Below are 144,179 nucleotides of genomic sequence, written 5' to 3' on the forward strand. Positions count from 1 at the left end.
CATATTCAATTAACTAAATTAAATTCTTTGGTAATTTGGATTTTGTTTAGTAAGATCTAATCAATGTTCTATAAATATAACGAACTCACATTTTTTTAGTAAAGGGGTTTTCATAAAAGCTCACAATGTGGGTTCAGTTTACAAAAGAGAAGAACAATAATTACGTAACTTATTGCATAGATAATGATTGATATATTTGCATAAAAATAATACTATTCAGCCAAGGATACTTGATACGACGTCGTTTTCCTAGTAGATGAGGGAGTTCAGAAAGCCAATCAAAACACATACAACTATAGGGTTGCCAACTCGAAATTGACATATTCCGAGGCGTTGTGCCCGTGAACTAAGGAACAATAAATTAAATACTAACATTAACTTCTTTTTTTTTCCTTTTTCGCATTCACATGCATGCCTTGAAGAGAGAATCAATATATATTATAGTAAAATATTCCGTCCACACAACGAACTGTTATATTATTTATATAATGATAAAGATGGATTAATTAATTAGCTTCCAAGTTCAGAAACTGGGAATGTGTGATTGGATATATATATATATATATATATATATATATATATATATATATATATATATATATATATAAGTGTATGCATGCGTCGGAAAACCACTCATTTGGCCGTTAGAAGACTAAAATTAAACCACCTTCTTATTAGGTGCCCAAAACCAGTCATCTATTCGGGAGAAAAGAAAAAACGTATGCATATAAGAGAACGCATGAAACAAAAGAATTTGTTTTTGTACAGAACACAGATATTCTCCGTATGAAACAATGATATTTGAGTCAAATAAAATTATCATAAACTATTAAACTTTTTAATTAAACTGGAACAATCTTAATAGTTGATTCACAGTTTCAATGATTTGAAACAGATTAAGGAACTAATTCATACAAGAATGTGTGTGTGTATATATATATATATATATATATATATATATATAATCTAAGATAAACCTATGAAATAGAAAGAAATCAATATATAAGATGGGTTGAATTGTTAAGAAAAAAAGAAAAAAAAATCGTGAGTTGGATCTCTTCTATAAAAATCTCTTCTATTTACAAACTTAACATTTTAATACTAACCATTACCTATAAAAAAAAAATGAAACAGAGAGAAACATGTGCGTATATAAGAAAACAAAGCAAGAGATTAGAGCACATACCATCTCTATGTTGAAGAAGAAACAGCAGATTGAGAGAGAGAGAGAGAGAGAGAGAGAAATGTTGAAGGATGCGAGAAGTGAGATCAGTTTTTTGAAGAAGATGGAAAGTGCAGATTGAGAGAGAAATGGGATGTTAAAGAGAGGGAGTGTGTCCGGTGCTTTGGTTTTTGTGCTAAAAATAAGGAAATGGAAATGAAAAGGCGTTGAGGCTTATAGAGAGAGCCAATATAAGGCATGCAATGGGTGGGGGAGGTATATATATGTGTGTGTGGTTATCTTTCCCTATTTTTATATTAAATGTTTGCAATATTACCTATTCACACTTTCGCAGATGTTGATGTATATATTATTTGTCTTTACTTTTAATTCTTGAGCTTTTTAATAATTATGTATCTTTCAATGAATTTGTTTAATATATGCTCATAATTATTAATTGATCATTAAATATAATGTAAAGTATTGTTTACATTCATAAACCATTAAATACTTTAATTTGTTTATTTGATATATTTTGTCTTAAGTAATTAATTAATATTTGGAGAATTTGCTAATAGGATTTATCATCGTTTTTCTTAACAAAAACATAACCAAAGATAATTTTGAAAACACAAACGGTATGATGATTTGCGTCACGCTTCTTTTTTCATTGTCTTTTTCGTTTTTATATAGACTGTGAGTTGTGATTATGCATTTTCTATAGTCTATAAACTAAGTACTATCATATAAGATAAAAATTCTTAATTACAAGGCAAATGATTGATCCATCATACACGAAGGATAAAATAACAAAAAGTATAAGATGCATTTTGTGAGAAAAAAATATTCTGAAGTTTTTTTTTTTTCTGGATATTTATAACATCGTAAGTCAAAGGAATTTTACGCGCTATGATATTATCATCGCATGAACCTTCTAAGTTCTAACATATGACTTAATATTAAGGGGAAAGAAACACTTGGACCTAAACTCGTGATTATTGAATAACTGAAGTATCTTATGATTACTTTTTTTAATATAAAAAGTTAATAAAGAAAAGAGCAAAAAGAAAGTGTTGCTTGCGCACTTTTAATTGGCCTTCTCTTTTATAGTAATTATTAGTAAGACTAAATAAAGAGATGTGGATGCTTTGATGTTCCAACAAAGCGTCTAATTAGTGTTCCGTCCATTCATATAGCTCCAAAAAAATATATAATATTTATTTTAATTTACACGTTGAGAATGTCAATATTAAATATTAAAGGTATCACATAAATATTCTAACGCGTCAATGAAGAAGTCAAAACATTTTTGTACATATTAGATGATAAAAATGTTATTTCATTTGAAAAAATGTTGAACATTTTAGTAAAATTTTAGTTTATTATATATTTTTCGATTAAAAAAGTATTGATTTCTTAATATTATTTTATACAGACTTTCTTATTTTTATTATTATCATCTTTTGATATCTCCCTTAAATGAAATAAGAGAGAATATTACAGAAATTAGAGGCAATATACTTTAGTATGTTAATTTTCCAAAATTGATCATATTTAGTAACTTACTCCATACTCGTTAGTTATTATATAAAACTTACATGTTGCTACGAGTGAAGTACAATGGTTTAAATTTTTTAAGTAAGGTCTCAAATTTATATTTTTTAAATAAAAAAATGTAGTTAGAATAAGAAATTTTACTAAAAATAATTAGTCAAATTTTTCAACAAAAATTAATCATTGAGTTGATAATCCACACCAAAGTAATTGGTGACAAAAAAAATGTTTAACCGGCAAAAGCTTTATAGATACTAATGAATATTTCTCTTAGCCTACTTATTAAAAGTTTAAAAATAGAACTATTTAAATGAAAATTATTTTTTCTTAGTATATTAACTATTATAATTGCTTAATTAAACTATTATAATAATGTTTTATTTAAAAAGTGTGTTTAGAATACTTATTAGCATGATTAATTGACAAACATAATTTGTGTGCAAACAACCTGTCATCAACCAATCTTTCCCAGTTTATTGTATTCGTATTTGTCAGTGAGTACAAAAAAAAAACCATTATTCTTTGTTGGTATATATCATTAATCAATTTTATTATTAAAGAATTTTCTATTCAAAAGAAATAGAATGTAAAAAAAAGTTTAGTGATTTATACGCTTTACTAGCTCGTTTTTTAATGGAAAAAACAAAACATATTTTTTATATTTATTTTTTAATGAATGGCCCAGTTTCTGTTCATATACGATACTTTGAAAAATGTCCATCAGAATCGTAGTTTAGGACCACCCACCACCCATTTGTCCAACATCACTATTTCCCTCTGTCTTAGGACCAAGGGCTTTTTAACCACTGAATACGAGAAAATGTGCGTGAGATTGATTGGCTGGGTACTGATTCAAGAGTGCTGGCAACTACTTTACTATACCTGCTCATACGATCATGGATACGGGTGATCAAGACTTCTGTTTTCGTGTTTATTTTATTTTTATATGTTGGATTTGTATTAAAATATATCACAGTATTTTTAACTGGAAAACCATGCACATAATTATATCTAATACAAATAGACTGATAGTTATAGATCTAAATATTAATCTTATCACAAAAATGAGTGCAGATATAACAAAAATAAATACACTTTCTATGATTAGGTGCATGTGCATGCACCATGCACGTTGGCTTATCTTCATTCAACTCACCTTTTTCTTCTGCAAGTTAGACTTGGTTGTTTCATGTTTCCCTGATATGTATGTGAAGCAAAGACAATTTTACAGGGAAAGCAGCAAAGATTAGAAATTTTAAATATCGTCGAAATAAAGATTGTTTTGTATTATCAAGTAACATAAACATATTATACGAAATAATTGCTTAATATAATATGATTAATTCTTTTATAAGCAATCAATATGATTAAATATTAACAAATATACAACGTGTATGAAAATGAACACTTCAATAAAGAAAATGTATTCATAAATCTAGAAACCAAGTTATTGTCACGATAAAAATTATAATTTATATATATGTGTGTGTATGCGTGAATTAAATGATAAACGAGTAAAAGTATAACTATTTTACAAAAAATAAAGTATACTAAGATTTCAAAACCCAGTAGTTGTGAGCTTTATTTAAAAGTTGAGTTGAAGCACACAAACACAACATCAAAATTGACAGAATTCATGAAAAGCCAAAATGAAATGATAAATTAAGTATTGCACAAATTTTAACAAATAATGGTGGAGAAAAATATTGTTATTTAATTTTTTTTCTTCTTTCCTTTAAGTGTGTAAGAACACTGTTTTCTTCTAAGTGCATGGAATGCTTAAGAACTCAAATTCGTAGGAGAAAAAATGTTTGCCCATGAAAAGCTTAAGGACAGCGTATCTAATTTTATATAAGAAGCCTGTAATTGATTGTGTACGAACGATAGCCTGGGGTTAAATAAATTGTCGGCGGTCCAAGTCTTCAATGATTCAATGCATAAAGCAAAACATCACTTGTCTTTTTCTCGATGTTATTGTTAGTTAGTTGTTATTAGTTTACAAAAATAACTAACTTGTACCAAAAACTCTACAATCACTACATGTGCATGCTACTAATTCAACAAAATGTCACGTCATTAATTTTTCTTTTTGATTTATAATTTTTTCAAATATATATGCACTTTGGATATGAAAATATATAATCCTCCTTCGGGGTATTAAGATTGTGCTAATTCTGAACCCCTCCATTAGGGGTGGGAATAGGCCAGGCCGGCCTACAAGACCTACGACCTGACTTACATAAGTCTGACCTGAACTGACCTGTTTAATTAAAAAGTTAGGCTCAGACTTTTTTAAAAGCCTATTAAATTAAATAGATCAAGCTTAAACTTATTAAAAAACCTTATAAGTCTGATAGGCCGGCCTATATATATATATATATATATATTATTTTTTGAGTACCAATATATAATATTATTTTTTGGATACAATTAATTTATTTTTTTGAAACTATCAGACTTTGATGATTACACCATTAGTGTTGCATAACTTTGACTTTCCTTTTTCTTTAACTTTTCTATTACGTTCCTACTCCATAAAATATTGAATATTTATTATGGAGAATGCTTTTAAAAAGGTTATCAGGCCAGGTCAGGCTTTTAAAAAGGTCAGACCGAGCCAAAATAAACGTCTTTGATAGGCTATAGGCCAGGCTCAGGCCTCAAAGATTCATCGTAGGCTAGGCTCAGGCCTTTCAAAGCCTAACCTGACCTATTCCCACCCCTACCCTCCATGAATGGTTTTTGTTTTTCACTAGCATTTTTTGCATTTCTAGTTAATGTGGATTACATATAATTTTGGTCCCTCATTTTTTAAGTAAATAAAATTTCTCTACTTTTAAATTGAGCAAATCAATAGTATGATTTATCAGCAAGAAACACTGTACTTAGATCTATAGTATGACTTAACCAAATCTTAAGCCTATGATCTTCATGAACCTTGAGGGAATTATCTTTTGTTTCCCAAGTGGCTAATTCTGTGGTAGGACTGAGTTGAGGATTACATGCCTCAAAGTGTTGAAATCAATTCAATGCCTTTAAGAACTAAAGTCATTGAATTGAATTCAAATTCATTTTAGAAATTTTTGTCCAGAAATGTTGATTATAAGAGCAACGTATATAGCTCCATACAAGAAGGACATGATTCTACATCAAGGATGGCATGGTTACAAAATTGTGTGGGTGCAAAACATCATTGTCTAGCCTCCACTTGTTACTAGTTAAGTTAACGGCATGCAGATGATACTGATAGCCTATCCCTTAGGATATAGGGTCTGATAAAGATTAAAATTTGTGGGTGGGTTCATGCCCAAAAGCATGAAAGAGTGAGCTAGTGTGAACTTATTAAGTGATTTGTTTGTCTAAAAATACCTGATTTTTTGAATTCATATTCCTCCTTACTTTATACTCTTTTAACTTATTTTTAACCCGCTAATGTGGTGTTTGTTCTCTAACTTGGAATTATAAGATGATGTGGAGAAAAACTTTGAGGTGCACTATGTGATGTGGATAGTTGATGTTTAATGTCTTTTTTTTTATCAAGAAATGTTAATTTGTTAGTTTTGTTAGAAATGTCAGTTGAGAGGATTTAAACCCCTGACCTCTCTCCCCTCTCTTCTCCCTTCACCATTTCCCAACCATTAGGTTAACCTTATATCTCCTAATGTTTAACGCCTTATCTTTTGGACAACAAAGCAGAGGATACTGTTCACAGTGGTGGTGGTGGTCTTTATGGCGTAGAGTTTAGAGTTTATGAATGGGAGTGGCTAAACAATAGCTTTGATGATGATCAACAGAGGCTATGGCAAGTTGAAGTGAGAATGTGAGATGGATCTAAAACAGATTGAAGTTTGTTGGTTCATTAAGAGGTTTGATGAAAACGGGTTGTGCAAATAGATTTAGATGTTTATGGTTTGTGATGTATTAAGAAATCGTGGAATTTTAAATGCTTCGAATAACTTTTAGTTCAATCACTTGTTTTGAAGCTTACTGAATTATAGCTTGCTTAGGGTTGCGGTCTCTAGGTTGAAGAAAATAGGGATCAAGTTTTTGGTTGGTATGTTGATAATGAACCACTCTCAAGTTAAATATTGTCTCTTTACAACTTATATGATGTGTCAAACTCTAAATATTATCTTGTATTGCAACCTGCTATGCTATAAGCAATTGACTGTGGGAGATGGGTCAGATACATGCAAAAACTTATAGAAGAAGAAGCATTTCAATAAATAACAAGATGTTATTAGCAAAACTTTATATGTGGAATAAAATAAACCAGGAGTCTCCTCCTTACACCTGCTTACCTTTACATCTATTCAACACCATATATTATATTTTCATGAATAAATCTAACGCCGTACCTTCCTTATTTCCACAAATTACAAAGAATATTACAGGCATAACTTTTCTTTGCAGACCAAACTAAAGCTATCTTGAGTATCCATTGGCCAGAACAGGGATCCTCACCTTGTGCCCTCTGCTTCCCTTCATTAGCACCTCTCCAAAACTATAGGTTCCTGTCACTGAGCGAACAGTGAGTGTCACAGTAAACCTACGCGATGCACTGGCTTTGATGGTCATTGCTGGAGGGTTCACGTCAATGGCAACTGCTGGTTGCATCCTGGCTGTGATCACGTAGGTTTCTTCCTCATCAGCAACATTTGTCACAGTGCGTGTGACAATTTGACTTCTTACTAGATGGGAAATTGTAATGGAGGGAGTGTTTAGATTTGATGGGTGGCCCATGGTGTTGTTACATGGGGAGTTTGTGTAGTTCTTTATCTCATGAACATCAATGCCAGGTGTTGTGCACAAGAACCCTAGATAATCCTCGTATCCTGCAAAATGATTAGCAAATTAACTAAGCAGATTCTTTTTTGTTGGTTTTTCTTGTTTTGATGCTAGAATTGATTACAGGAAGACATTGCTTTTAGTACACTAAAAACACATGCATAATACAGGAAAGAGAACTTCCACACCTTTTGAAAGGCATATTTAAGAACTTATTTTAACAAGGGATGATTTCAAGAGAACTCTTGATACAAATAAAGGAACAACAATAACTTAGAGTAACTGTTTTAACCCTACGTAAGTGACTTTTCTTTTATGGTACCGTTTAATTACATCTCCTAATGCAGTCACAGCGATAATGGAAACCTCAAAAAGCTTGACTTTGTGGCCACAATGGTGGTTATGGGTCTTTTTTAAAACTTTGATCATGAATAATTTGGTCACATTCCAATTTTCTATTTTGTTTTAAAAAATTTTGTTGCGACTTGGACCCAATGCCAATTTCTTGTCACAGAAATTCCTGAATTTTACTTACCTTGATTCTCAGATACAACAAAATTCAAAATTTAATGGTCAACTCAGAACACAAACGTGCCAAGACAAACAAAATAGTTACATTAGAGAGAGGAGGTAAACAAACCTGCATCAAAGATGAGGCCAGGGTCCAAGGCAGCTCTGGGATTAACGTGTCCACTCCCATAATCAAAAGGAGTGGCTTTGACCAGCTTCATAGCTTCTGTTTCAGAATATAGCTGTGCTAGAATAGGATTTCCTGCTCTGTCTAGAGTGGTCGATGTTGTCATCAAGGCTGATTTAATGGCAGCAGGGCTCCAATGTGGATGTTTCTGCTTTATCAGAGCAGCAATTCCAGCTATATGTGGTGCAGCCATACTAGTCCCAGATATCATTGCAAACCCCTCTCCTGCTCAAGCAAAAACTGCTTAAATAAATCAAATTCTATAGTATTTTGATGATGATATCTTTTATCAAGTGTTTTTCTTCTATAAGTTCCGTGCTTATTCATGCAATAATTCTTCCAATAATACTAAGGAGCCCTGCCATGTGTAGGGTCCAACAGTCCTTCAAAGAAGTAGCTTCTATTAACAAAATTGAAGGGTTTTTTTTTTTTTTCTTTTTTTGGATATTGTTAACTGAACCTAATACCTCTACTCTACCCAGAAACCTTCATTCCTTATTTACCTAAGCTAAGCACAGTAGTGAGGTAATTGTTTAGTACTTTAGTAGTAGGCAGAAATTTTCAAACATCAACAATTAAGAGGCAAATTAGTCAAACCATTACTTACCAACATAATTTGGCTCATCGGTTCCATTTAGAGACCAAGCAGCCCAAATCAATGAACCAGGAGCTAATATATCTGGTTTGAGAAGATCTGCCTCTTGGAAGCTAAAGTCCTTTATATTTGGTCCTCTAGCCGAAAACATTGCTACTTGTGGTGCAGATTTATGGAGAATAGGCATCAAACCGTCCTCAATTTTACCTGTACCTTCAAAAGTCTTCACCCTTCCAGTCCAGTCTCTTGGTGTGGAGATATTATAATAATCTATCAGTTCCTGCAAAAAAAGAATTTGCATGTTCCAAATAGTTATAAATAGAACATACTTTGTGATCATAAAAAAGTATTGATGAAACCATACAAAAAGGAGATTAAAACAGCAGCTGAATTAGGCTGTGTAGTAAATCATCGGCTACAAGAAAACAGATGGAAACAGTTAGCATTCATCATCGTTATCTACCTAGATGTGATTCAAGTACCTTTGATTTGCTGGCATCTGTGATAAGAATCCCAGGAATGCCAACAGGGACTGGATCAAATTTTGTTCCAGGAGAAACATTTTCAACACAAAGAACAAACCCAACTGCTCCAAGGGCCTTTGCTGTTTCTGAGACTTGCTTTATTGATGCAGAACCAATAACAAAATTGTAAGAATAGCCACAGAGAAGAATATTTCCCTTTATTAAGTTCTTATTTAAAAGTTCTGGTCTCTGGCAATCAGTGGGGCTGTACTTCGTAACTGAAGAATCTAGAAGCACATCAGTTGCAGCAACCAATGTGTATGTTTGGTTTAAACGTGTAGAAGCTGCAAAAACCCATTAGCAACAGACAAAGTATATAAGAAAACTAGAACATATCAAATGAATTGGGGACAACCATAAATATGCTTTGGCACATAAGCATAAAATTTGCAGAACACTAAAGAGACTTTATTTGTCTAGAAACAACTCATGAATTTGCTTTCCCACCTTCACGGCATTTATAGCTGAACCCATAAGAACAATGCTGAATTAATCATTTAATTAAAGCAGTAAAATGAAGACTAATTCTACCTGAACAACGTGTTTTTTTTTTTAAACTTTTTTTCTTTACCTTCACCAGCTACAAATAAGATAGATTTCCACCATAATCATCAGCATTTTATCTCCATGTCCCAGTGCATGATTAAGAACAACATATCCTAATAAACATAGTTGGAAGTTGGAAAACTCACGTGACAATCCAAGTCCGGCTAAGATTTTTCCATTTCCGAGGATCAGATGGTTTTTATATCTACGATCATCAATTGCTGCTGCTACAGTTGCTATCCATGGACTATATGAAACTAATGACTTAGGAAAAGGACCACCATTTCCCGCAGCCTGTGCAACAAACACACCAGCTTTCACTGCTCCAAGAAGTGTAGCATCAAAAGGATTCAAAAATGTAGTTTTGGTGTTTGATGGAGGACTATTTGGTCCAACTGAAAGGCTGAGTATATCCACCCCATCATGCACAGCCTGTTCGTTTTCAAATATAAATAATTAAGGCATCTTGAGATAAAATACTAACACTTAGAAAAATATAAGACTGTATAACTGATTGTTTATGTTGAACTAGAATGTTTAGTTATTAAGTTAGAGTTTTATTGCTCAAAAATAAAAAGACTGCTGAGTGCTGAAGAAGCATATCTTATATGCAATTCAGTGTATTGTCTCAAGATCAGTGACTTGGTATCAGAGAGATTTTCATCCAGAGTCAATGAGCCAAAAATAAATTTCGGACATCAATGTGTTGAAGGACAATGAAACATTGTGAGAAAAACACCAACATAAAGTCATAAACATACAGTAAAGTTGCATACCTGATCAATTGCAGCAACTACATCTGCAATAAATCCTCCAAAGAGTCTATAGAGTGCTTTGTACACTGCAATCCTGAAGACAAAAAACATCAAGTAGTTCCCGGTTTTAATCAAAAAGTTGAACAATTAGGGGGGCATCATTCCTCACCTGGCACGGGGAGCCATTCCACTTGCTTTCCCAAATTCATGTCCATGCATCCTCACAGGAATTCCATTTCTTCCAGCTGCAATAGAGGCTGTATGACTGCCAGATGAAGATGCAAGAACAACGGGGAATTGTTAAAAGAACAATCGTTATCAAATTGGTACTACCCATTTCCTATGTTTATAAGACATAGAAATAGTTTTGTTTTATTTTTTGAGCACAGGCCCCCTTATAAAGAGAGCATCTGAAGAACTCCTACTTCCAAGTGAAGAAGTTAATAAAGAAGGAAAGAGGGCCTAACCTCCCATGCCCATCTCCATCAAGAGGTGAATCAAAATCAATTGAAGGGTTGAATGCCCCAGCAGCTATTGCAGCTTGAGCAAAATGTTGTGCTCCAATAATTTTCCCATTACAGAAACTTCTTTTAGTGTCAGGATCAACTTCACATTTTCCTCTATACCTCGAAACTGGACCATACGGTTCAGTATTATGAGTAGTAAAACTTGGATGGTGAGGGTAGATCCCAGAGTCCACAAATCCAATCACAATGTCTTCTCCAGCCCTCTCATAGCCACCTCCTGTTGGCCACACCCCAGTTGGAAGCCCCAAAAATTGTGGGGTGTGTGTTGTGAGCCTCTTCACTTTCCAGTCCCTCTCAACAGATTTCACCCCAGGAGCATGTCTAAGAGTTTCTGCCTACTAATATAAGAGGACAAAACATGCTTACATGAAGTTCAAAAACAACAAAACATACTATTATTAAACGAAATCACAGTAAAAACTAAAAAGATAACAATACGAGACATCACCTGTTCTGGGGAAAGATGAACTGCAAACCCATTTATAAGGTGTCTATAGCTATAGAGCTTGTTGTATGTCCCACGCTCAAACAGCATCCCCAGAAGCATGTCATGTCTCTTTTCAAGGTGCCGAGCATAAGAAACCACCACCTCACTGAAACATGATTAAAATAGCACAAAAATTGAACCAAAAAAATCACCATACAGTCCTCGATTCACAACGCACTTGCCATTAATTTATGTAAAGCGAAAAACTTTGTAAAAAACAGAGTCATGCGGTGAATAAAACAGGCACACACAAAAAAAAAAAGCCGAATTCACAATTCACCACCCTATAGGAATATCACCACTTTATTATATTTAGAAAGAGTTATATCATCCTTTAATTAAACAAAATTTTACAACACTTTGTTTTTTAATTTCTCAGCATTACATCATCATTTTATTTTACACCTCCCTCTCTTCTCTTCCCATATCTCTTTATTGTATAAAATTTTGTACATAAAAATTGTATAAATACAGTTTATTTATTTGACCAATAGTTGACAAATTTCTCACCTCAACATACTTCATTAAAAATTCAATTTAAAAACGCAGGCAAATAACAAATTCAACAACTTGATTCCCATATCCAGTAAGAATAACACAACACAGAACAATTTAAAAAAGTTTAGAAGAATATTATCAAACAAAACACTATATATACCTTGTGGAATCAAGCTTCTCATCATCATCATCATCAGATTCCACCGCGGTGGCTTCAAAGCCATCGATTCCTCCCTTGTAGCTTATGATAGGCTCTCCCTCAACGGTGACTATGTAAACCTCGGCCTTCCCAAATTTTACAAGGCCAAACAGAAGAACTACTATAAATACACACCCAAACTCCAAAAACCACCACAACCTCATTTCTCACCAATAAATTATTATTATTATTATTATTATTATACTGTTACACGCTCGAGATCTGCTTCATCAACACACCAAATCCAATGCCAGTGAATTAGACAAGTAAAATCAACATAACATTAATTAACAAAAACAAGATCAGAGAATAAGGACAAAAACTTAGATGCAGCAGTTCCTTTTATACTTTTTTGGCACTATCATCCGATCAGAATTGGAGTTTCATCTCGGTAATCAGCGTAATAATAAACGTCACAGCACTATAGCAAATTCACGTATTATTATTGAAATGAAACTTCAATTCTGATGGGAGAATAGTACGGAAAGTACTAAGTACTTAAGGAACTGCATCTAAGTTTTGTATTGAAAATAAACAGAATAATAATGTAATAGAGTGTTATTAGAGTACCTCGGGAGAGAAGCGGAAATTGGTGAGGAGAATGAAAACAGAGGAAAGTGGCATTGAGGATGAGAGTGTGTGAGTCACTCTCCGATCCGAAGAAGAATAAAGGAGTGAAGGGAAAAAGGTGGAAGCGAAGAAAGAAAGAAAGAATCGTGTGAGTGAAGCAAAGGAGAGTGTCTAAGGAGGAGGAGGAGTAAATGTTGGGGAATTGGAGGGGAGATGTACATAAAGGAACTCCCCGCTCCATCTAAGGGACACGCTGCTCTTCTCTCCGAGTGATGAGCAATCACATAAAAAATTTATATTATATTTTAACCCAAAACATTAAGGAATAAGAAGAGTGTTTAAGAAGGAAGAGGAATAAATGTTGGGAAATCGGAGGGGAGATATACATAAGGAAACTCGGCTCCATTTGTGAGACACATTTCATCTGTGAGTCATGAGCAATAGAATTTGACATCATACTTTAACCAAAAACATCAAGAGTCAAGTGGTACGGGTCTTCTCTTCACTTTTAACCAAAAACATCAAGAGTCAAGTGGTATGGGTCTTCTCTTCACTTATAAATGATGTTTTTAATTTTACCTTACATTTATTCTAACACTAAGGAGTCATGGGAGAATGAGATCCAACGGTCACCGTTGGTTGATATGCATAGTGAGTGGAATGAATGAGGTTGTTGTCTGATGAAGGAGCAGTAAGTAACTCCTCCATATATGGTGGTGTTGTTATTTTTGTTATTAAATAGAGAGGAGGATGATTAGGTGGTATATTTATGTTTTTAATCAAGTTTTTTCTTTATCGTAGAATTCATACAAAGTATATTAATTGTGGGAAGACGTGACTAATCCATAAAGAACAATAAATATACATTCAATATTTTTATCCGACATATTTCATACCCGAGTCTAAATTTAAACTTTTAATCATTTCATTTCACTGAGGAATACAGGCCTTGTCACCTGTGTGTCAACTAGTATTTATTTTTATTTTTTTAACAGTAATCTAATTTATGTTATTGGATAAATAAAATTTTAATTTTTATGTTGGTTGGTTTTACGGTCAAATGAAATCCTTCTCCATTTTCTGAAGTAGTCCCGGCGCAAATCTAATGGAATTGTTGTTGATTATTTTTTTACCTGGGGTTTGTCAGAGAAATTCACAGACTTGTTGTAGACTCATAATTAATTAATCGATTATATTTGTATTTCTTTTATAAATTTATATTCTTCTTTCTTTATTTTTTATTACACCGTCGGTTTTACTTTTTTAAAATTTTATCCTCTTGTTTGTTTGTAAAAAAGGTTATATAGGGTGTATGATGGGTAAAATTAATTAATGAGTTAGCTGAAAACTTGTGAATTAGTTAAAAAAATTAAATTAAAAATTAGAAGTTGAGAAACTAAAAATTTATAAACTAGTTTATTGAATTGAAAATGTTTAACAAATTAAATAATAAATATAAAAAATTCTAAAATTAAAAAAATAAAATAAATTAATAAGGATAAAAATAGAAGAAAAAAGTAGCTTATAAGTTAAATATAGTTAAAATAGTTTCTAAACATAAGTTAAAATTATTAAAATAAAGTTGTATAGACTTAAATTTTGTCCAATATCAACACTAACGATTAGTAATTTAAATTTATTTAAATTTTAGAAATTAAAAACAAATTAATAAAATATAACTTATAATTTTTAGAAAAATAACTTCAGTTTAGTTTTTTTATATCTTTATCATTAAATTCTTAAATGAAATAAAGACATGTGATTTTTTTCGAACATCAAATTGACTTTATTCAGGAATAAGTTCTAGAAATTTTAACATATAAATTTTATGTTAATCCTATTAAATAAAGAGTAAATGTATTTTTTTAATAAAAATTAAGTTGAAAAGAATGTGTCGTAAAATGTCTTAACCTATTAATTGTTGAGAACGATAACAAAGGTAAGGAGGCAACTTTTGATTATTCTATTGCAACTTGACCTAATTGAGAAATTATCCGTGATTAATTACTAGTATAATAATATAAAGCACCCTGGCATATGGAAACCTATTGGGTATTGCCACTATATATAAAGTAGTACATAAGCAATTTCCCATCTTGGGATTTTGTTGCCCTTTTAAGCTTTGACACTACTTTTTATCTTTTGAGGTATCATTTTGATTAGATAGTTAATATGGTGATATTTATAGATTAAGCAAACATTTATTTGTGCTTTCAAGACATCGAATTCCGTATTTAATATAGTGATATCTATAGATTAAGCTAAAATTTATTTGTTTTCTATAGATTTTGGCCTTGTTAGCGTAAGTTTTTGTGAATATTCATTTATTACTCTATTTAAAAATAATTATGATCATTTTAAACGTCTTTAGTTTATTTAAATTATTTATCATTTTCTCTTTCATAAATTTATCCATTATTTTAAAAAACTGGGAAATTATTAATCATTTTTATATTTATTCTTATTAATATTAATAAAATAAAAATGATATATTTAAATAATTTTATTTTTATTAGCATATATATTTTTTAATATTTTTTATTCATTATACATATTTCAAATGACAACTGCTTTGAATGGGGACTAGTTTTCATAGTCAAAGACAATGTTGGCTAGGACAGTTTTTTTATTTTTCCAAGTGAACAAATAAGTTTCTTTTCGTAATGTTAGATGGCCAAAATTGATGATTGCTTGTTTGAAAGAAAAAGATAAATACACATATATCCACGAAGTGATAATATTAAAAGTAAAAAAGTAACTATTACTTGTTTTTGTTTTGTAAATTAAAACTAATCGTTATTGATTGATGAGATATATTTACTGTACCAAGTTATAAAAAAGATGTGTTTATAAGATAACTTATAAAGTGTATATCTCACATATTATTTCAACCAGCTTTTAATTTTGTACCAAAAAAAATTCAGTGTACAAAAAAAAAATCTTTTCATACGAGGATTTTGTGCCTTCCAAAAAAAAAATACGAGGATTTTGTAAACACAGACTACTCCATTTGAGTCCTCGAGTTTGAAGATCTTTTTCCCACAAAAACGAAGATATGGGTACAAATTATCTACAAGTAGACTTTGAGACAAGGATGAGCATCATATTTCCTGATGATATGTAGGATTCTCATATATTAAAAACAATATACCTATCCATAATTTTGTGTGTATATAGGATCTATCATATATCATATGAGAATATATATATGTGAGAGAGAATGAATTAATCTTAATATTTAAATTAAAACAAAAGATATACATTAGAAATGTAAGAATTTATTAAAACCTCCCATGAGCATCAAATTTTTTAAAAAAATATCTATTAAAAATTAAATCTCTAAAAGAATACAATTATCACTTCTTAAAATATCTTAATTATTACATTATTTATTTGAAATTATCATTAAATCATAATCATTATTGTCATCATGATCACTATCACCACCACTCCATGATCATTGTTATTATTGTTGTCATGGACACTACAATCATCATCACCATGACTCATTACCAATATCGTCATAAATACAACCTTCTAGTATCAAATATAAGCAAGATATTAAAATATAATTTTATCCTCATATTTTCCTAAATTTGTAATTTTAGTCCCTCCATGTTTTAATTGAAACATTTCATCTATCACTTTTTTAAAATTTGTGATTTTAGTCTTTCATTTTTTAATTAAGACATTTCGTCTCACACTTTTAAAAAATTCAAAATTTTAAACTTGTATCAAATTTTGATTAGATGCAAATAAATACTTCGTTTCAAAAGTAGTGTCTTATTTGCCAATAGACAATAGCATTGAACCAGCGTCTAATGAACAAGACGATAACAGATAGACGCTAAGATCTAATAAACATTTAAGATCAAGTTAAGCTTTGTGTTTTTTATTCTATTTGCAAAGAATGTTTGAACATCTTTCCTAGGATCTGCCGAAGTAAAGAAAGCAACAAAAAAATTAAGATTAAACTCTCTCTTAACCTAAAATGACATGTCAATTGTTGCCAACTGTTGTGCAGACATGCTCTAAACGTAAAGTTGATTTGACCATTCTAGCCACCTATAGAACCGTGGCTCAAGAAAGATAAGAAGAATGGTGTATCAACATGGAATGGATGTTCATTTAATGCTCCAAAGGACACCTTCTTCAAATGCACTTGAAGACCATTTAGAGATAACGATTACTTACTAAAGAAGTCTATACATACTAGAATATTTGAAGAGCTCAAGATACAAACCTGCGAATGTATGAATACATGATTTTGATGATGTCAAAGAATAATCAAACAAGGTTGCTTTCAAGATTACTTCAACAAACATTCAAAGGTTAAGCATTGCTTCAAGAATAATACAAGGTTGCTTCAACAAACAAGCATTGCTTCAAGATTAATTCAAGATCAAGCTTTTGTCTCAAAACAAAGTGTTTCCAAGATATCAAGGCTCTGGTAATCGATTACTAGAAGACAATTTTGAAAAATCAGCTTTTAGAATGGTTTTGAAATTTGAATTTAAAAGTTGTAATTGATTACCATTGATGTGTAATCGATTACCAGCAACAGAACTCTTTGAAATTCAATTTGAAAAGTCATGACCCTTCAAAATATAATTGTGTAATCGATTATCAGAAACCTGTAATTGATTATCAGTGAAGAATTTCATAAAAAGCTTTTTTAAAAGACACATCTCTTCAAACCATTTTGAAAAGGCACGAAGGGCCTATACATATGTGTGTCTGACTTCAAAAAGCAAGAGAGAGATATTCTAAGAGAACTTCATTGCCAAATGTTCTCTTAACAACTCTTGGGCAAACACTTGCAAATCTATTAAGAGTTCATCCAGGAACTTCAAATTGTATTATCATCTCTAAAAGAGAGAAATTCCTCTAAGAACTTCAAAATTGTATTATCACTCTAAAGGAGAGAAATCTTTCTGTTTATCTCAGAAAGTCAGTTGTAATCAAGAGACTGGTTGTCTCTTGAATTCTAAGTTTCCTTAACACAAGGGAAAGGGATCCCTCAGGTGTTCAGAAGTTGTAAAAAGGATTTTTACAAAGTTAGTGAAAATCTCAAGTGAGTTGCTTGAGGACTGGACGTAGGCATGGGAAGTGGTCGAACCAGTATAAATCGAGTTTGCATTTCTCTCGTCCCTTATCTCATTTATGTTATTGCAATCAATTTTGTGTTGCATGTTTAAAGAACATTATTAAATTGATTGTTGCTTCTTCTTCTGCATTTTGAGCCTGCTATTTAGAAAGGGATTAAAAGTTTGTTAGTGGAAAATTTTGAAACTTAATTCACCCCCCTCTTAAGTTATTGAGACCACTTGTTCAACAAAACCTGGACTGCATATTCTTTCCTCTCTTCAAGCTCTCATTCCTGTATATTTCTATAAGTTGTATAACTCTCAAAATACCTTGTATATTCTGATAGTAGAAAGATCTGTGCTTGAGTTGTATATTTGTGTATAAGACATTATCAAATCAGTGTGCACCTAACATGATTTGTTTAGAGCCAAAAGCGGCTTGATAAAAAAACAATACTTAGGTTGGATAAAGCTTAGGGATAAGCTTTGTGTAAAAGCCAAAAGTGACAATAAAAAATACTTGTGTCTTTGTTAAAAGATAGTGAAAACTTGATCGGTTGCCAAGAACTGTGTTTTTATCTCCAATTCTCTCTTGTATATAACTGATTAAGGATTAGAATTTGATTTTGTTTTAAAACTTGTTTTAGAATATGTTAATGATCGTTTATCCTTCTTCGTTTGTGAAAACCTATTCTTTTTGCTCAAAACTTACAAACGATAGCTTTTTGTTTCAAAAGGTTTGTGAAAAAATTTTAAATCACAATTTTTGAAAAAAATTTCATTAGACTTACAAATTAGTTTTGCTAACATTTTTCAAAAGTAATCATTCACCTTTCCTTTCTTGAAAACACATTAACTCATTTTATTTCTACAAATATCTTGCCTTGTTTTCAACATAATTTCATCCATTCAAGATTTTGAAACATTCTCTTTTGTTACTAAACTTTTCTTGAACATTTTTGTCTCATCACCGAGATTACTTCTATCTTGGTCCAAAACCTTTTGATTCACCTACGATTACTTAATGACTTTTATATCTTCTTAGACATCCTGTACCAAATGGAGGTTAGGATTACCTTGTGATTTCCAAGTATCTCCTCTATTATTTTTTTGTTTATTCCCTTTGAAATGAACATCAAGAATCAATATTCTATGTTGTATAGTTAGACTCTTTCTTGAAATCACATTACAATCCTTATAAACTCTTTTGTCAATACTTCTTACAAAAAAGAAAGAAAAAAAAACTAATTTGTGACCTTAGACTTCCACTATTATAAGTGATTGGATGTTTTTTATTCTTTGTAAGACTAGTGTTCATAATCTTAAAATCATAAGCCATGGAGAAATCAAGAATAATCCATCCTTCCTCGTTTAGTTTTCTAAACCAAAATCAACATGACTACTTGTAAATTGTCTTGCCATACTATCAAAATGTTCATTTACATCCTTGCCTATGGATTTTTCCCCCTCTTTTAGAATGTCTAAAACCAACCTTTTCAAATTTTGAACCAAAATCATCATAACCACATGTAAATTGTTCTTTTTTTCTTTTAAAAGATTAATTTAGGAATAACTTTTTTCTAAAAAAATATGACAATGTTTTAAATTTCTTAAGATTATTTCAATGTCTAAAATTAAGGAAAAACAAACTAATGTAACACATCCAAAAAAAAACTAATGTAAGGAGACATGTTATGTTAGGGCATCTAGCATCGAGAAGGAGGTCAACTGATTTATAATGGACCATTTTTTTTCCATTATAGATTAATATAATCTCCACAATAACAAGATCGACCCTCTACACCAAATTATTTTTTTCTTCTTTTTGTCTCAACCATGTGGTGCTCCTCAATGTCTTCTTCGATAACTAATTCGACGACCTCCCTCCCATCATCATCGTTCAATTGGTTCCACCAAACAAGATCTCTAACCATTGGCATTCACGGATGACTAGAACACGAAGAAACCTTTCTCAAAGTCGTAGGAAGCTTCATCGATCTTCTTCATACCCTCGCCTTTGTCATCATCCATTATTATGGACATTGCTCCTCTGATCCGATGGCGAAAAGGTGAGTTGATCGATACCAACCACTCCTAAACCTTGGCCTTCACACACACCCCTTCCTCGTTGCACTCACCTCTGTCGAAAGCAATGTGCTTGCTTACTGCAATGTGAAATCTTTGTCTGTTCAACTTCAGGCTCTATCAGAAGAGGAATACACCAAGGTACACAGCTTCAAAAGTGCCAAACAAATGTAGGACACACTAGTTGTAACGTATGAAGGAACGTAATAGGTAAAGAGGAACAAACATAGTTTCCTCACTCGTAAGTATGAACTATTCTCTATGGAAGAAGGCGAAGACATACAAAGTATGTTCGGACATTTTCAAACCATTCTTAATGAACTAAGATCTCTAGGAAGAACTTAAGATAACTATGATCATATTGACAAAAATTTGAGAAGTAACAACACTAAGGGCTTTAAAGAATCTTGAATCCATGTCCCTTGAAGAACTTGTTGGTACCCTCAAGGTTCATGAACAAGAACTTCAGCAAAACGAAGGACCCAAGAGAGAGAAGTCTTTGGCTCTCAACAGCCAAAAGAATAAAAAGGTCTTATCGTCTAAAGAACACATCTCGAGAAACTCGTTCAAAGCCCTTAAATTTGATAATTCCTCTAATGAAGAATCTGAGGAAAACTCTGACAAAGATGAACTCCCCTTCATCTCATGGAAGATTCGCAAGATGTGGAAAAACAAAGGTGGCTCCAAATGGAAAAATTCCTGAAAAAGGGTGCTCAAGGAAAAGATAGAAAAAGACAAAAAGCTCTATAATATGCTATGACTGCAAGAATCCCCGACACTTCAAATTTGAGTGTACAGAACTAAAAAAGGCTCAAGACAAGAAGAAACACTACAAGACCAAAGAGAAGAAAGGTCGTATAAGCATCAGGGAAGATCTGGATGACACCTCATCGGATGAAGAAGAAGAAAAAACCAATCTATGCCTAATGGTAGATACAACCTCTGAAGAATTTGAATCAGATAAAGAAGATGAGGTAACTCTCGATGATCCTGAATCTCTCAAATAGGCTTACCATGAACTACTTTCAAACTCATCCAATCTTTCAAAAGCTTGCGCAAATATTTCAAAAAAAACTATCCAAAGATCATTTGAAACTTGAGAAAATCCTTCAAGATTAAGTAAATGTTTCACTAGATGAGTCCACTCAAACATGTGGAGCTTGTGCAACTCTTAAGAAAAAAGAGTCCAAGCTATATCATGAGAATGAGACAATTGCCAAAGAAAAATCTATCTTCTTATGAACTTTCAGGAGTTGGAAAACAAATTGAAAGATCTTCAAAAGGATCTAAAGGAATTGAATGAACTTCATGATTAAAAAAAATATATATGATCTATGGAGAGAATGTGGACAAGCACACAAAGATTATGAAGACCTCAAAACGAGTACACATAATCTTTGGGTGGAATATGAAGAACACAAAAGATATGTGAAATTCTTGAATGATAAGCTTTTAAGGAATCAAGAAATTAAGGGTCAACCTCAAGATGTTGTCAAACATCATGAGGAAATTAGAACCTTAAAAACTACATAAGCCAATTTTGTTTGTGGGACAAATAATGTTAACAAACTATTAGGATACTACAAAAATCCCTCAAATAAGTTTGGAAATGGATATGACAGTGAGAATTATGTTCATGATGAAGACACCATTATTTGTTATTTTTATGGTAAGATTGGACACACGACATTCAAGTGTAGAGATCAACCTAAAATGCATGAAACCAATACATTTATGGCTAAGTCAAAAGGACCCAAAAAGATTTAGGTAGCTAAGAAAAAGATTATTTGTGTTGCAGATGTCCTTGATAGCAGAAAGCAAACGTCTATCATGGTACCTGGACAATGATTGCTCACGACACATGATAGGAAATCATGGTGTATGTTCTAATGTCCAACTCCCTATCATGGTGAAACAATCACTTTCAGAGGAAATAAAAAAGAAATAATAACAAGAGTGGGTAAGATAGATATTCATCCTTACCCATCTATTGATAATATTTTGTTTGTTGAAGGACTCAATCATAATTTGTTGAGCATAAGTCAATTATGTGACAGTGGATATAGTGCACCCTTTAACAAGGATGAGTGTGTTGTAAAATGTAAAGATGAGTCCTCATTATTCTCTACTAAGAGAAAAGAAAACCTCTACAAGATCAATTTGGAAGAACTTTTATCTTAAAAGGTATTATGCTTATTGTCAGTTAAAGAAAATCATTGGTTATGGAATAAAAAACTTGGTCGTGCAAGTTGGAAGTTAATCTCTAAATTGCAGGAAAAAAACAAACTTGTAAAAGGTCTACCAAGTATGTCATATAAATACGATTTACTTTGTGAGGGGGAAACATATTAAAAACTCCTTTTCTAGTAAAAACATTGTTCCCACTTCAAGACCCTTGTAGTTATTACAACTTCATTTGTTTGGTCTAACTAGAACTATGTCCACTAGTGGAAAAAGGTATGGACTTTTCATAATAGATGACTACTCTAAATGGACATGGGTCATGTTCCTAGACCACAAGGATCCGTCTTTTTGTATCTTCTTTAAATTTTGAAAACATGTTCAAAATGAAAAGGAGTATGCCTTACTTCAATCAAAAGTGATCATATAGGAGAATTTGAAAACAATAAGTTTCAACTGTTCTGTGAAGAAAATGGTATTCTGTACAATTTTTCCACACCTAGAACACTTCAACAAAATAGGTTAGTTGAAAGAAAGAACAAATCTATACAATAGATAACCAGGACCATGCTTAGTCATAATTCAACCCCTAAGCACTTCTGGGCTGAAGCAGTGAATACTGCATGTTATCTTCAAAACAAAATTTATATAAAACCTACTCTTAAAAAGACTCATTATGAATTATGGAAGGGACAAAAACCCAACATATCATACTTTCATCCATTTGGATGTAGATGTTTCATTCTCAACACAAAGGATAACCTGAGAAATTTTGACTCGAGAAGGGATAATGGAGCATTTCTTGGATACTCTTAAACATCTAAAACATTTAGAGTTTATAACTCAAGAACCTTAGTAGTTGAAAAAGCTATTTATGTCAAGTTTAACAAAAATAAGCTTGATAAAGATTTATCAGAGCTAGATGAGTCTTTTGTAGACCTTAGACTGAACGACAACATAAAAGAAAAAGGTACATCTAGTCAAGGTTTAGACACTAAAGTGTCCAAAACATGAACCTCCAAAAGAGGCAAAGGAACCCATTGGATGAATCATGAGATGAAATCATCCAGAAATTCAAATCATTGGTGATCCAAAAGATCGTGTTCATACAAGATCATTACTTAGCTCACAAGGACATACCACATTGATTTCAAAAGTAGAACATAAACATATTGATGATTCAATGCAAGATGATAACTGGGTAAAACCTACGCAAGAGGAACTTGATCAATTCCAAAAGAATGATGTTTGGAAGTTAGTAGAACTACCAAAAGGAAATAAAGTTGTTGTAGCAAAATGGATCTTTCGTAACAAACAGGACAAAAATTGTAAAGTTGTCAGAAACAAGGCAAGGTTAGTTGCCAAAAGGTACTCACAACAAAAAGGCATAGATTACAAAGAAACCTATGAACATGTGGCTCATTTAGAGGCAATACAAATTTTACTTTCATTTGGAGCACGTAGTAATATAAAGTTATGTCAAATGGATGTGAAAAGTGCATTCCTCAACGGATTAATCCAAGAGGAAGTTTATGTTGAACAATATCTAGGATTTGAGAGTGACACTCTTCCTTATCATGTTTTAAAACTTAACAAAGCACTATATGGACTCAAGCAAGCTCCTATAGCTTGGTATGAAAAACTAAGTTAATTTCTTCTAAAAAATGACTTTGAACAATGAAAAGTGGACATAACTCTCTTCTGTAAAAATTATGAATCGCAGTTTATATTAGTACAAGTATATGTGGATGACATCATTTTCAGTGCTACTAATGAAATATTTTGTAAAGATTTTTTTAAGCTAATGGAAACAGAATTTGAAATGAGCGTGATGGGAGAGTTGAAATTCTTTCTCAGACTACAAATAATGCAAACACCTAATGGTATCTACATCCGCCAAACCAAGTATGTGAAAGATCTGTTAAAGAAATTCAACATGAATGATGCAAAAGAAATGAAGACAACCATGCATCCTACAACATACCTTGGACTAGACGAAGAATCAATAAAAGTGAACGAGACTCAATGCAGAGAAATGATTGAGTCACTGTTTTATCTCCCAGCTTCCAAACCTGATATCATGTTCAGTGTTTGTCTATGTTCAAGATTTCAACAAGAACAAAGGGAAGTCCATTTAATTTTAGTTAAACACATTTTTAGATATCTAATTGAAACCCCTAATCTTGGTATACTATTAAAAAGAAGAGAAAATTTCAAACTCAGAAGTTTGTGTGATGCTGACTATGCTAGTGACAAAGTTGAAAAGAAAAACACAAGATAAAGTTGTCACTTTATTGGTGGTAACTTAGTTGCATGGATATGCAAGAAGCAAGGATTAACTACATTTTTCACTGCTAAAGCTAAATATATGTCAGTATCAAGTTATTGTGCTCAATTTCTTTGGATAAAGAACCAGCTTGAAGACTACAACATCTATGAGAGTAAAATTCCCATCTATTGCGATAATAAAGTTGTTATTAGTCTTTCTAAAAATCCAATAATATGTTACAACATTCTTATATAGAAACATTTTCACAAAATCCTTAAATGAGGAAAGGTTGATTTTGCTAAGAAATCACCTTGGAGTGGTGTTCATTAATGAATTAATTCATTTCTATATGTCGTCCATTGTTACATCAGAGGACCAATCGTCCAATGAGTATAAGCACACACCCACAACATTCAACATATGGATGTTCACTCATGCATTTATATTTATTATGTAAAACACAATGTTTCTATATAAGAATGTTGTACTGTTTTATGCTGAGTCAGCTCTTGGATGGTGGGCTTAATGATTGTTTTTCAAAGCCCATAATAAATCCTTAAAACAATGACACTTTTGGTATCACTCTCACTCTAGCTGTAAAAACACTTCATCTTCCTCACTGAGACAAAAACCCTATCTCTAAACATACTTCAGCTATTTGCAATGGCTACTTCTAACTCATTTGGTGTCGAGATCATTCAAATCATAGTGATAACCATCATACATACTGACAATGAGCCCTCAATTTATATTGAGCATTTTTTCGATATTCAAAAACTTGAGAGGATTGGTCTCAAAATCAACGAGACACTTCTCTTTTGTGGAGCGAGACACTTCTTCAACGAGCCTCAAACCATCTATCCAAAACTTATCAAAACATATTGGAGGAATGTTGAGTTTTCAAATCGCAAGGTTATTGTGTCCAAGGTTTTGGGAACCAAGGTGGTGCTTTCAAGTGACTCGATTGTCAAGGCCACTGGGTGCCTTCATGAAGGAAGGACCCATTAAGAAGGATAGGAGAAAAACTATAACTCATGTTGCAAGGGCTCTGTACAAGGAGAATATTGACAAAGTCGGTGACCAATAAACTATAGTCTATATTCTGATGCGTGAGAGGGCCAAGATTTAGGCCAACATGCTTAATAAAAGTGTTCTCCACAAAACAAGATCAAAGACATCTCTATCAGATCTTCACAAGTTTGTGCTCTTTCACTTGATGGAGAATATTCCATTTCACATGCTTAACACTATCTACATCAACATTATGAGGAATTTGAAAGGCTTAGGTAGTCGAGACAACATCTGCTACGCTGCCTTAATCAACAAGATGCTCTGGGATCAAGGCGTTTCACATCTTTGACAAGATGGACAATGACTCTAAGCACATCATTATTGCCAATGGTTGAGTTGTTTCTAAACAACAAAAATTCAGCAAAACTAACTTGAAAGCTACGAAAGTTGCTTTAGAACAGAACCTCAAGCAAGCTCCTCAGGTGGACCTGGACGCAATAAACAAGAGGAAGCAGAAGAGGCTTGTTAAGGCTATCACTAATGAAGATAAAGGTTTCAGCAACTTTGGCATTGCCAAGAAGATTCAAAAAATTATAACTGAATAATAAAAAAAGAAAAAAGGCAAGGAAACAATCACAAATGGAAGAAGAGGAGGAGGAACTAATTGTAAGGGAGCACAAGACAAAGAAAAGACATGAATAGTCCAGTGCGTCCTTACTTGAGTGTCCAACCGAAGAAAAGATAATACCACAAAGGTTGAAAAGACCTAAGTGAAACTGATGAAGAGGATGAGGGATTTGTGCAGATAGCTCTTCAAAAGCAAAAGATTGCCACCCAAGTTGTCCCTACCCAAAAAGAGCAAAAAATAGTCCAACCAACTCCTGGAGTTAAAGAATTTTTCATTCCATCCACCATCCTAAGATGAATCAAGGCACGGGCTACAAAAGCTAATCCCAAGTTTGGTGAGAAGGAATGGACAATCTCCTTCACTGGAAACAAGGAGAATCCAACTTCATCTTCTTCAGATAATGAGTCAACTGATGAAACTCTTGTCTCCCCTCTCTGAAAGCGTCCAACTCCCACACCAAAACAACATCCACCTTCATCCCTCATTCACCTCCCTAATGAACAGTAGGAATCATTGACAAATGCTAAGAGGTTTCCTCTAGTATGTATTGAAAGTAATCAATTATCTGCATCTTCCTTCTCTAAGATCATCATGTTGAACCCACTCCTAGGAAAATCATCACAATACAAGCACCAACATAGACGAGACATGACTATGTGAACACACTATTTGAGGCTTCACGACTCTTCCATCATATGTCATAGTTCATCTACAACCTCCCCAATGGACATGTCTAGTGTAATCACAAGTTATAAAGATGCAACCACACTGACTTGCTCCTGGAACTCAACAAAGAGTCTATCCATCAACTGAGGTTACACCTGTAGTCACTTAGAGAAACCTTCAGAAATGCAAAAATAAGAAGAACACCCAGAATAATATCCCTAGGGATTAGTTTGAAAAACATATGAGGGACCCTTCACAAGAAGTGAAACCACCTAAGAGCGAGTTTCAGAAGAAGGTTAATTTGTGGATGCCTTTTACAAAGCTCTTAACTATACATCTAGCAGATCTTGACCTGTCTCCATAAGATTACTACTTTCTTGGCAACCTTTATGCACAAATGTATATGAGAGATCAAGCCACTGCCTACCCTCCAGGTTTGCACATCTCAAAGGCCACCAATATCAAGATAATTATTGATAAGGTGTGTCCTCGTTAAGAAGTGCTTTAAGCTATATTACATTGAAGAAATTCCCTTAAGGTAGATGAAGGTTGAAGTTGTCAACTATCCAAGGAACTGGAGTTCCTTGTTTAGTGGAAAGAAGTTCATTTGTGCTCCAAATGAATATGATGTAAGAACCTTCTGGAATCAGATCATGTGGGCTGATACTTTGAAGGTCTCCACCTCTAGTTATGATGGAAGCGATAAAGTTGTTCACCATGACATTATTCAAGTGTTACATTCAGTCAGGAAGTATCACTTTGATGATGCCTGTGTCTGTTTCACCAAGGATGCTAACAGTTACTCATTCATTTAGCGCCTTTTATGTTTTCCTACTATTCAATGTGAAGGAACTTATAATCTCTTTAAAATGAGTGAAAAAATATGGTAGATCATGTGATTCAAATCCATGATGCTCTAAAAGAGAAGAAGGCTCGAGAAGAAGAAACCTTGGTTGTTGCTGCCATGAAGGAAAATGTTGCCTCCACCTAAGTTGAAACTTCTACTAAAGTTGTGGATGATACCATTGTATGTGGGATCATTACTGATCTTACTAACACCGGTATCATGGATGAAACTCCAAAGGCGTACAATGCAGCTATAGCTGATAAGGTTGTCCATCAAGACAAGGAACCTACGTCCAAGCAGTCCACAACCTTAAATGAAGCTACATCAAGAGAGAAGGGTGAACTTGATATTGTCATTATCTACTTCACCACCTCAGGACTTGCTCCTTTCAACTATGCACACCACATTATTGTAACTAGAGATCAAGTGCAAGACATGATTAGTCAAGCCATGGAATCATTTGCAGAACGACAAAGGCAAGAAAACAAGTAATTCAAGCTCTCCATGCAAAATGTGATCACTACCCCATTTTCCAACCTTGGCATTGTTCTTCTTTAGAACCTTCAATAGGCTAAAATATTTATGCTAAGAGTTGTTGTTGCACTTGCACCCATGCCTATACCTATATCCCCAACACTTAAACCAACACCACCATCCATTGAACCAATACCATTGTCCATTGAACCAACACCTTCACCTCCAGCATCTTTACCTCCACCGCCACCACTAGTTCAAGACTGACTATGATGTCCATCATTATTTCTCTCTACAAACTCATTGTCTTTTTATTTATGACAAAAGGGGGAGAAGAAGGAATTTTGATTGTAAGCATTGATAAATAAATACAAAAAGTGGTTTTGGAGTATTTTGTTTTGTTTTCCGTTGCCATACAAATATATGCTAGCATGTTTTAGCACTATGTTTTAAATGCATTACACATCTCATAATCATATTACACTTTTATCTCTATGTTTTTATGTTAGTCAAAATGTATATTGTTTGTCATCATTAAAAAGGAAGAAATTGTTAGGTCTAGACAACCATTCACACCCACCTTAGATTTTGATTATTAACAAAGAGTATAAATTGTTGATATATTAATGAGTTTATGACAAATAAACATGACCAACTTTACTAAAGTTAATGTGATCTACATATCTCGTACATACTTAAAGAGGAATATGTTTTGTTAATTATTAATCAGCGTCTAATGCGCTACAAGACCAAGAGAGTCCACTCCTTTATATTAACCATTGTTACACACTAAGTATGTTTAACACTCACGTCCAATTGGTATAAGTCTCATACATACTTTGCATCCAACAAAGTTAAAAAAAGTTATATCAATCAAAAAGGGAAGTACACATATTCTCTCTTATGAAATACCAGTTTGTCTCTCTTCATTTGAATGGTTAACATTTGAATTTAAGAAAGTGACAGAAGAGAAGAGAATAGAATATCTACACAGAATATTCCTCAAGGGTCGCTTTCGTTGAGTACAAGGAACACATGTGGCTTCTATACTTTTGTTCTTTTCATCTCGAATCAGAGTATGTTACGTAACCTTATCTCCTAGTGTGAGACAATGGTTATTTCAAGGACTTAACACTAATCCCGTAACAAATCATTCACTAAAGTCTATAAAAGGAAGAATCTACAGGAAAAAAACAACGACGAAATTATAACAAGAAAATGAGAATAACTCTGAAGCAAAACTCTGTAGAAATCAGTGAATGATTCATTTAAGCTTTCATTGTTTATCCTTTCTAAGCAAAGTTATCTTGAACTTGATATTTATTGTTTATCCACTCATTGAGTGTTATTAAATACTTGTATTTATTCAAAATACTATTAAACAATACTTAGGTTTTCTTAAATTTAGGGAGAGTCTAAAATAGTGCCAAAAGTGACTAGAAGAATACTTGTATAACCAGAAGTAACGGGACATAATATTTGTTTTGTAATCAAGTTTTCATTAGTGTAACCCTTTATTGTTGTAAAAGAAAGCTGGACGAAGTTTTATTTGAGTGAACCAGTATAAATGTTTGTACGTCTTTTCTTAACTATTTTACTAAACATTCTCTTAGTGTTTTTTGTCATTATTTTTATACCAAGTGTTTGCTTGAAAAACTGTTTTAAAACTTTTTATTTACATAGCTACTATACGATTAAACTTGACTTTATCAAAACTCCTTTTTTTTTAGTAGATGACTCTATATATATATATATAATATTTGTTTGAATTAATGATAAACGTTTTAAAAGTTATTATCTTTTATTAATATATTATTCAACTTTTCTTCTAATGTGATTATTGTTATTTCAGTTTTGATAGAAGGAGGTTGCATGTCTGATTTATTTGTTGACGATGGTGATAGTGTTGCGAAGGATGTAAATCTTAGTAAACAATAATTCCGTTGTTTAGTATAGTGATTATGAAATTTGCATAAGAAAATGACAATAAATAATTGAATGCATTCTAAAAAAATAATTTACAATTTTAAAATTTAAAGTCAACCATGTATTAACGTTTTACTAACGGAAAGAAGTGGTATTTAACCTATATAAAATTGCTAGACTGCAATTTTACTGATACTAAGTGTCTTCATGACCGAGAATTATCCAAAATCCTAACCCGACGATGGCGAGTCAAAAGTTGGTGCTGGCATTGATCAGGGCCGCGAGGCCAACCTTCCGAAACCAAAACGACAAAATCGCCTTTGCCGTTCACTCCTCCTTCCTCGCCTCTGGTTATGTCCTTACAGCTACGGGTCCCCAGGCCCTCTCCGACGATGCGTTTTCTGACCCATCCAATGGTAATAAGAAAACCCTTCCTCCCCTCTCTACTTTTTTTTTTTCTTTCAATTAATCAATTTTTTAATTGCTGATTTTTTCGATGTTTGTTGGTGCACTGCGTTTTGTGTGCAGACGAGGTGTCCGTTGATCACTGGAACGAGCTGAACGACGAGTACGCGTTCGTTTACGCGAATCCAGAAAAGGGTTCGGAGAAAGTGCTTGTCAAGTGCCTCGTGATGAACGACAAATTGCTCGTTCATGCTTTGACTCAAGGGTCGTCGGAGCCTTTGAGCCTTGAGATTGAGTAATTGATTCTTTTCCCTTTTTTTTGTTTTGGTTGAAAATTTAATTGTTTCCATCTGGTTGAGAAGTTAGGGTTTTTGAGTGGGTTTTCTTTATCGTGCTTGAATTGTACTTATTTGGACATTGGGAATATTGGTTTTTTTTTTAAGTTGAAATTTTTACTCTTTTTTTTTTTTATTTCAAGTTTTGGATTTTGGAAACTAGTTTTCTTTGTTGGGTTGAATTGTGTTTTATTTATTTATTTGGGGTTTGGATGCTTTTTTTAGTAAGTGATATGCACAAAATTTTAGAGTCTTGCAGATTGGGTTTTTCGTTGTGTTGAATTGTGTGCTCACTTTGAAATGGGGTTTGAATGTGGTGTTTGATATGCAGTGTTGGGGATTATGCTGAAGAGGATGGAGGCAGCAATTATTCTCAGCAGTTCAAGAATTTGGATAAGCTTGTGAAGAGAATAGATGGGGATATTTTGTCCAAATTAGATGGTTCTGCTAAAGCCAGCTCATCAAGTAGAAGGTGAATTTGGGTTTTGGGAACTTTGTGTTTGTGCCCTTTTTTTAATGTTAATCGGGAATGCAAATCTTATATAACTCTTTGACAGTGAATGCTTCAAGTTTTATGAATTGGGCCAGGAGTTTAAGCTTTTACATTGATAATGGATAAAAATGATCAGCTTAAAGTTTTTGACACCACCATGCTATTATATCAAAATGCATGATTAATGATGGTAGTGTATAACTCATAGTGGATGAAAATTAAATCTCACGCGATTCTGTTTTGTAGACAACTAGTCCTTATATGAGTATTGATAGATGAACTAGTTTTAGTGTGATTAAAGATTTTGGAGGATTTGTGTGCAGCTTCCTGTTTTTCATATTGTAAGAATTTCATGTGAGAAAATGTTTCCCTTCCATTTGTTTTAATTTTGGGTTGTTATATCGGACAACTGTGGCATTGCCCTTATATGAAGGTTTTATGAACTGGGGATCCTCTTTGAAAACTTGTCTTCTATACAGCTCGGAAACAAGTGACAGAACTAGACAAGAGCTACCTGACCCTGTTGCTGGATTTGGTGAACCTGCTGATCCTCCAACTCAGTAAGGGTTTCATATTGCTATGTTGCTTTCACCATTTCATTAATTTTTGACACTGTTCAATGGATTGATTATCTATTCTGTGATTTTAGACACTCTTACTGTTGGCTACTTTAAGCATTAATGTTTACAAGTCTAAATATCACACTGTCATGTAGTTGATGGTCCATGCTTAAAAATTATGAAAGCAGTCTGTGTTATGTGCTTATTGCAAGGTTGTAGGAGGGTTGGTGTTGGTGGAAGAGACAGTTTACGTATGTGACTTTATGTGTGTCTTCAATTATGATGTTCTATCAAGTTGAAGGATACCCTGATATGTTCCTGATGGTCTTGTGGTTCGTATCTGACTCTGAGAAAGGAGATTGTATTACAGAACAAAATTAGATCAATAGGCTTAAATGAAATAGCCATGTTCCCACCCAAAGAAGAATTCCCTTTAGCTCCAACATAAGCTAAAATAGGAACTACACATGATTCCCGCCGCCACCAAAAAGCAACAACTAAGGATGTTTGGATTCTCTATTTAGACAAATTCATTGATTTGTTTTTTTCTCTCCTCTAATTAACTACCCCCTTATTTCTTCATACAAGCCATTCCCGCCCAAGTCATTAAAGACCTACAAGAATAAACTTGTAGTTGAATCCAGGTTCCTATCAATAGCAACATACTGAGAACTTGTGAGTTTACATGATTTTGTCCAAACCTAGCCGAGTTCACCCGAGTCTAATCAGGATTGAGTTTTCTTACGCATTGGTATGTTTTGGGTACCTGACTCAAACTCTGACAATTATGAGTTATTTCATGAATGTGATAACTGTGGTTAGGTTGGGAAACCAAGATCATGTGCATGCAAGCAGTGGGTGGCAACTGTAGTTTATTGGCCACTGCACATGGGCTGAGATTTGAAATGGACCTTTTTAATGGTCTGAGATCTTGGGATTGATTCATCTTGGTCTGTAAAAACAGATTCTACAGCAATCATACTAGCATCTATGGTGTCTAATTGTTGAGATGTTATTGTAGTTTGCATAAACTATGAACATTGTCCCCAAAACATTCCATAAATGCCCCAATTTAATAGGATTCTTCTAGTCCTATATAGAAGAGTAGATTGCATTACTGAACTAAAAATTAGATCAATAGACTGAATTGAAAGAGCAATGCTCCCAGGCCTGTAGAAAAAATTTCCTTTAGCCCCAAGCTATGACCCAAAATAGGAAATTACACATGACCCTCTCTCCTCCACACGCAGTTGAATTTCTATGTCTAGACATGCTTAGATGCTTATTGTGCTAAATATTCTCTTAAAAAACTTATTGACTATGATATCATAATCTTGTGTTCAATGATGAATTTCTTCATTGTGAATTGAGTAATGAACATACATTTTGTGGCATAATCTTTTGTGTTCAATGATGAATTTCTTCATTGTGAATTGAGTAATGAACATACATTTTGTGGCTAATGTGATCTATGGAAAATGGTGAATTCCATTATTTTTTCCCACCTCATAGAAGGGAATAATTTACTGTTGCTTAATCTCTGAGCTTACTTTTTTGCTGTTTTTCCTTCTAACTGCTATACTTATTAGCTTTAATGGAACCATCAGTTGCCTGTATGTCATGATGTCTTTATGATCATTCTTTTTAATTTTCCCTGCATATAAGTTCTACTTCTTTTGTACTAATTGTTTTCTTAATATTTTGTTTTGCTTTTGTACAGAATTATTTTCCCTTCAGTTCCCATTGGCTCTGGTAGTGATCTTGTTCCAGGGCCTGCTGCTGGAGTGTTTCCTTCAAGGTATTCTTACCTGCATTACTTTTTTAATCTCTTAACAGAATTGTTAACCCCCCCCCCCCCTTTTTCTCTAATTCTTATATGTTTTATTCTTTGAAACTTTCCCTTGATTTCAGGGGTGGTCATGGCATTGGTGGAAGCATGCTCGTAGGTAAGTTTAAAATATTCCAATCTAGTTATATGAAATTGTGTATTATTTTTGCATAACCAGAATTGTTGATGCTTAAGTTCAACACTTGGAAGCAGGGCCTAATGACCCCCGTTGGTTTGGTGGTATTGGTGGAGATCCTGCTTTTCCTGGAGGATTGCCGTAAGTTGTTTACATCTCCTTTTTATTATTTCCGAGTGATCAGTGTAGTTAAAGGCAGTGCAACCTACAAAGCATGCCTTAGGTGCTAAGGCGGGGGAAGGGAAGGTTCCAAGTTCTTGCTCTGAGGCAATGTATCTTCAATGAGGTGTACATCACATCACTTGTACCTTGACTATTAGTTTTCTGTGAGAGAGCCTGACTAAAATGTGCTTAATAGACCCCAGCCCATGAAAAGCGTCAGCTTTCATGTATAATACAACTAATGAAGTTATGCAATAAATGTGAGAAACGTCACCAACTGCCTAACCAAATTCAACCACCATCGAAGCAAACAGTTACCTCTTTTTTTCCCATTCAACTATTTACATTTGGCACTTTCTATGACCATTTAAAACTTTTATTTATTGATTTTATTAGTATATTTTTGCCACCAACAAGCTTCTGCTGTTTAAGTTTCTCCCCTGATATCCAAGCACCTTTTCTTGCTTTGCTCTTCAATTTGTTTTCTATTTTCAGTTTCATGCACCATGTAGGTGAATTGGTCTGTTTTATTTTCTGTGGAGTTGTTTTCTGTTTACTTGGTGGATGTTTTTTCATTTATGTCACAACCTGCATTGATTTAAAAATGCCATGTCACCCAAAACATTTTAAAGAGCCTTATTTTTTATTCTATCTTTTATATTATTTGGTTTCATGTCACAACTGGCATGTGCTTCAAACATCTTTTTTATTTAAAAGTTAATTTGACTAAATTTTATAATTTAGACCAAAAAAAATTAAGTTTATAAAAATTCCATAGTACTTTTACTTTCACTGTACTAGTGGAAAAAATGAGTAGTGTTGAAAAGAATGGAGACAAAAATGTGGATGGGGTAGGATGAATTTTTTCTTCTGTTTCTTTATTATTAGAGTGTATTTCAGTGGGGTTTGGTGCCTCTCGCCTCGGGTTTAAGTGCCCCTAGTGCCTAAAGAAGTTAAGAGTGCCATTTGCCTTTTACTACCCTGTATCTTATACCTGTGGCTAATTTTTAAGCTTATCTGTGTGTTTAAATCTATGTAAATAGGGGTGTTCCTCCCGGTGCACGATTTGATCCCTATGGACCTCCTGGTGTTCCTGGTTTTGAACCCAACAAATTTGCAAGGTATGGTTCAAGGGCATCATGTGTTCCATACAAGTATATTGCACTAATGACGTCATTTACATGTTTAACCCTTGTACATCTTTTATGTATTGTTCTCTCGGAAACACTACTTTAAACTGTTGGCTGTGGCTTTAGGGCAAATGTTTAGCTGGTAAAAAATTTATGGTTTAAAGCCTGATTTGAGGTTTTCTTCTGAATGCTTGAAACGGATTCCATTTTTCATGTCTAAGTATCAAGATATTTCTAAGTAGGTAACAAGAAATATATATACTCCTTTTCTAACTCTAGTTTTGCAGGAATCCTAGGAGGCCAGGATACGACGCTCATCCAGATTTGCAACATTTCCGAAGAGATGCTGATTCAGACTACATATAGGATCTGTTTGGATACAAGCACTTTGAGAGCTTTCTTACTGAAAATATAGTTTTTTCCCGTAACTTAATAGCTTGTATCCAAACAGCCTCATAGTATAGTTGTCGTAATATGTGGACAAGTTGTGTCAAGTCAATTTACTAAAAACAACTTGAGCAAATACTAGTTCTATTGACAAGTTCTGCATGCGTATTTTCTTTCAGGGCTATTAGTTTTATGCGAGGACAGGGAAATATGTCAAAATTTAATTACATATTTATAGTTTAAATAAGATCTAAGTCCTTATAGTATATATTCATAAGATTTAATTACATGCTGATCCCTATCACGAAGTGTTTAGTATCAATATTTTTTCATATTTAAATATCTGTCTTGAATATGAATTTCAGTCTCTTATGATGCCTATAGTTATTGATTGCAAATCTTAGGTAAATTATACTTCCTTAAATAATGCATTATTTTTTAATTGATGTCTAATTAGTAATAGAAAAGAGTAGCAACCTTCAAAATAAAATTGTTTCGTATAAAAAAAAAAGAATCAGATATTTCTCGCAGGTATTAGTGTGGACCATGTCACAAAAAAATTGTTGATATCTAATCTAACGTGCTTTAATTTATATAGCATCAACCTCAACGTTCAACCATATTTAACCGAAAGTACTAATCAGTTAATCCATTTGTAACCAAAAATCATATTTTTCTTTTTCTATGGGAACAAATTTAATGGATGATCATCAGATTGATCTTCAATACTGTGTCGGTGACAATTATTCCTGTAATGTCCAAAAATAATCTTTCTCATTTCAACATTAGTCTTTACAAAACCTGTCTAGTAAAGAAAACCATTTTGGATAATTAAAATTCTAAATACTATTGTTAATAAATATAAATGCAAAACTGCAATGCGCAATCACTTTTGTTGATTGATACGTTTGTTGACATTTCCCTCACTTTCTAGTCTCTGCCCATGTGTGATAGGGCAACTTATCCTTGATGAAGTTGTTGAATGTGACATGCACTAATTCATTTGTTATGAATGAGGACAATGGTATTGTCATATGTGAAAAAGGCACTAGAGCTTTTTCGTGTCAGTACATGGTAGATAATACCACTATCTAATCCTGCCCTATATACTCTTTTGCTACCATTTTCTTGAATATTTGAGACATGGTTTCGGTCACCATTAAATGAGCTATAGAATTAGCTGAATTCTTCTGAGCTGACGGTGTTATTTATCAATCAAATAATGTACTCCCTAATACAAATATGACCTTTCTTCATTTTGAATTTCATTATTCTATCGAAAGAATTAGAGAAAAGTAAAAACAAAACATTAACGAATTTATTGCTTATTAGGTTCCATCATTTGGCGTCATTCTCCACTACTAAATGTGTCGAGTACCGAACAAAATCACAATCAAATGTGTCGCACCAAAAATATCCATATCAAAATTAACAACCCCGATTATAACATGGAGCCTAACAACTTCTATACTATTACTATATGAAGCGTGAAATTTGAGTTGCAAAAAGTTGTAAAATATTTTGTTCTACACAAACGATAATTATGTGAAGCCAATTACTTTCCTGTTAAGCAAATGAGAAAGATAGTACACGCCTAAAATTTAAAAAAGGGAAAATGTTATGTCAAATAAGTTTTTAATCTCCGTAAATATTTTGAAATTTGATTTTCATATCTATAAGATTTTTGTATTAGGTTGGAGTCATACCTATTTTTTAAAAAAAATTAATGATTTTAATTCTCATCATTGAGTGTTAAATTGACTAATGATTTTATTCTAACAGGGATATCTTAATCATTAGGGAAAAAGAAGCTGAATGTTGGGGCAAAAGAAAAGGAAAGACTGAAAGAGGAAGAAGATGAAGGAGAAGAGGAAATGCCACAAGTCCATGTAGAAGAGGAAGATGAAGCAGAAGGATCACCTTTATAATCAACCTAACTACCCAAATTGAAAGTGGAATAATCACACTTGGTCTATGATTCATGGTCTTACAGGTTTAGAAGGTTTCGGTTTCAAACCCAAATTAAAAGCCAATATAGGCGTGAGAATAGGTGTATACACTCACTCTTGTTGCGTCAATAAACTGAAATTCCAAATTTATCCTACCATAAAATTCATTGTGAGCACAGTACAGAAGAGTGCTAAGAACATATTAGAGTGTCTTAGCATTTCTCTTCTGTAAGATCAAAGAAATGATAGTAGCCAGCTAGATGGAATATCGTGGCGGTGCTTTCTCAGTAAAAGACACTTGTGTGACCAGGAACGGTGTTTCTCCCATGCCCAGTATTAAGAGGTGTAGAGGAAACTAAGATATCCATTATTGGCTAGTACTTTGATAATACTAATATTAGTTAAAATTAAATTCATATGCTGCCACACAAGATTTCATCGAGTGCTTCCTAAGTGCTGAAAACTAAAAACTAAGACTGAAAATGAATCTGCATTTTATACCAAGTGCTGCCACACAAGAAGATTATGGTTTTCAATGTTTAGGAAACAGAATTGAGCATCTAAACTCAAATTTGTAAACTCTGGGAATCTAAGGTAAGAGGAGTTGGTTATTGGCATACAGTTTTACAATTTATACAAAAGGAAAAAGGAAGATACACAATTTTCTAACCATGCTCTTTGAGATTGTATTGTGGGAAGCACGAATTCAGGTTTAGCTTGTTGGATGGTTACCGTCTAATTGTTGAGGCTATAACATCTTTGAGACTTCATTTTTGCTAGTTAAAAAAGCATGTTTCTGATATTCGTAGCTGCATTAAGGATCCAAACAGCTTTTTGTGTGTTATATAAATCTACACTCTTTTTTCACCAAAGAGTCTTCTAAACAGTTCGTTCAACAGCAATAAGGAAATCTTCTATCAAAATAAATTGAGTGTGCTAATTTCAAAATCGCTTCTTAAAATACTAAAACAGCAAACAATGTTCAAATGTATGCAGATAGAAAATAATAACAAACAACCTATAGGAAGTGTTGGATAGTAATTTTTTATATCACTGCACCAACGAGACTGGAAGACAAGATTTAGAACAGTCAATGACCCCCAAAAAGGACTCAAATAGTGATCTATCTACCTTTTCCGCTTCCTCTGCCTCAACTCAGGAAATTTAAGAGGGACAGGAAGTGTGGCATAAAATATGTTTTTCTGGCGGGAAATTTTGCAACCCAAATGCTCATAGAGTTGTCTCACGGGCAGTATGTTCATGCTCAGATCCTTTGCAATATCTGTGTAGTCAGTTCGGAACTCATCAGAGAAAAGCGTAAGCACCAACACATAACAAATGAGAAGACTAATCTTTTCAGGGGGCAGCCTTTTTGATTCAGAAACAGCAAACATATTTGAAAACTTATGACGCAGAATGTTGGGGATTTTATGGCCCTTTGCCGACAAAACATCAAAGGAATGCTGATCTTTGAACTTTATAAGATGATTGATGTATGAGAATATGCAGGAAAGCTGCTTCTTTTCTGACTCATCCTGTAAACATAAACAATAGATCATGGATATATTAGTTGGATAAAACAAAAATAAGAACTTGTAAAGTATTTAAAAAAATAAAAAAGGATTTAGTCCTGAAATAACAAACTTCTCAACAAGCATTTATAAAAGAAGAAAATAAAGAGGTAAATTAAATCAAACTCCCCTCATAAGTTAAAATCAACTTATGTACCTTTACTATTTTAGAAGCTTTCTTATCTTTACTTCTCCAAAAGTTGAAGTGCATAACTTGATTTTAATTTATGGAAGAAGTTTGATTCATTTTACCTCCCTATTTCTTCGCCTTAAGTCCAAACTAGTCTTAGTATAAATACATTCAGGTCCCCTATCTACCACATTAAAATTGGGGTAATCATATTAGAGAAAAAGATTGCAACAGCTAACTAACTCTAAAGAAGCTATTACAAGTTTACAACTAACTAACTTTGAACAACAGCTACAAAGGGTTTCAACAGAAGCAAGGAGCTTCTTTAACTGAACCACGACTAGCTTACTCCGCTACACTTAACTAATTGCTTACAAAATCCCCTAGAGAGAATTCTAGAATGTTGATGAAAATAAATTCTTCAATTATTGATAGAGCAAAAGTTTAAGCATTTCTTATTCTTCCATGATATAGGCAACCGTAGAGTATAACTAGTACAGCAGGAAAAAAAAATCCAACTCAGACAATTCCAAATGACCAATAACTAAGGACTCCGAAGTTCTTGCTTTTAAGGAAAAAGGCTATATTTGTATCAATACCTTAATTTTCCTCAATCTTTCTATCCTGTTGCGAACAAAAGTTGGATAAGCACTGAAGTCTGCTTCTTCTCCCCGTTGCAAATTATTATAAATGTCTTCAAGATAATCCCATTCTCCCTTAAGGATGATTTTGTCCAATATATATGCCTCCTGAGGTGTAGTTGCAGAAGCATCATATGGTGGTATATTGCGAGAAACATGAGATTCTGTACTTTCAAGAGCCTTTTTGTTTACTGTAACACTTTTCATTTTCACATCCAGATTCCTTTGAGAATCAGGATCTTCATCTTGTCTGAGAGCTAGCTTCTTTTTAGCCTGCAAAATGATACAGATTCCAAGATTAGTTTAAAACCATTGTAATAAAGTGAGCTGAACTTATTGAGTGATACCTAATGGAAGACACATGCTTTTTGCGGATGATATAGTTATGATTGAGGAATCAAGAGAATAGGTTAACTCTAAACTTGAGCTTTGGAGATATAACCATAACTAAATAAATTTTATTATAAGGCGAGGCATAACTCAAAGGATTAATTAAAATTAAGTTATGTACAATAATGAAAAAAATATAAAATAGGTATATTAGCACCTCTATTCAAGCATTCTTGTGAGGCTAAATATAGGAACTAGCAAGTATAGAAATGCATCTTAAATTATTTAACAAAAAAGTGGCCTGGGTAGGAACTATAAAATAACAAAAGAATGGAGGTGCACACTGCATGCTCCACAAACAGCTGCAGAATACCATCACAGGTAGGAGGGCATCAAGACTATTATTTACCCAACTAAAGAAAGGAACTCAGGATAAAGGCTTTAATCTTAAATCCCTCGCTAAAGCACAACTCATACATTCACCAGCTAAATTACAAGGAAGAGGATAGGGTAAAATTGTGAACAACTTGGAGGCTCATCAATGCTCAATACCATTCTTGGGGTAGGAACTACGAAAGATAATCCATGATTTTAAATTTCTGTTCAGTTCCTTCGACCTGAAAAACTTGGCTCTCATGTTCTACAAAATTCTTGTTTTTCTCAGTTTCATATCAACATGATTCCTGTATTTTTCAACCCTAATATTTCCTTTAGCATAAACTAGCACGTGTTCAGTTTTGGTGTTTTTTCCTACCACAATCAGCACCTATGTCAGTATAGTGATAATTATCATCTAAATACACTGCATGTCTTAGTCTTGTTAAAAAGCTAAGAGATTGTATAATTTTGAGTTGAAATTTAATAATTTATGCTTATCTAGTCTGATACCAGTTTATTTTAAAATAGGTTGGATTCTGCTAAGTAAAGTGGAATAAACTGCTAAAATGTTTATACGAAGAGTAACAAAGAATGGACTAGAATTCTAGAAATTGTTCCACGAGATGAACTGTACTAATGGTTCTTCTAACTTCACTCCTAAAAAAATGGAAGTTTTATACCAGTCATTACATTTACTAATCTGTAATTTCTGTACACATCCACACATTAATATCAGTAGTTGTTGTTAGCACAACTAGCAAAAGGGTTAAATATGAGTCAGAAAATACCTTCTCTATATCCTTCTTTGTTCCCCATATAGAAGTAGTCTCCGCAAACTTCTGCTGCTGAGTCATCTCTTCCAACGTTGAATTTGCAGGCTCATTTTCAAAAGCTCCCACGCCTTTAACCTTCGGCTCCAATCTGAATATCTGATCAGCACCCACTAATTAGCACAATACACGCTTACTTATTCAAACAGCAAGGCAAATGAAATATTTCTTCCTCTTTACAGTTTTTACCTTATTACCAGCAATGGGCACAACCTTCAGGGTCCCGGCTTCCTTGTCAAGAACCCCAAGTGCGTACTTGGCACGGTGTCTGGCCGCAGCCTCGCCAGCATAACTGGTTCCAACAAATTCCACTGAAGACCGGGGAGGGCGAACCACAAGCTCCAGCCTCTTGGGCATGCTCCTGTGCCGGTAAACTTGAAAATTGGAGGGACCGCCGCCATGATTCTTGACCGGATCAAATCCGGAAGGGAAATAACCAACAACAGGAGGTGTTTTATTGGGGTGCTCACGGACAACCTCGACCTCAACCTCAATCTGTTCAGATTGAGGTTGGACAACCTCAACCTCTTTCTTCTTGTTCTTCTTTTTCTTCTCCTTCTTGGGATGCTTGGGTTTTGTTTCTTCAGTGTCCGAATCCATTATTATACTGTATCACATTGAAGAGTTTGAGAAAATTAATAGGCACAGTGTAATCATTTACGAGTTCTGAGATGAAAAATCGTATCAATTGTTATGCAAAAACATGAATTAAAAAACACAAAATAATTGAAGGAAAAAAGGCACAAGTATACAAAACAGAGAGAAAATAACGCAACCTCAACGATGAGATGAGCTCACGCCGTGACAGTGATAACACCGATGTGATGAGAGAACCCTAAACCCCAACTGAACCCTAGGGGCTGAACTGTGTTTTTTAAGTCGCAGTGTATGCAGACGGTACGAAAGTTAAATTTAAATAGGTCCTGCACGTGGGAAGCAAAAGTGTTTGTCAACCGTTAAATCAGATGTATTTAAAATCAATGGTTTATATTCTTTGAATAAATATCTATTTTGGTCATCAAAGTATGAGATAATGATAAATTAGATTTTAAGAACTGAAAAATTTAAATTTAGTCATTGAAATATTTTTTACATATTCGAAGATTAACTTTGAATTTTCATATTTAAGAAATTAATTTGTCACGTCTCACATTTTTTGAGATAAAAATGAATATTTATTATATTCTTTTTCTTATATTTTATCTCCGATTTTTTGAATATGTCTCTAGTCATTTATTTGAAGTTTAAAATGAAATTTTTTTATTAATACCCTTGATAAAATTCTCTAATTTATTATGAATCAAAAACATATTTAAGTCTTAAATATTACATATTTAATTTAATTTAGAGTAAATTGCAGTGACACCCCATGTGATTTGATCTAATTACATATACACCACGTCCATGGCACCCTTTTGTGACAATGTTAAGTGAATGTTAACTTTCAATGTTCAATTACCAAAATCTCCTTAACAAGAATATGACATATGCACCACCTGTGCTTTTATACCTATTACATGTATACCCCATGTCTTTTATACATATTACACACACTCATATGTTTCATAAACATTAACCATGACACCCTTGGGACATTTCATTTATGCATTATGATTTTTTTTCAAATTTAAATCTTTAAACCAAATGCCTCACAAATTTTCAAAATCATGGCATCAAATACTAAACAAAAGATCATCAAAACAATTTTCTTTTAAGAAAACATGAACAAAATTGTTGAACATCATCATAACGAAAAAAATTTACAATAACACCATAGCACAACAAATGTAACCAAAAAGATTCATCACACCTAAAATAGTGTGTAGTTGTAGAATAAGCTCCTAGAAAAGGAATTTTGTTGTACCTTGTCCACCAACAAACACCTCTAACTTTCATTGACTTCACCAATAGGGGTTTCAGTTAAATGAGGACATAGTTAACATAGAAGAAGGGGGCATTTTTCAAGATATATTTTTTAAAAAAATCACGTGTCAATCTCATGTCATACATTTCAACTAGAGGTAATACCGTTTGACAAAGAAGGTGTGCAACTATAATGAGAACGAAAAAGTTAGGGGTGGTTTTTCGTAGGGTGAAAAAAAGAAAAGGGTGCATGTATAATTTGAGTAAAACTTAGAGGATGTCAACTGTAATTGCTCTTTAATTTAATATACTTTAGTGGCAATTATATTATATTATATGTGTGTGTGTGTGTGCATGCATGTATGTGTGCAACTATAACAAGAATGAAATTACAGATAGTTTTATGTAGGGTGAAAAAAAAAGATGATGCATATGTAATTTGAGTAAAACTTAGGGGGTATCAACTGTAATTGCTCTTTAATTTAATATACCTTAATGACAACTATATTTTGTTGTGTGTGTACATATATTAAATAATATATTAAATACACATTTATTTTATAACAATTATATTTATTTAGATTTTGTTATAATAAATTCATAACATTTCAGACTTTGTTCTTTTTTCCTCATATTCTCCTCTTTTCTTGTCTTTTTTTGCTGCCATGGAATATAAGCAAAAGACCATCACCACTAGGCTTGTGAAATCTGAGCCCTTTCCTAAAGTTATTCACATTTCATATGTGGATCCAAATGCCACAGACTCATCTAATGAGTCAAAGACACGCTTCTTCAACACCCCAGAGTCAAGAAAATGGTTCATGAGATAAGATTTGTGTATGTTGAAAACAAAAAAAGGACAAGATAATGACACTAGTGGTTGCTCTATAGTCGAAGACAATGAGAAGACAATGAAAGTTCAAAATAAGAAGATAAAAAGACACAAGTCTCATTGGACGACAATGACCTTAGGGTAGATGGGCCACAATGATTACAATTGATCACTCTATGACTTACCCTATTGGTGACCGAGTCTCAAGAATACAATCAAGTAGAGGAAGACATGGCCTTATCGTCTACATTTTTAAGTGATTTGTCTTTCAACACGGTTAATAGTCACCAAATAAGTAGAAATTTATTATATCATAATTTCATATGATATCATAATTATTTTTATTCACTTTTTTTTTTACATTTGGTATTAAAGTCAACATTATATGACTTAGGATCTAATTTTTATGATCATTTTCTTCTCCTTTTGATTTTTTTTGTTCTAATTTTTTATCTAGTTATTATATACGGTTTTTAAAGTAAATATTTTTTTTAAAAAAAGTAGGACACCAAACCATAGGACTTTTGTAGAGGAAGATTGTATAAATTTTTAGAAACCAACTTTGTATATTTTCATGAAGTACAAAAGGAGAATTCTAGAAAATATACTATATGTGAAGTATGTATGAATTGCAAATTTTTTTTAGATCAAAATCCAACATTTTTATTAAATAAAAATTAAGGCTTTTGTGTGGATGAATTAGAAATCTTGTCTAGATTAAAACTCATTCCTTCATCACAACAAAATTACACAAAATCAACACTAAAATGCATGGCCTACATATGATCTAATTCTAATTGTGGGTTGACTTGGGTATTTCAAATTGTGGGTTGACTTGGGTGGAGATAGGATATGAAGTATCCAACTATGCACAAAACCCTTTGTTGGTCCTAAGAGAGTGACGGGTCTTGAGGAGTCTATAGAAGAATGTTTTTTATACCCTTTATTACATTGTGTTTCCTTTCTTTGTGTTTATTTTTAGTATACTTTGTGTAATTTTTGTACTATATTTTTTTATTGAAAATATATTATATTGCTTGTTTAATCATTTTTTGAGTGAAATAAAATTGAAAATCATTTTAAAGAAATTATTTATGATTTTTTTTGTGTATTTCACTCTCCCTAGGTAATGTCATGTGATTGTGTTTTTAATGTGATTTTAACATGCCATTTTATTGTCGAAGCACTAACGTTTTTATTGGAAATAAAAGAAATGAACAAAATGAAAATTTTAAAATTTAATGTACCAAGTGAAAAAAAACATTAAAACATAATGGACCAAAAGTGATATTTAACCAAAAATAAAATACAGAAGGTTAAACTTACCTTAGCTATTAAGCCACAGGTTGAAGAAGTAAATGTTAAAGAAAAACTTTGTATTTTCATAAGGGTAAGAAGTAGATATCAACTTTTATGAAAAAGTAAAAATAATTTTATTGCAAAATATACAATAGTAAGGAAAGATATCATAAATATAAGAAACAATAAGTATTTTTTTTGTTACATTAGATAAAAGGGGGAAAAAAGAAAAATAGAAATTACATCCTTAGACAAACAACACCCCTTGCATCAACTTGCAAATGAGAGATCAAACATGGAGGATGGGCATACGCAATCTCCATCTGATTGGCTGGAGGAAGAAGATTTTATCTTTGCCAAGACATTCGCGCATTGGTTCCCCTCCTAGAGAGTATGATGCAAGGAACAAGACCAATCTCTACCCATCATTTGTTTAATAATCAAAAGTTCATTGTTGTATTTGTGATGACACAAAAACTACTTTGAAACTAATTAAATTAGTGGGAGCGAGTTTGAGTAACAAACAATTGTATAACTGATATCCCAACAAAAAACAAGTCTACATAATAGTGTTATAGTCCCAACATAAAGAATATCATTACCCCCAAACATGATCATAAAAAACCATGATAAAGGTGCCGTTGTGAATTTTACAAAGGTCACTAAAGCCTACGTGATGCTAAAAATAATGGTCACAAGGACAAGTATACCTTATGTAATTTCAATGTGAGTTGTTCACCAGCTATTATTTTCAAGCTTGAACTTAACTCATTTAAATAATTGAGTTTAATGTTAAGATTGAGTTTGTTTATTTAATTAAACAAATAATCTTGTTCAAGCATTTAACAAGTCATGTTCAAGTAATTAAAATAAATTATAGATAGGCAACTTTGCAATCACCTCCACCTTGGCGGGATTTACCTCAATTCTAGCTTTAGACAACTTGTGTCTCAGCACAATGCAACTGAGAAATGTTTTTTAAGTCCTTCTTCCTAGAAGTACCAAACAAGAAATATTAAATTCACAATTTGTGATATCTTTCAATAGCCAAATTTTGATTATGGTGGTCAAAAGCTGCCACAAATTGTGGATTCAATATTTCCTATTTGACACACACTAATAACATATATGAAGGGAGAAAACAAAAATATTTTATGAACTTGAAAGACTGAAAAAAAAACTTTTAATTTGAAAGATTACAATAAGAAGATTCTTATATTGGACTAAAAATATATTTAAGTCTTTTTAATTTTAAGCTTGTGTTTTCTTGAGGATAATCTGTTAATTCTACAATTTTTTTTAAAAAATAAAAAATAAAAATAACGGTGACATCTCACATCAATTGTGGAACTATATTTGTAATTTTGTATATGTCATATACGAATTTTCATTATTGTGAGATTCTTTTTGGGTACACTTGTTTTTTCTTGAAAATAAATAGTTATTTCTACAAATATTTTTTTAAAAATAAATTATAGATAAAAAAAGAAATTATTTTTTATACTAAAACTCACAATGATATCTCCCATCAATTGTGAGATTATATTTGTAATTTCATATATGCTACAGCTAATTTTTTTATTTTGATTTAAATATATTTTTGTCTTTAATAGATTTTGTTTTTACTCTCTTATGTTTTTTTAAATTTTTATCCCTAATTAATAAATGTTTTATTTTGTTATTGGTTCAAAAATCATTATATAAATCACTTTATTTCATTTTTCAAAATACTATTTAAATAAATTATAGACCAAAAATAGAATAAAAAAATTATTAGGAACCAAATTTTTTTTAATAAGTTATTAGAAATCAAAGATAAAATTTAAAATGTTATCTAGGATAAAAAATATATTTAATCTTTTATTTTTGTGAAATTTTGTTGGATGATTTAAGATATTTTTCAACTAAATATACTAAAATCTATTTAAGCATTGATTTCTCTAAATAAATATTTTCCATATGCCAATTATATTATATCATGGAGATATTATTATTTTTTACATGAATGTAATTTTACTATAAAAATATCCACCAAATTAATGGAAAAATAAAATAAACTGGAGAAAAAGTAATTAATAAAAGTTTACGAGAGTTTCAAGAAAAAAAAGTTAACTTCTCTTTTATAATATATATGACAAAAGAGAAGTTCACTTTCTTTCTACAACTCTCGCAAACTTCTTAGTTATTTTCTTCGTCTACAAGCTATTCACCGCAATTACTTTACTCATTAAATTGATTTCAAAGATAATGCACTTTTGGCATGGCTTCGTGCTTTAGATAATATTTTGTGAAAATCTTCGTTATATAGGATGGTGATTGATTGATTTGAACCATTGATATCATTAACTGCTTCACTTTTAGTTTTTACAATAGACAAGTTGAAGCTCTGGCTTGCAACCAAACCAACATCCCTCAGAAAATATTAATACCACTGTCTCCAAAACTAGGATACTTCTCCATTCAGAGATGTGCACTAGTGACCCACCACTCACTTTGGTGATGGATTTAGCTTGTGAAAATGACATAATTATTAGTGGTGCTGCATTTTACTAATAGATACGTACAAAAAAAAATAGTAATTTCTTCCTCTTTTTTTTAATTTGTACGTTTATATAATAATTTATAGTCAATATTTATATGCCATAAATTACGAAGTTTAAGTATTCTCATTTTCATTTCTCTTCATGCAAATATTATTTTTTTTGCAAAATAAAATGATAATTTGATCACATAATCAACTCCCTATCTTTCTCTTCGCCCATGTTCATGTTAAATGGAAGGTTAAGAGTTAAAATTGGTAAGAACATTTGCTTTCCAGGTTTTTGCAAGAGTAAAATGGTTTAATTTTGTAGATTCTTTTGAGAGAAAAAAAGCACAGAGTCTACATCAATATTTTTTGGAAATTGGATAGTAATCGAACCAATAAAAATATTGATTCACAGCTTATTGATTTAATTATGGTTAAATTAAATTTTAATTAAAAAATTTATTTTTTAGTATTATATAATATTTTCAGTAATAAAATTATATAAAATTCTAAATGAAAATAAATAAATAAATTATATATTTTATAAGATATAAAAATAATAATTGATAAATAATTTATATCCATATTCACTACTAAATAAAAAGTTTTTTATGACGCGTGAATAAGGATTCTACCAAAGCCGTCGTTAACAAATAATCGTTTACATTTTTATAAGTAAGTGTACGCCCTAACGACGGTTTTGGGTAAAACCGTCTTAAAATCATTCATCTTCATTTTCATCAAAATCGTCGTAGTAGACTGGACAAGTTTAAAGTGAGATGGAGGTGGAGCCCGTGAGCCATTGTCACTGAAGAAGCTAAGCTTCAAGTCTGTGAAGCGCTCTCTCGATCTCTTCTCTCCCATTCACGGACACCTCACTCCTCCTGATGCTGAAAGGTTTCACTTCTTTTCCCTTTTCCTCACTCTCTTTGTAATCTCTCTCACACACCAACCAACACTGATTGATGCTTCTGATTTTCTCTCACTAGCCACAAGGTTAGTTATTGAATCTCAAATTCCTAATCTATATAATGCTTGTGAGTTTTGTTTAGTTTTGAATTAGTAGCACACTTGTTGCCGTTGGATTTTTCTCCTATTTGGCATCCTCGACGATTTCCGCGATGGGGTTTCCAAATACCCTAATTTTTTCAATAGTGGTTGAAAACAACGAGAGGAGGGTGCTGGAGATGGTTAACTGGGATCCACTTTTGACAGTGAGTGCCTTAGAGAAAGAGTTCGTTGTTGATGAGGATTCCGCGAAGAGGAAATTTAGGTTTTCGGTGAAGTATGAGAAGGATTTGGATTTGGAATTGGATGATAGTAGGAAGCTTAATTTGCTCAACACGCTTCCTTTGGTGTTTTCGTATTCAAATGTTGCGGAAGTAGCTACGAGCATCTTACTTGGGCAGAACCGAGATGTGTTAGGGTTTGTTCTTGAAGGATGTGTATGATGGAAATGAGGTTTTGATTGAGAAGGACCCACAATTATTATTTGATGAGAAGCTTTATAAGTATGCTTAGGTGGACCAAATGGAACCCAGGTTCTGAGGAGGTTTATTTGAGAATTTCAAGGTTTCATCACACATTACTTTCTCACTTTCATTGAATTTCTGTATATATTTTGTTGTAAACTGCAATGCATGTGTAAGTTAATAATTCATAGTAACTTAGCCTGCTTACTTCGTTTCATTGTTTGATTTATGTCGCCTTCACAATATCATTGCATATCAATGATGGTTCTTTGATTCACTTTTGTTCACCAAATCGCATGTTACACTTTCTCATAGCCAAGGGGAGCCAATGTGATATAGTCATTGCTACTAAGAATGGTGAATATGAGAACAAATATTTTTGTGAATAACTAATCTCTATAAAGAAATATAACTAATCATTTTTTAATAAAGTTTTTTTCTTTCAACCACATTTTTCATCACAATATTTGAACTCAAGACTTTAATTACTTAAAGAAGTCAAGTCTAATATCATTTCTATCCGATGATTAATAATTCACACCCAATAATTTTATTTTTAAGAAGTAGCTTAATAATTCACACCCAATATCATATTAAATATTTGATTCAATCATAGTACAAAAATTAACTTCCGTTTCGTATATTTATCTTGTTTGCTTGTGAATAAATAATCGTAGGTGGTATAAATGTCATTATCATATGGTGGGTGATGACAATATTAAAACAATCTTAGGATTAAAAATACTTGTGCATTATGGAAGAACGCATATACAGATGGAGAACTGAATCATTTACACATAATATATGCATGTAGCACCTATCATTTGGTAAACAGCAAATGAAACCATAACATATTGCTTTTGGATGTACAAGGAAGCACCGACTTTTTAAATGCAGCAGGCAAATTTAACATTATCTAAGCACAACCCAACAACTCCAATCCTTTACTTCCCTTTAAATTTCAATAATTAACTTGTCCTTTAGCATGCTTATATATATAGTGATCTTTGGCACTGGACTTACTAAACACTTTGCTTTGTTTTTTGGTGGAAAAACACTAGAATTATGTCAAAATGATAACGAAGCTTTCCGACAAAAAATATGATCAGTGACGATGAAAGAGTGGTTTGGCAACAAATGAACTCATCTCAATTATGTTTCTTAATACGATTTTAATAATTTAAATTATAAAGATTAATTCTTTATTCTTTACGAGCTTAGAGAACCACATATTTATTTGCGCTGACTGCTGATTGTTGTAACTAGGATAAGAACAGAGTCTGAGATCTTGTCTCTCACCAATCAAGACTCAAAATCAAACGAATGTTGCTTATAATAAAAAAAAAAAAGTAAACGAATGTTGCAAATACTAAAGTAAAAAAAAATCCATAAATTGAAAACTTCATTAAATTTTTATTATATATATGCATACATTTAATTACAATCTTATCTATTAATTTTTAGTTTAAATATATTTTTATCCCTTAAATTTGGCTCACTCTTAGTTTTGATTTCACAAATTTAAATTTATTTATTTTCATTTATTTCAATAATTACTATGTTTATTTCCTCCCTATGGACATAGTTAATTGTCTGGCTTGTGTGATAGACAATCTAATTTTTAACCGTTGCCGTGGCTTTTGACCGCTAGAACTTAGTTTTGTAATTTAAATTATACCTTAATTTCTAAGGCCATTTTGTTTAACTTTATTTTAAAAAAAAAGTGTTTTTATAATACATTAATTAAGCATATTTCTATTGTTCTGATGTGTTTGTTTAAATTATTTTTAATAAGCATTTGTCTGTTTTCTTTTATAAGCAAAATCTATCTACTAAAAAAATGTTTTTTTTAAAAAGAACTTATTTATAAAGTTTAAATAAACTCACTATTAGTCAAAAAGCAAAGCACCAAAAAAATTAAATAAATAATCAAATACTAAATATATGCGGACATCAAAATGCTCCAAATCAATGCCTCGCATATCACTCCTTTCAAGAATTTCTTCCACAATTTAACCACAGGTACACTCCTTTATGAATTTCATCGATTTGATAACTCCCACTCTCGGCTTTGCTTCCGACATCACTATCTTCTTCTCATGCTAAAAATTCACAAGTGAAGATTCTTCTTCTCCGACATCAACAAGTGGATCATCTTCGTAAGTTCGACTTCATTTAATCACTTTGTGCTATTGGGTGCCCTTCGATATCGTTCAGGTGGAGTGACATGAGTGAGAGGCTAGTGAGGGAGGAGAGACGCTACTACATGATTTTGTGGTGGAGTGGTGAGAAAATAAGACTAGAGGGAACAAAACACAACATTTTGTCACTCTTGAAGGTGTCACAATTGTGTTTGCATCCTTATTGTTGTTCATGTTTAGGTTATTATTACACGAGATTGATGTGAGTACTAAGAGCATCCCAAGCATCGTCATCATCTTTGTTGGGAAAAAGGATTCCTGGTGGTAAGCAACTTAAAGAGTATTGGTGACCATGGTGGGGCCATAGTAGGAGATGAGGTTGGTGATGCATAAAATATATAATGCTGGCACAAAGACAAGTGTATCTTAACGCAATAATAACAGTAGACTCCAAAGTTTGGATATTAAATTCAAAGTATCAGTTGTATTTTTAATTAGTCATATTTATTAAATTAACCGTTGGGGTGATTAAAAAAAGAATTTAAATATTTTTATGGTTTTGATTTGTAGAAGAAAACAAACAAATAAATGCAAAGAGTGATTTTGAGTGATGATAAGAATGACTAGGAGTTATGACTCACTAATACCAATTTTTTTCCAATCTCAATCCTAATGAAATTTTTTTCTCAATTAATTACTAATTCCCAAAATCAACAAGTCTATGATCAAGATTAGAAGATGTTCTTTAATTGCCTTAAATCAATACCTCAATGATCATGGATCATCAATTTAAGTCAAAGGATAAAATCAAGTCTAGGGATGATTAATTAAAGATTAACTAATCTATCGGAGATAACCTAAACACTTTGATCATGCAATTTGGTACAAAACATTCTCTACCTAGATCTACTATTTATATGCAGATGATCACTATTATGCAATCGATTGAGTATTTAAAATGACCAGTTCCAAATAAACATTAAAATAAAGAAGATAATTAATTATCATAAAACAACGAGGAATTCCATTAAGAACAAGAGATGAGTATATTTGGGCAGTTACATCATAACCCCCGTACTAGGTGGACTGACCACTCATGATTAGAGAAAAAATAACAATCCTATAAAAGTAAACATAAACATACCAATAGGTAGGAACAATGATCACGATTCGTCCTAGCGGTGTTGTCCACGTTCTTCAGCTCTCAAGAGCCCTCAAGATTCTATCAAATTCGTAAAAGATGAGAACAAGACTCAAGAATAAAATCCTTTCTAAAAAGAGAGGTTTTATTCCTTATTTATAATATTTTGTAAAGGTTTTCCTTCTATCTTTCTTTAATTAAATAATACTATCAATTAGGATTCAAATGTGGTAGGTGATCCTTGCAATCTTTAAGTGACAGGTGACGCAGGTAAACCACGGACATACAAAATTCTATAGTTGTATAAAATTATTGCACATGTACAAAATTATCGTGATCATACAAAATTACCATGATCGTGATCTTCTGATTAGCTCCAAAAGTTTATGATATTTAGTTCTTTTTCACATAAAACCTCTTAAGCAACTGTCTTTCACAAACTTACACTCAACAATGAGTTTTGTCAAATAAAATATATCAAAATACATGAATATAACATGAAAACTCATATCCAAATATAGTCAAAATCAGGTTTATTTGTTGGCCTGAGTGTTCTTTCATGGAGGACTCAAGGTCAAGGTAGAGGTCCTAGCAATTGCAAGGGTGGAAGAAGGGCAATGGGGTTGGGAACGAGGGTGGCAACATCTTCTACGTTGCTAAAGATGAGGTAGGTTAAACGTGATGAGAATGTGGAGGAGTGAGGGACCATTGACATAACATTAGTTTTAATTTTCTTTGCTTATATGTTGGTAAAAACTTGTTTGCTTAGCCTATATATATAGTAATTGTTGGATAAATTGATTCATTACCTCAATTTTGAGAACAACAATAACCTATTAATCGACTTTACTACTTGTTTGATCAATGCACTTGCTAAAAAGAAGTAAATTATTTCAATATTTTAAAGCACCACTAAGGTTCAACATCATCCCATCCTTCTCCATTGTAGCTTTGGGTTCAGAGTGAAACTTGCATATTGAACAATCTAAGGCTCTAGAATCTTTTTGGTTCATTCCAATTTTGAAGGTGAATTAACCTAAGATATTCTATGTTCCTTTCCAATAAACAAAGATGTATCTAATTAAATTAAACCTTATTTATGTGATAATTATGTTCAATAAAATTCATAGACTTTTTGTTGATTCATTTGATCCTTGAAGAATTAAACATAGTTTAATTCATGATTTAAAGGACAAGTTATTTTCTTATGTGTGCAACATTTAGGTTCACCTTTTAGTCTTTTCCTAAAATGCAGGTTAAGCAAAGAGGTAATCAAGCCTTTCACATAAATAAGCTCAATAAGAAAAGAATCAAAAGACAAGGAAACAAACTTTACATATAGAAATAAAAATCACATATCCATTAAAAACAACAAAGGCTACACCCAATCCAAGAAACAATGCTTAATCCCAGTCATGGAGAAAACCCAAGAAAACACAAGAACAAACCCATAATCAACATAGGGAGAAAAAAGTTGAAAAGAATATCCTTCCAATCTCAGCCTTTCTGTCGTTGCACCTCATGAGATTTTCACCTTGTATAAAAATCCCTAAAAGATGTGTTCAAAACCTAGGGGATAAAAGTGCTTAAGCCCATTATAATTTGGAAAGTAAAAATGCATAAAATTGAGCCTATAGCACCCTCAATGTCATGATGCTCCAACGGCCAAGCCATGAATAAACATGTTGTATATATATATATATATAAACTATATTTATATCATATCCAATATATATATATATATATATATATATATATATATATATATATATATATATAATTAAACATGTTGTAGTAAAAGTATTATTACAGTTATTACTAAAATATATAATAAATATATTGTTTTACATTTTTTACGATGTAATAATTATTATGAGTATATTTAAATTATTAATAAGTATAATTATACCATTCTATATATTTAATAATAAGTATAATATTTAATATTATAAATTTATATGTAATTTTAATTCTGCTTTAAGTTATATATAAGTTTCATATATATTATAAATAGTGAAGTTGACCTAGTGGTTTCATGAAGAGTGGTAGAGTGTAGGGGGATTTGAATCCCTCCTCTACCGATTTGAAAATTTCTCTATTATTTTTAGAAAATTCAATTGTCTCAATTAAAATTTAAAAGGCTAAATTTATATATATCATTCAATATATACCTAGAAAATCAAAAGGTGTGTTTTTGTAATTTTTAAGATTTTTTTATAAAGAACAATTAATTGTTTCCTAGCTAAAAACTCAATGTAAAACACTGCATGAACTTAATTGATGGAGGAGCTGAAGGAGGTGGGGTGTTTTTTTTTTTTTTTTTCATTCCTGGCTTCGTATGAACTACCCTAGTGGGGTAGTAGCATTATAATTGCAAGCTTTTCAAATCCAACCACATTTGAAGAGACATATGGCTCGTGTACTTTCATAATTATGGTCCACCTTTTTAACTTCTTTTTTTTGTGTTATATCTTATAGCTGATTGTTAAAATGTTAACCGGAATGAATACATACAAAAAGAGAAATAAATGAAGCATGGTTTTGCATTAGATGATGAGAAGCACATAGAGGACCACCGTGTCCTTATCTACATGGTGGGGGAACTCTGATGGGGCACCACCATTTCCAGATCTCCCTTCTGCAAAAGAGTCCTTAATTTTTCTCTTCTTTTTCATGTATAATATTTTTTTCCAATTTTATTAGATTTTCTTTTTGAATTTATGAAAAAGTAGAATTTGCTCTCCACATGCATACTAATATATATAGCCAATGCGTGACGTATAAAATTACAAAAATTATAGCAAGTCACCCATCCTGTAGTGTTTGATCATGACATGCATATAATTATCATTATTTTCGATCATATTTAGTCTAACTTATTTGGAAAATAGTTTTTTTATATTATTTTTTAGAAAAAAGTATTTTCAAGTTTTAATTATTTTCAATCAAAAACTTAATGGAAACATCTTTCTACTGTAGATAAAATTTAAATTTAGTACTCAATTAGTATAAAATCTTTACAATATTAATCAATTAAAATTATCTTTAAAAATGCCTTTTAAATCAATTATTAAAAATCAATAATTTATAATATACTATCATATATGATAATTTCTTATCAAATGATAACATAAAGAAATTATTATTAATTTATTTTCATTAAATTTAAAAAAATATGCAAGGAAATGTTTTTTTTTTTTATAACCTAATAGAATGTGGAAATATTCTCTTACTATAGGGCATGGTGTTAATAACATATTAGAGTTACCAATAGAGATTCAAAATTATTGCACATGTCCAAACTACAAGTAATTCTATCTGGATACAACTATTTAACTTTAACTAGTTTTTAAGCATGAGAAAATCTTCTTAAAAAGAAAAGTGACATAAGTGGATTTAAATTAATTGACATCATAAAAAAGGATAAAAGTTCATACTAGATTGTTAATTATTTATATCATTTTGGTATAAAAAAAATCTATTAAGGGATAATATACATAACTTAAGTATTAATTAAACTTTATATCTTATATCAATTTGAGGGTTATCTTGTTGGATTTCCCCGATAAATATACAACTAAGCAAGTTAAAGTTAAGTAAGTCACTATAATAACCCTTCCATGGCATCGTTGGTAGATTAAGATCAGCTTTGGGAATGAACGGCTGAGATTGTACTTTGGTGACATGTAACTCTCTTGTACGAAATCATTATCAAAACGTAACTGAGTCATATGCATATGCCAATTGCTTATTTGCTTCGTGAGAGGTGCTGTTTGTTTTTACCAAATCAAAATTTGCAAAACAAAATGATCGTGAAGAGAAGGACACGTACGCACCACGTCAACCAAACTAATCATTGTGCCAAGGATATATCATCATGTAATCCAAACTTGCATATATATATATATATATATATATATATGACTTTCTACTAATGTCTTTTACTTTATTGCCATTCAAATTGTATTCACTTACGTCTTCTCCAAAATAACGTATGAAAAACGTTTTACTGATAAATTTAAAACTAACTAACTTGTTAAAACTTTCAAATCACGATTTAATTGAGTAGTAGGTTAAGATTGTTTTAAAGAAATTAGTTATATATTATTTTATTTTATTTTTAAAAATGTATAAAATAAACAATCATTTTCAATATTAAAAATTATATATATATATCCGACATAAATTGTTAATATTATCAAATAAAACTATCAATCACTTGAATAATATTTATATCAATAATTTATGATAATTTAAGGATATGATCCATACTAATTAGTAACGGTTTTTTTTATAACTAATTAGTAACGGATTTGAGTCTAGTATTGAAAATCATCAATCATTCTACATGTGAACACCTTGAACTTAATTTATTTTCTGTTTCATTTTTCTACTAAAAGAAGTTCCCGTGAAACTTACCTTCAGAAATCCCATGTGGAAAGTGCATAATGACCAAAAAGCATAATAATCAAGGGGAAAGCACCAAAAAGAATATGCTCCCACCACACTCATTCAGTTTCTTCTATGTTACGAGAAATTCATACATCCTCGTGTTTTAAGAATTTTTTTAAGTAACGAAAATCTTCCATTTTTAATTTTATATGTCTTCTAAAATTTTATATTCAACCATCTAAAATCAGTTATTAAATTTTGGAATTAATAAATTTCTAAAAGAGGATTCTAGAATTTCTCATTCTCTACTTGTGCATTCATTATATTGAATAGAACGTCATTTTTATATAATATATAGACATTTTATCATTATTTCTTACAGCACGTGACTCACTCAAAGGTTGTTTGACAGTTTATTTTTTTTTCAGGTCACTGCTCTGAGTGCTCTTGATCAGTATTAATTAGTTTTTTTTACTCCTTTTTGTTTTCTCATAAAAGTTGATTTTTAATATAATACTCATTCTCTCTAAATAGTGGATTACTGGATTTTATTAATTTTTTTCTATGAATTTATATTTAACATCTTGCAAATTGTATTTAACTATATAATATTTTTTAATATAATAGTTCATTTTTTTATGTAGTGATTAAGAATCGCATTAAAAATGAAAGAGAAGATTGATTTTTATTTCTATTGTAGAGAATATTGAATTATGACCAAAGGAAAGAGAAACTAGAGAATTGCCTTTTGATGCGAATAAATAATATTTGAATTTATTTTTTCAGTCGCTCAATCATATGTACAAATGTTCCTTATATACATGAAAAATATAACAAACTCATTAATTAATATAAGAAAACTAAACCACCTATTTGTGTAAAAAAAAAAAAACTAAACTAAACCTCCTATATTATAATTTACACATATAAACTAATTAACCAATTATTTCAACTGCATTAATAGATTAATAATTTAGGATTGAATATTTGTGATATTCCTTCCCAAATGTGAATGTCGAGCTTTCCTAACTTAGGAGTGAAGGTCATTAAAGGGACTAAGAGCTAAATGTTGATTTAGCTAGGGCATATTCAATACTAGATGTTGCTAGATTTTTAGATTTGCTTAAAATTATATTTATTGTCACCGTAATTTTATTTTACCTGAAATAAGGTTTCTGTTCTCAAATGAAACACTGAAAACATGAATTTATTATTTTCATTTTTTGGTTGTTTTCTATTTTTATTTTCACTGAAAATATTTTCAGAAATTCAACTAAGCATATTTTCATCACCATTTTCTATTTTTAGTGAAAATGAAAACAGAAAACAATCAAACCAAACACCCCCTTAGAAAATTATCTTTTGGTATAAATATAATTAAATAATTCTCTCACTTACTTCATTGTATGCACACATATTCTTTATATACACAACAAATTAATTACAGCTAACATAACTATTGAAATAAAACAGAATTATCTATATTGATTTTTTTTCCTAAAAGCAGAGTGTCCTCACAATCGAAAACCATGACACTAACTTACAATCCGAAGTTATGTTGAGATTACCAGCATCCTTAAAGAATTCAATCATCTATTAATTGTGTTAAATTTTATTAATTATTTATTTATATTAAAATTTAAATATATGATATAACAAATTAACTAATTATTCAACTGCATTAAATGATTGTAGTAATTTGGAACTATATATTTGTAACAAATTGACACAGATTATATTCCACATGGTAACATTTTGTTATTAAATATAAGGATTTAGTTAATTTTTTTATGGGAGTTGTTTAAGCTTAATTAGAAATTTCGAATTCGAGTCTAAAATATATGTTGTGATAAATATTAAAAAAAAATAATTATCCATAGTAGTACTACTTGAACAAAAATATCTTTAACAAATAATATATTTGGTCTACTAATAGAAGTTATCCAAGAATATTTGCATATATAAAGTTTATATTTATCTAACTTGATGCGTCTACTTCTTATAGAATTTATAGAGATAATATTTTAATTCATACAAGGTTTTCACAAAATAATATTTTTATGCAATTTCCAAATTATTACTTCTAAGTCGTTTTAATCAATGAATTTAAGAGTACATGTTTTATTAGGGGAGGTGTAGCCTCCTTCCTCATAGTGTTTACAAAATACTCATATCAAAATTAACATCAGTAGCGGCTGTGTAAAACTAATATAAGCAAAGATGATGTATGTTTCTTATAACAAATAAAAATAATCAATTTGCATGTAAAAGAAAAAAGAGCTCTCTTGAGTCTCGAACCCAAACATATTGCACGGGTCCATGAATAATTATTACACAGGAAGTAAAATTAATATGCAAAACATCATAAAATAGGGATTATCTGATATCAATATAATCCGTGTATCCAACTTGATGTAAACCAAATAATTTGGATTGACTTTTTAAGAATTTGGACCAAATGGGTTAGATAATTGATTGTGGATTTTCTACTTATGATCCAACCCAATTCGATCCTATAATAATAATATACAACAAAATCAAAATGAGTTTAATTTTTTAACACATTATATGTAATTATATTATAAATTTAAAAACTTTGTTCTAAAAATATGTTTTTGAATTTTAAATATACTAAATAAAAATAATATTTAAATGTTATGACCCAACCTATTTATAATTGAATTGGTTTGGAATTGAAATTATCAATAAAATTATTCAAAATCAATCCAATTTAAGTTTTTTTATTAAGTTGGGTGACGAGTTGAGTTAAATTCTACGCATGTAAAACATTATCACTAATCCCAACTATCAAGCATGTATCCATTCTAAAAATATTATATATATATATATATATATATATATATATATATATATATATATATATATATATATATATATATAACATTAAATTTGTGTTTTTTTAAAATTACTGCATTAAATTTGCCTTTTAAAAATATCAACGGTTGAGTAAAACACATTTAATTATATTTCTCTTTTAAAATAGTTATTGTTTTAAATATCACACAAAAATAATAAAAAAAATTACTTAAAATAATTTTACAATACTATTCAATCACAAATCATCACCAAATAAATTTGTTATTTTAATAAGAATTTAATTTTACACAATTAATCAATAAAGAAACCAATAATACAACTTTTCAAGTAATTAAGGTAAATGTGAACAAATTTACCAATAAAATCACATCAAATATAATTTTTAATTACATGATTTTTACCCTAACAATACATATGATTAAACTCGAATAAATTTTAGTTGAATAATATAAAGAAATTAATTTCTATTAAAATATAATATTTAAAGTAATAAAAATCTTTATACCTACACTACATTCAATGAAACTGAAACTCTTAAAATAAAGAAAAAGATGGCGGTGAGTTTATAATATAATAATAATAATAATAGTAGTATATTTTTTGTTGAGAGAGAGAGAGAGAAGTTGCGGATAATAGGCATGGAGGCCAGCCAGCCATGCATCCTTGATCATAAGGTGTGACTAGATATTGGCAATTTTCACCAGCCACAACACGATAAGCCATATGATATAGTTTATATTATATTCTCTCAATTTTATTTATCAGACAAGAAAAAAAGAGAGAAAGACCACAAAAATGATGTAGAAATTTTGCTGAATAAGACAACTCACCATACCTTCCGTTCCGTCCCAGCAAGCAGGTCAAGCACAATCACACCCAACTCTGCCTTTTCTCTCTTCTCTCACAACCCCTTTTTCTCTACACAGACAAACTTATTATTCTCTCTCTTTCTTAACCAACCAATACATAAACACACAGAAACATGCTACTGTGCAAATCATTGGGTTTCTCTGCACAGAACCACCCCGCCCCAATTCATTTCACTTCTTAAATTCTCCTCTTTTTTCACTCTCCACACTCAATTTGGTGAGCTTCTGTCCATAACTTAACTAGGGTTTTCTTTCTTTTTTTTTTTTTCATTTCTTTGACTTTGTGATTTTCTTTTGACTTCAGAATTTGAGGTAAGTTTTTTTTCTAGGAAGTTCTAGTCTTTCTGGATTTTTGCTGCGTTTTACCATCGGGGGTTGCCGGGAATTGCCGCACGATCATGCCGCCGGCGCTGTCCGATCCGCTGTCGGTGACTCCGGCGAGCTCCGACGCTGTTTTGCAGCGATCGGCGCCGGACAATCGGCGATTCGGTGATCTTAGAGGGCTGCAGTGGCGGATAAATCTTGGGGTGTTGCCGTCTTCCTCTTCGACTTCAATTGATGATCTTCGTCGAGTCACCGCTAATTGTAGAAGAAGGTAAAATCATCACCTCCATAATCTTGTTTTTAATAATGATGTGAGTTTTCCTTAAATCTTATTCCTTTTGGTAAATTATATGTTTATATAATATTTACCTTGGATTTATTTACCCTATGCATGTTGATGTGACCATAACCACGTAGTATTCTATGCTGATTTTGTTTTAGTCTTGGTTATCAGCAGCAAGCAAACTGCTGCTGAAATTTGAATGTGTGTTTATGATGGAGATAAAGTTGTGCAGAAATAAAGAGAATTTTTATTATTTTCATTCAAGAAAAAGCTGACATTTGAAATTGGGATGTATTCATTAGTTTAAAGGCAATACTATTTTATGTTCTTCTGTGTCAATATCTGCCTATGAGTGTAGATTACATCTACAATTTCATTGGTAGAAAATAAAAATGATTAAGCTTTTTCTTCGCCTGGTACCGAGGATTGCTTGTGTAGTTTATGGATTCAGTGTTTGCCTGTCATTGTGACAATGTGTTTTTTTTTTTTTTGTATCAGTCCTTAATTAATGGACATTAAAAATGACTGCTTTTATATTGTCAGGTATGCTAGCTTGAGAAGGCGCCTACTGGTTGAACCACATGTTCCAAAGGATGGAACTAATTCACCCAATCTTGTCATTGACAATCCACTTTCACAGAATCCAGGTAATTCTAAATTTTTCTCACTCTATTTCAGCATAGGTGGAGTTAAATCATTAACCTAATTATGGATCCCTGATTCAGCCAATGTAGTTTCTAGCATGTTTGATATCTGTGCTGCTAATTTACACTATATTCAACCTTCTCTTAGTTGGCTTATCTAGAGCTTCATCGTGTGGCAGTGGTATCCGTTTAGTTGTTGCCACCGGATTATATACCTATTGCTTTTTTCTAAGGATACGTAAATGAAAGTTTATTTTGTTATGGAGGAATATAACGGCATGCCCTGCTTATTTTATAGAAATTCAATTTGTGTGAAGGTTAAGATAAGAATAATTGCCTAGTGGCACTCACCCATTGGTTATGGTAATGGTAATAATGAATTTAAAAGAAGAAAATTGTCATATATTATGTTGCCATTTTGTTGGAATTCTGTCATGTGAATTTCTAACGGTTAGCAATCTTTGTCACTTTACGGTACGGACAACTTAACTTTATCCGTGTTAAATATAATTTGGCCTTTATATGCAGATAGTACGTGGGGTCGTTTCTTCCGCAATGCCGAGCTGGAGAGAATGGTTGATCAGGATTTATCACGTTTATACCCAGAACATGGCAGTTATTTTCAGACTCCAGGATGCCAAAGCATGTTGAGACGAATTTTATTACTGTGGTGTCTTAGGCACCCAGAATGTGGTTATAGACAAGGTAAATTTCTCAGCCAAGCAATGGTGTCAAACAATACATCAACTTTAATTAAATTTACCGTCATTTTAAATATGCTTTCTCATTTTGTGATGTATGTCAAATTTTTCCTTCCAATTACCAATCTTGCATAATTAATTGTAGAGCATCCAACTGAGTTAGACAACACTAATCAGAAGAATGTCATGATATGTTTTAACGGTTATCTATATCATGTTTAAATACTAAAATAATAGATAAGTACCACTTGGCTATTAGCAGTGGGGTTTACTTTATAACATTTGTATCATAAATTCATTACTGTCAACTGCTCCAAAATCTGTTAGGTCATGTCTGAATTTTACACCAATAACCACCTGTTTTATTGTTATGATATGCCTTTTAATACATTACCTGCCTAGTCAAGTAACAGAGAGAAGTAATCTAGCATCAACTTGCTAGACGACAGTGATGGTTTCTTCATTTTTATTGCAGTGTTTTTTAATATTATATTATATTCTTTTTGGTAATTTTATCTTCAAAAGTGATTTTATGTTACTCTATCCAAACAAAAACACTTCTCTTAAGCTCACTTTTAAAACAGGACAAAATTTAGATCAAGTTCCTTGTATTCTCGCCAATCTTGACAAATGGATGTTCTTTACATAATGTGTTGCAAAATTTTAAATGAATATCCGTGTGCCATTATTTAATTGGAGAACTTTATAGCAATATAAAGAGTTTTGTCTAAGTTTTTTCCCTTAACGTATTGCATAATTCAATTCTATCAAAACCTATTCTTTAAAAATCATTTTTTTTCTCTTCAAATCAAGTCTATTCTTATCTGAATCAAGCAAGCTCTTAATTGTTGAGAAACCTAATACTTGATAAGATGCAAATTCCATCAATTTGGTTTCCTGGCTTTCTGATAGCTACTTTTACTTTAATATTATATGCTATGAAAATATTGACTGTACATTAATGGATTTCTTTCATTCACTTATTTTATAGGAATGCATGAATTACTTGCTCCTCTGCTTTATGTTCTCCAAGTTGATTTGGAGCATCTTTTGGAAGTTCGGAAGCTTTACGAAGATCACTTTACTGACAGATTCGATGGCCTTTTATGTCAAGAGAATGATCTTTCTTACAGCTTTGATTTTAAAAAATCTCCAGAATTGATGGAGGATGAATTTGGTTCTCATGGAAATTCTGTGAAAGGCAATAGTCTTGAGGAACTTGATCCTGAGATACAGACCATTGTATTACTAAGTGACGCTTATGGAGCTGAAGGTGAACTGGGCATTGTTTTATCTGAGAAATTCGTGGAGCATGATGCTTACTGTATGTTTGATGCTTTGATGAGTGGGGCCCATGGTTCAGTTGCAATGGCTGATTTCTTCTCTTCATCCCCTGTATCTGGGTCCCATAGTGGCCTGCCTCCTGTTATTGAGGCTTCTACTGCATTGTATTATTTGTTGTCTCTTGTAGATTCATCTCTCCATACCCATCTTTTTGAACTTGGGGTTGAGCCCCAGTACTTTTCTCTTCGATGGTTGCGAGTTTTATTTGGACGAGAATTTTCACTTGCCAACCTCTTGATCATATGGGATGAGATCTTTGCATCGGAGAATAGCAGCATGGGAAAAGGTGCTGATGACTGTGAGTTCAGGATCTTAAACTCACCTCGTGGAGCATTTATCTCAGCTATGGCAGTAGCTATGTTACTTCATTTAAGATCTTCACTACTTGCAACTGAAAACCCTACAAGGTGTCTTCAGAGATTATTAAACTTCCCTGAAGACATTAATATTGAAAAACTACTAGAGAAGGCTAAATCCTTGCAGGCTTTTGCACTGAGTGTGGATATTTCATCCTCATCACTTTTGTTTCTTGGGTCTCATTACCAAAGTAAATCTATGTATACTACATCTGTGACCCTTCCATCTGAATCTGTGTCTCCGAAAACTCCTCTGAATTTGTTACCTGATAGCTATTGGGAAGAAAAGTGGAGGGTTGCCCACAAGGCTGAAGAACTCAGGCAAGATAGTCTAGAAAAACAGGTTCCCACTCGGAAAAAGGGATGGACAGAAAAGGTAAAATTCAGTTTGAGAAGAGCAAAATCTGACCCTCCTTTGTCAAGGATTCAGAGTGGCAGAAATTTTAGGCGCAGTTTGTTGGAAGATCTTCGCAAGGCACTTGGCTCAGAGGAAGATGCTGAGAAAATGCAGCCCGATGAAACACTACGCCAGCATGATAATCCTTCTGAAGCAGTTGAAGTAAAAGAAGATAATGGCTGTAGTGGTGACAACAATTACTTGTCTGATGATAGATCTCCAAGTGGAAATTCTGGCAGTGAGGAAGACTTGTCTATATATTCTGAGCCAACTAGTCCCCCTAATGAGGCCAATGATCATGAAATTACCTCAGTGAAAAGTAGTGTTGCATCTAATTCACCCCTAGACGAATGCAATGAAACTTCAGGTACCAGTTCCTCATTTCCAATCTCCAATCTTCCAGAGAACATTTCTCAGACATCACAGTGCAATACAGAAAATTCTGAATGCAACGAAACTTTGCATACCAGTCCCAATGATCCACCCCTTCCAATCTCCGATCCTCCTGAGAACATTTCTCAGACATCACGGTGCAATACAGAAAATTCTGAATGCAATGAAACATCAGATACCCGTCCCAGTGATCTGCCCCTTCCAATCTCCGATCCTCCGAAGAACATACCTCCAACATCAGGGTGCAAGAACGATGAAGCAGGAAATACAGCCACTCTTCCTAAAGACAAAAAACAGAATAAGTTGCAGTGGTTTTGGCCGTTTGGACGGAATAATGCTGAGGCAATCTCTGAGAAAGCAGGAGGTGCTGCAGAAGCTGCCAACCGCGATAGCACTCAAAACAATACTCCACAACCAGCCTCATCTGTAGCTAATGAGCCTTGTAGTTCTGTTAGTTGCAGTGGGGAATCTGTTGACAAGAATGTGATGGGCACTTTGAAGAATATTGGGCAGTCTATGCTAGACCATATTCAGGTAAGGTTCTTTCACTCTTCAATGACAACTTTTGCACAATTTCAGTCCTTTATTTTTCCCTTCATTTTCTCAATTATGAAACTGGTTAAAGAAAATTGTTCTCAATCTGATGTTCCTTCCCTGGTTGTGCATATACTTGTTTTCCCTGTGGTGCAGGTAATTGAATCTGTTTTCCAACAAGACCGCAAAGGGCAAGTTACTGCCATGACAGCTCTCAAAGAGCTTAGGAAAATTAGCAATATTCTGTCTGAGATGTGAGGTGAATCATGTGTATATATATAAATATTGTAATTACAATTCATAGTGCCAACAAAATTAGGTTCTTCTGCTGCTCTTTCTGAACCCCACCAAAATTTTGCAGAGAGATGAATGTGTAAATATATTTATCCGGGTTACATAATAAACAAACTTGTACTTATGCCTATGTTTTTCTCTGCATTCTAGAACGGTGTAAGATGGTTGCAAACCAAATACCGGATTGAGTTAAAGTTTAGGTGCATATTTGGTTTGCAGTTGATGACAGGCATTTCAATGTAGCTCCAGCGAATAAATACAAAATGAGAACAAAAGTCATTTTGCACTGGATTTTTAAACATGCACTAGATGGGTTGGTTAAGTGCATGTTTGGGTAGCTGTTCAAATTACTATAATGTGCGTTTCAAAGCACTTCCAACACAACTGTTGAGTTTATGCAAACATAATTCTAAGGCAGCCGATAGTTACCCAAACATAGCTTAATTTTGGGGGTTGGTTTGGTTCAGTTTTATTTTTCCATTACTTTTTTAAAAGTGATTATTTTTTGGTGTAGCCGTGATCAGTGAATTATTGACAACTGAACTATGTTCGATGGGTGGGTTGGTTAAAGATTCCTTACATTAAAATATTTTTTATTTTTATCATAAATTGTTTGATAAATATTATTTTGCTAAAATAAATAATCCATCTCAGTTGTTGCACCTGAAATCACCATCCGAAGCTGTGGCTGGAGGCTGTCATCAGATAGCTTCATGAAATTGTTAGGTGATGAGTTGAAGATCAGGAATGAAAGCTTAATGAATTAAAAATGTCCGTGATCCTAAGCCAAGTTTTTATTTTATTGTGGTCTGTATTTTGATCACCGACACATGTTCATAGTTTTTTTAATTTGTCATGTGTTACATAAGGTTTTATTTTGCGTATAACAAATATTTAGTTGCCCGTGACAAAGAATTCACATAATTTTTCAGAAGTAATTTAATTTTGGTGGACCATGAGAAGGCGACATCGTTTTGGTTCGAAAATGTGGACAATCCATGATTATTTGTGTCAAGTTCATTAGTTTTGGTTGGCATAATCTTTCAAGATTTTGTTTAGCTGGGTGTACTTAATATAGATGGAAACAGGAGAAGGAAATGAAAAGGATGGAAATGGAATAATCTTTCATGTTTTGGATGACTAAACATTAAAAACAGAAATATAATTGTGGGACTCATTATAGAAATAATTTTTCCGTCATGAGCAAAGTGAAATTGGAGGGTGGAGAAATCAGTAATGTCTCTTTTTATTTTAAATATTTCAAACATATATATTTTTATAACAACAATTTCTTATCCAACAGGTGAAGTGGACTACAATAATATAATAAAAAATAATATTTAAGTTAAATTTAATTTTTCAATTAATGTAAAAAGTTTTTATATTGTTTATTTTTCCCGCTCTTTCCACCTGTCCAAAGATGAAAAAAAAAAAACCCTACTTTTCTTAATTCTTTTGTCTGAACATTTTATTCTATTTCTCATGTCTTTTCCTCCCTATTTAATCATCATCCATAAAGGAGCTTGCAATATTATAGTTCTTTCGAAACATTAAGGAACTATACGAGTATATCAAGTTGAGTTGTAATGTAGTTTTTTTTTTCTCTTTTCACTTGAGTCATGTTCAAGGCCAACCCAATGTTGGGTTTCCTATCGGTCCAACCAAATTGCTATTGGTCCCTACCAATATTTTCAAGAGTGTTGCTAGGTGCACCCAGCATTATTGCTGGTGCATCCAGCATTCTATGAAAATGGCGAAATTACCCTTACTTAGTTTTCCTCTTACGGATCAAGTTGATCCGTAACTTGATCCGAAAGTTACGGATCAACTTGATCTGAAAGTCTCTTACGGATCAACTTGATCCGTAAGAAGAAAAATAATAATTTATTAACTACATATTTAAAGATATTGTTTAAGGTTATTTTATACATATTAATAAAAATCAATAAATTCATAAAAGATAATAATAATTTTATAAAATTAATATTATCATCATTAATTTATTTTTTATTTTTATAATTAATCATATCATTATTAATATTATAAAGAATATAAAAAAATAATTAGTATTATATTAAAAATTAAAATACTAACTACTTTATAATACATTTTTTTACATGATCATTAGTATAAGTGGGAAAATAGTAATTATAAGAGAATTTAAAAATATTAGTACGTTATATAAAATAAGGATCTTAGATAATGAATGATGTCCATTTTTTGTTTAATTTTTTTTACACCCTTTTCAACTTCTTTATTCCAATTATATTTAAAGTTATATTTTAAATTATTTTTTATTAGTTGGTAAACTAAGTTAACTAGACCATTTTAATAACACGCGTGTATATAGACACAAATGGAATACACAATCAATGAAAATAAATAAAACTAACATTAGTAATGAAAATAAATAAAACCAACAATACTCATGAAATGAGTTCATGTGCAATATCTGTATATACAAGGAATATCAATATAAAATATGTACATAAACTACGCCTGATCAGTGCGCCGCTTGCGTCTACACCTAATGTATATTAGATGGTCCTGTGTCACACTCCTGGCCAATCTGAGGCATTCTTCGATCACCTCATGTGTTGATGAGTCAGGCGTGACCACCCCTAGACTCAGATGGCGCTCCAACCTTTCAGCAATGTCATCACAAACTTCCTGTTACATACAAAACAAACTGATTACACAAATTATTATGCAAATATTGAGGTAAATGACGTAAATTATTAGTATTACTTACCACTGCATGTCTAGGCTCCTCCGCAGATGTGGACGATGCTCCTGGCTCCGGCACGTGAGGGATATCCGTCTGCGGGGCCTGAGGAACGACTCGGGGCTGCGGGGCGTGACCATGAGGCAGAGGATCTAATGCGTGGCTTGGTGTCATGAAAGGATGGGAGATGCGGAAGAACCAATCCATGTAGTCACTGAAACACGCCCCTAGCACAACGCACACCTCACCTGCTGGTACGATATAATCCTCATAGTGCATCCACCTGTCGTGTATATCATCATATGAGACCCATGAATCGACAGGAGGAGTAGGAATGGTCTGTGTGTAGCCAAACTGCCGCACGACCCTCTCCGATCGGTAATAAACAGCAACAGGCCCCCAGCGCAAGAGAACGGAATAGCATGATCTGACATGGAAGTCTCGGACCTCCCGATGCTCCCCATAAGGGATCCAACAGACATCCGGAATCCGGAGTCGGTCTAGGCGCTCCTTGTACGACGGCGTGCGAATGCTCTTCACAGTCTTCTTCGTCGCAATCCACCTGCACGCACGCGGAGAAGCCTCGTCGTAGTCCTGATCAGCAGTGGACTCCGCGACCGAGGGAAAGTGCTCATAAATCTAGCACTACAGATGTAACATTAAAATTATAAACATTAATAATGAAAGTGTAATAAAATTTAAAGTTGAACATTGTTTAACCTGAATGAATGAAAAACATATTTGTTACCTGCAGCAGTGTGATGTAACCGCCAAGCTATCGACTATGGCTCATAGATGCATCGTTCGGCTGGTCGTACATATGAACCAGAGTAGCCACTCCCCAGGCGTACCTCTCTGTCATACTGAGGTCACGAAGGGCCTCCAAGTAGACAACATGCACATTGGTTGCACTCTTATTAGCAAACAGAGTGCAACCCAGAAAATAGAGAAGATATGCGCGAGCCGCAGTTTTCCAATGACATGTCTGACATCGGCGCTCATATATATCACGTACCCCTTGCAGGCGTACGTACGGTCCACGACATTGGGCTGTCTCTGCCCTAGCAGACTCTGTAGAGACCATCAATAAGTCGACCAGCATCTGAACCGCATCGTCCACGTGCAAGGGCTGAAAGGCGTGTAAATCTCCAATCACGGGCAGATGGAGAAGCGAGGAGACGTCATCCAGCGTGATGGTGAGCTCTCCCATGGAGAGATGGAAACTAGACGTCTCCCGGTGTCATCGCTCCACAAACGCGGACAAAAGTCCCCGATCGCCGGTGTCTACCGAACACGCAATCAGAAGACTTAGTCCTGTACCAGCAATAAGTCCCTCAATGGCAGGGACAGGCCTGCCTAAACTGTGGACCTTCCTCCCATGAGAGGATAGCTTCAATTCAGGACGCTCCTGAATTGAAGTATAAAGGAATGCAAAATTTGTTAAAATCATTATTTAAAGGAAAACTAATTTCAATCATAAAGTATAATTTACAAGTAACTAAAAATAAATCGTATAAATACCTCTCCCGTCCATACGCTGCAAGCAATGTGATCCGCATACAGGGTCAACACGGATGGGTCGCTCGGACCACCCGGAAATCCCTGATGCTCATCCTCAGCAACCTCTGCGCCTGTGTTCGCAGGAATGTCCGCAGGAATGTCCTCTACAGCAGCTGGTGCCTCCATCGGGTCATCCTGAACATCTGGCGCAGGGATGATTGGCTCATTGACGTGATCCGCAGTCACAGCGACTCGCTGCCTCCGTGCGGATGCAGTAGGCCGTCGACGCTGCAGAGCATCATCAGAATCATCACGATCTCCTCTGCCCAGACCCCTGCCAGTGACCTAACCTAAGACACGACCTAATCCTCTAGTCCTAACCATGATCTGCAAATGAGTACCGCAAAATCCATCACTGATTTCATTTTCTCAAATTTCAAGCATTTGGTTAACTCAATCCAATTACTCTAATGGCCACTTGTTGTTTTATCATATGTTTTACTTATTAGAGAGAAACTTGCTGAGCTTTATGAATCTGACAAACAATGGTCAACAACATCTCAAATGCTTAGTGGTATTGACCTTGATTCAGGAAGGTGTTGTTTTATGGTCAACAGCATCTTAAATTTGTGTGGATAAACAAACTAAGCATAAACAATTGTCAACAACATCTCAAATGCTTAGTGGTATTGACCTTGATTCAGGAAGGTGTTGTTTTATGGTCAACAACATCTCAAATTTGTATGGATAAACAAACTAAGCATAAACAATGGTCAACAACATCTCAAATGCTTAGTGGTATTGACCTTGATTCAGGAAGGTGTTGTTTTGTGGTCAACAACATCTCAAATGTGTGTGGATAAACAAACTAAGCATAAATAATGGTCAACAGCATCTCAAATGCTTAGAGAGAAACTTGCTGAGCTTTATGAATCTGAGAAACAATGATTCATGAAGGAATGATGTGTGTGGATAAATGAAATAGAATCAAACTAGGATTGATGTGTTTGATGAGTGTGGATATACGAAAATTAGGAATTAATGCTAAGATAGTGTTTGATGTGTGTGGATAAACGAAATAGAATCAAAATATACCATTTCTCAACACTATTGTGTTTTGTTCTATTTTTATAATTGACCAAAGCTAGAATAGAACCCAGTAGAGGATTGAGTGAAGGAATAAAATAGCTAACTTGAACAAGTGCAGAAGAAGACTTAAATTCTTACTAAAATGTACAAATTTGGATGGCTCTAATAGAAGTAACCCACTACTTTAAACTAATTCAATTGCCATAACATGTTCACTTCATTATGATATCAATGTCAATTCCCTCCCTTGTTGGCTACCACAACTAGGACCATTCCTTGTTATACTGCTTGTGACAATTCCATCTAAGAACAATATATATTAATATATAGAACAATATTGATGTTCAGTCTGAAATAGAAATAAGAACAGCTAGTAAAAGTTGCAATCATTATAGGATTTGGATTAATTGTTCTCCTAACCCTCATAAAACTTTCTCTCTAAATTTTTTCTATATACACTAATTGATTGTCCTTATAGCCTTCTATCTAGAAATAATCCACATTGACCAATATGTTTTTGTTGACCAGTTCTATAAAAAGCTAATAATGCTAGTCCTAAATATGTTGTGAACGTTGAAATTGAAGTTAGTAGTGTGACCACCGGATAATGAATGTTTTCTCCTTTTAAGACATGAATAAAATTCATTGTCTTTGTTCAAAGCAAAAGAGGTTGGGCTGCTTTTTGAAGAATGAAATGATTGCAGGCCTTTGAGCTTTAGAGGGAGCAAAAGAAATTCATAGACATTAGGCAGGTGAGTTAGGTGAAGCAATGATTTCCCATTTTCCTTTTTCTCTCAAGGATCAACATTTAATCAAGTTTTAGGGATTTGTCCTAATCATGTTACTTTTGAACTTAATTTGCTGAGGTTGTCTAGGCGTTTGAATAAGTTTTCTGATACCACATTCAGTTCTAAGTGGCAATTACATCAAAGGCAATTACATATTCGCATTAAATCAAATTGAAACAGTAGATATTCTCCAAAATGACAATATTTATCAAATATTTAGCATACATTCAGAGGTGATCCTAATAACCAAAATTCCTAATTTCAAAAAAGCTCACAATGTATCAAATAATTGGCAATTTTTCAAATAAAATGAAGTTGTGAGTAGTTTATGGATCACTTGATTCGTAAACTACTTAATATGCTTTACGGATCACTTGATCCGTAAGCATTTTTCGGATCAAGTTGAAGCAGAAACGTGAAGAAGAAGCACAAACGTGAAGACCCACACCTTCCTCCTAAACACGACAACAATGGCGACGATGGCGGCGAAGAAGACTGGTGGCGAAGAAGAAGAAGAATGAAGAAGCTGCGCGGGAGGAAGAAGAGCATGCGCGGGAGAGAGAGAGGCGAGAGAGTTATTTTTTAAAAAAAACACTTAGGGGCTTAAAGGACTTTTCACAATAATTGTTGGGTGCACCAGCAAAACTGTTGGGTGCACCTAGCAACACTCTATTTTCAAATTCCAAATATACAGTTTCCCGCAAATTATAATGAAATCATGATTCCAGTGTATTGGAAGGATGCGAAGAATTCTAGGAGTGCAATTTTTTCGCACTCCATAGTATAGCGGAATCATGATTCTGTCAAGTATTTTTTCATGAAAAATTAATTGTAAAAATAAATTACTTTTTTTACTTGGATTAATTGATACAAATTATATTAATGATGACACACATTATCTTTTTTAACAGTAATCAAATTAATTTTTATATAAATTACATTTTTTATTTCAATTTAAATCAATGATAACATAAATTATTCTTTTTATCTGTAATCAAAATAATATCATAAATTGATTTGATTACTATTAATGAAGTAATTCTTATGGTAATTAATTTGATTACCTTTTAAGTCTTAAAAAATACATTTTAAAGTAATCAAATTAATTGTGACATAATTTATCATTTTTAATAGTACTTAACATTTTTTTAATTAAAATGGAATTATATTTTCAATTGTATATTTATTTTTTGGAGGGGCCAATATTGGAGGAAAGAAGAAAAAAGATATTTTGGTATTTACACATTAATAGTAGGAGCCAGAAACAATTTCGAAGAGACCAATATCAATTCCCTCAGATGTAAGGTGGCTTGGATTGAATTAAACTACGTTAGAAAGTGAAAAAATGAAAGGTGGATTGGATTGAATTAAAGGTACGTTAGAAAGTGAAAAAATGTAAGGTGGATTGGATTGAATTAAACGTATTTACCAAGTGAGAAATGGGAGGGTTAATTGGGAAAAACAAACATGCACTTAGGGGTTGAGCTAAAGCTAAGGCTCGTGCTGGATACAAATCTAGTTAGTTAGACTAGTCAATTGCTCTCCACAACGTTGAACCAACGACTGAGATTGGAAAAAGACCATTAGGCGCTTTGAAAGATCATACAAAGTTTGAAAAGAAACAAAGTCATCAGGCGCTTGCAATGCAATAATAATTAAAAAATAACAGTAATGGGGAAAAAATAAATAATCTAAAGCCCCTGGCTATGTAGAAACCTGGGCTCTGGAATCCAAAAAAAAAGTGTTTTATCAACAATCCAATTAATGATACAAAAACGGCACCCTATAGTTGCACCATATCTTCCGCTGGATTATAGTTGGCACCTAACTATGTATGTATTAGTTATGACGCTTGGAACTTCTGATGCTATACATTTTTATTTCAGAACACCCCGTCCCATGTCTCAGGCATGGTCCCATATAGACCATATATCAGATCCACAAACCTTGTAAGCTACAAAATATAGTTCAATCCATATGGTTGTGGAACCCGGGGAGAAGGGAAGTGATAAATCCAAAGACAATCATCTGGATCTCCTTCACAATGCCCCACCACTGATTACCACCATTGACATTGCCATGTTCTGCAACATTTTCATTCTCGACTGCCTGGTCTGCATCATTAGCGGGCTGGTTCCCATTCTCGGCTTCAGGTTGACCCTCTTCCAAAAGATAAGAAGCAAAGGTAAGCATTTGTCATTGTGTCAATACACGATCAAAAAACTCCAATTGATACTTTTTTCATACAAAATTAGGAACATAAAATTTAACCGAAAGAAAATTAATGAATAAAGTATAATAATATAAAATGAACCTCGTAAGCTTCCAAGTGAAGACTTCCCAAATTACATCATAAATCACATCAGCTCTATCACTAGTGTTTCCCAAAAGAGACGTGTATAATCACATGCATAAAATGTCCAAATCATACCTGCTGGAGCAGCATTGTCACCCTCCGGCCTGGGAGCAGGAACATTTTCAGCCCTGGCTGCAGGTCTTGGTGGATGAGGAGGTGCTGCTGCTCTCTGCATACCTCGTGAAAGCCATCTTATAATCGGTGTCAAAGCTCCAGTTTGGTACCTGTCACACATCTCAATTAGTAAATACTACATCTCCCATTCACAAACTATACAGTAAGGAGTTAGGTAATATTAACATTATTGCATGGCCTTGATATTGACACACGTGCACACAGCACACCAATACAAAATCCAAATAAAAAGACCCTGGGTATATAAAGAATTGGACAAAGAAAAAATAAGATGAGAGATGGGAGATTTATATCAAGCATTTCCTGGGATTGAGTCCAAGAACCAACAGAATTGGCGAGCAATAAACATATTTTTAAAAAAAACAAAAAAAAAGGATAAATACTTACAAATATACAAGAGCAGCAAAGAACACAAGGACAATAAGCCTCTGCCTTGATCCATCTTGGTTAAACAAAAAGATCACAGCTGCCAGCTTCAACATAAGCAACAAATCAATTTGAAATGCAATTTGAAATCTCCTAACAACAACTTGTCTTTGAGGTGCAGGCTGCTGCTGTTGAGGTTGCTGTCCTGCTTGTCCCTGATTTTCACTGGCAACAGTAGCTTCAGAACTTGGCCTGCTGCTGAAGGTGATCATGCAGTTACAGAAACAACTAGTTAACATTAATGAACATATTTGTTCACAAAAAAAAAATAAAACTAAAATAGAATTTTCACCAATAAAACAATTACTAATATCTTTGTTTAAACTTAAACAAGCACTAAATGAAACTGGTGTGAAAGAAAAATATAACATCAACCACTTAACCTACTGATAACTTTGAAAGCATACAGAACATCCAAATTGACGCAGGAACAGAAAAGAAAGTCCAACAAGTGTTGTTCATGCGGCCAGTAAATCAGAATCAGGTCCAATTTTCCTTGAATGTTTGGATGCCAAATTCAAGTGCAAATGTGACCTATAGGTTCTTTAAAAGCTGTCTAATTTCAGATGAATACAACAACAACAATAACAACGCCTTATCCCACTAGGTGGGGTCGGCTACATGGATCAACTTCCGCCATAATGTTCTATCAAGTACCATACTTCTATCCAAACCATTAATTTCGAGATCCTTTTTGATAACCTCTCTTATAGTCTTTTTGGGTCTTCCTCTGCCTCGAATTGTTTGTCTTCTCTCCATCTGGTCTACTCTCCTCACTACAGAGTCTACCGGTCTTCTCTCTACATGCCCAAACCACCTAAGTCTATTTTCCACCATCTTCTCTACAATAGGCGCTACTCCAACCCTCTCTCTAATAGCTTCGTTTCTAATTTTATCCTGTCGAGTCTTACCACACATCCACCGCAACATCCTCATCTCCGCTACACCTACTTTATTCTCATGTTGGCTCTTGACCGCCCAACATTCTGTTCCGTACAAAATCGCCGGTCTTACCGCAGTCCGATAAAACTTTCCCTTTAGCTTGATCGGTACCTTTGCATCACATAACACCCCCGATGCTTTTCTCCATTTCATCCATCCTGCTTGAATGCGATGATTCACATCCCCTTCAATTTCCCCATCATCCTGTATTACAGACCCAAGATATTTAAACCGTGTGACTAGAGGGATAATATGGTCTCCTATTTTCACCTCTGAGTTAGAAACCCTCCTTCTTTTGTTGAACTTACATTCCATATACTCCGATTTGCTTCTGCTTAGGCGAAAGCCATGTGTTTCTAGAGCTCGTCTCCAAGTTTCCAACCTCTCATTCAACTCCTCCCTCGACTCTCCAAGGAGGACTATGTCATCTGCAAAGAGCATGCATCTCGGCGCTATCTCTTGGATTTCAGATGAATCATGTATAAAAATAATTTCATTTCAGTCTTTCTATAGGTAGTTATGATATTATGAATTATCATTACAGTCTGTAAAGATAGTTTTTTTTATTAATAGTCATTATTTAGTAACCTAATAATTTATGGCAAAACTTGGCTACAAGTTTTTCTAAGCTGGAAGGATGCTCCAACTTCCAAGATTATATATGTATTTATCTCTTGGGAGTAGAAGGCAGATAAATCAAAGAAGTTGAAGAACCTTTAGTGCCTTCTTCCTTAGTTCTGCACTTTGGTAGATTACACTGAAGGATGGACTTGACTTTGCATTTCTGCATCTCAGCAAGAAGCCCCAGATTTATAGCGCAAACAAGTGTTGTGCATGTTGTCAAATGTAAAGAATGCAAAATCAGGAGCAATTTTCCTTGAACATTTGGAGGCCCAATCCATGTCCAAAGATGACCTATGAGTGCTTGCTAGAACTTTGAAGCTGTGTATTGGAGTATAATATTATAAAATGTGAGAATTCACATTCTGTTAAAGGTAGTTAGATAATAGCTAACTGTTTACAATTAGTGACAGCTGTTAACTTCTGTTAACAGCTTCTATAAATACCTAAATTGTACTCATTCTTCATTTGAGTTAATGAAAATGCAAAACTCCATTCTCTCTGAAATTCTGTCCCTATCTCAGTTTCTCTAAGATGGTATCAGAGCAACAGATTCTTGTGGAGAACCCTATAAGTCTTCTTCACAAAACTAAAATGGCTGAAGCTCAACCCATCTCCTCACCTATGACCTCTACATGCAAACTTTCAAAGAGATGTAATGATCTGTTTCAGGATCCTACTTTATATAGGTCTGTGGTTGGAGCTTTGCAATATGCCACATTAACTAGGCCTAAAATAAGTTTTGCTGTGAACAAGGTTTGCCAATTCATGGCTAAGCCTTTGGACTCTCACTGGGTGGTAAAAAGGATCCTAAGGTACCTTAAAGGTACTCTATTTCATGGTCTTCATATGAGACCTGCTGCTGCTGGAAAATCATTGACACTAACAGCTATGTGTGATGCTGATTGGGCCTCTGATATTGATGGTAGAAGGGTCCAAATCAGGCTCTGCCATTTATTTAGAGCCAAATCTGATCTCTTGGTGGTCAAGGAAACAGCTAGATCTAGTACTGAAGCTGAGTATCGCAGCTTAGCTCAGACTTCAGCAGAGTTGACTTGGGTTCAGGCTTTGTTACAGGAACTTCAGGTTTCCTTCTCTACACTTGCACTGCTCTGTGATAATCAGAGTGCCGAAGCCATTGCTCACAATCCAGTCTTCCATAGTCACACCAAACACATGGAGATTGAGGTCTTTTTTTGTGTGGGAGAAACTACTTCCTAAGCAGCTTCTGATATACCACATTCCAGCTCTGGATCAATGGGCGGATGTGCTGACCAAGCTTCTCTCTCCAGCCAGATTAGAGTTTCTTAGAGGCAAACTCAATGTGAAGGGTTTTTCTTCTGAAAAACCTTCCCCTTAAGTTTGAGGGGGGTATTAGAGTATAATATTGTAAAATATGAGAATTCACATTCTGTTATGGGTAGTTAGATAATAGCTAACTGTTTACAGCTAGTGACAGTTGTTAACTTCTGTTAACAGCTTCTATAAATACCTAAATTGTACTCATTCTTCATCTGAGTTAATGAAAAAGCAAAACTCCATTCTCTCTGAAATTCTCTCCCTATCTCAGTTTCTCTAAGACTGTGCATGTCAAGTGTCTAGTTTTCAGACGAACCCAGCAGCACATAATTGTTTAGATGAACTTCTCAACAAGAACTTATGCAAAAAGAAAATAGGAAGATAAGACTTAAGAGGAATAAAATTCCTCCCAAAATTTAAAATGAACTTATGCACATCAGTTTTTTAGATGTTCTCTCATCTAACTCCTCTAAAAGTTGAGGAGAATAAATTGATTTTAACTTATGGGAGAAATTTTATACCTTTTACCTCCTATTTTCTTTTCTTATGAGTGCTTATTGAGAAGTTTTTAAGCTTTTGGGATAGTTGGTTTAGGTTCAGGACATGGTATCAAAGCCTACATATCAAGTTTGAAATCCTATAGGATGTCTACTTATAAAGTCAATGCTTCCTTTCAGCTCATTGATCAGATTTTGAGATTTCAGAAAATTGTTAATTACTAGGAAGGCTGACACAAACACTAGGTGTGAAGAGGCTTTCTTCTTGTTATCGGCTACAATTCTGTTTTCCTTAATTTTCTTCATTCCCTATGCCTAATTTTCTTGGCAGAGTAGCAGACTGTCTTCAAAATCCACCCCAAGAAAATTCCTAATTGTTTCTTGCTTGAGTTTTCCGTAAACCCATCAACCCCAAATCCTTATTTCCTTAGTTACTGATAACATACATAAGTGGCCACCTATCCTTAACCTAATTTTACTTCCAACTTCCAAAATCCCCATGCCTTTACACACTAACAATAACCCTTCAATCAAGTAAAAAATACTTATAAAAAAGTTACAACTTTCTCCTTGCTTGAAATAATGTCATTTCAACATTTTGTTGCTTTGTATTTTAGCAATTCAAGAAATTATTGTTCTTCTATGCATCAATCGTGACCAAGTTCAGATTGCAAATCAATAGAAACATTATAACTCACCTAAAGGACCTATGGGAAACAAAGTATGAAAAGGTGTAAAACATAATCTATTCATTTCCAATATATCAATGTTGAGAAATATGCTTCAATATCAGAATAAGTTAAAAATTCCTATAAACTGTGCAATAACTAAGCTTCACATACAACACAACATCATCATAACAAAATAACCAGCCACTTACGTGGGTGTGCGGTAAGTCAGCGGAATCAGTGTGTTGTATGGAAGTCCAGTAACTTGTCTGTCATACGGGTTAACGGGAACAGCATATATGCCAGCTCCGCGGTTCCCATGCTCCTCATGTTGCGGCAAAGTCAACCCTGGAACTAGCGCAGGGTACATACCAGGAATCATTTGATAATAATATCCACTCGGAAAGGGCATAAAATTCGACAATGCAGGGACCTGAGACAACAACATTCACACAAAACCATGACCCCGATTCAGATACATGCGTTTAAAAATAACAATTCAGGGCACAATTTCATTCACACGTCAGCAAACTCAAAACACATGTACAAATTAAAGCATAGAATTGAGCTAAATTAGGTTGTTAACACATAAAATGCCGATCGAATCCCATCTTATGAATATCGATTTCACTCAAAATTCTGTCTCGTGAGCAACTAATTTGTTAAAAAAAAAGAACAGGAACAAAAAAGTAACAAGGATTTGATGCCCGGAGACCACCATGTATCGATTAGATTGTACCGAGAATGATCCTGGACTATCAGCTACCAAATCAGACAATTACGGACTTGAAATGAAAAATAAAATGAACAATAATGATAATAACCCTAGTTGGAGTTCCAATTATAAGGAAAAAAAAGGGTTTTTTTTGCAAGATGGAGGAATGAGAGACACAAAATACAAAAAGGGAAGTGGAATTGAAGCGGATTATGGAACCTGCGGCGAATCTTGGGGCGATTTCTGAGAAGAAGAAGAAGAAGAAGGAGGAGGAGGAGGAGGAGGTTGGGAACTGGACGACACCGTTTCGGAAGGGTTTTCCGCCATTGTTGATCTTGATCACGCTAAGTGTGTTAGGGTCTCTCTAAACCTGAAAATGAATGAAAATAAAAACTCACGCTAGTTGTGCCAATTTTAGTGTTTTTTTAAGGACATATTGCGTAGTAGAAACCAATCACCGTATGACACGTACCATTCATTACGGTGTTCTTCCATATGTTTCTTTATGCTTCATTAAGAGGGGGAGAAGCGGAGAAGATAATAGAAGGAAAAAAAAAACTAAAATTCTATTTAGATGATGAAGAGAAAGAAAACAAATCACTTTTATGATCAAATGTTAGGGTTTAAATTAGTTTTTATATTTAAAAACTAAATTAGTTTTTATATTTAAAAACTATTTTTTCAGTTCTTAGATTTTCTTAATATTTTTATGTTTATCATAAGAGTGGGTGCTCATGGTTTGGATATTTAAATAATCATAACCAATAAATAATTATGTTATAAGTGGTAGTATTATTATAACCACAAGTAATTTTGGATAACAAATTATAATTTGATAGAATCGGTTATTACTTTAAAAATTCGACTATATAATTGTTTATGAATATAACTAGTAAGTTACATATAAAATTAGTTATATAATCAATTCTGAATAAATAAAAATAAATTATTTCAAATAACTGTCAATAAAAGTGGTTATAGTTTTATAACTACCACCATTTCTACAAGATTGGTTATAGTTTAACTACTTTTATATAACTGATTATTATATATCTAGTTATTATTAGTTATGGTTATTTAAAAAAAAAAACTAAATTTTTTAGCATCCCCAAGCAAGGGCAGACCTACATGATGACTTTTAACACAATTGTCACAGCTAAGTTTAAAATTTTGCTTAACCTAATATACATGTGTAACTATAAGTTCTTCCCATAATTTAAAATGCATTTTAAAAAGTTAGGATTTATTTTGGTCAAGATAGGATAAGATAACTATCATATTATATTCTAATTCATTGTTTATTGTGTCAAAGATAGATAATGTTTTTTTTAAGAAAGAGGATAGATAATGCTATCTATCTCTTATCTAAGATTGAAACTAATGAGAATAATAATAATGATAGAGTAAGTAAGAGGCCTAGGATAACTACTTCTAAAGTTTGGGTTAATTTTATTAGAATTGGTGTAAAAGACGCTAAAGAAAATGTTACATGTAATCACCATGGACAAGAGTATGTTGGTGGTGGTGGTACAAAAGTATGGACTTTAACAATGTCGTGTCATTTGCCAAAGTGTGATGTGCTAAAAAGATTAAAAAATGGAGATGTGGCAAAGATGATAATTGATTATGCAGGGAAATTGAGATCTAAGAAAATAGACCAAAAACATGTAGAGGATTTGCTTTTAAGAGCAATCATTCATCATGGGTTGTCATTTAATTTTCTTAAGTATAAGTGAATAGGGACTTGCTTTTATATCTATATCCTGATTTAAAAATTCCAAGAAGGAATATAAATGTGTCTAACCTTGGAAAAATTTATCTTGAACAAAAAGAAAAGGTGAAACTTGCAATGCATGAATCTCATAGTAAAATTTGTTTAACGTCTATTGTTGGACTTCCATAACTCAAAAAGGGTATATTTGTGTGATGGCACATTTGGATGGTATTAATTGGAAAATGAATAGAAGAATTATTGTCTTTTGTCACATAGTGGTCATAAAAAGGCAAAAAGAATTTTTTGTATATTGCTTTATTGGGAATAGATAGGAAGATCTTTTCTATCACTTCAGAAAATTCTAGTGCCATTGAGTCGCCGGTAAAGATTTTCAAAAAGCAATTTAATTTGCAAAATAGTTTCATTTGTAATGGTGTTTTCTTTCATGTGAGATTTAGTGTCCATGTATTGAATCTTATTGTTTGAAAGGGATTAAGGGTGGCTGGTAGTGCTTTGAAAATGATTAGAGAAAGTATAAAATATGAGAGAACATTGAAGACAAGAAAGATTTTATTTGAAGAATGTGTTCTTCAAGTGAGAATGGATGATCACTAGATGAAATTCCAACTAAGTTATGCTTGAAAGTGTAATTAAACATTGGATGCATTTGGTTGTTTGGCTATCCATGATAGAAATTATGTCCATCAAATGATGAACGAAAAACAACTAGAAAAATGTGCAAGTTCTTGAAGCCATTTTATGCCATGACTAGTTTAATTTTGGGCACATCTTATCCAACTTCTAATCGTTACTTCATGCAAGTTTGGAAAATTGAATGTTTGTTGTGTGAATATGCTAAGAGTGATGTTCATATGATTAAAAAGATGACTTTGAAAATGATGGATTAGTTTACCAAGTATTGTCATGAGTATTGTGAGATTGTTGCTATTGGGATTATTCTTGACCCACAGATGAAGTTTAAAGCAATTCAATTTCATTATTCTAAGATTGATCATTCTACTTATGGAGAGAAGATTAATGATTTAAGGAGAAAGATGTACAAGTTATTTGAATAATATGTGAAAGTAAATTCAAATGAGTCAAATGTTTCAACGTCACAAATTTTCCCTTAACACAACAAGTTTCTCATATGGATGCATTTGATGCAAGTTAATTAATGTATTTAAATTATTTTATATTTTCATTTAATTTCAATATTATTCAATAGTTTGCATTGAGTATTTTATTTCATTTCTCTTCTAATGTCTTAAGAATATGTTGATTGTTTTGTTGAATATGTGGCCTCAATAACTTAAGAAGGGGTGAATTAATTTCCCACTAACAAACTTTTAACCCCCCCCCTTTTAAATGATAGGCTCAAAATGCATAAGAAGAAGCAACAGTCAATTTAATAATGTTCTTTAAACATGCAAGACAAAATTGATTGCAATAAAATAAATAAGACAAGGAAAGAGAGAAATGCAAACTCGATTTATACTGGTTCGGCCAGTTCCCGTACTTACGTCCAATCCTCAAGCAATCCACTTGAGATTTTTCACTATCTTTGTAAAACTCATTTTACAAAGTCTGAACCACACAGGGACAACCCTTCCCTTATGTTCAAGAATCCTTACAACTTAAGAGATCATCGGCCCCTTAATCAATCTCTTTGAATAAGAAGAAGAAGAAGAATTCTCTCTTTAAGAGAAGGATATTACAATTGAAGTTCCTGGATGAACTCTTAATAGATTTGCAAGTGTTTGTCTAAGAGTTGTTGAGAGAACATTTGACAATGAAGTTCTCTTGGAATATCTCTCCCTTGCTTTTTGAAGTCAGACACGCACACACACATATATATATATATAGGCCCTTCGTTCCTTTTCAAAATGGTTTGAAGAGATATGTCTTTTCAAAAAGTTTTTTATGAATTTCTTCATTAGTAATCAATTACAGGTTTCTGGTAATCGATTACACAATTATATTTTGAAGGGTCATGACTTTTGAATTTGAATTTCAAGAGTTTCATTGCTGGTAATCGATTATAGGTTCAAATTTCAAATTCAAAACCTTTTTAAACAACTATTTTTCAAACTTGTCTTCTGGTAATCGATTACACTGCCAGGTAATCGATTACCAAAGCCTTGCATGTTCTTGGAAACACTTTGTTTTGAGGCAAAACTTGATCTTTAGTGAATCTTGAAACAAGACTTTGTTTGTTGAAGCAATCTTGTATTAATCTTGAAGCATTGTTTATCCTTTGAAATAACCTTGTTTGATTCTTCTTTGGCATCATCAAAATTATGTATACATACATTTACATGTTTGACCCAACATGTTAATGACAATGGAAAGTCCGAATTGGATCTATATATTGGATGAAAGGAATCTTGATCCAAAGTTTTTCTGATAAGTTAGATGTGTTGGATTATTGGAGGGATCATCGAAACCGTTATCCAAATCTCTCTAAGATGGCTTCTGATGTGTTAAGCATTCCAATCATTATCGTTGTTAGTGACTTCACTTTTAGCCTTGGTTCTTATGTGCTAACCTAGTATTGTGCTTCCATTTTTTTTTCTAACAATGTTGAATTATTCACTTTAACACAAAATTGGTTGCATGATTTTGTTGAACCGGGTATTTTTTATAACTTGTGATTACTATTTTTTACAACTTAAACATTTATTGTAAAATACTTAAATAACAAACACTATTTTATTGTAGATTAACATAAATAAATGATAAATGAGATGAAATTATCACATATTTATCCATTCAAGATCTAAAATTGTTTAAAGACAAGGATAACTATTTAATATCTAGCTAAAGTTAGTCTAAGTATTAAATAGTTTTTTTATATTTCATTTTTTGAACATGCTAAGGACAATGTCAATAGTGTTGTTGTATTTGTTTGTGCAGCCTATAAAAAAAGAAACTAAAACTACACAATAAGTACAAATGTGTAATTTTCTTTGTGAGCCAATATTGTTGCTTTATTTGTATTGTGCACCCTATAGTATGCTAGCAATCAATGTTGGTTTCTTTGGTGCTTGTTTATTGTATGTTGTTTCTTATACCACTTGCATGTGTCTTAAATTCTACATTACAAGAAATTTGGCTGATTTTTTTTAATAAAAATAATTTTATGCTAGAATTTTTTAAAATATATATATATATATATATATATATATATATATATATATATTATTTTATTTTAAGTGAGACAATTTGTTTAACCTACCAATCTGTCGTTGATTGGTGGGTTGGCGCGACTTAGCAGTGTTTGGACTCACCAAGAAGTGATTCAATTTGGATTGATCCACCTATTATGCAAGCCAATATGGGTTTAGCTAAAGGGGTTGAGTTGACCCGTATTGACAACTTTAACTCTTAGGATCAAGAATCAATTAAAACACATTTTATAAATTCTCATGAATTTGTATTTAATTTTGATGCAAAGAGTTCAAATGACTTTTCATACGATTTAGCTTATAATTAGGGAAAACTTTGTAACTTTAAAACAAGTTGAAGTTGAGTGAAAACAAGTATTTTGAAAATTTAAATTAGTGAGAGTTGTCTCTTTGGTTCTTTTTAAAAGTTTTCTGACATATCAAGGCTTGATCACCCTAGTGACATCTCCAACACTTAAGGTTATTGTTTCTTGTTCTTAATGGTTCAAGTAGATCACCAAACCTGATTATTATCTTTAGTGGGTCAGGTATAATTCAAGTGACTTGTGGGTTTAAAGATTGTAAACCTTCTTAAGCTCACATCATGATGAGCTTTCCTATTGTAAAATATTGAGATAATGTTTTAGCTTTTATAAAAAATTTGATATTTTTAAGTCACCAAGTTATTTTCATCATTATGGCATATGATTATACATGTTGCATTTCACCAATTGACCTTGACCCATGATGAAGCGTAGAAGTTTGCAATGAATCTTAACACTCTTTTAAATCACTATGGGTTTGACAATGAAGAGAAAATACAAATATTGGGGTATTTTACTTAACATCAATGCTTTGTTGTATTTTGGGGTTATATTTTACCCTTAGGACAAGTTATGCTATTTGGAGTGTTCATTTATAAAAATGTATGGAAATATGGATCAATTGAGTATTCTAAAAAATAATCTATTTAGAGTGTATAATTGATATAAATCTATAAATGAGAAACAAAACAAATTGACATAATCATTTCATGATTTATTTATTTTAGTTGTAGAAACATCTAATCTTGTTGAAACTTAATTGCATTTAATAAGGACAAATTCTTTTTAGCAACGCTTGAAAGAAAAAAAATACATTGATAGGAAAAATGAACTTGAAAAATATTTGAGTGAATCTAATGTAAATGATGTGATAAATTTGATACCATTGTTTGGTGGAAACAAAATTTTTCTTGATTTCTCATTTTAACAACCATGGTCATAGATGTGTTGGTTACACTAGTTTCAACTATTGCTTTGAAAAATACATTTAATAGTAGGATAAGGTTGTAAGTACTTTTAGAAGTTTTTTACACCAAAAAATGATAGAGGAATCAATTTCTTCTTAAAACTAGTTTAAGTCATCTTTATACCAATTAAAAAATTTGAATGTAGTGAAAATCTGGAGATATCTAAAAAGTTTTAATATGTAGTAATTTATTAATTTTTTTACCTTTGATTTTCTTTAGTTTTTCTACCATTTTTAAGTCTTTTTTTTATTTGAATGTTCCAAAAATTTCAAATACGATCAACAATTTAGGAGGTGTTAATAAAACAACAACCATAGCTAAAACTACAGTTGCATGTGATCCATCACCTGAATCCTAAGCCCCAGTTGTTGGTTGTGATTGAGAATATGATCGATGTTTGTCCATTCTCTTTATTGACTTGCTTGTTGAATTTTTTTTTTGGTTTTAAATTTTTATTCTTTATACTAGTGGACATTTTTAGGCTTGTACCTGAGCTTTCAAAGAATTATTTCAAAAGTTTTTATTGTAGGGCTCTATTTGGTGAAATCTCCTTCTTAGTGAATTTTTTTATTGCACAAACAATCTCTCTCTCTCGCTCTCTCATGGAACTCTAGGAGTCAATGTTGTTACTGTTTCAGTGTTATGTGTTCTTCTCACAAAATATGTGACCAAGTTTTACTATAACAAACCAAAAGTTACTTTCCCAATTGCTCTTCTGAACAACTTTAAAATGAGTTTTGTTGGTTGTTGGTTGTTTTCGATATTCAAGGAAAAAGAATAATATACTTTGTTTTACATTCAAAGTGAGTGGAAACAATTATCTGAGAGTTTATTACTAAATTTCGTGCTTTTTTCAACCTTAATTTAGACTCATTATCAATATTAACGTTGTGGATGTGATCTTTTGTGAATTTTATGGTTCTCACGTTTATTTCCACCTTCATGAACTCAATGATGGGTAGAGTTCTATATAAAGGCATTTTTCTCTTTGGTTTGGATAACTACACTTGTTGCTCATTTAGAAATGAAAACACCATTGCATTGAGTCAATGAGGGTTTAGAAAAATGAAACCAAACATGTGCGTATGTGCATCCCTTAGCAATCATTGGAGGATAGTTTATATTTAATATCGCTTCCGATTATACATGATTTGAATGCGTTTGTTAATTGATAACATATTTTGATCACCTTTAAGTCTTACATTTGGTATCAGAGCTTGGTTTATGCCTCTACTTTGTTTGTTCTTATTATCATTTGTAAAGTTTGAATTTTCAATTTCTGGGTATTGTGAATTTGACCTTTTAATTCAAACTAATATTATAAGTTAAATGGAAATCATGTTTATAATCTTTCTGGACTTTAAAATGATGAATTTGGTGCTAAAATCCTTGAGAAAATATCAAGTTTTGTATTTGGATTTGCGGGTCGCAACCAGGTTAGAATGACCTAGCTTAAGGTTGAAGATGACTTAAATGCAGGCTACTTGATCATTTTGTGTGTTTAAATTAAGAAGCACACATAAAAGTTATATACATTTTGTGTTTAAATTAAGAAACACATAAATGCAGGCTACTTGTGCATTTCCTTAAAGTCCTTGTAATTGAGTTTGAACCTAACTATCTACTTTTTGTCAACCTTTTAACCTTTTTAAGGTGTTTTTCTTTAAAAAAATGTACTCAAATTTTGTCCAAGGGTGATTTGAACCTGGTAATTATATATGCTTAACGAAAGGAATAACCACCAAGTTGTACCAACTCTTCTATAATACTTACATTTTTTAATTATTTATTTGGACATTCTATTTATTTAATTTTCACATGCATAAGAGTGTATATAATCTATTTAGCATAAAATTGTATGTTTAATTTTATCAAATATTTTGTATACATTTGTGTGAATGATTTGCATATAGCTTAATTTGTTAAATAATTTATGCATATGTCATTGTTTATTTAACATTTGTATGTATGAATGTTTGGTTGTTATTGTACATGCAAAATTAAATTTATGCACTATTTTTTTTTTTTTGCATTATTAAGGATATTAATGCAAATATTTTGGTCTATAGAGATTTAATGTTAACTAGTGGATATAATTTTAACAATTAAAGAGTAACCACAACATCTTTAATTGATTAGAATTATGTTTAAATTTCATAACCATATTAGAAACATTAATTGTAATTAATCATATGTAGTGTGATGAAATATACCCAAGGGAATTTTATTATGTTTGTATGATCAATTAGGATAAAATATCATATTATATTTCTTAATCTACCCACAAGAATTAAGAAAAGGAACATAATTTGATAGTTTTGTTACAAGGTTATTAAATGAGTCTAATTGAGTGGGACTTTATCCCACAGACAGGTTTTATGTGGCTAGATTCATGAATTAGGACGTGTTTGCATTGACGAAACATGATATTTATTTAGTCGCAAATAGTGATGATAAATATATGTTTTTGAACTTTTTAGTTTCTCCATTTGTGAATTTTTCTGATATCAAATGTCACATTCCCGACTTAAGGGGTGGCAATTATAAGGTTTGGAAGAAGATAGTTCTTCTTCATTTAGACCAGATGTACATTGATTATACTATCAATAAGAAATAACCATCGACTATTACTCAGATTAGCACTTCGAATGTGATTGATCTTTATGAAAAGTGGGAGAGGTCTAATCGTCCTTTTGTGACTTTCATAAAGACTAACATTTCTATTGGTATCCGAGACTTTATTAACTAGCTTAATAAAGTCAAAGATTAATTAAAAACTATAGATGAACAATTTGTTAGATCTAATAAATCCCTTGCCAATACCCTTATAATGCACTTCTCATCCATGAAGCTCACATGGATAAGAGGAGTGTGTGATCACATCATGTGCATAAAGGATATAGGGGCTCAACTGAAAGACTTGGAGGTTACCATGCCATATTCTTTCTTGGTGCATTACATTTTGTGGACTCTGCCTTATTAGTATGCCCCCTTTAAGATCTCTTACAACATACATAAGGATAAGTGGTCTATTAATGAGTTGTTGAGCATGTGTGTTCAAGAGGAGGAAAAATTACTAATGGAAGAGGACAAAAGGGTGAACTTGACTACTTTTGAAAAGAACAAGAGGAATCAAGTTAATCAAAAGGAAATATTCCTACTCATAAAGACAGGTTGTCCAAAGTTTAAGAATTGGCTCGAAAAGAAAGGTACTTCATTTGCTTTTATCTATTATGAATCTAATATTGTTAATGTTAATCATACCATATGGTGGATTGATTCTAGTTCTATGATCCATGTTTCTAATATCTTGCAGGGTATGGAAAACCTAAGGAGGCCAATGAGAAATAAGTAGTACATTTATTTAGGGAGCAAGATGAGCTCACTTGTAGGGGTAGTTGACAGATGCAATTTAGTTTTAAGTAGTGGTTTTATTCTACGTTTAGAAAAGACTTTTTATGTTCCTAGTTTTTGTAAGAACATGATTTCTATTTCGAGACTTGCACCTTTGGGATTTTATTTTATTTTTTTGGATTTTGTTTTTACTTTGACAAATAAATTTGAAATTATTGGTTTTGGTGAGCTACGTGATGGTATTTACTCTATTAAGTTACAAAACGTCACTTCTTATAATTCTATGCATATTTCTACTAGGTTAAAATGATGTGTTCTAAATAAGGATTCCTCTATGTTGTGGCATCGAAGATTGGGACACATCTCCATTGAGAGAATTAAGCGATTAGTAATTGATGAGGTACTTGGTACTTTAGATTAAGGGTAAGCAAACTAACATGGAAAGTGGACAAACACCTGGCTCATTTGCAAAATTTCTTAAAGAATATAGGAATGTTGTCTATTACACTATGCATGGTTCTCCATATCAGAATGATGTGACAAAAAGAAGAAATCAAACTTTAATAGACATGGTGAAAAGCATGAGGAGTAATGTAAAACTCCTCAGTTCTTGTGGATTGAAGTATTTAAGATAGTTCTTTATATATTAAATAGATTTTCAACAAAGGTATTCTCAAAGACACCTTTTGAGTTATTCAAAAGGTTGAAAACCTAGTTTGTGACATATACAGGTTTGGGAATGCCCCTTTGAAGTGAGAATTTATAACCCATAAGAGAAGAAACTAGACTTCAGGACTATTAGTGGGTATTTCATTGGATATGCTGAAAAATCTAAGGGTTATAGGTTTTATTGTCTATTTCACAATACTAGAATTGTGGAATCAAGAAATGAAAAATTTATTGAAAATGACTTGATCAGTGGAATTCATTGATTTCTAGACATTGCTTTTGAAAAGGATCACTATGAAGCTTAACCCTATAGATCAAGTGATAGATTGATAGTCATTCATGCTCCTCAAGTTCAAGTGGGTGTTAGACAACCAATAGTTGAAGTTCCACAAGTCATTGAAGATAATCATGTAGATCAAGTTGTTAACGAGGAACAAGTCAATGTTGAATAACCTATTAAACAACCAATTGAACAACAAGTTCCTCAACAAGATAATGAAGTAGCATTAAGAAGATCTACTAGAGTCAAAAGGTCAACAATTCCTATTGATTATCAAGTGCATTTGCAAGAATCAGACTATAACATTGGAGTAAAAAATGATCCTAAAAAATTTTCACAAGTCATAAGTTCTAAGAAATTGGATTTATGATATAATGCTATGAAAGATGAGATGGGTTTTATGGCATCTAATCGAGTTTGAGATCTCGTTGAGTATCCTAATGGTGTAAAAGCTAGGCAATATAGATAGATATTTAAAACAAAGAAAGACTCACAAGACAACATTGAGAGACATAAGACAAGACTTGTTGCCAAAGGATTCACTCAAAGAGAAGGAATCGGTTACAAGGAGACCTTCTCTCATGTATCTAAGTAAAATTCTTTTCGAGTAATTATGGCATTAGTAACTCATTTTGACCTTGAGTTACATCAAATGGATGTGAAAACAACATTCCTCAATGATGATCTAGATGAAGAGGTTTACATGAAACAACTTGAAGGATTCTTCTCTAGTGATTATGAGCACTTAGTCTGCAAACTTAATAAATCCATATATAGATTGAAACAAGCTTCTCATCAGTGGTATTTAAAATTTCATGAGGTTATATCTTTATTCGGTTTTGAAGAGAACACCATGAATCAGTGTATATACTCGAAGGTTAGTGAGAGTAAGATTTATTTTCTTATTTTATACGTGGATGATATCTTGCTTGTGACTAATGATAAGTTTATGCTATATGAGGTGAAACAATTTCTCTCGAAGAACTTTGATATGAAGGATATGGGTAAGACATCTTATGTCATAGGCATTAAGATCCATAGAGAAAGATCTCGAGGAATTTTGGTTTTGTCTCAAGAGACCTATACCAACAAAGTTTTAAAGAGGTTTAACATGAAATATTGTTCACTGAGTGTGGCTCCTATTGTGAGGGGTGATCGACTTAAAGTGAGTCAGTGCCTGAAAAGTAACCTTCAGCAGGAACACATGAAAGATATTCTATATGCTTCAGCTGTTGAAAGCGTTATGTATGCTTAGGTTTTCACTAGACCTAACATTGCATTCGTTGTAGGAGGTTTTAGAAGATATCAGTGATCCAGGTGTTAACCATTAGAAATCTGCAAAGAAGGTAATGGGATATCTTTAAGGAACAAAGGACTACTTGCTCATGTATAGACAAATTGATGATTTGAAGGTGATTGACTACTGTGATTCAGACTATGTTGGCTACATTGATACCAGGAAAACTACTTCTGGTTATGTTTTTATGCTAGCTGGTGGAGTTGGATCTTAGAGAAGTGCAAAACAATCCTTGACTATTACTTCCACTATGGAGGCTGAGTTCGTTTTTCTTTTAAGGCAACCTCACATGGCGTATGGTTTAAGAGTATTATATCTAGGCTTAAAGTTGTAGACTTTATTTCTAGGACGTTAAAGTTGTATTGTGACAACTTTGTTGCGGTATTTATTGCTAGGAACAAGAGTGCAAGTCAAAGTAAGCACATCAGCATTAAATATTTAGCCATAAAAGAATGTATTAAAGAAAATAAAGTGGTTATTGAACACGTTAGCATTGAGATGATGACAATTGATCCTTTGACTAAAGGTATGTCACCAAAGAATTTTAAGGACCATGTAGTACGAATGAGACTTGGTTCCATGATGTGATATTTATTATACGTACATTTATTATTTTGATAAAACTCTTATTCAATTTGATGTTTTCTTATTTAATTTATGAATATATTTATTCATCTTGAGAAGTATCATTTAGTTTTCACCTACAATAAAAATGTGGTTTATTCATTAAGTTAAGAGCTAGTGTTGAGAGACTTGATATATTGTAATACATGGGAGATAATACTTACTATTAGAGGACATATCACTATGATTGATAATGGGATAAATGAACCAAGTGGGAGAATGTTGGTTGTTGGTTGTTTTCGATATTTAAAGAACAAAATATATGCTTTGTTTTACATTCAAAGTGAGTGAAAACAACTATCTGAGAGTTTGTTGCTGAATGTGATCCATTTTTTAACCTTAATTTGGACCCGTTATCAATATTAACATTGTGGATGTGATCTTGTCTAGATTTTATATTTCTAACATTTATCTCCATATTCATGAACTGCATGATGGGTAAGTTCTATTTAAAGACATTTTGCTCTCTGTTTTGGGTAACTAAGTATGTTGCTCATTCAGAAATGAAACACCATCGCGTTGGGTCGTTGAGTGTTTAGAAAAATGAAACAAAATATATGTGCACATGCGTCGCTTCGTAATGGTTGGAGGCTAGTTTAAATTTAATATTGTTTTTTTATTATACATGACCTAAATGTGTTTGTTAATTGTTAATATGTTTTAATCACCTTTACGTCTTACAAGTTTCACCTATGGACTCTTCATTGATGTCTGTAAGCTTGCTAGTTGATCTTTAACATCAATGCAATTATGTTCAAGATTGAAACATTCATGCATAGTTGGTTGGTGTCCAAAATTGGTTTGGTTTTGTTTAACTATTAAGCTTATGCATGTTAAAACTAGTCAACATATAAATGCAACTATTCAAGATACATGATACTTGGTCACTCTCCAAAATTGGTGGGGTTTTGTTTAATATTCATGCTTGTAAATGTTAGAATTGCCCCTAGAATTACCCATGTATTCTTTGTATATCAATCATAATTCCTATAATAACAATAATTCTTTTTCCCTTATATTTCTTTTATTTCCTTTGTAATTTGTTTGATTATTCTAGTCTTTTCACTATTTTTGTATTTGTTAGTCTCTAAAAAATTATGTATTTATATTTGTGTCATAACAATAGAAGTTATGAGCCTCTGGACATATTTTGATTACATTTTTCTTAATTTGTGAACCTCGATGATAAATGGCTTAGATAGCAAAGATAGCTAATGATTTCTCATACAATGGATAAAATCTGAATTTATTATGTATTAGATTTTTTGTGATTTTTGTTCTAGGGTATTGTCGATCGAGAGTTACGTGATACTCTTTCAATATAATTTTTAGTTGACACTTTATGTTATCTCCTTACCAATTTATTAAAAAGCTATTTGTTTGACTCTATTATGTTGCACAAACAGTTGCATACTAGTAGTTATTGAAGTATTTTAACCATTTCAAAAAACCAAAATGTTCAATACAATTAAATAAACCTAGATAGTTAAGATGTTTGATCATCAAACCATCAACCTCACAAACTATATGGTAAAAAATAATCTCTATTTGATTTTATGGACATGATATTTTTCGCTTAGTTGATATAATCTTTAAGAATGTTACATGACAATATTAAACCTCTAGATATTTAGTCATGATCAATGTCTTGTGATGAATATTCTTAACATGATTTAGGGTCCCAAAAAATTGAATTTGACTAGTGATGCAATTCTCCCAAAGAGGAGACCCATCACCAGAGTCATGACTATGAGACTCCAAGAAGATTGAGCCAAAGATGTAAGAGAAGGCCCTAGGGTTCTGATGGGCCTTAGGGTAGATTTTGGACCCATGGGTTAAGTATGAGCCCACTTATCTTTGTACATATTAGATTAGGGTTTCATTATTTTTGGGCCTTGTATTTAGGGCTCTATAGTGTAGGGAGGGTACCCCAGTAATGTAGGATTTTTCAACCCTTGTATTTTAGGACACTTAAACTAGTTTTTGTATTAGGGGCAATTTTGTAATTTCACATGCATTAAGTGCACTATTTGATGTGTGTGTGTTGGGAGAGAAATTTAATTGAATTGGGAGAAGTCCAATCCAATTAAATTTTGGACCATCGTAAAGGGGAGGTGAACATTTGCTTGCTACACCTCATTGTCACATCATATAGTCACACATTGTGCATATTCTTCATGTTTTACATGTTTCATGATACCTAAGCACACTTAGTGGAGAATCTTGGACTTGATCTTGGATTAGTGGGCTGAACCATAGCTAAAACTCACTAATCATAATTAGTAAAAATTTTGGCTCCAAATTTGGTTCCACAAATTCAAATTCAAGTGAAATTTGAATAGAAATTCAAATTTCTCTCCAATTTTATGTGACACTTAGGCTACAAATAGAGGCCTTGTGTGTGCATTTTTTCAACTTTGATCATTTGAGAATTACACTTCAAAGTTCAGACCTCATTTGAGACATAAAATTTCGTGCTCCTTCCCTCCTTCTCCCTCAACTCATCTTCTCCTACCTTTAAGCTCTTATCCATGGCTTCCTATGGTGGTGAGCTTGTTCTTGACTCATCTTCTCCTTGAAGTGGCGTCTCTATCATCTTTCTTCCTTCTCTATTTCGCTGCCATTGATCTTCAAGAAGCAAAGGACTTCATTGATGAAGAAGATTCAAGGCCTACAAACTCCACATGGAGCTACATCAACTAGTTTGCTTGCTTTTGGGAAAGGTTGAGTGTGATGACTAAATAATTTAGTAGAATATATATTTGCACATCTTATATAATTGATATCATCTTTGTTTAATAATCATATTTCTCCAACTTCCTTCAATAAAACATAAAACATTAGAGGTGTAAATCTATAAAAATAGATAAAGGAGATACCTCATTTGAAAATTGATTTTGGTCTTCACTTTTACATAAACATCTTTGCCCCTTAATTATTTTGAAATTCCTTATTATTATCTTTGAAGTTCAATTGTAATAAAAGGATATAAATTAAAAAAAAAAGAAAAAGAAAATACAAAAAAATAAACTTCACGTTTTATTTAACCACTCATAACTACCCACAGTCTTTGATTTTGAAGTACCCTCAATTTTACAACCGCATAATACGTGATCTTTAAATTAACTATCTCCATAATTGTTGTTACTCTCTCATGTTCTCATTCCTGTGCTATTTTTAGCTTGTTATTTTCATCTCACTCCATAAACTACTTATGTAATTGTACAATCACCATTTTTGAACCAATCATCCTCATATCATATCCGAATTTGAACATTCAACCCCTGATTTTGCAATTCTCTCTAAAATTTGCTTTGAATTTGCTTTTCGAATTGATAATTATAGTTCCTTAGACATTTCAATTATTAAAAAAAGGTTTTTATCCTTGAACTTTTTTCTTTTTAATTTCACGATGTGTTGATTGGATAATTAATTATATTGATTAATAATGATTGTAAGTATGATTGATTATTCATCATGGTTTATGAATTTTTGAACTTGCCTTTCTTTTATTTGTTTTGCCTTAGAGTTCAATTATTGTTGGGATTTGAGAGCATTTGTCTGATTTGCTAGATACATCGATTAGATGATGTGTAGTAGTTATATAAGGTCTTTAGTTGTACAAGCTAAAACCTTCACCAACAGAGTGAGAATCAACAGATTTGGGAGGAGTTTGCAAGTGATTCAGAATTATTCTTATTGGTCAATTCGTGAATACAAGACAGTCGCATGGATGATGGTTGTGTAAGGTCTTATGCTCTCACAATGGTAAACTTCTTCTCTTCCATCCTCATTTCTTATAGTTCTTTTTCCTTTACTACATTCTTTGCTTTCATAACATTCAATATATTTTTCATTTATTTTATTTTCATTTGAATATAAACGAAAGGTTCTTTACACTAAAGGCATTTTATTTTTAACCCCTACTATATTTGAATTATAGAAGCAGAAGAAGAGAAGTGATTATGAGGACAAAGTGGATTTGTGCTAGACTATATATGAATTTTCTCTTCAAGTATGCTTGATTAGATAGTATTATTTTTCTCTTTGAAATTTGTTCATGTTATATGTAGTGTTTTTTAAGTAGGTTTAGCCCATTTTTAATGTGTGAAATTTTCTTTTTCCTCTTTTGAATTTTTGCCTAAATCATCTTCGTACCATATAGTATTAACTATGCCTGAGAAATGACTTTGTTCTATTTCAATGTGCTTATGTAAAATGTCCATAATGAGTTACATGGGTAGAAACCAATGAACTACTTAAGATCTACCGTGACAAATCCAAATTATGGTATGTTTCTCCCATTTCACAATATTTTCCATTTCTAAAAATGACGACCATTGGTCATTTATTTATATATTGTTATAGATTAGTTTTAATTTTTCCAATGGCTTCAACATTGATCGGGAACTACATGTACCGTACGTCCACTCAAACACGCTACCCAATTTTTGCTTTTGCAGGTTTGAACTACTTCACTTTCCAATTTTTGGAATGCTAAGATGAAGTGTTTTATTTTTGGAATTGTTGATAAAAAGATATTGCAAATTTTTTGTTTGCTAATAGTTCTCATAGGACATGAACTTAACTACCTTTTAATTATTACACAGTCTTATAAACATTTCAAAGTTCTAATCATGTTCACCTGGTGATGTGGTAGTGTCTTATTAGCATGATAACAACACAAGGCTAATGTAGTGAATTGAAGTTTTTGTTTGATGGATCTTAAAATAGGCGATTGCTATAGTTTTTTTTACCAATCAGTTTGTCATCCTTTGTTATTATTAATCTTAAAATGTCTTTTATTACACAACAAGCAATGATAATCTTATACCACTTGTGCATATTTGGTGATCAGGAGTACAGTTACATTATTAAAAATGCTAAATTTTAATTTTATTTATTATTTTCATTCACTGAAATTAAAAAAATAAATGTTCGTACAATTTTAAAAATCTTATTTGTTAGTTAAAATGATATTTAAATTTTATACACCTACCATTTTGCTAATTAAATCTGTTCATTTTTAAAATTATAAAAATAATTCTTTTTTTAAAAGGTAGCGCTTCATTTACTAGAATTAAAAATTAATTGTCCATTACTAATTTTTAAAATCAACTTATTTGTTAGTTAAATAAAACACATATTTAAATTTTAAAAATCTACCATTTTGTAAATTAAATCTATTCATTTTTAAAAATTTATCAATTTGTTAATTAAAACTGGCTTTTTTAAATTATTTAAAATATGCCAAATTTTTATTTAAATTTGATCCTTTTTACATTTTAAAAAATCAACCATTTTTTTAAACTAAAAATACAAACTTTTATTTTTAAAAACCTACAAATTTGTATACTACATTTCCCATTTATTTATTCTTTTTATTTTAAAAAATAGTTGGATTCCCTCACAATTAATACAAATTTATGGTTTCTGAATATGTAATACTTAATTAGTTTAATATTATGAAGTTTAAAAGATAATTTTGAGTTACTATTTGTGGCTTTTTAAAGTTTGAATGGTGGGATGAAAGCACAAAAATAGAAGATAAAAGGGCAAAAAAGTGTTGGAAAATAAACTATGAAAATAAGAATCAAACTTCTTTATACTATTATTGAATAAAAGAAATTTTTTATATAATTAGAATATGATTCTAAGCAATGCATAAAAATATATTAAATTATTGTATTACCATAAATAGTCATAAGTTTAGAAAAAATAGTAAACTAAAACTAATATACACATTAATGCATAATAAAATAAATTAATAATATATTGAATTTATTGTAATAGAAATACGGATATACAAATACTACTAATTATTGAAGTATAGTACATAAATAGTATTTTTACTTTGACTTTAATATTTATAATACTTGTAACACTTTTTTTCTATGTATATAATTAAAGTTATCTATATTAATATTATACACATCAATGCATAATAAGATAAATTAAAAAAATATTAATTTTAACACAAAAAATATGATAGTGAAATAGAAGTGGAGACACACAGACGTGTCACGTTTGTGTTTCCGATAGTTACAATAATGTTAGATTGTCCTTATCCAAGTCAAATTTATTATATAGATATAAAATTGAAAACATTCTCTTGGATAAGAATATATCTCCTTGACTTAAAATTTGTACTTTATTACTCCAAGGTTAATAGCATTCACCTAAAGGAGTCATTTTTCAAGATATATTTTATACCTTATATTATAATTTTTGTTGACCATCCTATTTAATTTAACATGCAATTATAGTATGTTCTACTACATCTTCAACCTAAATCAATTGTTGGAACACCAACATACATTACTTTAAGATTATCAGAGAATTTAATTTTCTTTAATCTAAAATTCATTGTTTGGATGTTTTTCTTATGAAGAATTTAAATTTTTGGAATGTTAAAACAAAATTTCAAACAACTAAAAATGTGGAATTTTAATTTCCTTCTAAAAAGGTGAGAAATTGAAATCCTCTTCTTGACAGAAGAACTTTTCAAAACGTTCTTCTATTTCCTTTATAACCTTCATATTCTCTTCCACCTAAAAGTTCCCCATTCTCGAACTTGCGACTAATTTTCTTTCACCCTCACAATTTAATTTTTTTTATCCAAACACAAAATTTTGAAAATAAAATAATTTCTATTGAAGTAATTGAAATTCTTAGAATTTAAGGGGGTGTTTGGTTTGGTTCTTTTTTGTTTTCATTTTCATTGGAAATAAAAAATGGTGATAGAAATGCGTTTGGTTGAATTTTTGAAAACATTTTCAGTGAAAATATTTTTTCAAACGAACCAAAAACTGGAAACAATAAAATCTCATTTTCACTGTTTTCAGTTAAAACTAGGAACCTCATTTTGGGTAAAATGAAAATGCGGTGACAAGGAATGTAATTTTAAGAAAATCTAAAAATACATTTCCTTTTGAAAATACATTTTCAGTGTTTTTATTTCTTGAAAGCAAAAAACAAGAAGTCAAACCAAACATATTTTCAGAATTTTAATCTTTTGAAAATGAAAACAGTTTTCAGAAAATGAAAATAGAAAATGAAAATGCAAACCAAACACACCCAAAATTCCTCAAAATTTAAAATTTTCTCATCCAAACACACTCTAAAGGTTTTGTCATGTGAGGAGTACGATGGGAATGTAATGAGAGTTTCTATATTATTTTTCCAAGGGCCTTAAAAACTATGTTAAGCCGTAATATATGACAATTGACAACCATGATTTGACAATTCAAATTTATTCCCACTTCCATTTAAGAGTTCATCATATGATCACATATTCTCAATTTCTTACCAAGATTGGATCTTTTGTAGATTTCAAATGGTTGGTCATGTGGTGTGATTCTTTATGTAATATTCCTTTGTGCATAGTCATTTGAAGATCCATAAGATCCTATAAATTTCAGAAAGACTATTAAAGTGTGCTCTTGTTACTTATTTAACTATATACAACTTATCATGTCAGATCATGTTTAAATCATAAGGTAAGAGTTGTTTTTGTCATAACAATTGGGCTAAAATAGTTTAGATTACTCACGATATAATTAGAATTATTTTTCTCATTTGAATAATTTTATTAACTTACTCATAATACAAGCATTTAATATCATGTTATTAAATTATTTGCTTGTATCCGATGAAGCTTGCTTATGTTTTCGGCTCTAAGCATCACACATGAAAGTTCATTAGATTCCACAAAACATTGGAGAGTTAGGAGTTATTATTAAACCACTTTATTTATTCTACATATGTATATGAAATTTGTTTGGCAAACTCATGAATGCATGTTCTTATTAAATAATGATTCTATCAATTTATTTTTATAATGAATGTATTTAGGGTAAATAGCTTATTTAGTCCCTGAACTATGCATTTACTAACAATTTAGTCTCTACAATTTTAAAACGACCAACTTAGTTAATAAATGTACAAGTATGTCAATGAATTAGTCCAACATTTATTATAAGTCCTGTTCATGTATGTAGTGGGTTAATTTGTCAATAAGTAGTATAATTTCATTACTACTATGACATTAAGTGTCATACTTTAAGGACAAAATTGATAATTGTTTAACAGTTGGCCTAATTTGTTGCAACATTTACACATTTGTAGACTAAATTGGCCATTTAAAAAATGTAGGACTAAATTGTTAACAAATGCATAGTTCAAGGACTAAATAGGTTATTTACCCTATGTTAATTAATGAATATGTCAATTGTGTTTTACAATGAATGTATTGATGAATTAAATAAAATAACACCATTGATTGAACAACCAATCTAAGAATTAGAAAAATAGGCCTTTGGACCATAATAATTGAAAATACCAAATTGTCTAATTCTCAAACTAAGATTCATTTGATTTTAAAAATTTAAAATTTCTTACAAGAAAAAAAATATAATGGGTTTTAAAAGATTTATTGGGATTAAGATCAAACACAAACTATGCCTAACCCTAGTGATTACAAGTTACACTACAATGATAGTTGGAGTGGAAATAAATAATGATGGAAAGTGACTATAGTTATGAGACAATTACTATATTCACTCTTATTTTTTTTTTTTCTAATTACAATCCCCTTGCTAGTATAAATACTCACTATACTAAAAAATATCCTTATATCATCATTCAGGAAAGAACATTCCAAAATTGATGTTTAATTTTTTGTATTTCAAAAAGTATTTTCTGTAATACAAAATTTAAATATTATTTCGGAATCTACTTTCCAGAACACATAATTATATGTTTTGGAAAATACTTTTCAGAATACAATTTTAATTTGTATTCCGAAAAAGTACTTTCCATAAGAAAAAAAAATTGGAAAGTACTTTCTAGAATTTAATGAAAAAAGCATGCTGCATTTGTTCCAAAATTCAAAAAGATGATTATTTCAGTAAAGTGGTAGACAATGAAAGCATTCTAATGTGTCTATACTCCACCACTTGAACTTCTAACCAAATTACACAACATGTGCAAACCATGTACGGAGATCCAAAGCTTGTAAGCACTTTTCCTAGTTTATATCAAGATAATACAGCTATCAAAGAAGTAAAACCAATAAAGTGTGGAAGAAAGGAATGTCTTGTTGCTATGGAAGTAAAAATTGGAGTGAAAGAAAGGAAGGATTCTAATGAAAGAGGGGGAATGTTTTGTTGTCCTCGTAGAAATGCATTGTTGGGTAAAAGGGGAGTGAGCGATCATGTGAGAGAAAAAAAAAGGTTTGAGATAAGACTCCACTTTGTTTCTAATGACTTGTGGAATGATGACAATGAGTAGGATTCTATAATATTTGTCCTTATACTCACGTTTTAAAAAAAAACACTCATATCCGACCTCATACGAGTGTGGGTAGTAACTTTAATCTTCATCCTCGTACTTGTCGGATACCTATACTCATACCCACAATCCCCTCAAACCTTCTTCTTTCCTTCACACGATTGCACCCCCCATACAATGCACTCCTTATGGGACAACAAAACATTTCCCCTCTCTTTCATTAGAATCCTTCCTTTGTTTCACTCCATTTTTTACTTCCATGGCAACAAAACATTCCTTTCTACCTCATCTTGTTGGTTTAGTTATCTAATAAATTTATTATTTTGCTACAAACTAGGATAAATGTTTACAAGCTTTGAATCTACATACATGATTTACACATTTGTGTAATTTGATTAGAGGTTCAAGTGATGGAGTATAAACACATTACAATGCTTTCTTTGTTTACCACTTTGTTGAATATTATCATCTTTTTAAATTTTGGAATAGATGCAACATGTTTTTTTATATTAAATTTTGAAAAGTACTTTACAGAATTTTTTAAACTTCTAGAAAATACTTTCTGGGATACAAAATTAAAATTATGTATTTTGGAAAATACATTTTGGAATGATATTTAAATTTTTGTATTTCAGAAAGTACTTTTAAGAATATAAAAAATTAAACAGTAATTTGGAAATGTATTTTTTATAATGATGATATTGGGGTATTTTGAATATACTAGGTATTTATATTAATAAGGGAAGTATAATTAGAAAAAAGGAGACTGAATATAAAAAATGCGTTATATAATGGAATAGTTAATGTGGTGTAAGGTGAGAGTAAGAGGAGAAAAAAATATCTATAATGTCTTATCTTTTTCTAATCAAACTTTTCTTTAGGTGAATTTTTTTAACGAAAAAAAAGGATAAGATAAGTTAACAATGAAAACCTATCACATCTAGCTGGATTATCAAATTATAAATTTAAATAAGATAGAACAAATTATTATTATGTTTTTCACGTGTTATTAGAGTAAAGACTTTATCTTATCATTCAGTTTAAAAAAACAATATAGAATATTTTTAAAAATATTTTTTTACAAAATAAAAGATGTTACATACTTATATCATTGCACTAGTCCTCTTAAAACCTTTTTTACTATCTTATAAATAAAATATTAAATGAAAAGTATATATATTTAATGTCTTAAAAATATAAAATATATTTAATACTTACCATAAAAATAGAAAAATTAATAAGAAAATGTTGTAAAAAGATTTAGAATTCGTCATAAAGAAAATTTATATTATAAACATGTTTAATAAATTAATAGTCTAATTTCTAAATATTGTAATTACTTAAATATCTAGCTTTTAATAAGTAATATTTTTTTTAAAAAATAATTACTAAAATTGAAACTAATATTTGTTTTAAATGATAATAATTTTAACCATTGTTATAAAAACAAAAGGAGAGATTTTATGAACACACAATTAGTTTTACATAATTTTATTATAATTATCACCTTAAGCATTACAATAATAATAATAAACACAACTATTTTTTAATACCAACTAATCTTAATGACTATAATTATTATAATAAAAGACGTATCATATGAGAATAATCATGTGAAGATAAAAAAATGATCGATCTTAATTGTTAGATTAAAATGGAAAGTTAAAATTAAAAATATTTAAATTTAAATTAAAACTTCATTTAATCATAAAATCACGAAAAAAAATCAAATATCTAAAGATTTAATTTATCACATCCTAAAATATCTCAAACTATCATAATAATCATTATCACCATTTTTATAATCATCACAACCACACTCGTCATGGTGATGTTCACGGTAGTGACACAAGGACAATAGTAGTCATGAAGATGATTATGGTGGTGACGAATATATGACATGATAGTGGTGATGGTGATGATGTAGGATTTGATAAGTCATATCTTTTAGATATTTGATTTTCTATTTATTGAATATTTTAGAGATTTTGTGGTTAAATGTAATTTTAATTTGAATTTAAAATATTTTAAATTTAGAATTTTCATTTTAATCTAAGTGTTAATATTAACTATTGTCATTTTTACGTAAAATAATCATTCTCATATGATATGTCTTCTGTTATAATACCTATTGTAATACGAAAATAAATAAATAATTTTACATATTTTATATTAACTAACTTAAATATATATATATATATATATATATATATATATATATATATTTATATACACGAGTAATGTGTGATCCGTCCTATTACTATGACTTATAATGTTAATATAATTATTATAAAAATTAATAAATTTATTATATATATAATAATTTTTTTATTGATTTAATGATGTAAAAACTCTTTCTTAATACATGGTATATTATTTGGGGCATTCTAACCGGTAGTTAAGAGCAACTATTAAGGAACGAATAAGTAAATAAAAATTATTAGAATCACATTAAAAATCATATGAAAAATATACTATTGTATTTTTCAATAAATATTTTTATTTTTATTTTTATTCCGTAATAATAACTTGGTATCATTTTCCATATTATTTTATCTTTGAGACGCGTTTGTAAATCATGTTGCTAATGTTGATTTTTATTTTATTTTATATTTTTTTTGGAAGAAAGAAATGATGTTAAAATTGATTGGATATAGCCTACATCTGTAAGTAAGTACTATATTTGTCCAGCCATCCATCCGTACAGCTCCGAAAGTCACCGTCTTTCATTCCCAACCCAACCTACCTTTCTTCTCTCTCTCATATCTATAGGCAACCTATTCAATCCCATCTCTCTCTCAAATCACGACGACGACGACGATGTTCGGTGTCCTCCGCAGCAAGGCCGGGCCCCTCCGCCGCCTCCCCTCCCTCTCTGTCCCCCTCCGACGGCGATCGAGCAAGGCAGCGGCGGCGATGGGGGAGGTGGACATGGCGGAGTACGACGTGGCGCTGAAGCACTTCGACGATCTAATTCAGCGTATACTCGTCAAGAAGAACACACCGGACTGGCTCCCCTTCGTCCCGGGGTCCTCCTTCTGGGTCCCACCGCGCCCCTCCCATTCCAACGTCGCCGACCTAGTCCACAAGCTCACCTACGAGGACCACCGCCGTCACCCCCACGATTGCTCCCCCCTCCTCTCCACCCTCCGCGGCTGGCCCTCCGTCAATTTCTTCATCGATGGTAACTAAATCATTTCCCACCTCCCCCTTTTTCCTCAAAATCTCATTTTTCGTACCTTTGTTCAATTGGGTCAATGGATAAACAATCAAAATTGGTGCTTTTTCAGACCCTCTTTTGGATTTGTGTTTCGGGGAAATTTTGGGGGAAAAGAGTAACTAATGGTAACTAACTCATTGCCAGCACCCCTTTTCTCAAAATTTCGTTTTTTCGCCCTTTTGTTCAATTTGATCAATGGATAAATAATCAAAATTGGTGCTTTTTCGCCCTCCCTCTTTTTGGTCTTGCGTTTCGGGGTTTTCTGGGAAATTGAGGAAAAAGGAGATATGGGTGTCGGGGGTGGTGATTGTTTCTTCTGGCTGACATTGAGAACCAATGTTTTAAAAAACTGTCGTTGTCCACAATTTCAACTGCAAAGTCAAGGCTTTTGGGTGTTTGTGACCGCAATTGTAGCTGCATTGGTCGCATTTAGACATGGGTGCCTGTGTGTGTTGGTGTCTGGGTGTGTTTTTTATGGATTGATTTGGGGGTGGTGTTTGTTTTTTCCTTCTCACATTTTGAACCAGGGTTTTAAAAAACAGACCGCAACCGCAAAGTTAAGGTTTTTGGGTGTTTGCGACTACAATTGTGGTTGCATCAGCTGCATTATGCATTTGTTCGTAATTTTCTGTAATATCAAATTATCAATTAACATTTGGATCGTGATTTAGAACTTTGTTTAGAATCTGTAGTATTATGCCAATGCTGATGATGGATTTATTCTTATTGATTGATTTGGCCATTTGGGTATTCTCTTTATCATATACTAGAGATGAATGTTTCTGCAACGGTTATCTTAACTTTTAGATGTAATTTTTAGTTAAAAAGGTGCAAACTAATGATTCTAATGCTGATTCTGCATTACTATTTTTCAAGCGGCTTAATTTGAGTGCAACTTATTCCAATTGAATTTTTGTATGCCTTTCATCAGATTCTGCTGCATTTTCCTGGTGTGGATGGTTGTGAAAAGTGATATATGTGTTTGTTAATGGAAAATAGTTATAGCTGCTAGTTTAGGTTTTAGTCTTAACGGGCTGGTAGGATGCAGTTTGTCATGTGCGTGTTAAAAATGTGAGACATGAGCAGGAAAAGCTCCAAAGCAATGTGATGGGTGTTATGCATTATTGGCACTATATATGAACAAATTATGTACTTACGAGGAGTGCACTCTAATGGCCCATTGCTAACAGGTTGATGAATACTTGAGCACCAGAGATTCATTTAATTTGCTCTTCATAAGTCTCTTGTGTAAAAAGTTATTGATTTGAATTGAACATTAAGCTCGCTCTATAAGACAATAATTATTCTACATTTGAGACTGCAAATGGAACAATGTAAACATTTTGCACTTTGGGGTGGGTGAAAATATTGTGATTTATGAACTCAAACAATTCTGTGTGCTTGTCTTTTTGACTTTAGAGAATGAATCTACTGATGGTGAGGATACTGATATAGAGATAAATGGCCCAGATGGGACAAATGGGACTGTGAAAGTGAAGGTTCTGACATTTTCAGAAAATGTAGCTCACTCAGAAGATGAGGAAGGATGATCCGTAATTTAGCCAAGCCAGTTGCTGCGGTGAGCTTGCTTCTTTAGCTTGGAAGTTTCTTCTGTGCTTGTGCCTATATATGTGGACATTATAATCTGTAGTGCAAATCAACCTTTGGTTTTTTGATGGTAACATAGGAAAGGAGGAGTTTTTAAATTTCTTATAACATGTGCTACTTTACAACCTGCCTATCTAATATCAATGCATGATTTTGAAAGGAAAAGTAAAAACAGGAGAGATCGGAGATTTAATTCAAAACATTGAAACTTATGAAGATTATTATTTTAAAATGTTAATAGCTTCTTTCATACACCTTCTATTACTCAGCCTTATGTGCATATCCTTGCAGAAATTATGTGATGTAGGAGGGTAACTAAGAGTATGCCCTTTGGGCAGGGTAGTTGGGTACTTCCCTGACTGATTAACGTAGAGTACTTTGACTTTTTTTTCCTGAAGGAAAGCAAAATATCAATAATACATAAAAGTTTGAAGCATTTAGGGATGGGGTGCTCAACTAACTGATTTGAACTGAACTAAACTGTAATTAAACTGAAATTTAATCATATAAAACTGAAACTGAATTATTTGGTGGGTTCAGTTTTATAAACTGAACTATAAAGAAACAGTTCAGTTCAAAACTGTTTTGAACTTTTGATAATAAAAAACTGGTTTGAGTACTCTAATAATAGTTCAGTTCAATATCAAAAGCTTTCTGTATTATACTAGTCTCGTTCAGTTCCATAAGGAAAGCAAAAACTGAGTCAAACATTTGGAGGCCTTCTATATACTAGTCAAAACTGAGTCAACCAACTTCCACACAAGCATAATTCAGTTCAATATCAAAAGCTTTCTATATACTAGTGTGGTTTGATACGTTCAATATCAAAAGCTTTCTCTAGTCTCGTTCAGTTCAAAACTGTCATGTCTGCAGCCATGCTTGTGTGGAATGATTTCTGAAAGCAAAGGGGGTTAATGTGAAAAGAGCTGCAAAGTAACTCAGTCTGATATGTATACTATTACAATGCCATTTCTCACATTCTTCCTCTTCTGCAAAAGCATTGTACATATCAAACAGTTTAGTTCAGTTTTCTAAATTAAAACTGTTATTAATAACTGAACTGAACTGTTTTTATCCAAATAAAAGTTCAGTTCAGTTCAAAATAAAAACTGAATTGAACTGAACTATGGTCACTCCTACGTTAAGGTATCTAAATGGTAGCCCAAAGATAACAAAAATCCTATTTAGATATATAATCTTAATAAAATACAATTTTCCTTAGAATAGATATTCAATCAAAGATAAAATCTATAAAACTAAGAAAAGATATCAAAATCCTAAATAACATAATTATTGTCAAATCTATAGGTAAAAAGTAAACACAAATTTTTCTAATATATTATGCATCAGTAGGTTGACACTTGTGCCAAGCTACTTCACAATTTAAGTTTTGATGGCATACAATAGGGTGACTATTTTATGAGGAATGTCTTGGAAATATAAGTGAGAGCATAGAAGAAACTGGCGGAAGTATTATAGAAGGAATGCCTATCAGGCTATCACGATGATTCTTACGTTCAATTATGTACATCTTTTGTGCTGATGCTCTCTTTATTTGCCTTGTGTCTGACATTTTGCGGTTGGTGGCTCTATAGCTTATTTCCCATTCTTACTTCCAAATATGTTTCTGTTTGCCCCTCATTGTCCTGCACTGTAAAATGCATTGCCCCCTTCCTTCTTTAGTATCATGTTGTAGGTTCAATCAATAGTGCCAAATCTATTAATTCCTCCAAGGTTTTCAGCGGGTGCAACCTTAATTCCACCCTACTTTCCTCTTTTAACCCATTCATGAAATTTCCCTTAAAGTAATTGGTATTCCCAATCTTGAGAGGGCATGAAATTTCTTCGAACGTATCTCTGTATTCCGACACAGTACCTTCTTGTTTCAAACCCAAAAGCACTTCAAACAGATTCTGTGCTAGAGCAGGTTGAAACCTTCGTGACAAAGCATTCTTGAAATCCCACCAAGATTGATCCTCTGCCCTTGTTTCCCACCATTGAAACCATGTCAACACCTTGCCTTCCAAGGCTACCAATGCGACTTCTACTCCTCCTCCAATACTCCTTTGAGTTGAAAATACCTCTCAATTTTGTCTACCCACCCTGCAACGTCACCTCCATTGAACATCGGCAGTTCAAGATTTCTCCATCTCCACTCCGTTTTCTCTGTTTTGTTACCAGAGAAATGTGAAGCTCCACCTTCTCCCTTTTCCGGAGATCCCATTTGCGGCTCCAAGTTTCCCTTTTGCAGCTCCTTCAATTGCTCCAACACCTCTTGCATCATTATATCCATGCTCTTGCGCCATTCGTCATCTTGCACAGAACGCACTTTCAATTCCTGCTAGCTTCTCTCAACGTTATCCATTAATGAATCCATCTTTGACTTCACCATGAATTTCTTCCTCCTCTGGACGAACCAGCTCTGATACCAGTTGATTCTATCAACTGGTAATTGGGGGGAAAATTAGGGTTTTAGGACAAGATGAACAGAAAGAATGTGAACTTTTATTATGATGAGATTCTCTAGATCAGTATGATCTAAGAGAATGTTACAACTCAGGGCAATTAGAGAGTGCCCAGAACCTCTCCCAATGAAGTCTACAACAACCACTTTCCTCTAACTAAACTCCTATATATTCTACTGACTATAACTGAGTTGGTTATAACAGTTTGGTGAGTTAATTACAACTGGACCCATATCTCTATCTCTATTCTTCTGTATTCGCTCATATACCTTCTTAATGAGAGGTCTGGTATCAATTTGCCTTGTGTCTGACGTTTTGTGGTTGGTGGCGGTATAGCTTATTTCTCATTCTTTAATCCCTAATTTTTGGCTTGGGGAACAGGGGACATCTTGAGATGAAAGAGAGAGAAGTAAAGGTTATGCTGTTTTGGCAATCATATGATTTTGTAGTTCAAAATCTGTGTAATTTATTTTTAAGCATTGTCTTTTGTTGTATTGTTTGCCCGTGTATTAATACCAATCTGAACACTTATTTTGTAGGTTTGTCATGATGCAATGTCAGGTTGTGGAGAAAAGTCCAAAAAAAAAAAGGCATGAGAAAAAAACCAATACTGAAAAGGACTGTGTGTGCAAATGGAAATTCCTTCAGATGCACAACTGGTGGTTCTTTTGGGATTAAACCCATCTCACTCTACTTGACTCAACATTGATCTGTTTATTTGCAATGCTAGGTTGAATCCTTGTAGGCTGAATGTGTGTATATATTTATTTATCCAACTAATAAAACACAGACATTGTCCTCTAAACCAGCAGGGACTTGCTCAATTTAGTGCACATATTATGTTGATGTGTATATAATTGTAATAGACATTTCTTTGGTGGTACAAAAGTGTAATAGACTTCATGGGGCAACAGTTTAAAAGTTTCATTGAAGTCACACTCTAGCTTGAATTTTAGCATTAAGTTCCATTATCTTTTCTTCTCAAACCCCGACCCCATTATTTTGATTTTGAAGAATAGTTTGCCATTGAAAGGCCGCAAGGCAAGCAAACCACAATGCAACATGTTAAGGATCAAGAATTGTTGATGTGATTATTTGCATACCTTTGAAGAAGAATTGTTGATATTAAATAGGACCATGTTGAGAGAGCTTTTCATATTTTGGTAAAAACAGTGTCTTCCGAATGAGCAAAATATCTTTTAAACTTAGTTATATAATATAATAAATGTCTTTTTTATAAATTGTTTAATATAAAAATATGATTAAGCCTTTTTTTTATAGTTTCAAATACTAAGTGCGGAAGACAGTCATGAAATGAGTTGTCTTATTTCATTTTCATCACAAAATACCAATGGTATTAATTAAGGGATTAAAGGCAGAGTTTTTTTAATTAAAAAATATACTATTAATGTACTCTTACCGTAATTTTTAATGCACAGCATAATTTTTAATATTTATTTATTAATTCTTTAACTAGCAGCTCTTAATTTTATAATATCAGTTGTATTCTTAGTATCAATATATAACTTTTTCTTGAATTAACAATTTATTTTTAAATAAATCCAGTTACCAACTAGCAAAACTTAAGTGCATTACAAATATTTTTTTAATTTAAATATTTTATGATAAAAATAAGTTTAGAGTATATTAAATATTTTTTTTGATAATAAATATTTATTATATAAAGAAGAGACGAGTTTTTAAAATTGAGAAGAAAATTAGGGAAATAAATTATTAAAATGAAGACACATAATCTTTATTGACATATCGTGTCAAACTTTAAAAACATATTCAAATTATTAAGCTTATAAAAATCTTAAAATTCAGTTTGTCTTAAAAAAAAAAAAAAAACTTTCAAATTGATATGGTGTATCAAGAATTAAAATTTAAATCAAATTAAAATGAAAATTGAGAAATAAAATTTGAAAGTAAAAAATATAAATAAAAATAAATTGAATATTTACCTATATATGTGTAAATATTTTTGTAAAAGATCAAAATATAATTTTTTAATATATGGGTTAAAATATACATGAATGTATAGTATTGGGACAATTTTTTAAGTTATTTGATATGATAAATATATATTTTTTAATTTCTTAAAATCTTGATAATTAAGGTTCATGTTAAGAATACCCATAACCCAAGGAAAATAATATTTTCATCATAATGCAAGCAGCGCCAAATTTATACATATTTCGTAAAAAAAATGCTCTTGAATATTATTGATGCAATGCAACACTACATCATGATTATATTTGGTATATACACTTGACCATTTTCAAACAGACCTTTACAGAGTACAAATGCCCAGTGTGAAAGTGTATCAATCTATAACCTAATTTATGCATCAGGGATGAAAATCATGCAGTCATCATAAATCTCACTGTTTATAGTGTGATCAAATGAGTGAAGAGGTAAACTTAAGTTATGCTAACCATGTGTCCAACCACATGCATAAAATCTTATCAAAGGTTTGAAATCACTTTGTTTTTTCACAGCTCGTTCTACGACATACTTGTCGAAATGGCAGAATCAGATTTTTCTCAACTCAAATGGACATAAACTACCAAGCTCGCAAACATATACCACATGCCATCACAAAACACTTAAGCACCAACAACTCCTAACAACCAGCAGTTCACAAATGGGAACCAAAAGTAAATCATGCTAACTGTGCTGAAAAGCAAAAATTAAAACCCAGTATTGAAAACTAAGTCATGAAAGCATGGGGATAGACAAAGTATAATCAGCAAAGTGAGGCTCCTTAATCCTCATCACCACCACTCCCACTGGAATTATCCTCATCACTAGACTTCCTCCTCTTCATCACCTTCAGCACCCCCCATAAAAGGAAAAGAAAAACAAAAACATTGCCATGTATGTATACACACAATACACACACAATGAATAATCCAAAGGGTTGACGCATCGGTGGTGTGAGACCCCGCTGCATGTGAGAAAACGTTTTATTTAGTGGAAAAAATTGTGTTCAATTCTTATATGTGCAAAATTTCTGTGGACCAATAACATTCATGTACTGTGAGCAAGATCAGTATCTAACCCAATGGGTTGGAAAAGCTTGTGGTCTAACCCAGGACCAAAAATACACACGATGAATGCAAAGAAGTTAAACACAATCACGAAATTGCATGTAAACCGCTTCAAGGGAAATTGGGTGCTCTTAGCTATCAGAACTTAGAAGAAAAAATGCAAGTGACACCACCATAGTGTGGCCATACTTACATCATAGAGCTCAAAATACAGCAGTACGTGGAGTAGTATCATAGAAATACATTTATTGTTGGTTTGAATAATATGCAGAATGAGTGTGTATACATGCTATTTATAGAGCTTGTTAAACCCCACAATAGGACCCAATGCACCCCAAGTGGTGTAAGCTCCATTGGAGCTTGTAGGCCTAAGATCTTCTTCATCAATGGATTCCTTTGTTTCTTGGAAGATGAATGGTAGCGGAATGGAGAAAGGAAAAGAGTGGAGACGCCACTTCAAGGAGAAGATGAGTCTAGAAGAAGCTCACCACCATAGGAGGCTATGGATAAGAGCTTGGAGGAAGAAGGAGATGAATGAACGGAGAGAAAGAGAAGAACACGAAATTTTGTGCTCTAAATGAGTTTTGAAATCTGAAATTTAATATTCAAATGATCAAAGTTATAAAAAAATGCGCACACATGACCTCTATTTATAACCTAAGTGTCACACAAAATTGGAGGAAAATTTGAATTTCAATTCAAATTTCACTTGAATTTGAAATTGAATTTGTGGAGCCAAACTTTGGAGCCAAAATTTCACTAATTATGATTAGTGAATTTTAGTTATGGTTCAACCCACTAATTCAAAATCAATTCCAAGATTCTCTACTAAGTGTGCTTAGGTATTATGAGGCATGTAAAGCACGAAGGACATACACAAAATGTGACTATATGATGTGGCAATGGGGTGTAGTAAGCAAATGCTCACCTCCCCCTCTAATTATATAATTATATAATAGTATAATATCTAAAGTTACACTCGTATTTGTAAAATTTATGAGTAAACTATTTAGATCCAAATTTGGATCTATTTTATTCTAAACCTTTTTTTAAATAATTCTTATACAAAACTATTTAGTGCATATTTAGACTAATAATCATGAACTTAAGTTTAAGTTTGCAAACTGAACTTGTAAAACTTGAATTTTCACAAAAAAATTATAATATTCAAATGTATTTTTGAAAGTAACTTACCATATCATGAAATTGAGTTTATTCTTGGGTGTGACAACTGCCATTTTAGGGCCCTCTTAAGTTCTTATTTTGTTTAAAAAATAATTTAAATTATTAGATGATAAATTTTATCATAGTATGGTGGAGTTGTTTATGATAGTACTAAAGTATGCTGAGTTGTACACTGTCTTTGCTGCGATAGTAAGATGGCATGATATAAAATGAAATGTTAGCAACTCAATCAAACTAATATAACTTGTAAATGGTCCAGACAGACGGATAAATATATATAGCTAAATTTTTTTTAAAGATCAATATATTTTTTTAATATATGGGTTAAAATATATATTAATCTTATGCATTGGGATAAATTTTTTAAGCTATTTGATGTAACAAATATTTTTAAATTGCTTAAAGTCTTGATAATTAAGGTTAAATTTAAGAATGCCCGTAAGCTAAGGAAAATGGAATTTTTAACGTAATGCAAACTGCGTCACATTTGTACCCATTTCATAAGAAATGCTCTTTAATATTATTGATTTTTCTAAAAGCGAATTGCTATAAGTGTGAAGACCTCTTGCTCGAATTAAGTAAAAATAAGGATTACACAATATTGGTTAAATATCGAATTAAAGATGTTTTCTCTTGCATAAAAAATGAAAAATAATAATAATTAAAGAATACAATAAAGTAAGGATTTGATAATTGACAAAAATCATGTCACAATATTGATGCGAATTTTTTGTCAAAATAAAGTTTTGTATTATTATGCTTAAGTGGTTAATTAATTTATACGAAAAAATAATGCAAATAAATCGCTTTCTTTTGTTGATGTTATCTTTTATCAGTTAAGCGTGTACACTTGACAATTTTTCAGTGAGCCCACGTACACGGAGATTTTTCCTTCACTATTTATTTCAAAAGGAAAATATCTGAATGCTTAAGCAACAATGAAAGTGTAATCCTAGATCTAGGTGAGAGAACAATTTGTCTAAATAAACCATTGATAAGTACTAATGAAAAAAATATTAAATATGTCATTCACTGGTCAACAATTAATTAAAGAATTTCAATATGATAAAAAAATGTTATACTACTATAACCAACAAGAATACATTCTTTTTGTTGTGGAAAGTGAGAGTGTGAGGAAAAGGGGAAGATATCAAATGACAAAGAAGACAAGATTTACATTAAATTGTAATTTCCCTGTTGGGGCATGGAACTATGATTATAGTTTGGTACCGGTAAAGGATCTCCAAATGGATTATGAGAACTTGAATTATACATCTGTTGAGGGTATTGGTTATATGGTTGTTGCTGGTGGTAAGGGACCATCATCATGTTGTTGTGCTGTTGTTGTGCTTGTTGGTACATCATTTGCTGCTGTTGGAACATCATTTGTTGTTGCTGCTGTTGTTGAGACATTAGTGCCATTTGCACACTAGGGGGAGGTGCTATGTTGTTGGACATTGCAAAGGGATCCTGTTGGTTGTAATGATCAAATGGGTTGTTGTTCTGTATATCCATTGTTCCACTATGTCCATAACCTGCATTTTGGAGTTGGAGTTGTCTCCTGGCATTTTCATCTTCATATAGACTATCCAGTAATAGTTTGTCAAAACCACCAGCCTGACTCAATATTAAAGGACGGAAATAGAATTGTTATATTTTTGCAACATGGGCTAAAAGATTGTAACCTATAACCTCATTGAGCTAAGAATAATGTTTCTCTCATATCTTCATGGACTTTTTGGTTTGTGAAAATGTATCCTATTTTCATATTTTTATTTTCACCTTGTTTCCTGTTTTGTAAAGTTTTTAGAAATTTTTTCTTATACATATTTTTAAAAACAAATAAAATTGAAAACGGAAAATATTTTCAAATCAAATGATTCCTTTATTTTTTACACTATTCTACACCTTTCCTTTTATGGTAAAAAGGAATGAAGAGAGAATTTGGAAGTAGTGTAAAAAATTTAAAATTATTTTTGTCTAAATATGTAAAAAGCTCAATTCATCATGACGTTGATGCAACACTAAATCATGATTTTATATGATATATAAATTTAGTCATTGTCAAACAAACCTCTACAAAATACAAATTACTAATGTGAGAGTGTATCTATGTATTTATAACCTAATTATGAAGGGATGAAAATCATGCGATCACCATAGATCTCACTAGTTATAGTGTGAGCAAATAAATGAAGATATAAACTCCATTGATATTAGTATAGTAGAGAAACAAACCAATCTGCGATCTGGGGCTTGACTGGAATGGTTACTTGATGTTGTAACTAGTGAAAGTTCCCATCCAGTAGTCCCATCAAAGTTACTCAAAGCAAGATTGTTTGGATTATTTCCTACACAAACTTGCAAAATTTAGAATTGAGTTAAGTAAAAAAAAAGAAGCTAACATAGTTTAATTAATTATGGGCATGATTGACATATAAAAAGGAAAAAAAATAATTAAAAGTTTCTTAGGTTCAAGTCCTAATTAGTTCATGTAAACAAGGACAGATAAATATATCACAAGCATCCTCATGGATTTTTGATAAAAGCATGTTATGAAATGACAACCGCTAGGGTATTAGTCTTTTTGATCTAGCTATCTACCATCTTCTCTTATGAGCTTCATGTGGCAAAGTTAAAAAAAAAAAAAAAACAATTGTCCACATGCTATGTTTACATTTTTGGATTTGCTTATAGGTAGATCAAAATATACATATAAGTTGTCCTTGTTTACAAAAACTTTAAAATGCTAGTATATACATTAATGAGGCACGTCATAATCTCTTGCAAGACTTGGATTAAAACAATTTATATTTCTCAATCAATTATCAATTACTTTAGGCCTTACCACCAGGTGGTACAATTGCAAGAGCCATGGCATTGCTTTCCTCCAGTTCCATAGCTTTTGGATTTATTTCATTAAGACCCTACAAAGGTGGACAAATGCATATTTTATCAAGCCAACGTCGCAAACATGCATACAAAACATTGTTTATAACCAACACATACCAGCAAATCATTTGTACCATCATCAGTTGATATCAAAGGAGGAGGCTCTACCTCCTCCTCCTTAGGTTGTTCTTCTTCCTCTTCCACTGACTCTTCCTCATTGACTTCTTCAACTTGTTCTTCATTTGCTTGAGGCTCTGCAGATTCATTGGATTCTGATTCTTCTTTAGATGATTCTTCATTTTCCTGATACTCCTGGTGTTGAATAACATTTACTAATGAACCATAAATAATTACATTGCAAACATAGGTTAGAATAATTATAGTTGAAAGCATTAGAGAAAGTTTGTTTATGAACAATTAGCACTTTTGCCCATTACATTGGTTTGTCCACGATGCTAGTTATAGCAAATAATGAAACCTTAACAAGGTAGTGTCATGTGACAAGTGGCAGAACCAGTAGACAATAACATGGATACAAAGTTTGGGTTAGCTATAGTTATAAGAATAAATTGTGAAATGGGTTTTGGAAAATGGTAACAAATGCCTTGGAAGCCAATGAAGAATAAATTAGTAGCTCAATTTTTTATTAATAGCTAAGATGTTTTGGAGAGATTTGCCATTCCTTCATGTTATTAAACATAATACATAATACACTAAAAGCCTTTTCAGCTCTTCCTACCAAAGGAAATGGCTTGAGACGCATATGTTATAATGTATATGGTAAGTCCTGTAATTTGTAATATTAGGGAGTTCAGTTTGGATTTGACTCACTCGTCTTATCACTTTATAATGTTAGAAAGAAATGCATATTGGCTCATTAAAGTTCATATACAAACATAAGAGCATGTATAACACTAAACACCACAAGTTTACCCCAAGGAGTTTGTACATCACTTTTTCTTACCACTTTCTTATTAACATAGCCTGTCTGTGGTGCTTCTTTAATGTATTCTTCCATTGTTGCAAGGAAAGAGGGAGGTGGCTGTTCATCAAAGTAAAAAGCTTTGTGAGATTCTTCCAGTCATGATAGCACATGAGGCTTACTCTAACAAACAAAAGGAACCTGTCTCAGTGTTGGAAATTGGAAATTCCTAGTAAGGTCCAAGCCTTTGCAGTATTCATAGAAGTCAGCAAGATTTTCAGCCTGCATAGTATTCATAAGGAAAACCATCAACACGTTATAGATCACAAGACTCAATCCATATTGGTCATCAGCGAGAATGCTTGAAGAAAATCATTGTTATAAACCTGTTGGCCAGCTCTTTTATAAATGTTTAGAGCTTTCACTGCGTCATGTCTTGTCATATCAAAGAACTGTAATTTTCATTAGTTTGTGTAATTTAAAATTTAATGAAGCAATCAAGTAGTAAATTAAATTGAGATAGGCACTACCACGTCCACAAGATTGATGATTCCGTCATTGAGTGTGCAGTATATTTTGAAACTCTCTTTCAAAACCTAAATGGCATTGCCAAAAAGCCAAAATATAGTGACAAACATAGACACAAGTCCATGTAAATAAATGAACTAAAAAATAATCAAAATTCATCTCTTTTCATGGATTTAAATGATGTTTTGACGATGAATTAGACTGCTATAATTATAAATTATAGGAGGTAAAATTCTCTATAGGTAGCAATTCGACCGTGTAATTCACTTAAGTCACTATGATCTTCATTCCGAGTGGAAGCCATTTATTCATTGGCTTCTAACATTATGTAATAGCACGAATCATACAGATATAATTTGGATCAAATTTAGATGCAATTTCTTAGATGCTTTTAGTGTTATTCTACAATTAAAATTGAAGTTTTGCATTCGTAATTTACGTAATAAAGGTTGATATTAAAGGTCAATACAAGTGAAACTCCAATTCAGGCAAAAATATTCAATTCGTTAGGTCTTTTGGTGTTACTCTTCGATTAGAATTGGAGTTTCACTTAAAAGGAAGATATATATATTGACATTTAATGTCAACCTCTACTGGCATATGCCTCTAAGTTTTGTCCATATAATTCTAATTGTTCCTTGTTGACAGATATCAGTTCTTGTGCATATATGATCACTGGAAAAAGTATTCGAATTATCTAGTCATGTTACTGCCCCTAAACACTTTTTGAGTTTATACTCAAAGTGCTATTATGTGGAAAACACAAATTCTAAACATGCATACCAGGGCCAACGCATATTGTACTAGATGATTGCTGTAAGCACATCCTTCAGGCTGCAAGATGTTAACGCAAATTAAATGCAACTTAGAGCAAGAAAATACAGTGATTTAATGGTAAGGGATATGTCATAACAAAATGCAGACATCAAATTTGAAAATTTCTCATTAATTCATTTATACTTGACAACCAATAAGGCGATATAGAAGTTGTTGTAGTGCAGGTAGCTGCTCCAATAGATCATCACTATCCAACGACCGAGTTTTGCTATGTACCTGTCAAAATTGAAAGTTAGTGATATTCTGAACATAGAAATATGATGCTTGAAAAATAAAGTTGAGTGTGAGTAAAACAAGGCAAAATGCACACATTATTAACCACTGGTGATGCTTTTGTTAAACGCTCGGATTCTATGTCATATTTAAGGACTCTAAAGCATTCAAGTCTTTCTTCTAAAAATAGTGCATAAGTTCGCACCCATGCAGAACAATCCCAAGCTGCAAAAAGAAATTCAGTGTCATGGAATTTGGAAAATAATGAATAAGAAAGAAAAGGGTCAAGCTAGATGTTCAAAATAGTTACAACAAATTCATATGCAGAATCAATTAATTTACCTAAAGGGCTTGAATCATCTTTGAAATTGGATATTTGGAGAATATGTCCCCTACGTGAGTAGTTAAGAATCTCTTCTCTAAAGGTAGGATCACCCTCTCTCAAAGTCCTATGAATGACTATCAATGTCTTTATAGCAACCTGACATTTCATTATTCAATGACACACGAATCTTATACAATGATAAAAGTTATTTTTCTCAGTAAAATTGTGTGCAAATCCTCTCTCTATATGTGAGTTGAATCTTAATTTAGCCCCTTGGATGTCCCTTTCTTTTGGGACGCTATGATAATTAATGAACATGTCATATCCCATTATTTTTGCAATAACATTAAAATCATGATTTATATTATATATAGGTGTGATTGATTACGCATATGATATCATTCAAGTGTTTCTTTTCTTCTTCTATTTCCCCTTTATATTTTTGCTAGTATGTGTACATAAAGAGGAAAGCAAATCTAATAAAACCCTTAATTGAACTGTTCCAACACTTAAAATCTTCTACCATGTCATTAAAAAAAAAGTTCTTAGGATGTTTTCGTTCTTAGTGCTTTCAAAAGACAAGATATCAAACTACTATAAATATCATCAAAAGAATTATACTATCCAACTTCGCGTCTTTGAAAGTCTCTTAGCAAGTTTGTGAATGCAGTATGCCACATCTGCCCGTGGCTGGTGTGCTAATGTTGCACAGAATATTTCTGCAAACCATTCAAGGCAAATTATATTTAGAAAAGAAAAATGCAAGAGAAATTAAAATAAGCTTTGATGGAAAAGCAAATCCGATTCATACCTTAAAAATGGTTATTTTTCTATATATTTAGCGCAATATTAGCAAGGAAAATAAACAAGCATTGATTGATGAACCGAAGCTTTAAAATGCCAAAGATTTCACAAAACAAGTTTCATGATGACACATGATGTTAGTTAAAAATTAAGAGCATTATTTACATTCAACAAAATTTGAGAATTAGGAATGATTAGTGAGGTATATATACATATATATATATCGTATGTTAACATACTTCGAACATGACGTTCCTTGGGAGGATATTCCACATGATTGGTAGCTTTTACAATTGCAATATCCAACTCCTTCATAAACAAAATGAAACACAATCAATCTAAATAATAGAGATTCATTTGTATATGCATGCATGTTTACGCATATAACATAATGGAGAAATCAAATCACCTTGTATTCGCTATTGACTTTGGCAAGGCCAACCTTGGTAGAGTCCTTGAGAGCTCCATAGGCTTTTCTAAAGCTCTGAAACGTTCCCATTATTCATTAAAAAAACGGTTTACTTTTATGATATTGATGAAGGAAAGAAAAACAAGAGAAGGGGAAAAGATCCTTGCTTTCTTCTTGATTGTTTTATCTTTGAGAAGGGTATTTTGGTACTTTGAGGATGTGATGATCTTAACTAATTAATGAATCTTGATGGGACAATTGAGTTACATTGGACGAAAGTTTCTGCAGAATCAGTTCGTTGAATTTTCCAAGAATAGAAAAAGTCGGGTTCTGTTTGGTTGAGACTCAAATTACCTAAATGCCCATTGCTAAATGCACTTTGATGGCATGAACATTGATTGGTTTGGTATTTTGAATTTAGAATGACAGTTGCTTGTAATAATAATAGACTGTCATAATGTTGTTTTAGTGGCTGGAGAAGAAAAGAAATATGTCTATCATACAAAATAAGTTAATGTTCTTGAATTTTTTTGTATAGGAGGAATACTAGCAACAACGTTGTTTCTAACAATTTTTTTTATTCTGACTCTTTTTATAATTTATTAAAATTTATTAAAAATCATAAAATTTGATAGATTTCACTTTTTATTTAATAATTTTTTCTTTTAATTTAATAATAAAACTCAATAAAATTGATCATTTTTAATAAAATTGAGTCAATCATAGAAATAATGTTAAAAAAGAACATATAAGAGAGTGTCACTCGGTATTTTTGTTTCATATATTGTTTATAATAAAAGAAACTATATATAGGTCAGTTAAATTGTAGAAACTCGCTAAAAGTTAAAGAATGTCTCAAGTTTTAAAGAAAGCTTATAAAAACATTTATAAATTCTTGATTAATAAAGTCCTAACCTCAATTATAAAACTTAAATTGACCTTAGCAATGAAACTCAAGTCAACATCTTCCTAGGATATGATTTGACTAATATTTATTGACTCAATATTCACAAAATAAAATATGTTTTAAAGTATAAATTTTATTTGCAAAAAGTAATATAATTTGAATTTTTAAATTGTTATTTTGCAAAGGTATTATAAAACATGTTGGGAATTAACATATCATTTTTCCTCTTTTGGAAACTTAAAATAAGTATTTAATGAAAGTGAGAGAAAGAACATTACAAATTTAACACGGAAAACTTTTTAATTTGAGTAAAGAAAAAACACAAAATCTAATATAGTAAAAACATTTTTACTATTGAAAGTATGATTACAAAATTTTTTCTTTTAGATATAAAATGTTTTTTCAATCTCTTAGTCTCACCCTAGCAATAATGATTTACAATAATATGTTCTAATTCTCACTAATTGTATGAATGAAATACACCTCACTAATCATATGAAAAATATATATATTTCTATTTCTCTTTCTCATTCCCTCTAAGAGAATAACAATGTATTTCTTTATATAAGATAATCTTTCAGTTTTTGAATCTCACCCAATATTATTAAAGTGCAATTCTTATAATCTGAAGAAGGAGAAGGCTACAAAAGCCTTCACTATGACTCTTGTTTACTCACATTGGTGGGGTAAATCATCATACTAATCACAAGTCCCCTCATAGTGATGACTAACTTCTCACATCTCATTACATCTTTTTAACTCCTAAGTTTACTATGATTACTTGAATGTGACAATGTAATTAATTATGGAGGAATTTTCAGTAGGACTCATTCTTCCAACATAATTAATAGGCGTCTTTACACCAACACCTTGACAACAATTAACCATTTTGGTTAATACTATTAATCTTTATGTTAGACTAATCACTGCTTGGATAAGTTGTATGAATTTTTCCTACTCATGTATGAGTATTAAATCATGATGCTACTTGTATTTATATCCTTCTTAGCTACTATTAATTGATACATAACCTAAGCTTTGTATAGCTAAGACGAATTTTAAGGAACACAACATCGATCCATCGTCAACATCATTTAATCAAACTAATTATCATTTGTATAAACTTTTCTAACTTCAATTTCTTCTCATCCAATAAATATTCAATGGTGATACTAATTGTACTTGTATCATCATTACTTAACATCAAGACATGTCACCTAACCTTCACATAGCCAAAAAGACTTTTGACATAAGGATTCCTATATGAATCTACCACCAACTTCTTTATTTTTCTAATAATATCCTCCTCCAGTGAGTCTCTTCCACATGACATGTTCTTCCTTAAGTATAGGTCATTTTTTCTTTCATCATTTGAGGTTTGCTTCATCTTGAACAACACACATCTCTCATTTACACAACTTTCTCTACATGATGTACAAGGAGTCTTCGTGCTTTCCTCATGAGACAATCATGCTTCCTTGTTGAGTTTCCATCTCTTAGCACCAAGTTGGTTTATCATCCCAACTTCATCTAATCTTTTTGCTAAGATAGGGTTCTAAGTGCATATCTGGTTAAGTCCAAGCTTCTTTTGAGAGAAAGGTTTTAATGATAGTTGTAATATCCTAATTTTTGGGCTTGAGTGTGTGACTAGTGATGTATGTGATAGTGATACATGTAGTAAGTCATGTATTACAATGTATTAGTAAATGAAATATTAGTGACACACTACTACAAAAAGTAGTTTTAACATGGACTTATTAACATCGATTTTGGACAAAACCGATGTTAAGTTAAACGCGGTGACATATTTGTAAATAAAGTATCTTTCTTAACATTGATTTTCCAAAAAACCGATGTTAATGCATACACGTTAACATCGGTTTTTGAAAAACCGATGTTAACGTATGATATGTTAACATCGGTTTTTTTGAAAACTGATGTTAATATAAACTTTTTTTTAATTATTTATCTATTTTAAAAAAAATTATATATTGCATTATTAATTATATTTTAATTTAAAAATATAATAATTAATAAACAATAATAAATTCAAAAGGTAAACATTTAAAAATTAAACTAAATTTTTAAAATGAATTTCGTAATTTTAATTTTATTATTTCATTATTATCATTTAAATATAACACACATTTATATAAATTATTTGATATTAGTTAATTTGAAAATAAAAGAAAAAACTGTTTTTAATAATAGAGTTTAACTTTTATAGAATTTTTATAGAATGTTGGTAAAAACAATTATATCATAAAAAAATTAAAATTTATTACTAATATATTTTGATTTAATTATTATAAAAATAATTTTTTTTTATTCATAAAAAGGTAAATGGAGAATATTGATTAAAAATTCTATGAAATCCTACTATATTTATATTATCGTATTATCTTTAAATTAAAAATAAATTAAAATATTTGTATATATTAATTTGATTCATTGAAAATATATGTTACACTGGTTTAATTTAAATAATTATAGTTATCTCATATATTTGTAGGATTTAAAAAAAATGATATTTTCATTATTTTTAAACAAATTTTTTAGACCAAAAATAAAAATATTTTCATGAGACACGAAAATTATGTTTTAAGTCTTTAAATTTAGAGTTAATTATAATCCACATGTAATTTATTTTTATTACATTTGTCATTTTTTTTTATTTATAACCTCATTTGTTAATTATGTGAATTTTTTGTTAATAAATTTAATAAAAAAATTATTTAGAAAAGAAGAAACAAAGAAAAAGAATTATATTTAAATAGTGATGAATTTTTTTTTGTCAAAAGTTATTTTAATACTCAATTAAATATATTTTAATACTCATTTAGGAAAGAAGAAACAAAGAAAAAATATTTTGGATTAATTATTTTCAGTCTATTTTTTTAAAATTCTAATTTTAATATTTGAACAAACATTTGGCTTGTCAAAGTCTTCAAACTTTTCTTTATCTTTAGATTTTACCGTCAACTTTATTTGTTTGACAAAATGATGTTATGATAAACATTGAGACTATCACATGTTATTTTTAATTATTTATGAGGTCTATTTCTCTAATATTTAAAATTATTTTTCAATAAATAATTTCAACTAGACCTATTATTTAAGAAACTCACGATTGTATGTTATTAGAGAACATAATAGTTTGCTTTAAAAAAAAAAGAGAAATAGTAAAAGATTTTAAGTGTAGCTTAATGTGTATGACCCATTAAAAAATTATTTCAACAACTCAATAAGCAAGCAATTCAACACAATAGATGTTCTTAGGTCGTTTTGCATTAGATAAAAAAATATATATTGAATTTTATTATTAACTTGTGTTAAAATTTTGTTTCACTACTGAGTTTCATTCATTTTTTTTTCCACTTTTCATAATTTCTTGGAGTTAGGGTGGATCCGCTGCTTAAAAATAATTATTTAAGTTTCCAAGTTATGGTGAATTGGTGATAACTCAAATTTTTTTTAAGAGTTGCAAGGGTGTGAAGAAAAAAAAGGAAGAAAGAAAATATAAATAATAATGTATTTTTAAATAATGGCAAAATAAAGAAAAAAAAGTTAGTAATAATTAATTTGAAAAAACAAATTATTTTTAATTCAAACTTTTTATTTAAAAATTTTCTTCCGTCTAAAAAACTAGGATGAAGTTGTTAGATCTTACACAAAAATGCACCGTCAATATTTCCTTTTCTTATTTGTGTTTTAAGTGAAATGTGCGGCAAAACTTAGATCCTCAATGAATGAATTCAAATAAATTTTGAAAATTAATTTCTGAAATATATTTAATTCATACCAAATCTACGTGTTTTTCTAAGATATGTTACTTAAATTAATTTTGGAGAAATATGCATTTATAAAAAAATATAAAAACATGGATGGTCAAAATATTTTATAAATTTATTTATTTATTTATGAATGAGTATTTATATATTCTTTTTTATTTATTTAGAATGAATATTTTTGTATAGACGGTATACTGTTTATTTATACCAAATTATTTTTAAGTATTTGTATTAGGTATACCACTTAAAAAGAATAGAACAATGTTTTTTTTATTATAAAGTTTACATAAAAAAACTAGTTTTTAATTTTTAAAATAATTTAAAAATTACAAAATATATCCCTATTATTTTTTTATCTAGCATTTAAATTCATAATACATGGTTTAAAAAAACAATAAATTCAATCGTTTCATTAAATATAATACATGATTGAATTTTTCGTTTCCAAATTTTTAATTGTTTTTATTTCGTCCTTCATATTAATCATGATTGATTTTAAATAAAAAATAAATATGAATTTATTTTGATTAATGATAATTTTAATTTTGTATTGAATTTTATTTAATTATTTTAACGGAAAAAATTAATTATGCATAAACTAAGTGTTTTATATAATAATAATACACAGAGAGATATGTTTCGTTCACTACACAGAGAGATATGGAAAAAATTAATTTGAGGGGCATCCCTTCCATCAAAATTTCTTTCACTACACAGAGAGATTCAGAAAAATTAATTTTGATAACATTTTGTACGTATAAACATTGCAATTAATTTGAGGGGCATCCCTTCCATCACTTCACTCCACACTCAATTTTTGGCTTCCCGCTTCCTTCTCTCTCTCTTTACAACAAGGAGGGAGTGTGTGTGTTTACGCTCAACCCTTTCAAACACAACACCCCTCTGCTTCCTAGTCGCGGTGCAAGTAAGTTCCCTCAACGATTTTTTCGATCTGGCTCTTCCTTAGGGTTTTAGTTGAAACGAAACTCTTTGCTATGCTCATTTTCTCTCTATTTCGATCGCTCTTTTCTAAACTTAGGGTTCAGGTCATGTAAGTAAGTTTCGGTTTTAAAATGTTGAGAGCTTCTTGTTTTTTTGAACTTTAAATGTTGGGGAGAAGTTTCGTTTATTATGTTATGATTTGTGCTTTGTAAGCAATTTTCACGTGTTTCTTCCTTTCAGTGTGCTTAACTCGGGTTTGCTTAGCACATAATGTGGGGGGTTTTGTGATATTTTTGTCCGTTTCTTTTATTTCCTGATTATTAGGCTTTGTTTGTTTACTGTTTTCAAAAACAGTTTTGTGTTTTATAAAATTTGTTTTTGTCTCCTGAGCACATTTGAAAGTTTTTGTCCCTCCTTGAGCACATTTCTGTTTTCTAAGCGTTTTCCCCTGAGCATTTGAAGAAAATAGAAGAGGATGAGAAAACAACTTCCAACTATTTTTGGTTTTTAAAACACTGGTTTTGGAAACAACTTTCGAAACTTATTACATATTGGATGAGAAATAGATTGTTGAGTACTGTGAAATTGTTTTAAAAATCAGTTTTTATAAGAAAAATTGAGAAGAAAATCAAACAAGCCCTTAATATCTATATTCATTTTCAACGCTTGAATGTGACATTCAACCTTCTGTATTTGTTTATCTTTTACAATTTATATGCTAGAAGGTTTTGGAAGCTTTTCCATACTCATGCGCTTTTTCTTCTTGGTAATGTTGTTGCAGATGCTGAAGATTTCTACAACCAATGTGATCCTGGTTAGTTATACTTTCTTTTCATGTAGTCTTTGTGCGCCACAACACTTGTGTTTTTGAATAGCCAATTGGCTTTTAATTTATTCTAAGGATGGATTCAATTGTGGCTGACTTGGTACCTTTTTAAACCAGTTTTTTTTTTAATGCGGTTGTGGTGTTTGGGGGAGGGAAGGAATTTAGAGTCTTGGTACCAGCAAATTATATTAGAAATTAGTTAATACAGAGACCAAATCAAACCACGTCCTTTACAATTGGACCTTCTGAGCATCTTCTTTCAACTATTGAACCATAATTATATCATATGAATGCTTGATATCGATTTTTTCATCTCAATATAATAAAGGGGAAAATATCTTCAATACTATTATATTATAAAGCCAATACTTCTTCTAGATTTAATTGAGATTGATTAACTCTGTCGTGATGATAGTACAGACTAACTAGAGACATTATAAGACTAGGTGTCATTGTCATGGTTAAACCAGCTGTGCAAATAGAGTGATCCAAAATAAAAGAGTGTCACTAGTGGTAGTTTTTTCTATTGGTAAGATGTTGTAAAAAAGATAGTGAGGGGTGAAGTGATTAGATCTTTAAGAGTAAATAGTATACATGTATCGGTGGTGTAATTATTCGATTTTTTATTTTAGTCTTTTTAAAAAAAATAAATAGTTTTTAATTTGTAATATTTAATTTTTATCCTTAGTTTCAATTGTTGCTTAGTTGTCAGTAGCTGTTGTTTCATTCTCCCATCAGATGTCACGTGAAATGGAAGATGGCCTACACGAAGAAAACTGGACAGATGACGTCTGAGGCAGCAAAGGAAATAGCTGACAGGATTGTAAGTCATTTTTAATTAATAATTGTAATTATCTTTATGTATTTTGTGAATTCCTTGGACAAATATGTGTTCGGTACAAGATTCTTTGGACGAGCAGGCGTCACAGGGATCGTTCGTCCCCTATGGACGTCAGGATATCCTGACTGCTGCCATTGGGCGACTAGAGCACTCTGGTCGTGTTCGTGATATTGGAGCCGGTGTCACCATAAAGCAATACTTTGGATCGGCTTTACGAACATCCTGCAGTTCTTCCTCCATGCCTCCTGAAGACCTAGAACAGCTGATCCAACAAATCAGAGACCAACTGGAGGAGTCAATCACAGAAAAAATGACTCGAAAGATGATGACATCCTTCAGCCAGATGCAGTCCCAGTTTTAGTCTCAGATGCAATCACAAGGACTTGCACTACCTCCAGAGCCAGAGGTTGGTCCCTCAGGTCCTCGTGTCAGCACAAAGGAGAGTTGTGTTGCTCCCTTAGGGAACGATTCAGGGATAAGTGACTCAGACAAATGCGGGCTATACATTGAAGAAAATCCTTCCCGCCTGGTTGCCTTAGGAAGACTTTATGAGGGATCCACAACATTTCACAACATCCCTTTGTTGCATGGCCAAGTCAAGGTTGGTGTTGAGGAGGTTAAAGATGCAGAGGCTCTCGTTCTTGTACCCACTGACGAGGTTACCTTAGTGGGGCAAGCACTTAACACCTTCCTTGTTTAGCCAACACATCTTGTGAAGCGTTTATCAGAACAGGTATTTTACTCTGATTATATGTTTATTTTTTTCAATTAATTTGTTCAATGTAATCAAAACTTACTAATTAACTATGTTTGATCAACAGGCAGCTGTGTCTACAACAAAATCTCCAGAAAGCCCGGATGAAGAGGTCGATGATCCCCTGTACCTGATGACATTGATCATCCCACAACTGTTTTTGAAGCCTCTCCAGGTTATGTGGGATGCTACCATATTCGGGGTGTTTAATCAAAACTTCCTGTTGTATATAAAGCACGAAGATCTCTCTGAAATTACATACGGTGGTCAATGTCTCAGCATATCTGTTATACAGTTGTGGATTCTGTAAGTCATTTTAGATTACTGTTAATTACCAAAGTAATTGTTTTAAATTCATACATAATTAACTTTGGCTTAACAACACAACCATCTAACTGAGACAAGTGTGCGAGCGGGGAATTCTGATGTGTATAGATTCCTTGAGCCATGGTCCATTCAGAGATCTGGGCAATCACAATTTGAATCCGAAAGTTACATCAAGAGTTGGATACAGAGTTCAAAACGAAATGTTTACCTTGGAGCCTACCTGAATGGGTAAGTCAAACACAACAATTGAATTTAAATAATCTATACTACAATAACCCATATTCTTCTCTGCTGCAGCGGACACTGACAAATGGTCGTCATTCTGCCTAAGGAAAACCTAGTTGTCTGATTTTGTTCTTTACATAATAGGCTAGACAACTACCTTAAGGGAATAATTGACAGGTCAGTATTGTTTACAATACATTTTCATTGGCATAACTCAACAACATCAATATTTTAATGTTCCTCATATTCAATACTAGTGCTTTGAAAGGACTTGATGGCACTCCACAACCTAAATCCAAGGCTGCTGCTAGGTGGATTGTTGTTAAGGTACGTGATTTAAATAAAAGTTCTACTTATATATATTTTATGTGTGTGTACACTAATTGTAGTTAACGTTTAATTAATATCCAAATTTCATTATGTATTTAGTGTAATAGACAAAACGGAATCACTGAATGTGGCTACTACGTGATGCACTAGATGTCCACGATAATCTTAGGATCTTTCAGGAATAATTTGGAGACAGTAATTGTTTATTTCAAACAAAGTTGGCTTTCTTATAATTTTTATTACATTATTAATTTATTTTTTTATTTGATCATGCAGAATTTTAATGAAGTTAGATCATTGGAAGCAGAGAGATTCAAGGCGCTTCGCATCCAGTGGACACAATATTATCTAAAAGTTAGAAATCAAACATAGGCTATTAGGCAACTATGTAACTTTAGGTTACTTAATTAGTTTACATACTTTGCATTACATTTTTTACAATTATTGTTTCATGTTAACATTGAATAACCTTTGTTGATAGCTAGTTTTTTGCTAAAACCTATTTGAAAGCAGAATGCAAATGATATATGTTGTGTGTTGTGTGGTCTGATTTTAAATTTATATGTTAAATTTTGGTTTTTTTGTAAAAACAGAGACATTATTTTAAAAAAATTCCTGACAATAACATCGGTTTTTTGAAAAAACCGATGTTAACTATCAATAGTAACACATTCGTTAACATCGATTTTTTACAGAAAACCGATGTTAACTGTCAATAATAACACATTCGTTAACATCGGTTTTTTACAGAAAATTGATGTTAACTGTCAATAATAACACATTCGTTAACATCGATTTTTCAAACAACCGATAGTTAAACATCGGTTTTTTGAAAAAAACCGATGTTAACTGTCAATAGTAGCATATTTGTTAACATCGATTTTTTTTACAGAAAATCGATATTAACGTTAGTTAATATCAGTTGTTTGATAAAACCGATGTTAACTGTCAATAGTAACACATTCGTTAACATCGGTTTTTTACAAACAACTGATGTTAACTGTCAACATTAACAAATTCGTTAACATCGGTTTTTTTTTACAAAAAACCGATGTTAACTGTCATTAGTAACACATTCGTTAACATCGGTTAATTTACAAAAAACCGATGTTAAATTTAGTTAACATCTGCTTCCTTAAAAAACCGATGTTAACTGTCAATAGTAACACAGCCGCTAACATCGGTTTTCTGTAAAAAATCGATGTTAACTTTCAACATTAATATACATTTTTTGGGTGTAATTCATATTAACAACATCAGTTATTTATATAACCGATGTTGGTAATATTACGTTAACATCGGTTTTTAAAAAACTGATGTTAACGATAATACTATCAATGTCGGTACTTTCAACATCGGTTCAAAAATCGATGTTAAAAGTCATAAATAACCGATGTAGAAAACATATTTTCTAATAGTGACAACTTAATCATCACTTAATATATATATATATATATATATATGAAATATTTATTATTGACAATCAAGCTATTGCTAACAATTAAAAAAATATTTTAAGAAATTATTAAATCATGTTAATTTAAGGATGTCTTTGTCATCACTAATTGGGTTAATTTTAAAGTCATGTCATTGCTAACCTTTCACTACTATTTTATAAAATTGTTGTAGTATGTTAAATACATGAAAGGAATATGAATGTTACAAGAGACGTTACTAGAAGAAAATGACCTATACCTACATACACTTTTAGCTATGGATACAAAATAATTGTAAGTAAAAAAAAAATACTTAAACCTACATATGTTTAGTGTATTATTTTATATTCATTTTAAAATAATTTTTGCTTTTTTATACTTCTTTCAATGTCACTCAGATGTTTATTTTTGGCATAAAATGAATTTTAGATAGCTTTTTTCTAAATTAATGCAAATAATTATTCAAAAGGGTTAAATATAATTTTGGTCCTTCAAATGTTGATCTCTATTGATTTTAGTCCTTCCAAAATAATTTCATGATATTTGGTCCCTGAAATTATTCAAAATTTTCCTTTTTTTAATCCTTTATTTAATTCCATTAATTTTTTCTATTAAAAGTTTACAATAGTAATTTTTCTAACATTAACTTTTTCATTTTCAACATTAGCATTCAATGTGCCTGGAAGAATAAAGAACAAAAAAAATAGATTACATTATTCACAAACAAGTACATATAATTAAACTCATATATCACCTTTGTTGTTGGTGAAACTGATTATCAGAATAAACATTAGCATTAGGGGTGAGTATACAAGCCGGTTTTGTCTATTTAAGGCCTCACCTGTGAAACTCATGTTTTAAGTGAATTGGGTAAATCTGTTCTATGAAATAAATTAACTTTTTTTTAGGTTCGTTTCGGTCCACCAAGTTTGCGGATAAATGGACCCGTCCACATGTTCAATTAATAATCTTAAAAAAATACGTTTTTGGTTGTTTGACACAGTCACAAGCAAGAGAAAGACACAATGTGATGGGAAGTGTGACGTGCAAGAGAGAGGTGCAACACGTAGAGAGGGGTGATGCGCACGAGTTAAGGAGGAGGAAGTGACCTTCTCATGTGGTATTTGGTCGAGGTAAAGGAAGTGTGGCACAACGTTGGCTAGGGTAGGGAGGTCACGTGTGAGCCAAGGAAGAGAAAATGATGTCGCATCTGGCCTTGCAGCGGAGTGAGAGTCGGGAAAAGAGAGGTGTGGCAGAGTGAGGACCGGCAAAGGAGAGGCATGTGACAGAGTGAAGTGAAGGTTTGAAAGGTTTGAAGTCTCAACTCTCAGCTCAAATACTCAATCTGTATCATTTTTATTTTAAAATTAATTATTTTATACGGACTACTCGCAAACATGCGGATAAAATCCATTAAGTTCGTGAACTTAATAAACTAACTCAAGTATTATTTATAATTATACAAATCGACCTGCAAATCTAAACTCATATACCCACCCCTAATTAACATATGCATGCATGGATAGATTGTAACAACTTAAGTCTCACTTACATTATTTACAATAGATGTAGAGATAGCTTACATTTAACTATGTGTTTATATTTTCATTCCAATAATTGATCATTGTCAACAATAATGAAGTCATTAGGATGTACTATGAGCAGTGAAGGCGTAAAGGAGGTAAGCAAAAACTTGTTCCCCGAGAAAGAAACAAGAATAATTTGAGATTGGAAATAAATTAGAAGAATATCTTTTTAAAAATATTCTTAAAAAAAGGAAAAGGATATATATATATATTTCATTAGCCAAAAAACTCAAAATTATTTCGGGCCTAAAGTTTAATCCCGAAGCCCATATTTAACATCAACGGCACGTGAGGCAGCATCAGATTCGGGTCGGGTCACGTGCAACATACATACATACCCAACATTTCCAATTTCCCCATTTTCATTAGGCAAAGCAAAGCAATCGCATAATCTAGGGTTTGTTCGTTGGTTCGCAACAATGGCGATGAGGAGATTCTACAACGAGATCAAGGGGAAGAGGGTGAGCGAGGTTCCGGAGCACGTGAAGCCGATGCTGTCGCTGAACTACATCAAGAAGGCGATTCAGAGAGGCTTCGATAATTACCATGCCAAGTACATTGAAACCAGCTCCCCCGATCCCATCTTCCATGTCTGCTACGGCGGCATGATCTTCTCCTACCTCGTTGCTCTCCCCCACGAGCGCCGCCACCTCCAGCACGCCCAGCAGCACCACTGATCCATCCCCTTCAGGTACCTACTTTCCCAATACGACGCCGCCGTTTGTTTGGTCCGATCTTCGTGAGATTAGATAGATCCTCTGCTTGAGTTATTTGTTTTTGTTGAAATTCGAATGCTTTTTCGCTGTTTTCGTTTGTAATTATAGTAAGAGCATGTTTGGGAATCCTTACTTTTGAGGCAAAAGTAATGGCGTTCATTTTGTTTTTTATCTATTGGATTTGCATTGGAACCACGCCACAACACTTTCAACATTACGTATGAGGAAAAAGTAATTACCCTTGCTTTTGCCTTCTTTTTTGCCCTTTATCTGTTGGATTTGCATTGAAATGCGCCCGCAACATTTCCAACTGCAAACCAAACATGCACTGAAATGTCACATACCATCGGGGTTTGGGTCAGTCCCCCACAACCTAGAGGAATGGGTTTTGTTATTTGAATTCTCACTTGGGAGATGTGCACATATCCGACAATAGCTTGAACATGATTGTGGGATATATCTAGCAATGTCACGTTCTTTTTATTTTTTATTTTTTTGGTCTTAACCCTTCGACCAGAAGGTAAATAAAGCTTGGTCAAGAATTGTTTTCACCAAGGATTGAACTTGGATACTATCCGAACAATTCAACTTTAACTTCAGCAGATTAACGACTTGTACCCAATCACTTAATTACATTTTTTTAAATTTAGTTTCAAAGTTTTTGATGGAGTATTAGGGAACTTGAAAACAAGAAACATAATTTAAATAAGGTGGAATTATTGATGACATCAAAAATGAAAACACGAAACACACCCTTGTAGTATTTTTTTTTTTTGGGAGGGGGGGGGTGTGGAGGAGTAATTACCCAACAACTATGTTTTTTTAACATCCTGGACATTGGAACATTTCTACTTTTTCAAATTTGGAAACTGCTTCTTTGCATATTACGATGACTTCCCCCATATCTTTGCATAGCAAGCAGCCTTCTGGCACCGGGGTACTTTAGTTAGTTACATTCTACTTGTACAAATTCTTGGTGATGACTGATTAAACAGTATTGCAATTCTATTGCTGTTAACGGACACTACTTGTGCTTGGTGGGTTATATCTAAGTAATTTATTCTAGTTGTTGTATTGCAGATGGTTTGCTTGCTTGATCTCTTTGTTTTAATATATGAAAAAATCAGGGCATGAAGTTACTGTCAGCTTCAATGTGTTTAATTGGTTAGGTTAGATGATAAAATGAGTTCTCTTTGATACAATCATGAATTTTCTTGTACTTGAGTGATAATTGAGTGTGTGCAAGAGAATATAATTTTTTATTTTGTTGCAGTGCTTTAGGCCTCTGGATGGGGGAATTTTATTTGCAACTTAGCTTGTTGGATGAGTAGAGCTGAACAATTGTCTTTTTTAAAGCCCTCCTAATTGAATATGTTTTTTGGTTACTATTTGCATTTGAATCTTGGACATCATTTGGACTGTTCATGTTCGTGGTAAAATAAGTGGTTTGAAGGCCTGCCCAACTAAAAATGTGTGAAATTTTGTTTTTGCAAACACTTAATCATCCAGATCACGTAATCTTGCAGAAGAAAAAAGTGAAAGGGCCATTGCTACAAAAAATATATTCTTTTTTGGAAAAGTTGCTTGCACAAATTTTGTTTGGCATCTCCTCTGTTCTCCTCTCATAAATTGCTTTGTGTATCTCCATTCTCAGATGTTCCAAGAGGACATAAATAACATTTAGGAAACTCAATGATAGTGACCAAGGTGTATGTTAAGTATAATAATAGATGACCAAAATCCACAAATTAGTAGGTAATAAACTTTGTTAGTTTCTGTTAATGAAGTTTGTTAGTTAGAAGTATCTTAACTGAAATTGTTAGGGGAAAGGAGGGAATATTAGGTAATAAAAAGTGGTGAACAAGGGGAGAGAGTTCAGATTGGAAAGTGGTGGGTAGTGGGCCAGAATTCTCAGCTTCCTGGAATTGAGAGGAGACAGAGCATAAAACATTCTATCTCTATGATCTGCAATCTACTTGATTCAGACCTGGGAATAGGGGACTTGCTCAATAAAGTTCCTAATTTCTTTTTAGTTATTTCGTATTTCTAATCCACATTTAAGGGGATATTTTTCCATTTTCATTTTCAGTTGATGTGTTTCCATTTAAAATTATAAGAATGCTATCTTTTTTTTTCTTTTCAATTCTTATTTTCAAAATTTTGTGAAGGAGATGGTGAAAACAAATAAATGTTTATCTTCACCATTTCTTTTACTAAACTTGAAACAAAAAACATAATGAAAACAAGATGACATGTTTGTAGGTATTACTGAAATTCATAATGAAAAACACAACAAACCAAACACCTCCATAAGTTCCAAAATAATTTTGGGATGCTGGCCTTTGAATATAAATTGACCAACATGACCCTAAAATGCAGCGTCAAATCATTTTTGAGGGGTAAGTTTACATTCCAAAGTAGTTTTTATTGGCATCCCAAACATCAAATTATGTTTAGTTATGTTTCAAAATACATTCTACTTAATACAAATTCTAAGTCAGTGATATTCTGCTCTTCTATTGTTAATATGCAATATGCCTTCTTTAACTTGAAGTACCTATTTGTTTTATATTTGTGGCTAACATGTTTTTTTTTTTGGTTAGCTGGATCCTGGTTGAATTGGAGGTGGTTGGCTTGCTTGATCTTTGTTTTAAAATCTGAAAAATCAAGGCAGAAAGATACTGACAGCTTCTTTGTATTTCATCATTTGGGTGATAAAATAAGTTCTATTTGATACGATTCTCAATTTTCTTGCACTTAAATATTAATTGAATCTGTGAAAAGTAAACATACTTTTTGATTTGGTTCTCTGTCTATTTAGGCCCCTCTTAATGTGATGTTATTTTGCAACTGCTCACATTGTGGGATAGGTTTCAAATCCCAAACAAATCATAGACAGTGTGCCAAAGTTAAATTTTTTTGAGGAAAAACTGAATAATGGATTTAATCTCTTAATATTTGCATTTGAATGTTGTACATCATTTAGACTGTTCACCTTTATAAATAATTGGTTCACAGACTCGCCTAAGAAAAACCTAAGAAAATGTGTGGTTTTATTTATTTATCACCTACGAGTTTTCAGCGATCCTATTAGGACTTTAGAGACACTTTGGCTCTTTTAAAATGCGTAAGAGTTGGGGAGAACTGGCGAAGTACTAAATTTCAGTTATTAAGAGCCTCTTTGACACTTTTTAATTCTAGATGACATATTAAAATCATACTAACTTAAATGTTATAGATTCTACCATACTTTTTTATACTAAAATTTTAGGAGGGGATGACATCTCATGCAGGAAAAGTCTTTGAATTAGGGTCGGTCTAAAAATTTTATGCACCATGGGTGAAATATACATAGTTATTATATTAAATGATAAATAATTATTTTTGTTTCGTAGATGAAAAGGCTTAGGTGACATAGATAAATTTATTAGCGTTCTATACATTTATAAACGAAAATAATTATTTATTCAAAATATAATTTAATTTTTATATATTTTTTTTAAATTATTTTAAGTATAGTATTATAATAAATACTTTAAAAAATAGAAAAACAAATGGAATAAATATAATAATAAGTATAATATTGATTAATAAATATAATATGTCTGATTCTTTTAAATTTTTATTATAATAATATTAGGTAATAATAAAATCAAATTAAATATTTTTTTTGAAAGAATTAATTTAATAGTTGTGTATTTTTATTTGAGTCTTATTTTAGATGAGACATCACATTAATATCTAAAATATGAGACTCAAATAAAAATACATGATGATTGAATTAATCATTGCAAATTTTAAATAGACAAATATGTTTTTGTTTGCCATATGCAAAGATACAATTTTGGTACAAATAAACAAACAATTAATTGTTAAAAGATAGTAGTTTATTTTCAAAGGGTAAATTACTAACTACTCCATGAGATTTTGTAATTAATTGTCAATTTTGATCCCAAATCATATTAAAATATTTAATTTATTTCTTAAATTTTTTAAAAAATTAATTTAATCCTTAAATTATTAAAAAATAATCAATTGGATTCTTTCCATTAATTTAGCGATGATGGCGTAAGGTGAAAATTCTGGGAGGTTCCAAAACAACTCCTCAGCACGTCGTGACACTCACTCGCTTTTCCCACTCCTCGTTGCAGTCCTCTCACTCCGGGGATGTTCCAAAACGATCACCTGATTTTGCGGAGGCGCTGATCGATGGAGGATTTGAGGTTGGCGATGTGCGACTCGAGTTTGGAGAACTCAACAGCGAGAGAAAGGTACTTCTGCTCAGCGTTGAAGTCGATGACGTTGGCCTTGGCGCGAACCAGATGTCGAGCTCTTGGAGCACACCGTAGATGAAGGTGTCGACCTATGCAACCACGAAGGCGCCGTTGTCAGAGTACCGCGGGAACTCCTTGTTAGAGAGGAAGAGAGGCATCAAGTTTTGTGTGCTAATCGGAGAGAGTTCGAAAAGAAAAAAAAAAGGAAAGTAAAAGAAAAAAACAGATCTGGGGAGAAAGAAGAAAAAAAAAAGGAAGGAAAAAAAATGACTAAAGTATCAAATTAGTCTCTCACTTTTGGAGGCACTGTCAATTTAGTCCCTGAGATTTAAAAAATGTCAAAATGATCCTTGATTTTATTGTTACATTAGTCCCTGCCGTTAGTAGTCTCTTAACACTGTTAGTAAATGTGTGATGTAGCACGTTAAGTGCCACCTGGATGCATACGTAGAACTTCCACATTAGTTTCTTCTACTTACCACGCAAGGAGGGACTAAATTGACATTAAAGGGACTAAAATGATATAATTTAGGTAATCATCTTTTTTCCCAAAATGTTAAAACCCTGGTGATTACTTTAACATTCATGCTTTCATTCCATTTTTCCTCTTACTCATACTCTCATCCAATTCTTATTTTTCTCTTATTCATCTTTGTAGTTCTTCTTCTATTATTTTGTGATCTACCATGTTTGCTAATTCAAGCACAAGGGAAAATGTCACGTCAAATTGTCTTTGCTATTGTCGTAGAAGAGCTACCATTTGAACAGTAAGGACGACAAGGAATAATGAGAGACTGTTTTATGTTTGTCCATTACCACAGGTAAGTAATGTTAATGCTTGTCCATTACTTCTCGGGCTATCTAACTTTTCAGATTCATAACCAACTGGTTCAACTTCATCCTCTTGGACTTCATCATTGTATTCTGGAATATCACTCCACCATTCACAGCCTACCCTCACTTCAACATCTACATCCTCGTCACCATCAATGTCATCATGCTCCTCACTAGCAATGTCTTCCTGCTCCTCACCATTGGTGTTTACATCCACTTCATTACTGTCACCATTACCCACATCACCATCACCATCATCTTTATCTCCTTCTTCCTCAACTTTTGGAATTGGATTCAGATTACCTAAACTATCTTTAGGTACATCGGCTTCAAATAGGATAGGTTGTTCATCAACCTTGTGGTCATAGTACAACTCTACCTCATCTCCATCGTGCCTTGCAGTGATGACCATATCTCGAATATCAAAATCTGTTTCACATACATGCAAACCCTCCTCCAAATCCACTTCCTTATCCACAACCCAGTGAATGTCACTCACATTGTTATATTTTCTACAATGCTTCACCAGATTGGTTAGAAGAAAGAAATTTAAATAATTAGTTTCTATCTTATCCCACACATCTAACTCCCCACCAACATACTCCAATTTTCCATCAGCTTCATTCCTGGTAAAGGTACCTCTATGGTGTAGTACTAAGGTTATTTCTCACATCCAGTATAATCAAGGCGTTTGAATGATATAGTGTTGGTTCAACTATGCTGGTTCAACACGAGAAGACCAAATGCAGTGAAAAACAAAACCTTTACCTCTATTGGAAAGTATCGATTACGTCAACCAACACTAGAGGGTGACGATGATCGACGTGGAACACACAAAAACACTGATTGTGTCAATGAATAGTAAAGGGTGACGAAGAACGACAACCACCACCACCACCACTGGGAGAGCGATGATCGATGTGGACCTAGCACAGGAACGCTATCCTTCAACCATAAGAGGGAGAAAATAGTGAGAGGAAATTCATCACGTTTTCAATTAGATTGAAAACTATTAGGGATCAGTTTGACACTATATACAAAAATTGACTCTCTATTTTTTAATATAATATCTAAAATTATGTCATATTAGTCCCTATGACGTGACATTACTTATTTTCCAATTACGCTTGCCACGTGTGCATCCAAGTGACATTTAACGTGCCACATCACACATTTACTAACGGTGTTAGGAGACTACTACCGACAAAAACTAACGTGACAAACAGAATGTAAAGTCGATGATTATTTTGATATTTTTTAAATCTTAGGGATCAAATTAACAGCGCCTCCAAAAGTGAGAGACTAATTTGGTACTTTACTAAAAAAAAACATTAATAATCAGATATTAAAATTATGGATGATACACGGAGTGCTTTTTTTATGTTGTCCGACACCGATGTTGAGAAATTGTTAATATTGTCATGTTCTGATCATTGATGTTATCATTTGTATTATGGATTCTTATTATTATTTGGTCTTTATTACTCAATGAAATTTCTATTTGTTTGTCACTTAAATGATGTCTTTTAATCTTTAGATGTATATATTATAGAAAAGAAACAGGATCTGGAATCAAACGTGTATCCTCCGCTTCTCCTTGAACTTGTAGAAAAGAAAGGGAGTTGTTGCTTATGGTATAATTTATTTTGTTATTATACACGTTAATAATGATATATATGTAAACTTTTTAAATAATTTTTTAAGAATTTTTGCATCTTCTAACTTAAGAAGTTATATCAAGTTGTTTTTGTCCTCTTAAATAATATTAATTAATATATTACCGTAGAAAATAGGTATTGTATTTACAAAGTTACATTTGTCATTCACATGAATTTGTTAATTTATTTTATCTTAATATTACTTTTAGCATAATTAGTTTCTTTTAAAGTAAAGCACTATATCTAATATTTATTTTATTATCGAATATAAAAAATATACAAATGAAAAATGTAAAATAATATATAAAAAATACATACAAATTAATACATTTATTTTTTAATGCATATGTGTATCTAAATTTATTAACATAGAGAAATTATGTACACATTTGGATGTTAACACATTTGGATGAATAGTGTTTTTTCTTCTTTCAAAAAGCAAGATTGATTTATATTTAACTCACGGAGAAGAACAACATATCAGAAATCACACTAAAATCTAAATTATTAAGACGGTATTATACTATTTTAATTTGTTGATATAATTATTTTAACATAATATATTTTTCTTTGCTTATTATCTTTTGAATTAACTAATTTATTAAATATTTATCTTATCTAAAATAGAAAGTATAAATATGTAGTAATAAATGAGGATGAATATTTTTCATGAAAGTATGAAGCAAAATAAGAAAATAAACAGAAAAATTTATACTTAACTTACAGAGATAAACAATCTACTCTACTATTTTAAGTCTTTGGGAATCACTTTCTTCTTCGATCACGTTTAGTCCTTGAATATTCAGGAAAAAAAAAACGTTTAGTCCTTGAATTTTTATCCATTTAAAAGATTACAATTGGTTATTTTAAAGGAATAAAGTTACTAAATTGTTGCATGTCCACTTTGATCTACCAGGTGTGTGTTTTTCCATGGGGCATAGTGTTGAGCTTTAAATATTCTATATTTTAACTTATAGGCATAAGATGTATTAATCATGGGTGATTTTTTTATTTATATAGAACCTAAGTTTATATATATATATATATATATATATATATATATATATATATATATTCTTTTTGCTCAATACATTTAATTGTTTTTCTTTCAGGTGATTTTCTTCTATAATTTCTTTTGGAAATTGTCAAAATTATGTTCCAGTTTTTTTTTTGGATCAACGTTGCTATATATGTTTAGAGTCATGATTTTTTTTTAAAATGATATTACATTCAAAGTTTATAAGTTAATTCTCATTTAAATAAATCATTATAAAGATGTATAAATGTGATGATATTTACTTAGTCTTATTTATCTTTTTTTAGCAAAATTGAACACAACAAATTTGTAAATCATAAAATTGTCATCCTATAATTTTTAATTTTAAAAATACAACTTACAAAATTATACTTTTAATTTTTTCCGTGCATCACTTGGATCACTGAACTAGTTTCATATTATTTTATTTAAGTTTATTAATATTTGATACATACACATGTACAAGTTTTTTTTTAAAAAAATATTGATAGTAAAAGAATCTTTAAAATTAATGATCTAGTGACAGTATAAAAATACAAAATAATAACAGTACAATAAATACAAAATAATAGTTGTATGTATTTTTTTAATTAGGAGTAGCGTATTTATAGATATAAAAAATAGATAAAAAATTATAAAAGATAAATAATCATAAAAAATATAAACAATTATAAATAAATTATTTATGATAATTAAATTGATTATTTACTGGATAAACAAATAAATAAAAACTAGAGAAGGACGAACAAAACAAAGATGAGCACTTTTTAGCAACTATGTAATAAGAAAGTCATCATAAGGTACAACACAACACAACAAAGGAAGAGTTTAACAGTGAAGAGAAATAAAAGAAGCAGCAGCACAAGAAGCTTACCGTTGCCGGTGATGCTTCGGGAACAACCACACCGTCACTGGTGATTGTTAGTTCTATCATCAACATTGGGAATCAAAGACCCAATTTTAAATTCAAATCATTCACTCAATAAAAGGCTCACTTCACTTATTTCTTCAAAACTCTCAGTTTTATACATTTCTTTTTCCATTGGCACAGCTTCAGAGCCATTCAAAGTTCAGATCTTTATCCATCTTTTCTCTTCCATTGCAGGTTGGTTTTCTCTTATTGGCCTTGAAACTCACGTGGGTTTCTTTGTTTTGTCTTGGAGCTTTGTGGGGCTCAGTAAAGTCTAGGCCTTGGCGTGGCTTTGTTGACCAATTGGCCACACTAATCATAATTTCTTGTTTTTTAGATTGAATTGTGGTTCTGAGAAAGATTGGTGAAATTCATGATTAGTAAATTTTGCGGTTCTTTGGCCTCTGAAGTGATCAAGGCCTTGTAGTCATCATGCCTAAGAAGTTTTCTTGTCGAGTGATTCTTGAATTAGTGTTCTTCTTCTTCTATGTCTTTTTGTGTTGTGACCATGTAATGCTTGAAATGGTTGCTGGTTCGTTTTGTGCTGTGTATGCTTGGCAATTTTGTATCTGGGTTTTGATGAACTATTTGTGTGTTTTATATGTTTTGCTTTGATCTGAATTGGTTTAGGTTATCAATTACTATGCTATTGATGATTGTGGCTTGATTTCCTGGGGTATTGTGAAGTGGGTCATCATTACCCCTGCTTATCCCTATGCTTTTTTGAAATAGTCTTTCTTATCTTTGTATGCTTATGTATTTGAATTGATTTACTGTGAATAAACAATAAACATCATACTGGTTTGTCAGTTTTGGGATAAGTTGTTCTCTCTTGGTTATACTTTCACTCGAATGGTGCAACCTAACTGAACATACATTTGGTTGTGTGAATTTGGTTACAATGATATCTTTCATTATCTTATAATATGGATTCATAAGTTTGAGTCGTATTCATGAATCAAATTATTAATGATTGTAATCATGGTTTTTTCTATTAAGGATTGTTATTTTCTGTGTGTTAAAAATGACTGTATGATATATCTTTACAGTGGATAAGAAGTAATTCTAATTTTCAATTTGAAGTGCTTTTTTTTTTTATCTGCAAATGTTAGTTTGTTAGAATGTTAGTTTTTGTTAGCAGAGGGGATTGAACTTGTGACCTTCCCCCTCTTCCTTTATTCCTTAACATCCAACCCACCTTATATCTCCATTTCAAAGTGCAATTAATCATCAGTGTGTAATATGTCCTTATTTGTACAAAATATATGTCTGCACAGAAGTATGTTCACTGCCATGTCTCTTGTACTTTTTAATGCCATTATTTATCAATTTTATGCCTGTACTTCAGGGGTGATACAGAATCAATTAATATGCGGGATGTGAATAATTTAAATAACAAAGGATCTGGAAAATCTAGTTACTCACAGGAACAGACTAAGTCCAAGCTAGTTTCCTCGAAATTCAAAACAAGTAGCACAAAACGCCAAGAGAAGAAACACAAAGTGAGGTCAAAATCTCATAAACACAGAGCTGGTACAAGCAAATCAAAGAAGACAGTTACACATTCTTCTGTCGAGGCACCACTTGAGGATTCTTCAAATAAAAAAGTGATTATTAGAAAATATCGGCATAAAACTGATGGGAAATCTTCACAGATGCTGTCTTCAACAAAGCTAGAAGGAGGAAAAAATTCTCATAGTTCTGGAATAGAGGGGAATGATGTTGATGGGGAGGCAAAGATTAAAAAACGTAAGAGAAGAAAGAAGAAAAGACAAAGGAATAACATAGATGTTGATGATGCTTCACGCTTGCGAAGGAGAACAAGGTACCTCTTAATCAAAATGAAGCTAGAGCAGAACCTTATTGATGCTTACTCTGGAGAAGGTTGGAAAGGTCAAAGGTATGGGAAAATATTTTAATTAGCTTATAAATTTTTTCAAATGATTGAATGAGATGTCGTCTTCCCTACTACAATTTCAAAAGAATCTGTGAATGGATTGTTATTATTATAAGTAGGAAAAATATGTTCACTACATCACATCTAGGAATTTCTGAAATTTTTACATGAAATATTGGGGAATATATTGTTAAGGAAATGTGATATATAATTATATAACTTTTACATTGGAAGGATAATCATGGTAGTGTCGTGTATAATGCATAATTTCTCCATCAATAGAAAAGATGTAATACTAGGAAACTATACAACTTGTGAAGAAATGATACGAAGTTAGTTTGATAAAAACAGAAATCTTACAAATTGTTCAATTCCAGATTTCTGGACCCTAGCCATTGTTGAGGAAAGCTAATAATTTGTTTAGTTTAATTAAATTACATGTGAACTTACAATTTGAGGGAAACTTACGTTGTCAGAAAGGTATAGGAAAGACAAACAATCCTAATCAACATTGGTAGGATCTGTTGTTGTCTTGTGCTTACTATGTCATGTCCTAAGAAGGATAATTTTAGAATGCTTATAGATAATTTAAGTTGTCCTGCAATTATCAACCTATGCTGTGTATTATTTGACTTATTATTGCAAACATAAGGGGAAAACACTTACAGAAACCAGAGAGATGTATAAATAATACTTCTTGCAAGAAACATTGTAAATAATACAATAGTGACATCTGAAGGAAAATAAATGATTTAAGATTCATTTTTTTTTGGGTGGAGTTAAACATTCAATTTATTTATTGGACATTCATTTGTATGTCCACTAACAGTTTCCCTTGTTTTTATTTTTAAGGAAAATTGTCTGTTGTATTTTTCTATGTGCTGAAGCCTAGGGAAGATTTTGCTTAGTTATCATCAATTATGTTAGATTTAAAATCATTTATAAGCCTTCACCCTATACCTTTTGGAAAAGTTGATTCATCACATGGTATTAGA

At 31.9% G+C, this 144,179-nt stretch overlaps 11 protein-coding genes and 2 long non-coding RNA genes across 19 annotated transcripts in view; 7 read left to right on the plus strand and 6 right to left on the minus strand.

Moving 5' to 3' along the window:
- LOC114387899 (oxysterol-binding protein-related protein 4C-like) overlaps positions 1-1,419 on the minus strand; it is a 6,878-nt gene extending 5,459 nt beyond the window's left edge. For both annotated transcript variants that reach the window (XM_028348147.1, XM_028348146.1), the window contains exon 1: positions 1,187-1,419. In XM_028348147.1, the coding sequence (XP_028203948.1) occupies positions 1,187-1,189 (3 nt within the window). In that variant the 5' untranslated portion in view covers positions 1,190-1,419. The remainder of the gene's footprint in view (positions 1-1,186) is intronic.
- Positions 1,420-6,916: 5,497 nt separating this feature from the next.
- LOC114387901 (subtilisin-like protease SBT2.6) lies at positions 6,917-13,230 on the minus strand. Of its 2 annotated transcripts, none has more exons than XM_028348148.1 (11): positions 12,903-13,229; positions 12,294-12,554; positions 11,597-11,741; positions 11,089-11,483; positions 10,791-10,886; positions 10,643-10,715; positions 10,013-10,298; positions 9,279-9,604; positions 8,809-9,076; positions 8,145-8,426; positions 6,917-7,551 (listed from the first exon to the last, which is right to left on the minus strand). In XM_028348148.1, exons 2-11 carry the CDS (start codon positions 12,494-12,496, stop codon positions 7,142-7,144), a joined length of 2,484 nt encoding a protein of 827 aa, XP_028203949.1. In that variant the 5' UTR covers positions 12,497-12,554; positions 12,903-13,229; the 3' UTR covers positions 6,917-7,141. The 2 variants fall into 2 exon arrangements, with proteins under 2 accessions (XP_028203949.1, XP_028203950.1); XM_028348149.1 differs by having other exon boundaries at positions 7,142-7,551; positions 12,294-12,418; positions 12,903-13,230.
- Positions 13,231-30,255: 17,025 nt separating this feature from the next.
- On the plus strand, positions 30,256-35,799 carry LOC114388592 (probable proteasome inhibitor). Its single transcript, XM_028349157.1, has 9 exons — positions 30,256-30,492; positions 30,605-30,776; positions 31,148-31,288; positions 31,789-31,869; positions 33,590-33,667; positions 33,781-33,815; positions 33,911-33,974; positions 35,039-35,116; positions 35,413-35,799. The coding sequence occupies exons 1-9, from the start codon at positions 30,318-30,320 to the stop codon at positions 35,489-35,491; spliced, it is 903 nt and encodes a 300-aa protein (XP_028204958.1). The 5' UTR covers positions 30,256-30,317; the 3' UTR covers positions 35,492-35,799.
- Positions 35,800-38,352: 2,553 nt separating this feature from the next.
- On the minus strand, positions 38,353-42,253 carry LOC114388418 (DNA-directed RNA polymerase I subunit rpa49). Its single transcript, XM_028348902.1, has 5 exons — positions 42,118-42,253; positions 41,531-41,948; positions 41,300-41,440; positions 39,762-40,076; positions 38,353-38,996 (listed from the first exon to the last, which is right to left on the minus strand). The coding sequence occupies exons 2-5, from the start codon at positions 41,939-41,941 to the stop codon at positions 38,589-38,591; spliced, it is 1,275 nt and encodes a 424-aa protein (XP_028204703.1). The 5' UTR covers positions 41,942-41,948; positions 42,118-42,253; the 3' UTR covers positions 38,353-38,588.
- Positions 42,254-48,554: 6,301 nt separating this feature from the next.
- On the plus strand, positions 48,555-49,551 carry LOC114387697. The gene is made up of 2 exons (XR_003661385.1): positions 48,555-48,759; positions 48,915-49,551. It is a non-coding gene; the product is annotated as an uncharacterized LOC114387697 (long non-coding RNA).
- Positions 49,552-60,523: 10,972 nt separating this feature from the next.
- Positions 60,524-66,276, plus strand: LOC114387746. 2 transcript variants are annotated; one of them, XM_028347953.1, is made up of 6 exons: positions 60,524-60,932; positions 61,045-61,310; positions 61,866-61,969; positions 62,495-62,671; positions 63,659-65,691; positions 65,848-66,276. In XM_028347953.1, exons 2-6 carry the CDS (start codon positions 61,114-61,116, stop codon positions 65,947-65,949), a joined length of 2,613 nt encoding a protein of 870 aa, XP_028203754.1. In that variant the 5' UTR covers positions 60,524-60,932; positions 61,045-61,113; the 3' UTR covers positions 65,950-66,276. The 2 variants fall into 2 exon arrangements, with proteins under 2 accessions (XP_028203754.1, XP_028203753.1); XM_028347952.1 differs by having other exon boundaries at positions 60,525-60,932; positions 61,020-61,310.
- A 2,202-nt stretch (positions 66,277-68,478) lies between these two features.
- On the minus strand, positions 68,479-69,920 carry LOC114385855 (protein MAIN-LIKE 1-like). Its single transcript, XM_028345914.1, has 3 exons — positions 69,537-69,920; positions 68,738-69,349; positions 68,479-68,655 (listed from the first exon to the last, which is right to left on the minus strand). Exons 1-3 carry the CDS (start codon positions 69,918-69,920, stop codon positions 68,479-68,481), a joined length of 1,173 nt encoding a protein of 390 aa, XP_028201715.1.
- Positions 69,921-73,651: 3,731 nt separating this feature from the next.
- LOC114388719 lies at positions 73,652-80,147 on the minus strand. Of its 2 annotated transcripts, none has more exons than XM_028349366.1 (5): positions 79,966-80,147; positions 79,244-79,464; positions 74,966-75,199; positions 74,519-74,667; positions 73,652-74,249 (listed from the first exon to the last, which is right to left on the minus strand). In XM_028349366.1, exons 1-5 carry the CDS (start codon positions 80,071-80,073, stop codon positions 74,056-74,058), a joined length of 906 nt encoding a protein of 301 aa, XP_028205167.1. In that variant the 5' UTR covers positions 80,074-80,147; the 3' UTR covers positions 73,652-74,055. The 2 variants fall into 2 exon arrangements, with proteins under 2 accessions (XP_028205167.1, XP_028205165.1); XM_028349364.1 differs by having other exon boundaries at positions 73,698-74,249; positions 74,966-75,202.
- Positions 80,148-104,104: 23,957 nt separating this feature from the next.
- LOC114388387 lies at positions 104,105-109,697 on the plus strand. Its single transcript, XM_028348844.1, has 3 exons — positions 104,105-104,617; positions 106,073-106,232; positions 109,266-109,697. The coding sequence occupies exons 1-2, from the start codon at positions 104,254-104,256 to the stop codon at positions 106,201-106,203; spliced, it is 495 nt and encodes a 164-aa protein (XP_028204645.1). The 5' UTR covers positions 104,105-104,253; the 3' UTR covers positions 106,204-106,232; positions 109,266-109,697.
- A 4,309-nt stretch (positions 109,698-114,006) lies between these two features.
- On the minus strand, positions 114,007-120,053 carry LOC114386619 (putative clathrin assembly protein At5g57200). The gene is made up of 15 exons (XM_028346649.1): positions 119,895-120,053; positions 119,725-119,794; positions 119,303-119,400; positions 118,699-118,837; positions 118,454-118,581; positions 118,267-118,359; positions 118,090-118,140; positions 117,309-117,374; positions 117,165-117,230; positions 116,980-117,060; positions 116,821-116,898; positions 115,974-116,168; positions 115,816-115,891; positions 115,203-115,315; positions 114,007-114,581 (listed from the first exon to the last, which is right to left on the minus strand). Exons 1-15 carry the CDS (start codon positions 119,982-119,984, stop codon positions 114,138-114,140), a joined length of 1,788 nt encoding a protein of 595 aa, XP_028202450.1. The 5' UTR covers positions 119,985-120,053; the 3' UTR covers positions 114,007-114,137.
- Positions 120,054-126,943: 6,890 nt separating this feature from the next.
- On the plus strand, positions 126,944-128,761 carry LOC114386331. The gene is made up of 3 exons (XR_003661057.1): positions 126,944-127,934; positions 128,023-128,510; positions 128,580-128,761. It is a non-coding gene; the product is annotated as an uncharacterized LOC114386331 (long non-coding RNA).
- A 3,445-nt stretch (positions 128,762-132,206) lies between these two features.
- On the plus strand, positions 132,207-135,530 carry LOC114388622. The gene is made up of 2 exons (XM_028349203.1): positions 132,207-132,550; positions 135,179-135,530. The coding sequence occupies exon 1, from the start codon at positions 132,279-132,281 to the stop codon at positions 132,534-132,536; it is 258 nt and encodes an 85-aa protein (XP_028205004.1). The 5' UTR covers positions 132,207-132,278; the 3' UTR covers positions 132,537-132,550; positions 135,179-135,530.
- A 5,640-nt stretch (positions 135,531-141,170) lies between these two features.
- Positions 141,171-144,179, plus strand: part of LOC114388232 (pathogenesis-related homeodomain protein-like) — a 13,866-nt gene continuing 10,857 nt past the window's right edge. The window contains exons 1-3 of one of the 3 annotated variants that reach the window (XM_028348610.1): positions 141,173-141,291; positions 141,429-141,482; positions 142,636-143,187. In XM_028348610.1, coding sequence (XP_028204411.1) covers positions 141,263-141,291; positions 141,429-141,482; positions 142,636-143,187 — 635 coding nt within the window. In that variant the 5' untranslated portion in view covers positions 141,173-141,262. Of the gene's footprint in view, positions 141,298-141,428; positions 141,483-142,635; positions 143,188-144,179 lie in introns of all 3 variants that reach the window. The other 2 variants (XM_028348612.1, XM_028348611.1) reach the window with 2 other exon arrangements.

This window comes from Glycine soja, chromosome 15, assembly GCF_004193775.1.
Source record: "Glycine soja cultivar W05 chromosome 15, ASM419377v2, whole genome shotgun sequence".
NCBI lineage: Eukaryota > Viridiplantae > Streptophyta > Magnoliopsida > Fabales > Fabaceae > Glycine > Glycine soja.

Bases quoted from the DNA above. Each gene is read 5' to 3' on its own strand.
- LOC114388418 (XM_028348902.1), bottom strand. From the start codon at position 41,941: ATGGATTCGGACACTGAAGAAACAAAACCCAAGCATCCCAAGAAGGAG. The intron at 40,077-41,299 runs GTATTTTCTGAC...ATCATTTTGCAG, and splicing joins CAAAGAAGGATATAGAGAAG to GCTAAAAAGAAGCTAGCTCT. The intron at 38,997-39,761 runs GTATTGATACAA...TTATGTTTACAG, and splicing joins AAAGATTGAGGAAAATTAAG to GATGAGTCAGAAAAGAAGCA.
- LOC114387746 (XM_028347953.1), top strand. From the start codon at position 61,114: ATGCCGCCGGCGCTGTCCGATCCGCTGTCGGTGACTCCGGCGAGCTCC. The intron at 62,672-63,658 runs GTAAATTTCTCA...CTTATTTTATAG, and splicing joins AGAATGTGGTTATAGACAAG to GAATGCATGAATTACTTGCT. The intron at 65,692-65,847 runs GTAAGGTTCTTT...CCTGTGGTGCAG, and splicing joins CTATGCTAGACCATATTCAG to GTAATTGAATCTGTTTTCCA.
- LOC114388622 (XM_028349203.1), top strand. From the start codon at position 132,279: ATGGCGATGAGGAGATTCTACAACGAGATCAAGGGGAAGAGGGTGAGC.
- LOC114386619 (XM_028346649.1), bottom strand. From the start codon at position 119,984: ATGGGAACGTTTCAGAGCTTTAGAAAAGCCTATGGAGCTCTCAAGGAC. The intron at 116,899-116,979 runs GTTCCTTTTGTT...TTTGATGAACAG, and splicing joins AATTTCCAACACTGAGACAG to CCACCTCCCTCTTTCCTTGC. The intron at 115,316-115,815 runs GTGGTAAGGCCT...AAGTTTGTGTAG, and splicing joins TCTTGCAATTGTACCACCTG to GAAATAATCCAAACAATCTT.
- LOC114388592 (XM_028349157.1), top strand. From the start codon at position 30,318: ATGGCGAGTCAAAAGTTGGTGCTGGCATTGATCAGGGCCGCGAGGCCA. The intron at 33,975-35,038 runs GTAAGTTGTTTA...CTATGTAAATAG, and splicing joins GCTTTTCCTGGAGGATTGCC to GGGTGTTCCTCCCGGTGCAC. The intron at 35,117-35,412 runs GTATGGTTCAAG...CTAGTTTTGCAG, and splicing joins GAACCCAACAAATTTGCAAG to GAATCCTAGGAGGCCAGGAT.
- LOC114388719 (XM_028349364.1), bottom strand. From the start codon at position 80,073: ATGGCGGAAAACCCTTCCGAAACGGTGTCGTCCAGTTCCCAACCTCCT. The intron at 75,203-79,243 runs GTAAGTGGCTGG...GATCACCTTCAG, and splicing joins CTGACTTACCGCACACCCAC to CAGCAGGCCAAGTTCTGAAG. The intron at 74,250-74,518 runs GTATGATTTGGA...ATCTTTTGGAAG, and splicing joins TGACAATGCTGCTCCAGCAG to AGGGTCAACCTGAAGCCGAG.
- LOC114385855 (XM_028345914.1), bottom strand. From the start codon at position 69,920: ATGGGAGAGCTCACCATCACGCTGGATGACGTCTCCTCGCTTCTCCAT. The intron at 69,350-69,536 runs GTTCATATGTAC...CTGTAGTGCTAG, and splicing joins CCTGGGGAGTGGCTACTCTG to ATTTATGAGCACTTTCCCTC. The intron at 68,656-68,737 runs GTAAGTAATACT...TGTATGTAACAG, and splicing joins AGGAGCCTAGACATGCAGTG to GAAGTTTGTGATGACATTGC.
- LOC114387901 (XM_028348148.1), bottom strand. From the start codon at position 12,496: ATGAGGTTGTGGTGGTTTTTGGAGTTTGGGTGTGTATTTATAGTAGTT. The intron at 10,887-11,088 runs GTTAGGCCCTCT...TTCATCTGGCAG, and splicing joins GATGGAGATGGGCATGGGAG to TCATACAGCCTCTATTGCAG. The intron at 9,077-9,278 runs GTACTTGAATCA...CTTTTTTTGCAG, and splicing joins CAGATGCCAGCAAATCAAAG to GAACTGATAGATTATTATAA.
- LOC114388387 (XM_028348844.1), top strand. From the start codon at position 104,254: ATGTTCGGTGTCCTCCGCAGCAAGGCCGGGCCCCTCCGCCGCCTCCCC. The intron at 104,618-106,072 runs GTAACTAAATCA...TTTTGACTTTAG, and splicing joins CGTCAATTTCTTCATCGATG to AGAATGAATCTACTGATGGT.